The sequence below is a fragment of the Rosa chinensis genome, chromosome 7 (assembly GCF_002994745.2).
Source record: "Rosa chinensis cultivar Old Blush chromosome 7, RchiOBHm-V2, whole genome shotgun sequence".
Classification (NCBI taxonomy): Eukaryota; Viridiplantae; Streptophyta; class Magnoliopsida; order Rosales; family Rosaceae; genus Rosa; species Rosa chinensis.
This window is the reverse complement of record NC_037094.1, coordinates 3,345,972-3,477,700: the sequence shown is the minus strand read 5'-3', so window position 1 is coordinate 3,477,700 and position 131,729 is coordinate 3,345,972. Positions and strand designations below refer to the sequence as shown.

The window sequence follows — 131,729 nt, the reverse complement described above, 5'->3', positions numbered from 1 at the left end:
CCACATCACTCCAAGTAGGGGAATCAGACAAGGCTGCCCATTGTCCCCTATCTCTTCTTGCTCATTGGAGAGGGTTTCTCAAGCTTACTACGGCAAGCAGAATTTTCAGGTTTGCTGTCTGGTATTAAAATTTCACCTACTGCTCTTCCTATTTCTCATCTCCTCTATGCAGACGATAGTTTGCTGTTCCTGGTTGCTGATCAAGCTACACCATATGTTCTGTTGGACTTATTTCGCACTTATGAAGAAGTCTCAGGACAACATATCAACTACCGGAAATCTGCTATTTCTTTTAGTCCAAATGTTGATCATCTTTACAAGGATTTCATTAGCTCCTGCTTGGAAATTCCTATTGTTGATTGTCATGAACGATATTTGGGACTCCCTACTATGGCAAGCAGAGGCAAACGATCTCTTTTCAAATCTGCCAGAGATAGGATATGGCACAAGGTGAATGGTTGGAAAGAAAAAAAGTTGTCACAGGCAGGCAAAATGATCCTTTTGAAATCGGTTGTTCAAGCAATACCCTCATACTCGATGAGTGTCTTTAGATTGCCATTGTATTTATGTCATGATCTATCGGGATTGTCATCGCGGTTTTGGTGGGGACGAAAGAGGGGAAAAAAGGGTGTGCATTGGTTGAAGTGGAGTTCTCTTTGCCAAAATAAAAAGAATGGAGGTCTGGGTTTTAGAGACTTTGTGGAGTTTAATCAGGCTTTGCTTGCCAAGCAGTGTTGGAGATTGTTTGCTTCGCCGGATTTACTGGTTTCTCAGATTTACAAGTGCAAATATTACCCTGAATCTTCTTTCTTAGAAGCAAGGGTTGGGAGATCTAGCTCATTGATATGGAGATCATTACTGTGGGGGAGAAAATTGTTGCTTTCTGGTTTGAGATGGAGGGTTGGGGATGGTACATCTATTCTGATCTACCAGGATGCTTGGGTGCCAATCCCTTACTCTTTCAAAATTATGTCTCCTCCAAATCTGCTGGTTAATCGCCCTGTCTCTTATTTAATTTCAAATGGTTCCTGGAACTTTGAACTTATTTCAGGATCTTTTTGGGAGTCTGAAGTGTCAGCTATCTGTTCTATTCCTTTGCCTATTACTCCTTGTTCAGATAAACAAGTTTGGCACTATACAAAAAATGGAACTTATACTGTGAAGAGTGGTTATCAGCTTGCTCAGACTTTGAGGATTCGAGGTGCCGGACAAGAGGGAAGCTCTACTAATCAGTTGGACTTGGTTTGGCAGGTTATGTGGAAATTGAAAATTCCTGAGGGAGTTAAAGTTTTTCTTTGGAGGGTGATTCATGAGATTTTGCCAACAGCTTTGTTGTTACAACGTAGACATCTCCTTGCTTCTTCAGTTTGCTCTAGATGCCAAGGTGAGGAGGAGACTATTCTACATGCCTTTTGGTCTTGTTCAAAGGCTAGGGAGGTCTGGAAGCTTACTCCTTTCAAGAGTGCAGTGGGTAGAGGACATTATGAGAATTTCAAAGATATGTTCAGATTTGCAACATCAGTTCTTACTTTGAATGAATTGGGTTTGGTGATTCTCATTTGTAGAAGGATTTGGCAGGCTCGTAATGATGCAATTTTCAACCACAAACTAGTCAGTCCTCAATTTCTTTATGCTCAAGCTCTTCAATTGCAGCAAGATTTTCTGGAGAAACAATTACAGTCTAGCTACCATGCTAAGAGGCCTACTGCTCAGGTTAGATGGACACGACCTTCTTTTCCTTTTCTGAAACTGAATGTGGATGGTGCTGTAAATGTTGTTCTTGGTTTAAGAGGACTAGGAGCAGTCCTCCGGAATGAAAATGGTGATTTATTGATTGCGGTTTCAAAAGGAATGACTGGTGGTTTTTCTGTCAAAGCTACTGAACTATATGCTGCAGTCTTGGGTTTTCAGACTATTATCCAAGCAGGTTTTCAATCGACACAAATCATTTTGGAAATGGATGCTTTGGGAGTAATTAGTGATCTGAATGCAGCAGATATCAATTGGTCGATTGAAGGTGCTTTGGTTGAAGAAGTGCGAAATCTTTTCCGCTTTTTCTCTTCAGTTATATGTACATATAGCCCTAGGAAATGTAATCAGGCAGCGCATACTTTAGCAAAAAATGCGCTTTTGTTTCCTGCATTTCAAGTTTGGGTTGAGGAGGGACCACAATGGCTCTCCCGTGTACTTATTTCTGATGTAACTATCTAGATTGCTTATTAATGCAATTCATATTCCTCAAAAAAAAAAAGATTGCATTAATTATAGATTCTATCTGAAACTATGAGGATTGATTTTTCTATTAATTTCTGTGATCCTTGTCATATTGGGAACCTTTGTTTCCTGCTATGAGACATTGATGGAGAATATAGATGGGACCTGATTGCTTTATTATTAGGATGACTATATCAAATAGCCTAAAGCGCTACTGTACTTATTTTTTTTTTGTCTGGTTCTTTACTAACCAGACACCTGTCAACCAACTATCCTGCAACTATAAGTTTTTTCGCAAGCCAATATCAATCCTAATAAAGTAATAATCAACCTAGCCGCTTTATAAGTCTAAGGTTCCTGCATGCTCTTAACACGAGTACTAACGAATCTCAGCCCCATTGTGAGTATTATCGTACACAGACCATTGCAGAAGACCGAACTTGTACAACTGGCGTTCAATGGTGTTACTGCTTCAGTTATACATCTTATTCTTAATGTAATAGACTGTTTTCAAGCATGCCTATTGTATTAGTGTTCCTAGTGGTTAATTATGATTGTGCTTAAGTCAAGTGATTCTATCTTAAGATATAAATCACATGTAGTCCTCGTATTCGGATCAGTCTCTTTCTAATTTCTATGTCCCAGCAGAGCTCCAATAATGAAATCAATCAATCAACAGAGATATATATCGGATGGATCCATGCACGTACCACATCGTATCGATCAATCCCTTTCTATGATGGCCTTTTCCGTTCACATGAAGAGTGGTGGCTTTTGATTCTTTTTCTTCATCTCATCATCATCGTTGCTCTGCTCAATCCTCGCAGTACTGTTGATATTTTGATTTCAAATTGATGAAGACATGAAATTGATGGTTTAGGAAATCAATTGGTCTGTCCTGTTACTAAAAAAGGGAAAACTAGCCTCTCAAAAAAGAAAAAGGGAAGCTAACTAGAAAACATCAGTGACTACAAATAAAAATCGAGGCTTAAAAAAGGACGTACGTCATAAGAGAAGCTTGAGATTTTCGCTATCAAAGTATTACAGATACGTAAACTAATCCCTAATCTCGGTTACAGAGAGAAAGAGAAGGTAGTTACAGATCAAGAAATGTTGAGGCTTGGCGGCCATTTTCAACCCACTAACAATGAATAGGTTTACAGACGTTGACCCACATGCATCTAATAGAAAAAGAAAGGGAGCAAACTTATCTGGTTGGTAATTTCTTAATATATAATATTATGAATGAAATATATTTGGTCTTTTATTTGTGTATATCAGATGGGTTGAATAAAAAATATATTGATTTGAAGATGAAAAGAGTATAGTTCTCAGGTCTCCAAATACTAATAGTACCTTAAGCAAAACAAGGAAATATATCAAAACTGTTGTCATATATGTAAATTTACCTTTTACATGTCGACCTCCTCATATAAAAAATTATAGTTCCACCCGTGTCTTAGATTGTTTAAGAAAGAGTGTATCTTCACTAACACAAATTTGACCTAATGATACTATTTTTAACCCACTTTTGCAGTAACGGTGGCAGCACCCCACTATTCTTCTGAGACTTGTATTTGTTGACAATAAATAAGTCCATGACCAATATATATATGATGATTTATTGACGTGTTTTGGACTTTCATACCATAAGTGATCCATGACCACGCACATGTTTAATTTCTTTCAAGCTAGCTTATATTTCTTTTCTTTTGAAATGGCAGGCTAATATGTACTTCTTTGAATTGCCCTTGATTCTATACGATCATCTATAATGGGATAATAAAAAGGGTGCGGCTATTGCCACCCTACCATTATAAGTACACTAATTTTTTTAAATTTAAATATTTAAGGAAAACTAAATACATAACTAATTAAATATAAAACTACTAATTTCTCTTCTGATAACATTAATCTTGATCTTCTCCATCCAAATTTCAATTTATTACAATTTTATTTTTTATTTTTTTGTTGCGTCTTCACGTTAATTTGTTATTCAATTCACAAAACCATTAGTGTTAACTTCATCAAAATCTTTATAATACCTTTATAAACACTGAAAGTAAAAAATTAAAAACACGAAGAAAAAAAATCAATCTTTTTTTCATTGCTCATAGTAGCACTTACTAATTTTTTTTTAATATGGATTGCAATAAACGAACATTGAAACTGAATGGAAAAAATAAAAAAATGGAAGTAAATCAAATTATGATTCTATTAGGAAACTTCAGTTTCAATGAACGAACATTGATATAAATTAAATATGGAAAGAGAAATTTTCCATATGGATTGCAATAAACGAACATTGATATAAATTAAATAAGAATTTTTCGTTAAACAAAATTTCTTTTTTAATTTGATATGTCATATGATAGAGGATATTCCTGGAAAGAGAAATGAGTTGGATAAGTAAATCTAATAATTGAAGTTAAAATGTAGGGTGTAATGAGCAAGTAGGGTGAACAAATAAAATTATAGGGTGACAATAGCATCACCCTAATAAAAAATAAGTCCCTTTCAAGAAGAAAAAAAATATCTAGCTAGATGACGAGCAGAAATATACCAAAATCTCTAAAAGCACGTTGCCTTCCTTTAATAATGGATAGCTGATTCTACTAATTTGTTGTGTTGACGATTTGACTTTCATGACTTAGCAAATAACAATACGTACCGCTTCATTGCTGTTAACCCTTTGACTTTCATACCTTAAGTGATCCATGCTCACGCCCATGTTTAATTTCTTTCAAGCTAGATTATATTTCTTTTTTTCTGAAGGGGTGGCTAACTGGCTACTACTTCTTTGAATTTCCCTGCATGCGTTTTACAGATGTGTGCGTATAATTAATTTAAACAACGGCCAAGTTTTTCTTGATTATGTTATATTTTTTGTTGAAAGTCAAAAGCTGTGAATAATGTGTGTTGGATCGTATCTCTGTGAAGATTAACTAGGGATAATTTGTGTTTTAAAACAAACACAAAATGTATATATGCAAAGCTAACCTTAACAACTTATGTCTTTGTCGTTCAAATATCTATATATGATTATTTAATTGAAAATGCATGGATGTCATAATCGGTTAGTAATCGCTTTCCTAGCCTCCTTAATCAGCCTATAAAGAATCCCGTAGTCTTCTTACCAAATCTCACACTCTCAAGTCTCTCTTACCAAATCTCACACTCCCAAGTCCCAAGTAGCCTTACTTGCCAATAGATCTCAGACTGACAGAGTCCCTAGCTAGTAGCCCTTTCTTAGCAAACTTACATTCCGAAGTCGGCCTCTAAAAAACTCCCTAGTCCTCTGTGTTCGCCCTCGAGATTTTGTCGATATATCTATCCTGCATACCCTCCCGGTATTTCAGTGCTTCTTACTATCGATCAACCGATGGAGCTCCAGTACCTGGAAGGCCGTCCAGTGTTTGTGAAACATCTGAAGCAAACAGATGTGGATAGCAGACTGGTACTGACTACTGAGATGCTTCACACGATCATGCCTCCTCCTGATCCAAAACATGACACTCCAATCAGAGTCTTGGATGATAAGGGTGACGTCTATCAGTTCGACTTGTCTGTAAGAAAGGGCCCACATCTCAAACCAGTTTTCCAGGCCAAAGAATGGCAAGCATTCATCAGAAAACGAAGAGCCAAAGAAAAGGACACCATCTATTTCTGGCAAGAGGTGAATGCAATTAATCATACAGATTACCGCATCATGTTACTAACATGTTATCTTTCCCCCAAGCCAGAAGGTCTTTCATCTCTCGAGCCATCTGCACCTGCAGATGAACATGAAAAGCTAGCTATGAAGGCTTGGGCGGCTCACGGCGGTCTAGCACTAAGCACTGTAGCGAATGATCACAATTAATAGCATACCTATGCTTGACAATAAACACCTGGGAAAGGAGCTTTGCTAGTTTCTATTTCTGTTATTGCTTCATTTGGGGTTGTAGTATTCGCATTGTTCTATCTATCAACTGTGTGTTCGTTCTTTGTATATAAATAAATATGAGGGTATGGCTTTAAACTCTGAAGCTATAAAGAGAGCTGTACTTGTTTAATTCTTTCTAGTTTCATTTGATTGGTACTGTGATCCACAGGATCACCAGCTCTATATTTTATGTGTATGAAAACAAAATGGAACATACCAGTCATGTCAACGTCAAGTCTATCTTATACTATGCTTTCTGGTCTTTCCTGAAAATAGCGAGGTAGAGAGAGAGAAACGACAATAGTTACTTTCTGTTCACTTCCGCTGAAAATCATTATTTATTTTTGGCATTCGTTGAGGCATGCAGAAACTGATCGACGAGTACATTTCTGGCCTATATATAGATTAAGACTAAGATGAGGTCCATGAAAGACAATAAAAGGCTGATATGATAGGAGTAGTGAGTGTGAGAGCTGCAGGCAGTGAATAGGTTTTACTTTGGCTCCGATTTCTTGAGGGAGGGAGGGTTCATTGATGGTAGTCTAAAGTGACAGCATGCTTCATAAAATGCGACAATTATAAAGCCACACTATAGTCTGAAAAAATAGAAATATAAACCTAGTGCAGTTGATCGAAAGCTCCTGCTATTTGTTTTAATGGACGTTGACAAAAGGCTTAACTCACTGTGGGGTCCACCAATAAAGTATTATGTTTAATTCACTGTGGGGTCCACCCATAAAGTATTAGAGTACGTACTGCATGCATGGGGTCCAACATGCATGGAATTTCTTTTTCTTTTTTTTATCAAATGAGTGCATTCCAACTTGCATGGAACTCTCTCTATCTGTCTCTCTCTCCGTTATGCATGTGAAAAATCTTCAAAATTTCAACCTTTTGGGGGCCCGCATCGCATAACCGAGGTTAGAATCTTTAAATAGGCCAGGCCATCTGGGAGAGGGGGTGGCGACTTTGTCTCGATGACTCGTCATAAAACTCCCACATTCTCGATCTCAGACGGTCAGACATATGCGGCTGAGGGTCGACCTCTGGGACCCTCGTCTTGTTCTTTCAAAAAGTCTTCAATTCCGGGCTCAAATATAACTCTTCTAGTCTTCTTCTTCCTCTTCTGAAATTGAAATTGAAGTTAGAAATGAAAAGTAGAGTCACCGCGAATTCGCACCATTTTTCGATAAATTTTTTGGATTCTCCCAACTATTTAAAGAATTTATTAAAGTTGAGTATAATTTCCCGTAGAGAAAAATAAAATGCTAACATGACCACGTGTACGTTATTAGTTGTTGGGATGATAATAGCATGATATCATCCAAGTGGGTGACGCTGACATTACCAAGGGGTAGTCATTAGCCATGCATGTGGTGGCAAATGTGGTGCGGCTTTCTGTGAAGTTGACACGTGGCGACAAGCCACTAATGGATGATAGACATGTGGCAAATCCAACTTTATAAACAGTTAATCAACCGCTATTTTCGTACATTTTTTTTTTCGACTTTCTCTTTTTAAAATTTTGACGGATCGTAATTTTTGATCCGTAACTCCGATTTAGGATATGACGCAGACGGATTGATAACTAGGTTTACCAGCAATAAACCTAAGCAAAAGATTCTGGAGTCCACCAGAGATAAAAAGAGAAAATCTCTATTTTATTGATTAAAAGATGAAAGATACATTCTGCAGCCTTTAGGCGGCTTATTTATAAGAAAATAAACCCTAGGGCGACTAACATTGAAACCCTAAAGCCCATAGGTAAAAACGAAAACAATCCAAAAACAAATAGAAAAACCAAAACGTCATAAAATAGAAAAACGCCATTTTGAGGCCCTAAACGACCCCGAAAGCCCGAAAAAGGTCACAGGTCGTGGCATAGCGACGAGTTTGGTTTCTGGCGCGATTCCCTTTCCGGAAAGGTATGGTGCGTCCCAATCGGACTCCGGAAGCCCATTTCACGTCTACTAGTTACTTTTCGTTTTCCACATTTGGCACGATCCAATTGTTCCTCAAATTGGAACGCCATCTGTTCTGCATCAGGATATGCGAAAGGCTACAGATTCGTCTTAATGTCTTCTTTCTATCAATAGAGATTTGAGTTATATCAAACGATTATTTCTAGAAGGCTCATATCAGGGAGAGAATCAAAGAGATATGAGTTGGACTCTAGTGAGGTAGCTCCGATCGGAGCTTCTTCGTCGTCGTCTTCAGGCGTGGCGGCACTATTTTGAGCTTTTGCAAGCTTGGATCGATTGGAATCTCACCAGATCGGAGGCAGTGGTCATCGGAATCAGGGGGTGGGCGGTGGAGAGAGCGTCGTGCCGATGGTCACCAGAATCGGAGGCAGAGACCAAAGATGTGAAAATTTGTGGTCGTGGAGAGAGAGAGAGAGAGAGAGAGAGAGAGAGAGAGAGAGAGAGAGAGAGAGAGAGAGAGAGAGACTATCACTAATTAAAGTTTCAAAAGATCACTTGTATGTAATTTTTTTTTTTTTTTTGTGATAATTGCAGAGATGAAAATGTCCCTCACATGCTAACTAAATTAACGGAGAAATTGGATGGAAAGTTTAAAATTTAACTATAGGGTGTAAATTGGCAACATTTAAAAAAGTAAGGATATAAATAATCAAAATTGAAATGTTATGGAGTAAATCGACAGTCATGAAAAAAGTTAGGGAATAATTTGACTTTTTTGCCTTTTAACTCATCAAAGTGAATGTTCTGACAGTCCGTTCAATTACTTCAAACCAGAGACAAGCCCATTCCAAGTTTCCAATCATTTGTTATTTCCCTTGTTAGCACTAACCTACTTCTGTCAGCTCAAAGATTAACTCATCCAATCACGGGCCAAGAGTCGAGGAACTTTTTCGTTAGATATTCTGTGAAGAGGTGAAGCTCCAACTTTATTTCCCATAACAATATCAGCAGCACGTAATTTGGTAATGGAGAAAATCAGAAAATGAAATTAAGCTAGCATAGGAACGACCGAACGAGACTAATCCTCACAACTCATCTCCAGGATGCATAGTTCCAGAAGAGTACACGCGTTCAGTTGCGGTAGGAGTAGTTAGTCTTAGCTTAATAGTGAGTTGGTAAAAAAGGAAAAATTCCCTCGTTTGTTATAGTCACGAAAGCCTTGTTCAATAATCTAGACAACATTTGATTTGCTTTTTTAGCATTTTTTGAACTGAAGATGAAATTTCAAAAAGAGAAACCTTTTGTTTTGTACGTTGCAACGATTATCATTTAATCATACTCGTAAATAGATTATGATACGACATATCTTGCCCAGGTCGATCATTCAAAAGTCCTTGGATAATGGAAATATATATATATATATATATGACTTCTAGCTTCTGTTTGTTTTGATATTGATTGCTTCTTACTTACTTTACATTGTATTTAGTGTTCTACTGTTCTTAGTAGTTATGATTGTCCTTAAGTCAAGTGATTCTTTAAGATATAAATCAAATGCAGTGTAGTGCGTCCTCGTAATTCGTGTTAGTCCCTTTCTATATATGTCCCAGCAGTGCTCCAATAGCTAGTGAACAACAACCCACGGATATCGCTGATGAGGATCCAACTGACTCTTTCCTTTACCTTCGTAGTCCAAGACTCCAAGGAACGAACTTTTTTTAGGGTGAAATCAATCAATTATTGATTTGTCGATCGAGCTATCATCTACGCACGCCCGGACGTCGTACTTATCAGTACGTCCCTATCCATGATCGCTTTTTCCGTTCAGTTTGTCTTCCAGAAGAATGGGCGGATTCTATTTGATTCTTTTTCTTTAATTATCTCATCATGGATGCATCATTTTTCTTTTTCTTTATTTCATTATGGATATTGCATCATTGCTGACCTCTATCCTCACACTGTTGATTTTTATTTCGTATTGATATAGTTGATGGTTGGGACGAGGAGCCGGATTCAATCTATCTGTTAACACCCTCGAGTATAACTCATAAAAAGAGTGGTGATCGAGAGGCTTAAAAAGGTCGTGCGTAGCTTCATTGATCTATGGTTTAGGATATCAATCTCGGTCTGTTACTAAAAAAGGGAATACTGACTTTTCAAAAAGAAAAAAGGGAAGACTACATAAAAAACACCCCTGACTATAAATAAAAATCGAGAATTAAAAAAAGACGTACGTCGTAAAAGAAGCCTGAGATTTCCGTTGTCAAAGAATTTAGGTTACGTCCCTAATCTCAGCTACAGTGAGAAAGGAGAGAAAGAGAAGGTAGTTACGTACAGATCAATAAAAAAATATTAATTTGAAGATCAAAAGAGTATAGTTCTCAGGTAAGACCGTAATAGTAGCTTAAGCCAAAAAAGGAAATGTACCTAAATTGACCTTTTACGTCTTGATTTTTTCAAGTAAAAAATTTTAGTTCCGCTCCTGTCTAGAATTTAAGTTTAAGAAAGAGTTTGACTTCGCTACCAAAAATCTGACCTAATGATACTTTTTTCACTCACTTAAGACTTGTGTTTGTTGACAATAAATAGGTCTATAACCCGTATTTGATTATTTATTGATTGACAGTCATCAATACTCTCAATGATCCTATTTATACTAACAGAGCTGCAATAATCTTCTAACAGAAATATACCAAAATCTCTAAAAGCTTTGACACTTGGTCTTCATTATTCCTTTAATAATGGAGAGTTGATTCTACTAACTTTGTTATCAACATGCACCATCATGACTAAACAGCACGTACGACTTCATTAATTGTTGTTGACCATTTGCCCTTTGGCAATTTGATATGAAGGTGATCCATGCTCACGCACATCTTTAATGTCTCTCAACCTAGCTTATAGTTCTTTTTATTTAGAAAGGCTGGCCAATACTTCTTTGAATTGCCCTTGATTGTTGCATGCGTATTATAGATGTGTGATGTTTATAGATAATTTAAACCACATGCAAGTTTTTCTTGATTATGTTATATGTTTTTGTTGAAGGTTAAAAGCTGTGAACAATATACTTTTGATCATATATCTGTGAAGATTAACTAGAGAAAATTTATGTTTTTAAAAAAATACAAAATGTATATATGCAAAGCTGACCTTAAAATTCAAATATCTATGATGATTATTTTATTGAAAATGTCATAATCATATAGGGCAAGGAAAAGTGAGAAATTAACTTTGAGAATTTGTTTTGAAACATAAAATTTAAGTGGTTCATAATCGCCTCCCACCTCAATCAAGCCTTATAAATTAACTCATAGTCTCTTATCAAATCTCACACTCCCAAGTAGCCTTCCTTGCCAATGGATCTCAGTCGACTGACGGACTCCCGAGCTAGTAGCCCTATCTTAGCAATCTCACATTCCGATGTCGGCCTCTAAGCAACCATAAACTCCCTAGTCCTCTTTGTCCACCCTCAAGATTTTGTCCTTCATATATCTATCCTGCATACCCTCCCGGATTTTGTCCTTTTATCAACCGATGGAGCTCGAGTACCTGAAATGCCTTCCAAAGTTTGTGAAAGAGCTGAAGCCGACAGATGTGGATAGCAGACTTGTACTGAGTAATGAGATCCTTCTCATGGTGCCTCATGCAGGTCCAGAACGAGACACTCCAATCAGAGTGTTGGACGATGAGGGTGACGACTATCTGTTCTGCTTGTCTCTAAGAAAGGGCCCACATCTCAAACCAGTTTTCCAGGCCAAAGGATGGAAAACATTCATCAAAAAACGAGGAGCCAAAATTGGCGACAAAATCTGTTTCTGGCCGGAGGTGAATGCAATTAAGCGTACAGATTACCGCATCCAGTTAATTCCATTCACACCTTATCTTTCTCCCAACCCAGAAGGTCTTTCATCTTCCAGGCCATCTGCACCTGCAGAGGAACATGAAACCCTAGCGATTTGGGCGGCTAACGGACTAGCACTCTAGCTAATTAACAGATCATAGTTCACATACAATAGGTATGCTATGCTTGATAATAAACTCCTGTCGAGGGAGCTTTGCTGGTTTCTATTTCTGTTGTCGCTTCATTTGGTGTTGTTGTATTCGCATTGTTCTATTAACTGTGTGTTCGTGCTTTCTACATGAATAAATATTAGGGTATTGCTTTAAATAAAACTCTCAAGCTATAAAGAGAGGTGTGCTTGTTTAGCTATAAAGAGAGGTGTACTTGTTTAAGTCTTTCTTGTTTCGTATGATTGGTACTGTGATCCAGACGATCACCAACTCTATATTGTGCATAAAAACAAAATGGAACATTCCAGTCATGTTACTGTCAAGTCTATCTTAGACCTTGGTTTCTGTCTTTCCTGAAAATAGCGAGAGAGAGAGAGAGAGAGAGAGAGAGAGAGAAGATAATAGTTACCTTTTTTTAACTTTGGCTGAAAATCATTATTTATTTTTGGCATTCCATGCAGAAACTGACGAGTACATTTATGGCCTATAGATTTACCTAATATAAGGTCCGTCCATGAAAGACAATAAAAGGCTGTTCAAATAGAAATAGGACAATACAACTATATAGCCACGTACACTGTGGTCTATTAAAATAGAAATATAAACCTAGACCAGTTGAAGCTCTTGCTCATGGTCGACTACTGTTTTCTATTCATGTGGGGTTTCAAAGTATTGAAAATTATTAGGGTCCATACATGAGCAACTAAACAAGACACTCTCATCACTCCATCAGTCTCACGCATAAAGTATTACATTCACGGTATCTTCATGGGATCCAACATGCATGGAATTTTCAGACTAGTAAATTGATGAGAGCTCTCTTAACGAGGACTACTGAAATGAAGACTTGTTGAGGATTTTCTAATCAAAGATTTGAGAGATTTACTTTTCGATAAGCAAATCAGCCGTTAAATGACGTTTATACAAGCATGAATAGCAGTTAGATGGGTTCCTTTAATTGATGCATAGGCGAAAAGAAGGAATAAAGGAGCAAACAAGGTTAATATTTTAAAACTTTTCTTCTCCCTAACAGAGATTCAAGGAGGACCACCCCTGGACCACAGAAAGCTAACATACTTCCAAGTCCCCCTCAAGCAACCACAAACTCTCTCTCTCTCTCCCAGTCCGTCATGCATGTTCAATTTTCAACGTTTCAACTTTTAACTCTCCGGAAGGAAGGGAGGGCGGCGGCGGCGTGGCGGGGCCGGGGGATCTTTTTTGACTATTTGGTACATTGGTTTTAGGGGGGAATCTTTGTATTAATAATGAGTCCTGACACGTACATCAAGGCCAGCCTGATAATTGGAGGTGGTCGGTAGTCTCGTACAGTCATAGAAGGGAAATAGTCGGACATGATAATTGGAGCAAGGATTTTGAACTTATTGGAACAAAAAAGTAAAATAATAATAATAATATTATTATTATTATTATTAAATATAAAATTTTTCTTAAATAAAGTTAAACCTATTACGATGAGATTTCATATTTTGAAATCGTCAATAACTTATATTAGTAAAAATGTATTTATCATTTTATTTCAATTTTGTTTTTTAGAAATATAAATTTTATGCTTGAATGAAGAGGAGGGAAAATTCTACAATGTGTTAACGTATGACATGCATACAATTACCTTAAAAGTGATAAAATGCGTCATCAAAGTAGTAATATTAGTCCTCAAAATAGTAACATGAGTCCTTAAAATGGTAAATTTTCTTATTTACCACATCAGTCCTCAAAATAGTAATATTAGTCCTTAAAGTGGTAATATGAGTCCTTAAAGTGGTAAATTTTCTTAGTTTACCATATGAGTCCTGAAAATAGTAATATTAGTCTTCAAAGTGATAACATGAGTCCTTAAATGAATAAAAATAGTTGATGTATGAGAAATGTTAACATACCATAACTTTATCCGAAGAGGAGAGGTGCAACGAGAACTAAAAACTGGGTTCAATAGTTCACAAAAAATTAGCTCATATCTATGCGGCTCATATTCTCGATCTATAACCTCTCGTTTCTTCCAACCCATAAATATCATTAGGTGTTTCTTATTTGTAGCCTATATGAAATAAAAAATAATTGAATTTTGGACTGATTTATGATAATTCAGGTAACACAAATTACCTCCTGATAATTAAGGTCACCTGTTTACAACCCGACACTGAAAATATGAATAATTACATAAATGCCACGGATAGTTTTCTAACCCGAGCCGGACTCTATATCTTATTCATTTTACAGTTTCACAATTTCAAAACTCCAAAGGGATAATGTACCTCAACATGAACTTGGCTGGAATCAAATCCGAAAAATAAGAGCATATGGAATTGTATAGGTCAAGAAATGACCAATTCTACAACAATGGAACTGCTGCTACTTCACCATAATAAATAAACTTGACAACATAACTACTATCCATAACACCTGCACAAAAATAAAACAAGTCACTGGACATGTAACTAGCAATGTCATTGTTAAGGAAATCAACATAATGAACACAAACAGGTCGCTGTTAATGGCTGAACACAAGAAGACTATTAAACATGTTACTAGCCAAGTCACTGATAATGCCTGAACAAAAGAAGACTATTAAAAATATAACTAGTCAAGTCACTGATAACGCATCAACACAGGAAAGAATCACAGTTATAGTACATCACATATAGTACGACAATAGCACAAACTCCATCAACTTCAAAGTTCACACAAAAACAACAATATATTGCACAATCCAAAACGAACAAATTCACAAAAAATTGATTCATATTAGATTGATGTCATTGGTCATGTCACCATTCAATCAAAACGTAAAAATCTACTAAAACACTGATAAGTCTAATACCACTATAAGTAATCGATACAAAATTTAGACCGAAAAACTAAACTGATACAGAGAGAGAAACAATAGAGAGAGTAGGCTCACCGATCTATCAGAGAGAACCAACGTGAGCGAGCGAGAGAGAGACTGTAACTGGGGACTGAGTCCAGGAAGAAGAAGAAGTGACGTAATACGGGAAGAGTGATGAAGCCAGAGATTAAGAAACAGAGAAGAAAGCTATGGATTGAAGCTCCAAACCAAAAAAAAAAAAAAATCAAAATCAAAAATCAAAACTGATATTTGAAATTGTCATAGAGAGACCAAGCGGAAGCTGGCGACGGCAGTGGTGGTTAATTAAGTTGGTTGGAGGAGGCGTAGTCATCGATGAACAGAAGCTGCAGCAACTTTGATCTGAACCAATTGAAATGTGAATCAAATCGGAGAGAGAAACTCTGATCAGAATCGAATCAAGCTTTTAGGTTTTGGGATTTGGGATTTCTGATCAAAAGAAAGAAAAAATTGAGCTCCGGGATTTTTAATATAAAGTTATAAACGTGTATTAGGCTTTAAGGGCAAAATGAGAATCAGAACATTGAAAATTGACATTTTTTAACGATTAATTACAAAATGCCCTCCAAACTATGAGGCTATTTTCATTTTCATACCCAACTATCAAATTTTGGCATTTGCATACCTTAAGTTTCATTCGATTAGCATTTTATATTCAAGAGCATTTTCGTCCATTCATCATCTTTATAATTAAAATTGAAATTTCTTCATTGAATTATGTTATTAAAATTAAATTATCATTGGGATTGTTTTGTCAAACCCGAGAACACTTGTTCACCAGTGCACACCAAGACCAGTGAGTGGTTATATTTTTTTTTTGAAATGATTTGATGTTATTAGATATCAAAGCCATAAAAACAGGGCAGAGTCTAACATAACTTACATAAGAAAACCCGAGACAAACCGGATAACCTATCTAAGCCACTCTAAACTCATTAAGATCTAAAGGGACGCTCGCTGAACAGCAAGCCTAAGCTAAGCAAAGTAGTCTCGCTCTCTAATTGGCACAATGGGGACTTATGCTGGCAAAAGAAGGTTTGGAAAGGCCTGGCCACGTTGTGCCCAAACCCTTAAACGATTAATGGATTACGACCTCCCAGAGGAAGGGATAAAGGCCTTCCACTCGCTGTACGAAAGACTATCATCGTACTTGGTGGAAAAAGAGGCCTAAGATCGAGTCGAGACCTTAGAGGCCATCACTAAAGAACTCTCTGATCAGGAACAAGAAGATGAGATAGGTATCCAGCTTGCTCCGGCAGCACTGGACGATACACCTCCTAAGGCCAGAGACCCTACCAAGAAGGTCAATCTTGTAACAGCAGATGAGCCTATGGAAGTGGCTATCGGCGCTTACTTAGAACCTAGTGAGAAACAGAGGCTCATTGACTTATTACTAGAGTTCAAAGACTGTTTCGCGGAGAAGTATGAAGACATGCCCGGCCTATCACCGGACTTGGTTTGCCATCAACTGCCAACACTCCCTGACAAGAAGCTTGTGAAACAATAGCCACGAAGAATGAATTCAGAAACCCAAGTCATTGTCAAGGAGGAAGTCGAAAAAATGCATAAATCAGGCATTATCAAGGTAGCCAAATACAATCAGTGGCTATCTAATATAGTGCATGTTCGCAAGAAGAATGGCAAGATGAGGGTCTGCGTAGACTATAGAGACCTTAATATCGCTACACCTAAAGATGTCTACCCCATGCCGGTCGCGGATATGTTAGTAGACACAGTAGCGGGACATGAATTGTTGTCCTTCATGGACGGCACCGCAGGGTATCAACAGATTCCGGTCTCCGAATAAGACATACATAAAACCACTTTCCGGTGTCCTAGGTTCGCGGGCATTTTTGAATATGTGGTTATGCCTTTTGGACTGAATAATGCTGGAGCAACGTATCAGAGAGCCATGAACCTGATCTTCCTTGACATCTTGGGGAAGATTTTAGAGGTTTACATCGATGACATAGTTATGAAGTCTCAAAAGAGAGGAGACCACGTCACAGATCTCAGAAAGGTATTCGAGCGCATGCGGCAACACAAGCTCAGAATGAATCCCGCTAAATGCGTTTTTGGAGTTCAAGCAGGAGATTTTATGGGATTCATTATCCATCAGAGAGGGATTGAGGTTCCTGAAGACAAGGCAAGCGCAGTCATCAATGCATCCCCTCGGTGAACGAAAAAGGAATTGCAGCGTTTGCTGGGTAAGATCAACTTTATGAGACGTTTCATCTCTAACTCTGCAGGTAAAATCCAGCCCTTCTCTCTATTGCTGAAGCTGCAGGGTCATAATGAGTTTGTATGGGAGCCTAAACATCAAGAGGCTTTTGACAGAATGAGTTTCTCTATCTTATGTTTCTTTGCTTATAAAATTCAAACGCTGATGTTTATGGAATTGTGATGGAATTTTCCGAGTACAAAGAAGAGAAGAAAGAACAGAATGAACAGAGAAGAAAGAGAAGGAAGAGAGGATAAAAGACATGTGGGTAAAAGAGGAAAACTGACAGAAAGATTTAATTGTTTTTAAGAATTAAATAGAAGAACGTGAGGAGCCGCGTGTCAAATAAGGAACTAAGTCTGAGAATTTTCAGACCCATTTTGCGTGTGTACGTAGCAGTCCCCATATTAGTTGTGTTCTTTGACGACAGAGATGAAATTAGTTGAGCGCCGCTACATAGATGCCATAAAATTTATACCGGGATTTTTCATCTAACACGCGCGTTGTTGAGTCACAAATTACTTACGCAATTGTGCCCCATAATTATGAAAATTGATTTGTCTTCCATGCTATTTTACCTTTTTTAATCCATTTCCTTTTAATTGTAGGAAACCTTGCATTGAGAATAAAATGACTATTTGAGGCTTGAAATGTGGAGATTTGAAGCTAGGGGAAGAAGACATGGAGATTGGAAGAAAATTGCAAATCGACTTTTCCGGCGATTTTTCCGGCGACTTTTCCCGCAAACTTTTCCGGCGAGCCGCCACTCATGGAGGGTCTTTTCTCCAGCAAAGGAGGACCATGGTGGTGAGAATCTCCCATCACTTGAAATTCAAATATCTCCCTACACCTTGTCCTTTTATCACCTTGCCAATTTGGGACCATTTGGGGGACAATGGTGTAAGAGCATCTCTTGCACACTTGGGGACCAAAGATGACACACCTAGCTGATCAAAAAGATGCCAAAGACCAATTATTCAGAATTCTTGACTCCATTTGAATCATCTTCATCCTATCCAAGATCCATTTTTCTCTCTAGAGAAGACACCACCATTTCCACCACTAAAACCACCATCTCCACCTCTAAAACCTCTATTTCCACCACTACAACCTTCATTTCCTCCACCATTCAACACCACAACTCATCTTAGAGATCCCAAATTTCACTATTCTTACCAATATCAAGAGCTTGGAGCAAGGAGAAGGAGGTGACTACCACCACATCATGTTCTTGGAGACCCATCTCCACCACCTCTTCCGGCATCATCAATAGTCACCCTTTACTCTCTATCTCTTTATGTATTTGATGTTTAATAGAATGTTGAAGCTTGTGTATCTAGCTATGTGTGAGTAGTGAACTAGTTGGGGCTAAGGTTGAAAGCCCTAGCCAAACTTGCTTGGATTGATGCTTTTGTTTATAAATTGATGAAAATTCATGTTGTCATTCTCACATGCTAAGTCAATAGTTGAATGCATTACTTAGACCTAATCAATTTGAGTTATGTGTTTGCCATGACATGAAGTTTTTCCTAGAGATTGATTACCTCTAGGCAAAAAGGGAGCATGAAAGCACACCATGTGTGCATGTGAGGGTAGTGAGCTAAAATCACCTAGAGATAGGATTGGTTTGCTTGCTTGGTTACCTAAACTCTAAGCTTTATGCATTTAGGGGCAAATGATTGAGACCTATCCGGTAATTGAATTTGTCTCTAGGTAGTTAGCTCTAGACTTATCCGGTTAGAGTTAATAAAATGAAAGGGGTTTAAGCCTTAGTAGTCCTATCCGGATGCTAAGAGGGTAGTTGGACAATTAGCTTTGCATCATTCATATTCAATTGCTTTAATGCTTGCAAGGGAGGCAAAAGGTGAAACCCGATGCCCTAACTCCCATCCATTTGATAACAACGTGTTTTGTTTAGGTTAGTTTATATTACTTGCTTTCATTGTTTCAATTTGAATAGAAACCAATCTCAAAATCAAAATCAAATCTCTACACACCATCTTGCACATACTCACCATGAACGTTGGTTCACTTGTGAGCCTTTGTTTGTGATTGTACATTTGCATATTCTTCTAGTTTTTCCTTAGGTTTTCCCTAGCTAGGAAAGGATTTACCAATCTTCGTGGGTTCGACATCCTTACTTAATCCCCTATTCTATGACTTGTACCTCTTGCACTTGAGGGTGGCTTTAATGCTAACACGCGTTTTCGTGCATTTTTCTTCTTCATCTTGTTTCTTCAGTATAGAAAGCCATACAGACTTTTACTCTTTCTTAATTCTTACCACTTCATGGCCAATAAGGATTTTAGGCTATGTTTGTTACATGGGACTGGACTGGATTGGAGTAACTTATGTAAGAAAATAAGACTCATCCCACATTTGGCACACATAAGGACTCAATTAAATGAGATTAGAGAGTCCCCGCATCAGCTCCCGACCTTCTTACATAGAACCCCCAAATCTCATCGGACTGTGGAAGGGCTTCAACAACACAGTAGTCTCTCCTTCCATTTCGTGCGCTTCAGCCTCGTCTCTCCTTCTCTTTCGCGCTTCAGGCTCGTCTCTCCACTCTCGATCGTGCATCATCCTCATTGAACTTCCAGGTTCAATTTCTTTTCTCTGTCATGCTCCTTTTGCTTTGATTCTGATTCCCTCTTCCCTTCGACCCCGTCTAGCTTCTTTTTCTCATGTATCTACTGTGGTTTGTTAAATTAAAGACTATGGATTGATTTTCTATTAACAATTGTTTATGGGTTGTAACAATTGGTGTTCGGGTAACTTGATTTGCTAAGAATTGATCAATTTCAAGATTGAGTTTTTTTTTTCTTTTAACAGTGTCTGTGTTTTTATCTTCTTCTTTGGTAGGTTGTTTTCATTGATTTTGGATGTTGATCAATTCTGGGTTTTTTTATTTCTTTTAACAACGTCTGTGTTTTTATCTTCTTATTTGGTTGTTTGTTTTCATTGATTTTGGATGTTGATCAATTCTGGGTCAAGTAACTGTAACTGGTCACGTAACTGACCATGTTACTGACCAAGTAACTGTAACTGGTCATGTAGTTGGTCACGTAACTGACCATGTCACTGACCAAGTAACTGTAACTGGTCACATAAGGGATACAATTTCTGGATTGTGACTTGTGAGGGATACAATTTCTGGGTGATTGATATTTTTAGTGGCTGGGATTGATATACTTGCCCTTATTCTAATTTAGTTTTCTGGGTACTTTATTAGTTTATTTGCATTGTTTCTTCTGTTTGCTTTAGCATTGCATAGCAAATTAACTTGCTTGCAGGCACTGCTAGGGGATCTACATAACGTTTAGTCCAATACACAAACAAACATGGGATAAGACTATTTTGACTATTATACTCTTTAGTCCTAAGCAGTACCAAACATGGGTCATGTATTAATATAGCATATCCCAGGTTAGAAGAGTCCTAGAATATTATAGGAAATAAGATGGGGGATAATAGTCCCACGTAACAAACACCACCTTAGACTGTTAAATGCCCAACAGAAGGAATCTTGAAACGTGGTCTTCTGGGTGGTAGAGACTGGTCGGACCACCACCACGTGGTTTCACTAATTGTTTCTTTAAAATTTGATCTGACCGTGAAAAATGATTTAGTAATATAAACGTTGGTCATATATTAAAAACAGTCTCATTATGAAACAATCATTGTTCTTCTCATTGATGAAATTAATGGTCATTGGGAATTTCACTCTCTTGGAAAGCGGGTTCAATCTGTCTGTTATTGAAAGGGAAAACTAATAGTGTTCTGAATTGAAGTGTTAAAGGAGCGGTGATGTGAAGACTTGAGAAGGACGAAGGCAAACTGAAATTTCGGTGAAGTTGCTAGGCGGCCTCCAAATAAAGGTCGAATCCTCCTTTATCTGTAACTCCTCAATCAGCTCAATAGCCTATATAAATCCAGTAGTGATCTTGCGAAACCTCAAACTCCCAATTAGCCTTCTCTTGCAAATAGATCTCCCCTAGCTAGCTAGTAGTCCCTCTGTTAGCAATCTCACACTCCCAAGTCCCCCTCTGACCAACCACAAACTCCCTAGTCCGATCCTCTATGCTCTCTCTCTCTCTCTCTCTCTCTCTCTCTCTCTCTCTCTCTCTCTCGCTCCCTCCCTCCCTCCCTCCCTCTCTCTCTCTCTCTCTCTCTCTCTCTCTCTCTCTCTCTCTCCCCATCCTATCTCTCTCTCTCGCTCCCTCCCTCCCTCCCTCCCTCTCTCTCTCTCTCTCTCTCTCTCTCTCCCCATCCTATCTCTCTCTCATTCACTCCCTCCCCCGCCCTTTCTCTCTATTTGCAACATGCAAGCGTTCAATTCTGCTGTATCTGCCCTCAATATTTTATCCTTGATGTATCTTGCTTACCCTCCCGGATCTTTTAGTGTTTCTTAATATCGATCATTCCATGGAGTACAAATACTTGAGAGGCCTTCCCAACTTTGTAAAACAGCTGACGGATGTGAATGACAGACTTGCAGTGACTATTAAGATGGCTCTCATGTTGCCTCGTGCAGAACCAGTACGTGACACTCAAATCAGAGTCTTGGACGATCTGGGTGACGACTGTTCTGCAGAAAAAGCCCATATCCCAAACCAGTTTTTCGGTCCAAAGAATGGAGAGCCTTCATCCGAAAACAAGGAGCCAGACCCGGCGACTCCATCTATTTCTGGCCAGAGGTGAATGAAATTAAGCGTACAAAATACTGCATCGACGTGATCCATTCAGATTTGGTGTTTCTCCACACCCATGTCTTGGATCTTCCAACCCGCCATCTGATGAATCCCCAGAAGAAACCTTAGCTTTGAGGACATGGGCCCCTCACGTCTAGCACTCTAGCTAACAGAATACGTATGCTGTGCTGCTGGGTAATAAACATCTTTTGAAAGAGCTCTACGAGCTTAATCTTCGGTTATTGCTGCATTTGTTTTTTAATAATCTGTTGTTTCTTCATTTGGTGTCAGTGAAGCTTAAATATCTTGGACTTTGCTTTCTGGTGTTTCTGCCTCTAGCTTTTAGAAATAGCTGGCGAGATAATAAAAGATACTTTTTTTTTTTAATTTACTTAGGCTGAATATTATTACTTTTTCTTTTGGCATTCGTTATGGCTGCAGAAAACGGAAAAGTATATGAATGGCAATATATTAACCTAAAATAAGGTCTATGAAAGACGATATATGGCAGATAGGTCATAGGAGTACTTGACTACTTGTGGTAGTTGCATTACATACTATGTTTTTTACTGTGGCTTCACAGCCAAATATTGTAGACTCCGCCTCTCTCTAGTTCATGATCATCTTCAACATGCAGTTCAACCATGAGAAATTTACTACTTTACCACATTAGTGAAACTAATGGTAGGAACTAGGAAACCATAATATCATGATAAAGGAAATAACAATGCTGATTAATTATTTTTAGCTACATATAGAAGATTTATTCTCCAACATTGACAGAGATCTAAGCTATAGGAAGAATTGAAACTGAAACGTGGTTTGCAGAAAAAGGATGGATGAACAGGAGAGCTTTAAGAGACGCGGGAGTTTGAGCAACTAAGATCTAGGTTATGATAAACTCATAGTGACTATTAAGTAGACTAATAATTGCTTTTAAAATAGTAGTTTGTTGACGAAATCTAACCGCTCGTATGTGAGGCCATCAAAATTTCCCGCTGACAAGTTTGTTGGAAATTATGGAGTGGTGAAGATACGACTGAAAACCCAAGAACCTGAGAACAGAGGAAGAAGAAGAAGAAGAGAGAGAGAAAGGGAAAAACTGATTATTGGAAATTCAAGGTAGTTTTTACAAAGATGACATCCATACAGTAAAGCAAAGTTCCTATTTATACTAACTTGATGTTGACCATTTCTGTTGACTTTGACCCTATACTCTTAACATCCCCCCTCAAACTAGTGCTTGGAGAACCAAGAACTAGTTTGCAGCAGGGTCCTTTGATAGTAGTTTCAACCAGGAGAAATGAGTGGTAATGATTGCCATAATTTCGTAGACTCACAAGCTTGCCTACAAGTTCTTGGTGTCTGCAAAATTTCAATTTTCTTGAGGAGAGCTTGCTGCAAATGAGGCTTGACAACTTGTGATTGAGAAGAATTGTTATTTGGCTGAGTAGCAATGGAGGGTGGATGTGGTTGAGTGCAGATTGAAGCAGACAAATCTTTAGGTGCTGCACATCTTGGTGGTTGAATACTACGCAAACATTCTGTTGCATTGTGGCCATTATATGGAGATTGAAGAACTTGACTATCCGGCATATAGTTGTTATTGAAGTCACGAAATTTCTGAGAATGAGATGGCTGATGTCTATAGCGGCAACTTTTTGCAATGTGGCTAGGCCTCTTACAGATTTGACATACCATAGTAGAGCTTGCGGAGCCATTCTGAGGTGGAGAGTTCCTTTGAAAACATTTGTATGCACTGTGACCTGGTTTCTCACAAATCTGGCACACAATTGGATTGTTATACGATGACCTGTTGTTGTTTCTTGGCCTATTGTTGGCATTGGTCATGTTGGAGTAGTTTGCACCCTTGTTTGCAAAGTTGGGATAATTCATGTTGTCTTCTGTATGGCCTCCTTCAGAGTATGAATTATTTGGTGCTTGTGAGAATGAACCTTGCTGTAGTGGCATTTTACTGTATACACCATTGTTATTGGAGAAACCTTGCTGTTGTGAGTAGTTGTATTGAGGAACAGAACCATATCCACCATTTTGAACCATGTGACCACCATTTTGGGCCATAAATCCACCGTTTTGAGCCATAGAGTTACCCTTCTGAGGTGCATAACCATAAGATGAAGCAGATGATGAAAAATAATTTCCATTTCCAACACAATTGTTCAGCATATATCCAGAATTAGGTATTGACTGTGGCAAACCAATATTTGAAGTGAATGGAAGCATTTGTTGACAGTTTGGAGGAGCAGTAGGCACATTAAAAGCTGAACTTGATATCATGCTATTCAATGGGAACCCAAAATGTGTAGTAGAGATAGGTGATGGAGCATTATAAAGATGGATATTTGAGTCAGAAGATGAGGTGTTGAAATGATTATAAGCAGGCATACCAGATATCACATTAGTATAGGTAACATTAGGCAAGAAACCAACATTTGATGCAGTAGTGTGTAGGGGAGGTGCCAAAGAACAATTACCAGCATACTGTGATGGAAAGACTACATGAGATGATATTCCTGTACTTGGTATTCCATATTGCACACTTTGAGATAAATTGGCAAGATTGTTTAGTGCAATCATAGCAGCAAGAGAAGACAATGGCAGTGCTTTATGTTCGAATGCAATCTCAGATTCAGCGGAAAGCAACAATGATCTAAGTTCTTCCAAATCAATATTATTCTTTCCCCTAATGATTTGCCTTGTGTGACCATATTCACTAGGTAATCCAGCAAGAATGAGTACCATAACATCTTGATCAGACATTTCAACTCCCACGATAGCTAATTGATCTCTAATACTCTTAAACTTCAACAAGTACTTTTCTATGGAATCAGATCCCTTCTGAATACTTTGCATAGCGGACTTTAATTGCATAATATGAAACTCAGAGTCAGGAGCATACCTCTTCTTGAGAGTGAGCCAAACCTCCATGGCAGATTGACATCCAATGACTAGAGTAAGTGCATCAGTAGAAAGTGTCGTTGTGATCAAAGAAATTACCAAGCTATCTTGTTCCAACCACTTTTCATAAGCTTCGGTGTTATCGACACTCTGAAACTGTGGAGGACAAGTATAAGAACCATCAACATATTTCAGTAAACCATGGCCACGAAGGTAATGGTGCATCTGGAAAACCCAGGTGGGGTAATTTGTTTCGTCAAGTCGAACAGAGATAGTATTACAAAATTGATTTGAGATTGCCATATCAGATCTTGATGAGAACAGCTACAAGATTGAATCTTGAAGAGGAAACCAACTTGAATCTACGAACAAGCTTCTTGAAAAGTAAGGGAGCTAAGGAATTGAGAATGAACAGCTACGGATATACTCGAAACTTTGATATTTCTTCACCTGTAATTATACAAATCTTGATTTTTCTTCCTAATTGTGCAGAAATTTGGTAATCTGATCTGGTAATTGTACAAAACTGAATCAATATGAGTTTTTGAAGAATGAAATTGACGAACTGATACACATAGTAGCGGAAAACAATGGCGGTGAGCGATGGTCAGGCCTCCATGGGCTCTGATACCATGTTGGAAATTATGGAGTGGTGAAGATACGACTGAAAACCCTAGAACCTGAGAGCAGAGGAAGAAGAAGAAGAAGAGAGAGAGAAAGGGAAAAACTGATTATTGGAAATTCAAGGTAGTTTTTACAAAGATGACATCCATACAGTAAAGCAAAGTTCCTATTTATACTAACTTGATGTTGACCATTTCTGTTGACTTTGACCCTATACTCTTAACAAAGTTTTGTTTTTCTCTCAACTAGCTAGTTCTAGTTTATGACGCACGGTTGGTTACATAATTTTGTTCTTATTATTACATTTGCATTTTTGCTCTTAAAACCTATAAACATGTATCATTTTGGTAGTCAAAAACGTCTTACTACTCGATATGAGATTATAAAGTGTTTTTGTGATTAGTGAAACTTCATTTCATTGAGAATCACTACTAGAAACCTCACCTGAAATCACCCATGAAGAGTTTAACCTAAAATGAATGAAGCATGTAGACATGGTTGCAAACTTCCAATAAGGCACATTTGGTGGAGACTCTTAAGAATCATTTCGAACCACTGAAATTATTCCAACAAGCAACTTTGGGAGCCAAGAAGAATTTGTTCAGGTAACCTACGAGTACAAAAGTGCACTTGACAAGCTCGTATAGTGTATGCTGTTGGGTTTGTGGTTATTCCCTTATACTAAGAAAAAAAATCATACCAATAACCTAGATGTTCTGGTGTTTAATTGTGTAATAAATTTCTTGTCTATTAATTGTTATTTTGATTCAAGAGAAACTTGAGGCCAAATTCTTTCGTTATGGAGAAAAATTGATGTGGGACAAGAAATAAGGCCGAAAAATGATTGAGTTAAGAACCCAATTATGAGTCTGGACTTTTCGATCGGGTGGCTCACCTGAAACGTCAGATTTCGATTGGTAAAATTGAGTTGGTGTAACTCTAACACACAATTCATTTCACGAAGAATATAACTTAGTTCACCCCAAATTCAAATAGGCTACACCCATGAGTGAAGACAGTGAATAAATTCCACTAATTACAAAAAAAAGCCTCCAAAAAATAATTATAAAGTGCTTAGCTCTCATATCTTCCATCAGAAGAAAAAGGAAAAAGGTTCAACTATATCAAAAATATACCAAACAGCCAAAAACTAGATAATTTGACAACTCGAACTGTTCGATCTAAAAATATGGCTTTTTTACTCAATTTGGCAGAAGAACAGGTAGAAACGAGACGTACGAATGTCACTCCCACACTAGCAAATGATGAACATAATCCTCATGCCTTGCGGATCAAGTCCAAATCTTCTAGTTGATTCTAGCCTTGGAGGAGAAATCTACTTGCTGCCTAAGTTTAGTTCTTTGTAAATCTGTTTCTAAATCTTTTTGTTCAAGACGTACTTACTTATAGCTTGTATATGATATAATATAAATAAGCAGGCAATACAATGGATCCTCTGTGTGTGAGGTTTTCCCAGAATTCTCACTGTTGTTCATCTATCTTTCAGCAAACAAGGTTAGTCTTTTTCGTACTTTTGGCAAAAGAACTTGAACTGAAAGAAACAAAGATTCGAGGAGTAGACCAGTCCAAGAAAATGGCAAAGAAAGTTAACAAAGAACTTGACTGGAATGAACAAAGACCAGTTTTTAACTACTGTTAGCATGTTAGCTCGCTAGTAGTACTGATAGAATAGCCGAAGAGGAGCTGCAAGAACTATAAGATATAAGAAGAATAAATAAAAGCCTATTTGAAGCGTGTTCAACACCTTGGATCTGCTTACTCGGACTCATATGCAAGACTCCAAGCCGTGTCCCACACCCGCTCTAAATTCAAGGAGGAGACCATTCCAAGAAAAGAACACAGAAAGGTAACTAAGAATTGTTTGATGATGGCAAGTACATAAAAACCTGCTGGCCTCAACAGGCCCTAGCGATCTATATCAAAAAGTAAAGTGAACGATTTTGAAATAATTGTTTGAGTTATGTGTTTCCATGATGATTGAGTTACATGCAGCCTTTTCACCTTTTGAACGTCCAATTTAATTGGCAACAATAGAGGGTCCAATAAGAATACTAGCATAGGAGAGAAACCTTTTAGAAAAGAAGAAAAATCCAATTGAATTGGAGGAAGCCAATGCGAGATGCATGATCTATGTCGACGAGATGCATAGGGCCAGAGGAGAAGAAAATCATATGGGAATGTTGAATATGTTTCTTTATTTATATTTTGAAAGGGAAAAATTAGAATTAAAAAATATAAAAAAATTTGAGAGGTTTATATAGCAAATTGGATGGTCTGAATATCACCACTCATATTAATTTTCTATTGCCACTTATGAGGTAGTTTGTTGCTCAGTGTCTAGAGTCTCGAAAATTTTGAGATGCATGCCTAATATGATGAATAATGTTTGCTATAACAAAACTTGTTGTCGTATTTTCGAAAATGAAACTAACATATACATCATGTCATAATCCGCTTCCCCTCTATTTTTTTCTTCCAAATTAGTTCCTACACATCATCCAAATTAATTATTTTTTAATACCTCCCACTGTGATATGGAATATGCTTTCTGTCCAATTGAACATCAATTCTTTGATCTTTGTCTTGTAAGGAACTATATATACAGAGAGAGAGGAGAGGAGGGGACATATGAATACTCTACCAACTTAATACTCTATGATTCATAACATGGTGAGTAGGTGGGAGATTCATAAAATACTTTTATGTGATTATTTCACAGAACGTTTCAAGGGTGGCTAACCCAAAAAGGTAAGAGCAAAAGAGAGAGAGAGAGAGAATATTGTTTTGCTGTAGGATATTATAATAAATAAATTGGGAGAGTAACAAGTACGGTGACCTATTTGCAACGTTCAAATTGTTGAGGGACAATTCTTAGATTCACCTATTGGGTGAATGAGCATATTCACCATCTATTACGATTAATGCATAATAACTTTATAATTTTCTAATTCAACCATTCATATTGTATAATGTATAATATAATACAAAGATTAGTTATGTAAAAAATCAATCAAATTGATGACCTTTTAGTTAATTATTTCTATGAAATACATGAACGGTTCATCATAACAGTAGTAAGTGTTGTTAGCTAGAACCATCTATTTGTTTGATTCAATTAGATAATTAAACGATGTCCAATTCGATTGATTTTTTATAGAGATGATTTTTAAAGATTAATTTAAAATTTGGCAGTTGGATTATAAATTTATTAAGTAAAAGTATGTTAATAGACAATGGGGGTGAATATGCTCGTTCACCCTAAGGGTGAATCTAAGAATTGTCCATTGTTGAGAGGGTACTAAAACATGTTGAGAATATATACATCCCACATGGGAAAAATGGGACCTTACCTATGAGTTTATAAGGGTTTTGGGCACTCCATTTATTGCTAATTGGTTTTGGATGTGAACCCCGACCAAATTACTTTATCATGATATCAGAATAGGTTATCCCACGTGTGCATGCCTCATGGCCACACAAAATCTATGTCACCCAAAGTTGTCAATGTGTATGGCTTGAAAATTCGTCACATGTGCCGGGGGCAAGTTGAGAATATATATATCCCACATGGAAAAAATGAGACATTGCCTATGGATTTAGAAAGGTTTGAACTGCTCCATCCTGTTTGAGCCCAAAAGTAATTTTGCCAAAATCCTTTGGTGGGTCTGAGCCAGTGGGCGATATCTGCGGCCCAAAAATGGGACTATACAGATTTGGGTTGTGGTGTTGCTCATCCCGTGTTTCATAAGAAGATATCGTCCTTAATTGAGCGCTCGTGGGGGCGTAAAGATATATTTGCAATTAATACGTGAATATCCTACTGCTTGCATCCAGCGATCGTATCTAGGATTTTCACAGAGGCAATTAATCCTTGCCTATATTCTAGCGACGATAGAAGAGGATAGTTATCACCCATAATAATATCAATGCTATCAAGAGTTTTGATTTGATTCAAGGCCAATAACTGTGGCCCAAGATATAGTATTCCATTCCTATTAGGGAAGTGAATCTACAATAAGCCTATATATAGAGGCTAAACACGATACGAGGAGGACCTTTTGACCTTTTATCTCTCTGAGTAATCAATCCCAGCGATTGCAAAGCCTCTCCGGAGCAAACCCTCAACCTCGTTGAAACTCGGTGACCGCCCGCCAGTCCTAGTCTCCTCGCGAGCCGACTGTCAGCCTCACCAGATCAACCCGGCGACCGTACTTCCAGTCCCAGTCTCCCCAGGAGCCGACTGCGAGCACAACCGCCACTGTTACTTCCAGCGAAGCTAGAGTCACGCTTTAGCAAACCCGTGTTCCTCTCCAACTTCCCAGTGATTGCTCTGCTCGGCTTTCAAGTTGAGTATCGATTTGGTGAACGCAAAGAGACCACATCCAAAGCCCTTACCCGCGTAAGGCAAAGAAGTCCTTTTCCGAAAGGCAAGAAAAGAACCCAGTGACGAGGTTGGTGCTCTCCTCGTCCACAGTGCTTGAAGAAGAAGTCAGGTCACGGGACTCCCCCAACGACTGCACCCCGCGGTGCTGGCACGCCTGCGCAACTACTCGCTCAAAAGAGACTGTTTGCACACCAGCTGGTTTTGGAGCCAAACACATCCATTGCTAATTAGTTTTGGACGTGTGCATGCCCCATGGCCACACAAACTCTACGTCGGCCAAAGTTGTCCAGTGATAGGCTTGAAAATTTGCCACACGTGCGGGAGGCGTGTTGAGAATAATCCATCTCATATGAAAAAAATGAGACCTTTTTTATGGATTTATAAGGGTTTAGACTACTCCATCTATTGCCAATTAGTTTTGGATGTGAACTCTAAATTATTTTATCAAAACATTGAACACGTAGACTTAGAAACGTACCAATTTATGTGTGAAGAATTAATGATTATGACAACAGTACATCTAGTGGTAATTTAATTAATTGAACCCAACATGGACATAAGCTAGCTTTTTCCTTCATCAAATTTGATATGATTGGCCTTTTAGCTTGCATTCGTTCCTTCTGAGGGATTGTTGTTGATGGTTTGCGGGTGTTTTGGGTTTTGGGTCACATGGATTGTAAGGTTTGACGAAATAATACTCAGTTCTTAATTCTCTGCTTTGTCAAAACTTAGTTGGTTTTGAGTTCTGGTCCTTGTTTTAACTGATGCATTGAATTGTATTGTTCTAGGGAATACTACACCCTCAATTTGTTTCTTTTGTTGGCAAGCCCTTAGGTTCTTTCAAACTAGCTTACTTATATTTCTTTTCTTTTGAAAGGGCTGGCTAATATTTCTTTGAATTGCCTTAATTGTTGCATCCGTATATATATATTACCTTAAACCCCGGCTAAGGTTTTCTTAAATATATTCTGCACAAATGCACCTTTGGCTCGTATACTTTGAGAAAAATAACGTTAGTTGTCCTTTTCCTAGTTCTCTTCTCTCTTGTAGCCTTCAGTTTCCATGAAATGAACTTATTTTGACAAAAAAAAAAAAAAAGGAAAAAAACTAATAGACAAAAGAAAAGGCAGGTGGTTTGTGTTAACCATGACGTGAAGTCAACAATAAGTGATGAAGAAGGCTTGAGTAGACCAATGGAGTGGCGTCCAGCTGTTCAGCATGTACTGGTTTACTGCTGACGTGGCATTTTCTACATATTTTCCTTTTTACAGTTAGGGTTAGGGTTTCCAAACACACACTCACTCTCTCCCCCTCCCGCCTGATTTGTCCTTTTCTCACAAAACTCACCTGAAAATTAAGATGTCTGCGACAAGCCGACAAAACTCATCCAGCGTGGGTTCGGCATCCGTCTCCGTCTTGTTGCCAACATACTTTGCTCCCTGATAAAGCTTCGACTATGACTTAGTTAGTTGTCCTTTACCTAGTGTTTTTTTTTTCCTTGCTCCTCTCCTCTATAAAAAGCACCAAATCTCTCATTCCCAACTCGCCTTCTCTTAAGTCATAAAAAAAAAACTCGCCTTCTCTTGCGGCCAAAAGAGTCTCTCTCTTTTGCTCTCCAGATCTCTGTGCTCACTCTCTCTCTGTCATTCACTCCCTCTCCCTGTCTCTAGCTATCTGCAAGTCTTTAATTCTGCTCTGTGTCCGCCCTCAACATTTTGTCCTTATTATACCTTTCCTACTGAATCCCGGAATTTGTTTCAGTGTTTCGTAATATCGATCAATCGATGGAGTACGAGTACCTGAGTGGCCGTCCCAACTTTGTGAAGCAGCTGACCGAAACAGATGTGGATGACAGACTTTCAGTGACTAGTGAGATGGCTCAGAAGATGCCTCCTACAAAACCAGGACGTGGCATTCCAATCAGAGTCTTGGACGATCAGGGTGACGTTTATCAATTCTGCTTGACTGGAAGAAGCGGCAACTATCCGAAACCAACTTTCCAGCGCAAAGCCTGGGGAGCTTTCATCAAAAAGCGAGGAGCCAAAGAAGGCGACTCCCTCTATTTCTGGAAAGAGGTGAATGAAAGTAAGAATACGGAATACCGCATCGAAGTGATCTCATTCATAAATGTTGTTTAACAGAGTACACGTACTACATGCATGTCTCTGTGTGTGCGCGTCTCTGTGTGTGTGTGTACCTATGCTGTGGTGCTGTGTAATCTTCAAAAGATGTTTGAGCTCTACTAGCTTCTTCTTCTGTTGTGTGTCAGTGAAGTCTATTTATCTTGGAGTTTGCTTTCTGGTGTTTTCTGCCTCATGTTTTAGACCTAGCTTGAGAAATAATCAGAGATACTTTTTTACTTGGGCCGAATATTATTATTATTTTTTTTTTTTGGGCATTTTCTTACCTCTCATATATGGGGCCATCAAAATTTTAGAGCATTATCCCGCTAACAATATATTTTTCTTTCAACTAACTAGTTCAAGTTTATGATGGTGGGTGACATATCTTGTTAGAGTCAAAGGAATTTTAATCCTGTTATTTGCACACGTTCAATGAATCCAGTCCTTCTATTATTCGAATTGATTCATTGAATACAAATATGGCCTACCTGACAAGAAATAATACGTCATGATATATGTAATTTAATTTAATTTTAGAAGGGCTTCAAATTTAATTTTATACGGGCTTCAAATTTACTCCGTATATCATAGTTTGATAAAAGATATATAATTGAGCACAATTTGAAGGGAGCATGTGAGAACACTAAGAGAAACCGTTCATGATGGATATGAGGCAAAGGCAAGGCCACTGAACAGTTGAAGTTCTAGCTTTGATTCATGATCTAATTAGGTTTTGTATTCATGTGGGGTTTCAAACTTTTGAAATTAGGGTTCACGTATGAGCAAATAAACAACGCACTCTCATAAAGTATATCACATTCATGATATCTTCATGGGATCCAACACGCAAAGAATTTCAGACTGCTAAATATATGGAAAGGTCTTACGTTTTGGCAAATTAAGGACGTCTCTAGCATCAATGTGGCTCCCACCCACAGTAGCAAACAAAGGGCTAATCATTTAAAAAAGGGAGAACTTGTATTAAGAGGAACAGTTATTTAAGGAGAAAAGGCAATCACATTTATCAGTCGGTCTCATCATTCCCAGCACCCACATTTTTTTACTATCAATCATTTGCAAAGAGCTGAAAAAAGCAGCTTGTTTGTTGAAAACTAGAAAGAGGACATAAAAGTACTAGTCTAATTATTAAACGCAGATTCTAACGGTTTGTTTGTTTGTTTTTGTTTTTACTTGCCATCTTGAAAAGTGATGAAGAGAGAATCTCGCTAATAAAAAGGTATATGCATTGCGGTCTAATATGAACCACTCGTATCTATGTAGTACACTAGTAGTCAGTCCCGTTCTATGTCCCAGCACTGCTCCAATATTACTGAAATCAAATCAATCAACAGAGATTGATATATCGATCTATGTACACACCGACATTATGTCGATCTATAATTCTATACATCTACTGTCTCTATCTGTCTATTCGCTTTGCCTTCAAGAAGAACGGCTTTTGATTCTTTTTCTTTATCTCATCATGAATATTGCATCATTGCTCTCTTCTATCCTCGCAGTGTTGATTTTGATTTCGTATTGATGAAGTTGATGGTTGGGAAAAGGGGCCGGATTCTGTTGATAATATATACATCTCACATGGGAAAAATGAGACTTTGCTTATGTTGAGAATATATATATCCCACATGGAAAAAATGAGATATTGCCTATGGGTTTATAAGGGTTTGGGCCACTCCATCTATTGCCAATTCATTTTGAATATAAACCTCAGATTACTTTATCAACTATGATATGCAATATGCTTTCAGTCCCACTGAACATATCAGGAATTAATTATACACAGAGAGAGGAGAGGAAGGGACATATGAATACTCTACCAACTTTAAACTCGATGATTCATACCATGGTGAGTAGGTAAGAGATTCATAAAATACCTTTATGTGATTATCTCACAGTATGTTTCAAGGGTGACTAACCCAAAAGGTAAGAGAAAAAAAAAACAGAGAGAGAAAAGGAAACTTTAAACTCGATGATTCATACCATGGTGAGTAGGTAAGAGATTCATAAAATACCTTTATGTGATTATCTCACAGTATGTTTCAAGGGTGACTAACCCAAAAGGTAAGAGAAAAAAAAAACAGAGAGAGAAAATGAGAGATTTTTGTTTCGCTATAGGATATTACAATAAATAAATTGGGAGTGTAACAAGTAGCTAGGGTGACCTGTTTGCAATGTTCAAATTGTTGAGAGGGTACTAAAACATTCAACACGTAAACTTAGAAATTGCAAGTTTGATTGCATTCAGCAAGCAAAATGTACCAAGTGGACATAAGCAATTAAGTGTGAAGAATTAATGATTATGACAACAGTACATCTGGTGGTAATTTAATTAATTAAACCCAACATGGACATGAGCTTTTTTCTTCATCAAATTTGGTATGATTGGCCTGCTAGCTTGCATTCATTCCATTTGAGGGATTGTTGTTGATGGTTTGCGGGTGTTTTGGGTTTTGGGTCTCATGAATTGTAGGGTTTGACGAAATAATACTCCGTTCTTAATTCTCTGCTTTGTCAAAATTTAGTTGGTTTTGAGTTCTGATCCCTGTTTTGTTTTTTGTTTTTTTTTTTAAAGAGGGGATCAATTAAGCTGCCCCAAGCTAGCCCAATGAGCATTAAAAAAGAAAACACCTAACCAGTCTGATGGACAGGCCCCTACAGACAAAAACTAAGAAGGAAAATTAATTTTCTCCTGGTCTCCAATAGAGCCCGTATCAAAAAATTAATCCTTAAAACAATAAAAGCTAAAACATAGGCCCGATGAGAAGCCTAGCCCACTACCGAAACCCTAATTGCTGTCGCCCAGTTTGCGCCACGAGCTACACACAGTAGCCGAGGTGCCGTCGAACACAGAACACCCAGAAATTCCGTCGTGAGAAACCGATGCCAAACCAATTCCAAAATACATATCAAAGGATAACCAACAACCAAAGGAATGAGATCCAACGCCTTATTCTTTTTTTCAATTTTCTCTTTCTAAAATTTCGACGGATTGTAATTTTAGATCCGTAACTCCGATTTAGGATATGCGAAATGCTACAGATTCGTCTTAATGTCTTCTTTCTATCAATAGAGATTTGAGTTATATCAAACGATTATTTCTAGAAGACTCATATCAGGGAGAGAATCAAAGAGATCTGAGTTGGACTCCAGTGAGGTAGCTCTGATCGGAGCTTCTTCGTCTTTGTCTTCAGGCGTGGCGGCACTATTTTGAGCTTTTGCAAGCTTGGATCGATTGGAATCTCACCAGATCGGAGGCAGTGGTCACCGGAATCAGGGGGGCGGGCGGTGGAGAGAGTGTCGTGCCGATGGTCACCAGAATCGGAGGCGGAGACCAAAGACGTGAAAATTTTTGGTCGTGGAGAGAGACTGTGATCGGAAGGGGGGAGAGAGAGAGAGAGAGAGAGAGAGAGAGAGAGAGAGAGAGAGAGAGAGAGAGAGAGAGAGAGAGAGAGAGAGAGAGAGAGAGAGAGAGAGAGAGAGAGAGAGAGAGAGGGACTAATGGAATTAATTAGGTTTCTTAAGTGGGAGGTAAAATTGTCATAAATGAATTAATTTGTGGAAGCAAGTGGCCTTATTTGTACAAGAAAACTTAAGTGGCCTTATCACTGATTAAAGTTTCAAAAGATCACTTGTATGTAATTTTTTTTTTTTGCGATAATTGCAGAGACGAAAATACCCCTCACATGCTAACCAAATTAACGGAGAAATTGGATGGAAAGTTTAAAATTTAACTATAGGGTGTAAATTGGCAACATTTAAAAAAGTAAGGGTATAAATAATCAAAATTGAAATGTTATGGAGTAAATCGACATCATGAAAATAATTAGGGGATAATTTGACTTTTTTGCCTTTTAACTAATCAAAGTGAATGTTCTGACAGTCCGTTCAATTACTTCAAACCAGAGACAAGCCCATTCCAAGTTTCCAATCATTTGTTATTTCCCTTGTTAGCACTAACCTACTTCTGTCAGCTCAAAGATTAACTCATCCAATCACAAGAGTCGAGGAACTTTTTCGTTAGATATTCTGTGAAGAGGTGGAGCAGGTGAAGCTCCAACTTTATTTCCCATAACAATATCAGCAGCACGTAATTTGGTAATGGAGAAAATCAGAAAATGAAACTAAGCTAGCATAGGAACGGCCGAACGAAACTAATCCTCACAACTCATCTCCTGGATGCATAGTTCCAGAAGAGTACACGCGTTCAGTTGCTATAGGAGTAGTTAGTCTTAGCTTAATAGTGAGTCGGTAAAAAAGGAAAAATTCCCTCGTTTGTTATAGTCACGAAAGCCTTGTTCAATAATCTAGACAACATTTGATTTGTTTTTTTAGCTTTTTTTGAACTGAAGATGAAATTTCAAAAAGAGAAACCTTTTGTTTTGTACGTTGCAACGATTATCATTTAATCATACTCGTAAATAGATTATGATACGACATATCTTGCCCAGGTCGATCATTCAAAAGTCCTTGGATAATGGAAATATATATATATGACTTCTAGCTTCTGTTTGTTTTGATATTGATTGCTTCTTACTTACTTTACATTGTATTTAGTGTTCTACTGTTCTTAGTGGTTATGATTGTCCTTAAGTCAAGTGATTCTTTAAGATATAAATCACATGCAGTGTAGTGCGTCCTCGTAATTCGTGTCAGTCCCTTTCTATATATGTCCCAGCAGTGCTCCAATAGCTAGTGAACAACAACCCACGGATGTCGCTGATGAGGATCCAAGACTCCAAGGAACGAACTTTTTTTAGGGTGAAATCAATCAATCATTGATTTGTCGATCGAGCTATCATCTACGCACGCCCGGACGTCGTACTTATCAGTACGTCCCTTTCCATGATCGCTTTTTCCGTTCAGTTTGTCTTCCAGAAGAATGGGCGGATTCTATTTGATTCTTTTTCTTTAATTATCTCATCATGGATGCATCATTTTTCTTTTTCTTTATCTCATTATGGATATTGCATCATTGCTGACCTCTATCCTCACACTGTTGATTTTTATTTCGTATTGATAAAGTTGATGGTTGGGACGAGGAGCCGGATTCAATCTATCTGTTAACACCCTCGAGTATAACTCATAAAAAGAGTGGTGATCGAGAGGCTTAAAAAGGTCGTGCGTAGCTTCATTGATCTATGGTTTAGGATATCAATCTCTGTCTGTTACTAAAAAAGGGAATACTGACTTTTCAAAAAGAAAAAAAGAAAAAAGGGAAGACTAAATAAAAAACACCCCTGACTATAAATAAAAATCGAGGCTTAAAAAAAGACGTACGTCGTAAAAGAAGCCTGAGATTTCCGTTGTCAAAGAATTTAGGTTACGTCCCTAATCTCAGCTACAGTGAGAAAGGAGAGAAAGAGAAGGTAGTTACGTACAGATCAATAAAAAAATTATTGATTTGAAGATCAAAAGGGTATAGTTCTCAGGTAAGACCGTAAAAGTAGCTTAAGCCAAAAAAGGAAATGTACCTAAATTGACCTTTTACGTCTTGATTTTTTCAAGTAAAAAATTTTAGTTCCGCTCCTGTCTAGAATTTAAGTTTAAGAAAGAGTTTGACTTCGCTACCAAAAATCTGACCTAATGATACTATTTTTCACTCACTTAAGACTTGTGTTTGTTGACAATAAATAGGTCTATAACCCGTATTTGATTATTTATTGATTGACAGTCACCAATACTCTCAATGATCCTATTTATAGTAACAGAAATATACCAAAATCTCTAAAAGCTTTGACACTTGGTCTTCATTATTCCTTTAATAATGGAGAGTTGATTCTACTAACTTTGTTGTCAACATGCACCATCATGACTAAACAGCACGTACGACTTCATTAATTGTTGTTGACCTTTTGCCCTTTGGCAATTTGATATGAAAGTGATCCATGCTCACGCACATCTTTAATGTCTTTCAACCTAGCTTATAGTTCTTTTTATTTAGAAAGGCTGGCCAATACTTCTTTGAATTGCCCTTGATTGTTGCACGCATATTATAGATGTGTGATGTTTATAGATAATTTAAACCACATGCAAGTTTTTCTTGATTATGTTATATGTTTTTGTTGAAGGTTAAAAGCTGTGAACAATATACTTTTGATCATATATCTGTGAAGATTAACTAGGGAAAATTTATGTTTAAAAAAAATACAAAATGTATATATGCAAAGCTGACGTTAAAAAATTTATCTGTTCATATCGTTCAAATATCTATGATGATTATTTTATTGAAAATGTCATAATCATAGAGGGCAGGGAAAAGTGAGAAATTAACTTTGTGAATTTGTTTTGAAACATAAAATTTAAGTGGTTAATAATCGCCTCCCTCCTCGATCAAGCCTTATAAATTAACTCATAGTCTCTTATCAAATCTCACACTCCCAAATCCCAAGTAGCCTTCCTTGCCAATAGATCTCAGTCGACTGACGGACTCCCTAGCTAGTAGCCCTATCTTAGCAATCTCACATTCCGAAGTCGGCCTCTAAGCAACCATAAACTCCCTAGTCCTCTTTGTCCGCCCTCAAGATTTTGTCCTTGATATATCTATCCTGCATACCCTCCCGGATTTTGTCCTTTTATCAACCGATGGAGCTCGAGTACCTGAAATGCCTTCCAAAGTTTGTGAAAGAGCTTAAGCCGACAGATCTGGATAGCAGACTTGTACTGAGTAATGAGATCCTTCTCATGGTACCTCATGCAGGTCCAGAACGTGACACTCCAATCAGAGTGTTGGACGATGAGGGTGACGACTATCTGTTCTGCTTGTCTCTAAGAAAGGGCCCACATCTCAAACCAGTTTTCCAGGCCAAAGGATGGAAAACATTCATCAAAAAACGAGGAGCCAAAATTGGCGACAAAATCTGTTTCTGGCCGGAGGTGAATGCAATTAAGCGTACAGATTACCGCATCCAGTTAATTCCATTCTCACCTTATCTTTCCCCCAACCCAGAAGGTCTTTCATCTTCCAGGCCATCTGCACCTGCAGAGGAACATGAAACCCTAGCGATTTGGGCGGCTAGCGGACTAGCACTCTAGCTGCTAATTAACAGATCATAGTTCACATACAATAGGTATACTATGCTTGATAATAAACTCCTGTCGAGGGAGCTTTGCTGGTTTCTATTTCTGTTGTCGCTTCATTTGGTGTTGTTGTATTCGCATTGTTCTATTAACTGTGTGTTCGTGCTTTCTACATGAATAAATATTAGGGTATTGCTTTAAATAAAACTCTCAAGCTATAAAGAGAGGTGTGCTTGTTTAGCTATAAAGAGAGGTGTATGATTGGTACTGTGATTGGTACTGTTTAAATCTTTCTTGTTTCGTATGATTGGTACTGTGATCCAGACGATCACCAACTCTATATTGTGTATAAAAACAAAATGCAACATCCAGTCATGTTATTGTCAAGTCTATCTTAGACCTTGGTTTCTGTCTTTCCTGAAAATAGCGAGCTAGAGAGAGAGAGAGAGAAGATAATAGTTACCTTTTTTTCACTTTGGCTGAAAATCATTATTTATTTTTGGCATTCCATGCAGAAACTGACGAGTACATTTATGGCCTATAGATTTACCTAATATAAGGTCCATCCATGAGAGACAATAAAAGGCTGTTCAAATAGAAATAGGACAATACAACTATATTGCCACGTACACTGTGGTCTATTAAAATAGAAATATAAACCTAGACCAGTTGAAGCTCTTGCATTGCTTCATGGTCGACTACGGTTTTCTATTCATGTGGGGTTTCAAAGTATTGAAATTATTAGGGTCCATACATGAGCAACTAAACAAAGACAAAGACACTCTCATCACTCCATCAGTCTCACGCATAAAGTATTACATTCACGGGATCTTCCAGGGATCCAACATGCATGGAATTTTCAGACTAGTAAATTGATGGGTGCTCTCTTAATGAGGACTACTAAAATGAAGATTTGTTGATAATTTTCTAATCAAAAATTTAAGAGATCTACTTTTCAATCACATTACGGCAAATCAGCCGTTAAATGACATTTATTCATGTACATGCATGAATAGCTGTTAGAAGGGTTCCTTTAATTGATGCATGGGCAAAAAGAAGGAATAAAGGAGCAAACAAGGTTAATATTTTAAACCTTTTCTTCTCCCTAACAGAGATTCAAGGAGGACCACCGCTGGACCACAGAAAGCTAACATACTTCCAAGTCCCCCTCAAGCAACCACAAACTCTCTCTCTCTCCCAGTCCATCATGCATGTTCAATTTTCAACGTTTCAACTTTTAAGTTTCTGGGAGGCAGGGGGGGAGGCCGCGGCGGCGACGTGGCGGGGCCGGGGGATCTTTTTTGACTGTTTGGTACATTGGTTTTAGGGGGGATCTTTGTATTAATAATGAGTCCTGACAAGTACATCAAGGCCAGCCTGATAATTGGAGGTGGTTAGTAGTCTCGTACAGTCATAGTAGGGAAATAGTCGGACATGATAATTGGAGCAAGGATTTTGAACTTATTGGAACAAAAAAGTAAAATAATAATAATAATAATAATAATAATATTATTATTATTAAATAAAAAAAATTTCTTAAATAAAGTTAAATCTATTACGATGAGATTTCATATTTTGAAATCGTTAATAATTTATATTAGTAAAAATATATTTATCATTATATTTCAATTTTGTTTTTTAGAAATATAAATTTTATGCTTGAATAAAGAGGAGGGAAAATTATACCATGTGTTAACGTATGACATGCATACAATTACCTTAAAAGTGATAAAATACGTCCTCAAAATAGTAATATTAGTTCTCAAAGTAGTAACATGAGTCCTTAAAATGGTAAATTTTCTTAGTTACCACATGAGTCCTCAAAATAATAATATCAGTCCTTAAGGTGGTAACATGAGTCCTTAAAGTGATAAATTTTCTTAGTTTACCATATGAGTCCTGAAAATAGTAATATTAGTCCTCAAAGTGATAACATGAGTAATTAAATGGATAAAAATAGTTGATGTATGAGAAATGTTAACATACCATAGCTTTACCCGAAGAGGAGAGGTGCAACGAGAACTAAAAACTGGGTTCAACAGTTCACAAAAAATTACCTCATATCTATGCGGCTCAGTGTATCGACCTCAGGGACTCTTTCTCTTCTACTCATCTAGTCTTCTTCTTCCAAAAAGTCTTCAATGCTAGGCTCAAATACAACTCTTATAGTATTCTTTTTCCTCTCCTGAAATTGTAAATATGTATTGCAATTTGATAGTTGGGTTTGAAAATGAAAATAACCTCATAGTTTAGGGGGCATTTGAACTATAAAATAATAGGGATGTGTATTAAGTAGTTATGAGCGTGTATTTAAAATTTCTCGTTCAGGAGGATATACGGATATATACCAATGCTTGGAAAAAAAAAAAATCATGGAACGAAGAACTTTTAAGTCTAAAAATAAATAAATGTTTTTAAATTTATCCTAAGGATGCTTTTTCGCTAAAGGGTTTTCTTATGAACTTATTTTTCTTTAAGTGTTTCTATTCAAACCTCCTAAATTGGCATTTAGACCTCTTCTCATTTTTGAACATTTCAAAATCTTATTTTGCCCCTTTAAGTTATATAAAAAAAAAACACCTTCTCTTCCAGTTTCTTCATTCCAAGTTGCATGCCTCCCTTCTACCCTCCTATTCTCGATCTCTAACCTCTCGTTTCTTTCAACCCATAAATATGATTAGGTGTTTCTTACTTGTAGCTTATATGAAATAAAAAATAATTGAATTTTGGAAAAATGATAAAAGAGGTCAGTTTGGAGTGTTTTATGATAATTCAGGTAACACAAATTACCTCCTGATAATTAAGGTCACCTGTTTACAACCTGACACTGAAAATATGAATAATTACATAAATGCCACTGATAGTTTTCTAACCCTAGCCGGACTCTATATCTTATTCATTTTACAGTTTCACAATTTCAAAACTCCAAAGGGACAATGTACCTCAACATGAACTTGGCTTGAATCAAATCCGAAAAATGAGAGCATATGGAATTGTATAGGTCAAGAAATGACCAATTCTACAACATTGTTAACAATGGAACTACTGCTGCTTCACCATAATAAATAAACTTGACAACATAACTACTATCCATAACACCTGCACAAAAATAAAACAAGTCACTGGACATGTAACTAGCAATGTCATTGTTAAGGAAATCAACATAATGAACACAAACAGGTCGCTGTTAATGGCTGAACACAAGAAGACTATTAAACATGTTACTAGCCAAGTCACTGATAATGCCTGAACAAAAGAAGACTATTAAAAATATAACTGGTCAAGTCACTGATAACGCATCAACACAGGAAAGAATAACAGTTATTGTACATCACATATAGTACGACAATAGCACAAACATCATCAACTTCAAAGTTCACACAAACAACAACAATATATTGCACAATCCAAAACGAACAAATTCACAAAAAATTGATTCATATTAGATTGATGTCATTGGTCATGTCACTATTCATTCAATCAAAATGTAAAAATCTACTAAAACACTGATAAGTCTAATACCACTACAAGTAATCGATACAAAATTTAGACCGAAAAACTAAACTGATACAGAGAAAGAAACAACATAGAGAGTAGGCTCACCGATCAATCAGAGAGAACCAACGTGAGTGAGCGAGAGAGAGACTGTAACTGGGGACTGAGTCCAGGAAGAAGAAGAAGTGACGTAATACTGGAAGAGTGATGAAGCCAGAGATTGAGAAACAGAGAAGAAAGCTATGGATTGAAGCTCCAAACCAAAAAAAAAAAAAATCAAAACTGATATATGAAATTGTCATAGAGAGACCAAGCAGAAACTGGCGACGGCAGTGGTGGTTAATTAATTTGGTTGGAGGAGGCATAGTCATCGATGAACAGAAGCTGCAGCAACTTTGATCTGAACCAATTGAAATGTGAATCAAATTGGAGAGAGAAACTCTGATCAGAATATAATCAAGCTTTTAGGTTTTGGGATTTGGGATTTCTGATCAAAAGAAAGAAAAAATTGAGCTCTGGGATTTTTAATATAAAGTTATAAACGTGTATTAGGCTTTAAGGGCAGAATGAGAATCAGAACATTGAAAATCGACATTTTTTAACGATTAATTACAAAATGCCCTCCAAACTATGAGGCTATTTTCATTTTCATACCCAACTAACAAATTTTGGCATTTGCATACCTTAAGTTTCATTCGATTAGCATTTTGATATTCAAGAGCATTTTCGTCAATTCATCATCTTTATAATTAAAATTGAAATTTCTTCATTGAATTATGTTATTAAAATTAAATTATAATTGGGATTGTTTTGTCAAACCCGAGAACACTTGTTCACCAGTGCACACCAAGACCAGTGAGTTGTTTTTTTTTTTTTGAAAGGAAACAACCTCGGCATCAAGTTGCTCCTTGAGCTCTTCTTGAGAGTCTGCAGCATATAGCCCTCATTTTCAGATTTGAGCCACATGGGCCCATTCCTTGCCTTTGGCCAATTTCCTGCCCTAGGCCCAGTCTTCAACCTAGAAGCCGGCCCAATCAAGCCAATAGTCAACCCTAGTTCAAAACTAGGGCTGCCCGCAGTTTTTTCCGGACGGTCTTCTTCATTGCGACGTATCGTCGCACTGATCTCCAGCATGACCAGCCCAGTCATCGTCGGCCTTCATGTTGCCTCCACGAAGTGCGGCATAGCAGTATAGCTCGAGGCCACTGAACTCACCAGCAGCCCCAACTTGAGCCCAATCTCGGTCAGCTGACGCCGCCACACCAACGCAGATCCCAGTCACCCAGAAACTTGCCGGCGTCGATACCAACGACGTGGCTTCGACCCGATCCGGCAATCCACATTCATAAAACCACCCTCAGGCGAGACTTGACTTAACCGGAGCCTTCGAAAAACTTGGTCGAGATTCCAGTGCCGTTGCAGAAAGGACCACTGCCTCTCCGACCAAGCCCACGACGCCGTCCACCCGCCTCTGTCTGGTCTGGAGAGCACGACGCTCCCCATGCCGCCGCCATCACGAAACCTACGTTTCGCCTGCTCGGGTCGCTCCGCAAGTTTCAGAGGCCTTCTCATCCTCTGTTTTTCAATTATACTTGTAGACCAGTGAGTTATTGTGATTGAATTGCTTCTTATTGGCTTTTAATTATTCTAGTTTTGTTTGTTTATTTTATTTTGTTTTGCTTAATATATTTATTCCAAAGAAAAATATATACCAACCGTTGTAGTCATTCTTCATCTATTATAATATATGTTCAAAAAATATAGTGTATTGTAATTTTACTGTTTGTTTAAAAAAAAAATTGTTAAAGTAAATGTTAAAAATCATAAATTTAATAAAGTGACTGAAATGCCCTTTAACTGTGTTAGTGGTCAGAGTATCAAAATGTTAACAGAAGAAAACTTAAGGTATGCAAATATAAAAATTTGATAGTTGGGTATGAAAATAAAAATAGCCTCATAATTCAGAGATATTTTGTAATTAATCCTTATTTAAATTAGCAAACTCCAATGCAATATCTCCAATCAAACAAACCCCTTTTAACCTATTAAACCATACCTGGACCAAAAGCATTAATACGCATGTAAGCTATCTAATCAGAAAAGTTAATGTGTTTATCAAACAAAATGGATGAGCCAATTCGTTGTCCAATTGCAATCATGTCTTCACCTAGTTAAAGAAATCATTGTGATTCAGTCGGAAAGATAACCTAAGGTTTACAAGCAATAAACCCTAAAAAGACAAATCTGGAGTCCACTAGAGAATTTGAGAAAACACTCTTATGTAATATTTGATATAATAAACTGATTATAATATAAAATATGATGGTGCTTATATAGGCATCCAAGACCTAAAATCATAATTTAACAAGAAATCCTAAAGAATCTAAATTTAAAAGGAAACTAAAAATCTAAAATAAAAAAATTCTAAAACAATTGTAAAACTAGCCTAAAAATATTAAATTCCGAATCGGATAATTACAACGACATATTGTGGTCAAAATCCGTTAGGGCTCACTAAAGTGAGTCTTGAAGATCTCGTCGTTCTCATTCTGGAAATGTATCATGCCTCTCAAACGGGCGTTCTGGCAAAAAATTGGTCAAATCTGATTCACAATCAAAACCTGACTTTTTGTACGAGTAACCCGAAAGGTCCAAAATCAAATCTTCTTGAATATTCCAGCGGCTAATAATCTCATTACGCGTGAGTTACATATTTTTCAATCACTCTTCTTTATTCTACACCGCTTCTTTATTTTTCTATTTTTCCGGCTAAACCAGGCACATTCTCGTCTTACATCACATTGAATCCCATTATGCATCCGGATTCCACCTTCCCTGCTTCGCGTTCTTACTGCTATTTTTCTTGGAGGTTGAAATCTTAAGAGTAGAAGAGAGAGGAGAAAATAATGAAGGACTGATTTGGAAATTTTATGGTAAAAAGTAGAGAGAAAATAATAAAGGACTGAATAGAAGCACCATTTTTTTTTTCAATATTGTAATGTACAAAGAGTAAAATTCTTTAATTTTTGTTTTCATCGACTTTTGCATTTATAGGAGATTGCAACGGACAAGCAATTCTCCGATCGATCACCGATTCGATTCTCTGCTAAACATAACTCACATTAATTCTCTATATCATTCGTGTTATTCATATGCACGATCTGGATTCTGGAACAATGAGTGATGTATTTGAGGGGTACGAGCGCCATTACTGCGAGCTCTCTGTCAATCTCTCAAACAAATGCACACCAACCACCATTGTTGATGGAGGTAACAATTTCTAAATTTCTATTTGTTTTTTTTTTCTGGGTGGTCGCATTCCTGCATTTTGGTTTTTCTATCAGTAGTTCAATCAATCATATTGAATTCGTAGGAGATGTTGGTTTGTAATAGACTCAGAATGTGCATTACGATTAAGGTTGTGGTTGTGTGAATTCTTGTACTGCAGAGCAAAGGAAGCAGAGAAATGCAGAGATAAAAGCTGCATTGGATGAAGCTGATGATTTGGTAATGTTACACCTCAAGTCATTTGATATGTGTTTGTTTCGGTGTATAGAGTTGTTGGATTAATGGTTTGCTGTTATGGAAATGCTCAGATTAGGAAGATGGACCTCGAGGCAAGGAGTCTGCAGCCGAGTGTGAAGACGACGCTTCTTCCCAAGGTGAGAGAATACAAAACCGATTTGAACAACTTGAAGAGCCTAGTTAAGAGAATAACAACAACAGAGATCAGTCATTTGGCCCGCGAGGAGTTGTTGGGGTCTGGAGAAGCAGATACCTTGACGGTATTGACTTTCTCTCTCCCTATCTCTGTGTATGTGTGCGCCATGTATGAATGTTAGGTCGTGCTGATGTTCTGATTTGAAAGTGTTCCGACTATGAGACAGGCCTCAAATGATCAAAGAGGAAGGTTGTTGATGACAACAGAAAGAATAAACCAGTCAAGTGACAGAATCAAGGCGAGTAGAAGAACAGTGCTGGAAACAGAGGAGCTTGGTGTTACGATTCTCCAAGAATTGCATCAACAACGCCAGTCTCTTCTACATTCCAGTAACAATGTATGTTTTCTGCCTTCTCCTTTTCGTAATAGGATTAATCCAATGTTTATGTGTTACTAGCTTTCGTAAATTGAAAATAATGTGTTTCTTCATCCTTCGTGTTTGACAGTTGCATGCGGTGGATGAAACTATTACCAACAGTAAGAAGGTTCTGGTAGCCATGACAAGAAGGATGAGCAGAAACAAATGGATCATGGGTTCCATTGTAGGAGTTCTGGTCCTTGCAATCCTGCTTATTCTTTACTTGAAGATATCACACTAGGCTTACTGTCCTGCCATGCCTTGTTTCATTGATTTGAAATATCTCTCATACTGGTTTGTATGTTATCTAATAATTTCTCTTCCTATTCTAAACTTTCAGATATTTTCTGTTCTTGCTGATGTGTCTACTTGTTTATCATAGAAAATTGTAATTAGAATATATGAATGAATAGAAGCAATCATGCGCTCTTGGTGAAACAAAAAATGGCGGTCAGTGTTTTATCTTCTTCTAGAGCTGAAAGGCAGCTTTCCTTTACATTCCGTGATACTATTTTGATGAAGCATGAGATATGGGATGATCATCTGCATGGTTAAAGCGGAATACAGTTGAAATGATTAAAAGAAAAAAGAAAAAGAAAAACCGAAAAAGGGCTTTGCCTACCTACTCCTAATCCCTCCTCAATCAAACGTATGGTGTGTCAATGAGAACATGGAATCATCGCATTGCTGTTCTTGATATATTGAAGCAGAGCAATTAAGTTGAATTGTCAGTTGGTGTAACAAGATCAAACTGAATGCCTTGAAAGAAAACGCACGAAAGAGACTTCGATTATGAAATTTTAATGAAAATAATATTACATACAGACAAAAAAGAAAAATGAAGAAAAATTCTCCAGTTGATATGTTATTTGATATCTCAGACATTTGTTCACAAAGAAATCTGAAACTAACCCATTTCCCCAGTATGGATTTTGATGTAATAAAAGATGAATGCTTCCGACCCGGCAAAGAGAATTTGTGGTGGAATAGTAGATTCACGAGCTCTACATGATGCATCTTCTGGGCTCTGTGTTCCTGAACAATGTGCAAAGGGATACTTTTAAATGATCTAATCTCATCTGACTTGACAGATATTATAACCAGAAGTTTCTGGTTTGCACCCTTGATCAACTCCATCCGGCGATATGGTGATGCTCTCAGGACACTTCACTTGAAAGTGCAGCACCAATTCCTATCATCCATATAGTGAATACCCCAAGATGCAGGAACTTTCTTAACATGCTTTCTACAACTACAAGGAAATTATTGCACTTGGGAACTGAAAACATGCTGCCTCATAACCGACAAGAATGAATGACTTCAATATCAAGAAGCAACATCTTCCACATAGGAAACCTTCAGGCAAGCTACTCATCATCCTTCTCATCCTCATCATCCTCGTCATCATCAAGAGAAGCAGGTTGTTAGAAAATATGGACTTAACATTATCTGATTTACATTAAGAATAAAACTAATTGATTTATCTTTACATAAATATCAAGAAGTATATAATCATAACTCTAATTTTGGTTATCTATTGAGGAGTATGTCTCTTAATAGAAATAGGAAGCTCATTAGTAATTAACCTGAATTACATCGAGTGTTTGTGATAAACAACAAGTCTCCTATCAAGATAAACATGAAGCAAGTATTGGACTCCTTATGGGATGAGTCCAGCTCGGGTTTATTGGCCAATATAAGTAGGGAGCAAAGTCCCTGTATTCATCACCAGTTTTAACATTTTGTTCAGCCCCATTCTAAAGCTATTGGTGTTGACATACAGAAGGCTTTCTGCTCTAGTCCTGCTGCTATTCATCCTCGTTCTAGTTGCTCAAGATGTCTAACCTAGGCCAAGCTATTTCTGCAGGGATCCAGAGCGTCATTGATCCAGGTCAAGTCCTAGTGCCACTAGGAAAGCTATTCTGCAGATTCATATGGATGTTGTGCAGCTGGTTTATTTGTTCTTGATGTGTTGTTGAATGATCTGATCTTGTGGTTGATGTGTTTTGTTATTGCATCATGTAGATTAGCATAGGTTTCTCATTGAGATCAACATCTACACCATTTACCTTCCTCACAAATTGTCCCCGTACACGAGGCCTCCTTTTGGCAAGTTTTTTTTTATTAACATACCTGATCTTTTTATCAAAGCAACGCTCCTTTCTTTTCTGCCTAAATTTAATCAATGCTGCCTCTCTTCTGTCAACCTTATTTAATTTCACTTCGCTGGAGGATGAGCTTCCAAAGGATGGCCATGAATGATTGTTAGGCATTTGACCATGTTGTAAGCATATACTAAGCGGATAATAGGAGAATGGAGTCATACCATTAACATGTGGAGTTGAAGACTAGATCCACATTTTGTGCTTACATATTTGTCAATCACATGTAGCCCTTCATTTCCTTTGATCTCCACCCTCCATTCATCACTTTTAATTTGGCCTATAAAAGCACCCTCCCTTCATTTGGACGTTTTTCATCTTCTCTTCACACATGTCTCTTAGTTTCTTAGCTTTAGTTCACAATTTCTTAGTTTTGTGTAGAGAAAAGTGTAAAGTGTCTTGGGTTTTTACCAAAAACCGAAGATCCTTTACATCTTTGATCAATCACACCTTAGTTTCATCATTTCAAGCCTTTGTTCTTCAAGTTTCTAAGAGCTTTGTGGATTTGTATGTCAATTTGGGTTTGAGAAAACCAAAATTTCCATACTTTAAAACATCTCTCACTAGTTTTGCATCAAGGGGAGCTAGTTTGGTAACCAAACACTTTCTCCACTCTTCCTCTCTATTGCTTGATGTTATTATGTATATGGGTTTGATTTATGTAACTATGAGTTGTGAGTAGTATATGAGTTTGATTTATGTAACTATGAGTTGTGAGTAGAATAAAATTGGGGCTAGGCCGTAGCCCTAGCCCAGCTCATGTATAAAATAGTGTGATGCCATGTTTTTGATGAATATGCATGTTTTGAATCCTTTAGCTACTTTACTTTAATGCTTTCTTACATGTGTTTTTGGATTTGTCACCTAGAAGCATGTTGTAGGAATTAATGAAATCGAAAACTTAAACTTGACGATCTTTTGTAACCGAGAAGCATGTGTAGCTAATAGGGCGGTGGTCTAGCTTATTCTTACGGGAAGAACTAGATTACTTGGGTTTCTTACCTAGAAATTAAAGCATAATGTTGTGGGTTTAGGTTCTGGAAGAATTTAGGCTCACGGCACCATAGGCCATTTAGGATCTGGAAGATTTGAATGGTATAAAGGTTGTGTAATTTAGCTTTGCTTCGGAAGAGATTGTTAAATTGCATGACTAGTTGGTTTCTTGGTAGCTTCATCAAAGCACTAAGGGGACATTTATCAAAGCATGTTGTCATTTGAAAATGGGTTACATTATATGCATGAGGGAGGCTAGATGCAAAACCTATGCTCCGATTTATCTCATTGATCAAAGTCTCTATTTTACTTGCTTAGTTTATTTTTTGTGCAACTTATTTTACTTTATAGAAATTAAAATCAACAAAGCCGATTCACCATTTTATCATTGTAAATATCATTATTGATAGTTTTGGCTTCCAAAGGGCCGAGACTATTAATTTATAAAAGATAGACTCGTATGTGTTTTCTAGGTTTTATTTTCGCGGTAATCTAGCTTAGGGTAGAGTTACTCAATCCCTTGGGTACGATACTCTTACTTTTCCCCTTTACTAAAACTTGACCTCCTAATCTTGGGAGTATCGCACATCATCCATAAATTGTATACACATTCATACTCAATGATGTCCCCAACACTTCCCAATTAGGTCGTGTGTATGATGACATCATAGAAGGGTTGAATTTCATTCCAGGTTCTATGTTCAAGCATGCATATCGTCAAGCCAATTGTGTGGCTCACTGTTTAGATTCTTTTGCTTCGCTGTCTAGATCTTCTTTAGTTTGGGAAAACATTCCCCCAAATTTTATTCTTAATGTACTTTCTTTTGATTGTAATTTCGTTTAAGTATTGAATAAAGAGTTGACAATTTCCCCTAAAAAAAAAAACTATTTATCTATAGACTATTGGTTTTTTTTTTTTTTGAAACAAACATCAATTTCATTCATAATCAAGCCAGAATGGCACGGATACATACATTCCCTTGCCATACCAAGGACAAGTTTAGGACGTGGTATGCTAGCACCAACCATTAGACAACCAGTACTCACTTATTCAGTGAGCCTATGAACTATGAATAGTCATAGTAAATAGGCACAAAAAAACAAAAGTGCATAGGTCCCTTAAAAAACAAGGAATTTGTTGTAATTAGACGAACTAAAAACATAGGGATGAGCTTAGAGCAAAACCCTAGCCCATCAAATTTCTGTCCCAAGGAGCTCCAATAGCAGGCCTAATGAAGCCCAACAGGCCAAGATTGGCCCAGACCACACTTCCATCTCCAAACCCGTGCAGCAAACATAGTAGTCCTCAGCCACCACCATGCCCACGCCCGCTCCGGCAGGATTTCCACCGTCACGATGCAACACCGCCACAGAACCTCGCCACCACCCATCGCTCCACTATTCCACGCCGCCGCCAAAGTCGAAACCACCACGACCCAATGCTCCTCAACAGCTGCAACACCGTTGATCTGCAAACCGAGACCCACCATAACTGCACTGGCCGCATCCCAAAGAAATTCCATAGATCTTGAGCCAAAAACCACCTACAAAGACCTTCGAGCAAACCCACACCAGAGCCTCCGAGATGTTAGCCATCAAGTCCCGTCCGGCAGTAGATCACGCGTCATTGATACGGCCAAAAGGCCAGCCAGAATGCCATAGCCGCCGTCGGACGAGAGCAATCTCTTAGTTGAGCCGCCGCCGACCTTTCTCTCTCTCTCTCTCTCTCTCTCAGAAAATTTTGTTCTAGACTATTGGTTTAGTCTTTCTTCTACCTATGAAAACTACTGACTCATCCATCATGTCACTCTAATTAGGAGGAATTATTGTGGTTCCGGAGGTGGTCTAATCCAATAATAATTGAAACACCTCCCTCTCCAACAATTTGTTACATAAACCTCTCAATTTTTTTTTACTTTTTTAATTCCAATTTTTTCCTTTCTCAAAAGAAAGAAAAAGAAATATATTCAACAGTCACAAATGACTTTCTTCTCCTCTCGCCCAATGCATCTCGTCGACATGATCATGCATCCCTCATTGACCTCCTCCAATTCAGTTTGATTTTTCTTTTCTTTTCTAAGAGGTTTCTCTCTTATGCGAGTATGCTTTTTGTATATAGGATATAGCTTTCTAACTTCTCAAGAATCAATTTTTGCATTCATCTTATATAATTAAGCCAATTTTCAGGAAGAATGGTTAAATTTTTGAACTACCTATTTTACCTATAGTTCATTAAAACTCTAGAATATATAATCTAACGTATAAACAATATGTTGGTAATTGAAAATATTGGAAAAAAGAAGAAGCAAAACCTATATTAAAGCTGTTAAGATTAGATTATGCGAGGAATCATTTGGTCTTTTAAAATTAAAAGGGCGAGAGATTTAAATGTGCAAGAGGGATGTAGCCTCGCATGTTGCTTATTGCATATAATATTTTGCAACACAATACATACCTAAAAAAAAGTGATAAGCAAGAATTTAGTTGCGTCGCATATTGGAAAAACGACAAACATACAAGCTTCGCAATCGGAATATGCAACATAAACGAAGTCTCGTATATCAAAAATTGTAACAAATAGAAAGTCTCACATATAATATTTTATAACACATTTACGTGTCTCGCAAAATGAGATACGCGAGAAACCAATTGTGTCGCATATTAAAAATGCGACAACTATGTAATTTAGTCACTTTTGAGAATCAGTAAAACTTATAAGTGACAACTTATTGCGACAACCCAAAATCCTCGCATTTTCAGTTAAGCGAGAAATTCAGATTTTTTACGACAACTTTATTACATGTTAAGCGTGAGGCTAATTTCTTAGCAGATGTGTTTGATATGCGTTGACAGCTTTTTCAGTTAACTCTAGTGGCACGTTTACTTACTTGGAATGGAAAATAATCATGAATCGAAGACAAGTGGAATGGGAGAAGAAATGAATCGGTATTGATTCCGGAGGAATGATTCCTAAACCCATCTCCCCCCTTCGTAATCGAATTCCTGAGTATTCAGGAATCGATTCCTGATAAATAGGTGGGACCTACACCAATTCCGATTCCTCATGTGTTAGTAAACACATAAATTCTTTTACCTGGAATCATTCCGATTCCTTTATGTGTTAGTAAACACATGAGTGTTTTTCCTTCGTAATCATCCATTACATTCCATTCCATTCCAAGTAAATAAACATGCCCTAATGTTAAATAACACAGTAACAAATATTTCACAGATTCATTGACAGTGGCGGGACATCGTTGGGGCCGGTGTGGCCCATGCCTCCCCCCCCCCAAATTTATAAAAAAAAAAAAAAAACTTAATAATGCTGACTTGAGAATATGTAATTGCCTAAACTTGTTAATCACATAAATATTAAATGTTAGCCCCTCCAATTAATCTCTCTTTCCATGGCCGGTTTGATAGGAGTGCAAGTTTCCTAACTTATAAATATTATAATAACTTCTGATACTATCAAGATTGATTATTTTATTTGTTAACTTTTAATACACTATTAATAGTAATACCCTTAATTAAAAAGTTCTGTCTCTTTTCAATAGAATTTTGAGAATAAACTGTTAAAGGTAACTTATGCATGTAACTTAATCTTATAATAATTTTTTTTTCTTGGTCCCCTCAAGGAAAGCATTCAGGTTCCGTCACCGTTCTTTGAGATCATCTCCAATAGAAGTGTCAATTGACACCTGGACACACTAACAGTTATAAATGGCTGAAAATGGAATTTCAATGGTGTTGTCAAATCCTACATGGATTTAACAGATCCTATCTCACTTCAAATTTGACATAGCTATTGGGTTCTGTCATTTAATATTTTAATATATAAGAAGTTAAGAACCCATTAGTAAAAAGCATTGTGAGAGAGTTTAAGAATTTTGTTATAAAATTAGACCCACAAGTAGTTTGAATAAAGTGCAGGCAAACAGAGGAGAAATATTTAGGTGCTCCTGTGGAACCAACTTGGATTGCCAAGTGGTTTGACGCCCCAATAATAAATAAACACGTGTGTTGTAGCAAAACACAACTGTCAATTGTCTTGTGAAAATGACATTTTTGTTCTTCGTATCAACTTGGTTCACCTCCTTCCCCATGGAGGCATTGCAGATGTCCTCATCTTCTCCACATAATTCTTTATCCAATTGTTCCTTCATTTGCAACTTCGATGTAATTAAGCAAATAGAATTGGAACACACCTATGTTGTTTCGTTCCTTTAAACAATTTACTGTATTATCAAATTGGATTCGTGGCCCTCATGATCTACATGTGAAAAATGAAATTGGAATCTTGTTTGGTTCATCAAATTATCAGGGAACACCCATATATTTCTATCCTTACCCTTGATCTTGGATTAGCTTTTGGGATTGTCGATCCCATAAATGCACTTGTACGGATCGCAGATTGACTAAGTTCAGTGTTGGTCATGACGACAATATATCACCAAACAGCATACTGTATCAACAAAATTTTGATGACTTTTTATGGATTAGATAATATGTATAAGGAGGAACTAGAAGATGATGGTGTTGATTGAAACTGAGTTTGAGAAAATTTGTCATAAGCAGGATTTGGAATTATGGATGATGATGAAGAACGAACCATAAAGAAAAAGTTCAAAATGGTATTTTTCACAAATAGTTGAGTTAATTTTTTTTTCTAGAAGCCACGTACAGGTCAAATTATCATTGAAGCATTAGACCACTTGGCAATCCAAGTTGGCTCTATGGGAGCACCTAAAAATTTCTTAATCGGGTGGCATTGGTTACATGAAAAAATTTCTCTTAACAATTTCTTAATCGGAGCCTTGACCGTTTTTCTCTCTTGTCCATGTGTCAAATTAGTATTGGGCGGTCAGATCAGGTGGCATTGGGTGCATGAAAAAATTTCTCCTAAAAATTTCTTAATCGGAGCCTTGACCCACCCACACCCACATTAGTATTGGGAGGTCAGATCAGGTGGCATTGGTTGCATGAAAAAATTTCTCCTAAAAATTTCTTTGTTTTAATTTTTAGGAGCAAGTCAAAAAGATTGAGACCTACCCACTCTTTTTAAGGATAATTCTTAGGTTCATCCCTAGGGTGAATGAGCTAATTCACCCTCTCTTGCGATTAACGCATAATAACTTTATAATTTTCTAATTTAACCATTCATGTTGTATAACGTAATATAAAGATTAGCTCTGTAAAAAATTAATCAAATTGAAGACCTTTTAGTTATTTATTTCAATGAAATACATGGACGGTTCATCATAGTAGTAGTAATTGTTGTTAGAACCATCCATTTGTTTGATTCAATTAGATAATTAAATGATTTCTGATTCGATTGATTTTTTACAGAGATGATCTTTAAAGGATAATTTAAGATATAGACGGTTGGATTATAAATTTATTAAGTAAAAACATGTTAATCGATAATGAAAGTGAATATGTTCATTCACTCTGAGGGTATAATTCATGTATTACAGAGGAGCCTCCGTGGCTCACTTCTTTTTTACCTGTTATTGTGCAAGATTGAGTGTGGGCGGGTCTCAATCTTTCTGACTTGCTCCTAAAAAAAGTGCGGGCGGTCAGATTAGGTGGCATTGGTTGCATGAAAAAAATTTCTTAATCGGAGCCTTGACCCACGAAAAGCTTTATAAATATCCCAAGAGCCTTCTCTTGCCAACAATGTCTCTGTATCTCTGTCATGATTCGCTCCCTCCCTCCCTCCCTCTCCAGTGCTCTCCAGATCTCTGTGCTCACTCTCTCTCTCTGACATTCATTCCTTCTCCCTGTCTCTCTATTTGCACTCCTTCTCTTGCCAATAGACTCTCTCTCTCTCTCTCTCTCTCTCTCTCTCTCTCTCTAGATCTCCTTCAACTCTGCTCTGCGTCCGCCCTCAAGTTTTTGTCCTTGATATATATATATATATATCTTTCATACCTTCCCGGATTCTTTTCGGTGTTTCTTAATATCGGCCGTTAATCGATGGCGTACGAGTCCCACTTTATGAAGTATCTGACGGATACGGATGTTAAAGACAGACTTGAAGTGACTCGTAAGATGGCTAACTTGATGCCTACTGCAGCACCAGGATGTCGCCTTCCAATCAGAGTGTTAGACGATCAGGGTTACTTTTATGAGTTCTACTTGGCTGGAAGAAAAGGCAGATCTAAGAACCCATATTTCATGCCCAGAGAGTGGCTAGCCTTCATCAGAAGACGAGAAGCCAGTCAAGGCGACTCCCTCTGTTTATGGAAAGAAGTGAACGAATTTAGGGGTACGGAATACCGCATCGGAGTCAACCCGCCTTCTGAATATCCACAAATTTGAGGACTTGGGCTCACCACAGTCTAGCACTCTAGCTAGACCGCGGTGGGTTTAGCACTCTAAATGTCTTCTGTTGTTGCTCTGTAAAAAATTAAGCTGTCTGTGTAAAGTGTAAACTGTTTAGTCTAAATGTCTTATGTTGTTGTTCTGTAAAAAAATACAGTAGCTTTTGTAGTGTTGAACAGTTGATGTGTGTTAACTGAAGATCTGGGTTGTGTCTTGTACTTTTGTAGTGTTGAACAGTTGATGTGATCATGCGACCCACATATCCATCGAAACTCGCATCATTTAATTACTTCTCTTTAATTAGGCCTTTTTTTTATTCTTTATAACAATTAGGCCTGTTATTTTGCAACCAATTCGAATTTGCTTCCGTATCTTGTCTGTGTTTTTATAGTTTTTGTCTTCAGGTTTATTTCCCTCTTACTGGCTCTGTGTAGCTCAGTTTGGAAATTAAATTTCCTTTGTTATTTTTGTTCTGTATGGCTGTGTTCATCAGAACCGGTTTCCTGTTAGTTTTATCACGCCTACTAGGCAGGCCTTGGGAGCTAATTAATCCCCTACGTTCAAGACCAGAAAAAGAGATCCACATAAAGCCTTCCAAGTAGAAGAATTATGCAACTCCTCTATTATCTTTGATTAATTAGGCTTGTTCTTTTTGTTTCTTTGTTATATAAACAGACACATTTAAAATTGTTGGTGGAGTACACGTTTTGACTTGTTGGTGGGGTACACCTTCTGATTTGTTCTCATTTAGCTCTATGTTCAAGCTGAATTTGCCTTTTGTATGCTCCCAATCTCATGTGGGATGCCCTCTTGACGATTTCTATCGCTAATTCAATGAATTCTCTTCTTAAAAAAAAAAAAAATAGACATTTAAAATAAGAGGTTTTGACCCGCAGCCCAGTTTTGACCTAAAACACTCTTACTCCCTCCACCAATTGGGAATTTTAATTTCTCATGCAATTCAAAGATAAAATATCACTTTTAGGCTCAGATAAATTATAAATAATCACATTGCCACTCACACACTCGCTCCTCAGTCCTCACAGATCTCTCTAAGCGACGGCGAAGAGGTCCGAACTCTAACGTCGACGACCTTGACCTCTTCGTCCTCATTCTCCGATCTCCGTCCCGCATTCGATGTCCGCAACACCAACCTCCGCTCCTTCTACACCGAACTCTCCAGCTCAGGCGCCGATGGGCCTCGGATTCCGTATTCGGATTCTCCGCGCCCACCACCACCTCAACCGGTTCAGAGTCGGATCTTTAGGGATGGGGTTGTGATCTATCTATCTTCATATTTAGAGGCTCTTGACAGTGAATTGAAGGCTGCCCTTTTTCCGGTTCGCCAAATCTGCTTTATATATACCAAACTGTGTGAAGAAGAATGTCTCAAATCTGCCTTAGCATGCTGTTCTGTAAATTTCAAGGTCAATAATGATGAGATTAAGTTATATTATGTCCATGCCACTTTAATGCATGTCAACAACAGTACGTACTCGTTTACCTGTGATGCCTTGATTCTTTCATGTTGGTCATCTGTTTATTGCTTGTGTTTTGAGACTTTGATTATGGTCCATTTTGTTCCGGATCATAAAACTTGGCTGACCAACTTCATATGTATGACTGAGCAACTAGGATGTCTGACTTTTGGGTTGATCTAGGTTGTGTCTTGTACTTTTCTAGTACGTAGAAAGAAATCTAGGATGTCAAACAAACTCACTTCTGGGTTTCTTTCAGTTTCGTACCAAACTGAGCTTTCTAGAAAGAAATTAAGCTTGCGTCTGACTTAGGTTTGGTATCAAACTGAAGATCCTAGGTACTTTTCTAGTGTTGATGTGCTCATGATGTCAACAGATCTTGCTTCCTGAGGCGACTAAGCGATCTGAGCCATCAGATCAGTCCGTCAGCATTGTTAACACTGTTTGAAAAAAAAAAAAAAAAACTCTGCAGTTATGCGTTCTGCCAGGGGATGGGTAAAAATGAAACAAAAGATTTAATTAATGGTGTATGAAGTAAAAAAGAGGCAGAGTCCTCCTATCTTTAATCTTCAATTCTTCATTGTCTTATTTTCAAAAATCTTCATTGTCTTTCCATCTTCTCCCCCAGCATGGTGAAGTTTTTGAAGCCAAACAAGGCCGTGATCCTCTTCCAGGGTCGCTTAGCCGGCCGCAAAGGCATCATTGTGAAGGCCATCGACGAAGGCATGGGCGACAATGCCTCGTTGCCGGAATCAAGAAGTACCCGAGCAAGGACTCGACGGTGAAGCCAGATCATGTTTGATTTAGAGTATGTGGGTGTAGGAATCAAATGTTCGATATAATTTCATATCGCCTTCTTTCAATTTCAGATCAGTTTCATTTTTTTCATCTTTTCTCTGTACATAGAAACTCACAATCCAATCCAGATCTAATGGAATCTCATTATATTTGGGCAATCAATCCAAAGGAAAACTCCACTGCTGACAGGGGTAATTACATATATTGATTAGATTTGGATATGGATATGGATATGGAGGGGACTTGTTGCAGATCTTCTGTTCCAATGTACTCCGATGAAGTTTTGGATGAAGTGTCTCCTCTGTTCTGGTTTGCACTTTGCGGGCGGCGATGGAAATAAGAGAACAGTACAGTCGACTTCCCGATTATATATACACGTCTATCTCTAGAACTGTAAAAACACGTCCACCCTATCAACGTGTGCACTTGTCTATCTCTTCCGTTTACTTTTCCATCAAAGCGAACCTTGGTTTCTCTCTTGCTTTAATTTCATCAAAGCTCGCCTCCACTCGAGGATATAAATGATAGAACTGTTATCATTACTGCAGATCATCTAAAACAAAAGATGATATTATCATAGTGGATTGTTCAACAAATAGGCTATCTATGTTGGAACATTTTCCAAAAAATAGTTGGTCTAACAAAAGGTGTTGGCCTATGAAAAAATTGCTTGCTCCATTTCTATCTATACAAAAAGTGGTGCAAGAGTTGCAATGATAAGCTGCTGCAGTCAGTTTTCTGCTTGTTGGGTTGTGCATCGTCTGTTGATGACATTGCTGGTTCGGCGCTAGTTTCCCTATCATTGTGAGAAAAGAAAACGTAGTCGCTGTTTCACACACTTGAGATGTGAAGAAAATTGAAGCTGAATGAAGATAAATTTTGTAATATGAATCTGAATGAAGAAAGATTTTGTAGAGGTTTACCTGCGAGGTTTTTTGTCTGAGTCAATGCTGAACAACTCTCTTCTGCTTTTTTTGGCATCAATTCAGCACAGTAAAGGAATTGTAAACCATAAATAAGAGGAACAAAAAAGATTTCATGAACAACCTTGAGTCTCCAAAAAGATCAATTCCTGCACAAAAAAAAAGTTATGCTATCTGAATCGTACGGTACTATAAGTTGAAAAATATTGACAATAGTTTTCTTATGAAGGTCATGCATCTGTTCATAGTTAATAAATGGCAATGCAATGATATGCAAAGAGGCCAACATATTTGCAAATATATGTGATCAATCAAAATGGAATGAGCATGTTGCTATCAATACAAATACACACATATGAATGTATACAACAACAGAAATCAAATCTACAAAGGCATTAAAAAAATTTCTTTTTTGACTTGGAACGTGTTGGAAATAAAAGAAGACAGCAATCAGAGGCATACTCATTTGGGCACACAGTACTCCGATTATTTGCACAAATCTGCCAAGATAACATATCATTGAACCAAGCATCCTACGGATAGCAAAAAGAAGGAAATTGCAAGTATCACATTGCTGCACAGGTATATAAACCTGTTGTGAGGACAAAAGCTCAAGTAAAAAATAAAAATGAGTTCAAGATCCTTACTGTAGATTTTCTTTACACAAAACAGCACATAAATGATGGAAATTGGCTCAATCTGCATCAAACCACAAAACCCAGAAGAAATAAAAAAAAAAAACGCCAATTAAAAACTTAAAACAGCCAGGTGCTTCAAATGAATACTCAATTACCCATATTTCTCTTCTTCCTCTTATTCCCAGGTACTAATTCTGCTTTCAACAGAAAAAGACATGGAGCACAGAAAAGGAAAAATTCAGCCTCTATGCACCATCATGGCTCGTGTTTTTAGAAACCTAAGACTTGAAAAGTATTCAAAATGAGTTAAATCACATATTCAAAATGCTCATTCCATTTTTTTAATGCCTTTGAAGATTTGATTTTCTGTTATTGTATACATTCATGTGTGTATTTGTATTGATAGCAACATGCTCATTCCATTTTGATTGATCACATATCTTTGCAAATATAAATGAGTTACCAAAATGGAGAAGAAAACCAGCACAGAAAGTTAAATGGTTTTCCATGATAATGAAGCAAAGTTGTATAATACATGCTGCCCCAAATATTTAGATATGAATTAACAATGATTCTTTTGATATTATCTTTATTAGCCTAAAAACAAAAATCGGAGTTGAGATGGGTAATAGCATCTAATATGTTGATGCAAGTATATATAATTTTCAAAGATCGAGGCTTTGGTATCTCTGTTAGGTTGAAGGAGCCATCTTTAGTATCCTCATCAACCCAAAGCACTCTCTTATACTATGATAAACATACAAAGTCCGAATCCCGGTGAAGAACATATAAGAATTCATATACAATAGTACAGTACACACAAAGGGATGGGAATTATAGGCAACCAACCTAAGAAAGATGATTGGAAGTCAGCAGCAGCTTCACAATTGACAACACCTCAAATGCTACCTAATCTGCATACAATAAAATGATAAATCCTATTGATAAAATGAAAACAGAAAGCTAAATGACTATATTATTAGTAAAGTTTGTCTAATCCTATACTATTATTCTGGTATAAAAACTTGAACCTTGATTCCATGAGGAGAAGCAGAAGGCCAGCTGAATTATAAACAAAACTCAATTAAAAAAACCCCTCACCTGGTTGATCTAGCACGATTATCTTCAAAACCCAAGCACAACAAAATGCCTGACCTCAACCAGCACGATTATCTTCAAAACTGAAGCACACCGAAACTAAAAGATCGAAACCCATATCAATCCAAACCCAACCGCAACAAAAACCCCAATCAAAACGAAAAAAAAAATTGGAATCTGGGAAACAATACCTTCGATAGCCAAGCTTTTAAGATTGATCCAAATGAAACGCGGACTGATTTCTTCTCCCGCTCTCTCGATTCCAACAGTATCGCCTTCCACTGCTCCAGTCTAAAACAATCGCATAAGAAGGGTGTAGAAGAATGGCACAAAATCCATTAAACTAATACAGATGGATTACTTACCACCTTGTTTTGGTTCCTTGGCAGAACCCCTGTTTACATCGAGCCTTTTCTTGCTTGGAGCAACATCATTCAGCTGCTCCTTATTTAAGGGGACTGGAAAATGAGTTTCCCCATCGCTGACAATATTAATGCTTGAATCCTATTCATTGGCATCAATTCCATAAGTATCTAAACCAAGCTGATGTCCCAACTTATTTAGTTGGACCTGTGATCTAGAGATTTCCCAAAAAAAAAAAAAAAATTATCATACTTGCAAGAGCTTTTAAAAGTCCAATAATGTTGAAATGCAAAAGCAAGCAGAGGAAGTTAAAATCATTTAAAAAGAGAAGAAGTTGGTCTTCTATCCTTGTATGATGAGAATGTGCTTTTACAAACATCTTAACTTTATGGGAGATCCTGCATGTTACAAAATCCCAGCGAAGAGGAAGAAGAACCATTCAGTAATGACTTCAGCGCCAGTCTCTTGTAGAGGGGCAACAAAAATCCATTACAGTACATGCATTACTCCCAAACCGTACCAAATTGGGGATCAAAACTGAAAGTAATTTGGGTTTCACTCATGTCTCAGTGTCAAAAAACCAATAACCTCTACTACTGCCAATTACTTCTTCCTAGTCTAATCAGTTTTGATAGCAAACCATCATCACTCTTAGATCTCACTCTTAGATCCATTCAAATGCAAAAGAGCAAAAAAAACAAAAACAAAAAAAACAGAGACTCAAGCTGAATACATTCTGCAAATAAATCCAATCATAATTATATACAAATCATAATTTAAAAAAAAAAAGAATATACAAATCATAATTGAATATATAATTAATGAAAACATGGACCACTCAATCACTTTGATTTCAAAACAATACACTGCTAATCATGCAAGTACTACAAAATAGCTAGGCTTAAAACCTTGAATAAGGAACAAACGATTAAATTCAATTGAATCACACTGAAATTGAAAACATTTAGCCTAAGAAACCATGGAAGAAATTAACGTAAGAAATACAAACATCCAGTAGAAAAATACAAATGATATGTCTCCTTAGTTTAAGAGTTAAATAAATAAAGAACAAAGTTCAAATGTAGGCAACAGTAAGAGAAACAAATGAAGAAAGGAAAGTATTTATAAGATGGAAAGAACCAGCATACGGAACAGGTAAGAATAGAGGATGGTTCAGTTGAGAAAATAATTTTAAATGCAATATTCTACTGGAAGAAAATAGAAACAGAGCAAGTGATGATATTGTTAAAGAATGTCACCGGATTTCCAAGGATTGTCAGAGCAATTCAATCTTAGAAAACTGCAAAACTATAAGATCTCAATCAAAATGACTGATTCCCATACCAAAATAGGAAAAATATTTCGGGTACATAAATGAGGTTGTGTATGGATAATCAGGAGTAAAATTTTGGAGGAAAAATAAGTCAAGACTAAAACTTAAAACCATAATGTTCTTCATCCCATAATCTTCAAGTTTACACCTTTCCACACCCACAGTAAATAACTATTAGCAAGAAGAACAAAACTAAAAGGTTCATAACTTTAGAAACAATTTCATCAATTGCGCCTACAAATAACCTTCACGGGTAGATATTTGGCGTCTGCAGCTCCCCGTTTTCCCCAATCAGCCCAACCAACCGCCTAGAACCTCTATCTGCAGTCAATCAAATACAAATTCTTCAGAAGAAGCAAACTTTCGAATCAAATACTGGATAGCCAAAACCTAATCCCCTCCCTCTGTGTCAATTCAACTCAGAAATGGAAGAAACCAATCAGATTAAACAGACCCAGAACGACAGTTAAGAGTATTTCTGCTCTGAAGCTAAAGCCCCATGAGAACTAATCACCCAAAGAAAGAAAAATACAACCAAATACCATACCTGTTCCACTTGTTTTCAACCCAATCTCCTCGTCACAATCAAAACGCAAATCACTGAATACAAAACAAAAACTGATTTCTCAATTCTCAGCCCTCGTTCTCTGCAATGTTGAAGTTTCAGCGGTCTCATGAAGCCAATCCCTCACATTGTGCTTCTTCAAGTTTCTTGGTCAAGTACTTGAGATACCACTTGGAGAAGCTAGAAGTGATGGTGACCAAGTTGATTGTTGGAAACCTACCTAATGTTAATCAGCCTTGGAAAAACTAACAGTTAATCATGCCGTTTTTCATGATTAAACAGATTGCCTTACGTACATATAAAAGTGGTCGCACATAGTTGATTGTTGGAACCTACCTAATGTTAGTTATAAGAGGTTAAATTTTCTCTGCTATTGGAAAAGCTTCAACACGGTTCGTGATTCGCCATATGCAGGAACTCTTCCCGTTGAGCTGTTTACTTCCCTTCGTAGAATTAGAGAATTTTTAAATAGAAAAAAAAATGCAGAAATACCTTTCTTGACGACTAAATCGTCTCTAAAGGTTGTACCCATTATGCAATTTCTTTTTCTTTAAAACATGAAACCTATAAAGAAGTATCATTTTGGTGCTTAAAGTTTCATCATAAATCCAATCTTAAGCTTACAAAGTATTTCTTATCCCTTGTAAATAAATGATCTCCAAAAGTGTTGATTTTGAATAAAAGTGTGTATAGCTCATGTGTTTTTAAGTGTTACTTCATGGTTGACAAAAAATGATTATATACGTCCGACTTACTTATCTATCAGATCTCCTTTTAAGAGTCTAAGATGATCAACTAAAGTTATTAAATACAAAAACCTGTAAAACAAGAGAATTTTCAAACCCAAAAAAACAAAGGTGTGAAAACGCATTGTTTGAGCACATATTGGTCGCTAAGGATCCTCCTATTAAGTTCCTTAATTAACATTATGCAATGTACAGACAGCTCACGGAGCATAACAATCTTCACCCTAAGTTCCATTATTTTTGTTTTCATGCACCGATGCACGTCTGCATTTTAGAAGATTGCAACGACAAAGCAATTCTCCGATCGATCACCGATTCAATTCTCTGATAAACATAACTCACATTAATTCCCTATATGATTTCTGTTGCTCATATATTGTTGGTGGAATTACGATCCGGAACGATGAGTGATGTATTTGAAAGGTACGAGCGCCATTACTGCGATCTCTCCGCTAATCTCTCAAACAAATGCACCACCACCACCATCGTTGATGGAGATACACGTCTCTGAATTTCTATTTCATTTTTCTGGGTTTGGCACTTCGCATCATGCATTTCGGTTTTTATTGGTAATTCAAGCATATTTAATTCGTAGGATGTGTACGTTGGTTTGTAATAGACTCGTAATGTGTGGATTAAGGTTAAGGTGGTGGTTGTGTGAATTCTTGTATTGTAGAGCAAAGGAAGCAGAGAACTGCAGAGACAGAAGTTGCATTGAATGAAGCTGATGATTTGGTAATGTTACACCTAAAGTCTATTTGATATGTGTTTGTTTCTGCGTAATTGTGTATTGTGTTGTTGGATTAATGGTCTGCTGTTATGGAAATGCGCATATTAGGAAGATGGACCTCGAGGCAAGGAGTCTGCAGCCGAGTGTGAAGGCAATGCTTATTGCCAAGGTGAGAGAATACAAAACTGATTTGAACAACTTGAAGAGCCAAGTTAAGAGAATAACAACGCCATAGATCAGTCATTCCGCCCGCGAGGAGTTGTTGGAGTCTCGAGAAACAGATACCTTGACGGTACTTATTACCTTTCTCTCCTAATGTGCGTGTATGTATGAATGTGAGGTCGTGGTGAGGTTCTAATGTGCAAGTGTTCCGACTATGAGACGGGCCTCGAATGATCAAAGAGGAAGGTTGTTGATGGCAACAGGAAAGAATAAACCAGTCGAGTGACAGAATCAAGTCGAGTAGAAGAACAGTGCTCGAAACAGAGGAGCTTGGTATCACGATTCTCCAAGACTTGCATCAACAACGCCAGTCTCTTCTACATGCCAGTAACAATGTATGTTATCTACCTTCTCCTTTTCGTATGGTACAAAGGAATCCAGTGTTTATGTGTTATTAGCTTTCGTAAATCGTAAATAATGTGTTTCTTCTTCCTTCGTGTTTTGACAGTTGCATGCGGTGGATGAAACTATTACCAACAGTAAGAAGGTTCTGGTAGCCATGACAAGAAGGATGAGCAGAAACAAATGGATCATGGGTTCCATAGTAGGAGTTCTCGTCCTTGCCATCCTGCTTATTCTACACTTGAAGATACCACACTAGGTTTACTGTCCTGCCATGCCTTGTTTCATTGATATGAAATATCTCTCATACTGGTTTGTATGTTATGTAATAATTTCTCTTCCTACTCTAAACTTTCAGATCTTTTCTGTTCTTGGTGATGTGTCTACTTGTTTATTTAGAAAATTGTAATTAGAATATATGAACGAATAGAAGCAATCATGCACTCTCGGTGAAACAAAAAGTGGCAGTATTTTATCTTCTTCTATAACTGAATGGCAGCCTTCCTTTACGGAATACAGTTGAACTACAGTTGGGATGATCATCTGCACGGTTAAAGCGAAATACAGTTGAACTTATTAAAAGAAAAAAGGAAATGAAAAACCGAAAAAGGGCTTTGCCTGCTACTCCTAATCCCTGGTCAACCAAACGTATGGTGGTCAATGAGAACATGGAATCATCGCATTGCCGTTCTTGATATACTGAAGCAGAGTCGGTTGAATTGTCAGTCGGTGTAACAAGATCAAACTAAATGCCTTGATTTTTACTGAGTTAAAGAAAACGCACGGAAGAGACTTGGATTATGAAATTTTAATGAACATAATATTACATACAGACAAAAAAGAAAAATTAAGAAAAACTTCTCAACATCAGACATTAGTTCACAAAGAAATCTGAAAAACTAACCCATTTCCCCTGTATGGATTTTGATGTAACAAAAGATGAATGCTTCCGACCCAGTAAAGAGAATTTGTGGTTGAATCATTCAAGAGTTCTACATGACGCATCTTCTGGGCTCTGTGTTCCTGAACAATGTGCAAAGGGATACTTTTAAATGATCTAATCTCTTCTGACTTGATAGATATTATAACCAGAAGTTTCTGGTTTGCACCCTTGATCAACTCCATCCGATATGGTGATGCTCTCAGGACACTTCACTTGAAAGTGCAGCGCCAATTCCTATCATCCATATAGTGAATACCCCAAGATGCAGGAACTTCCTTAACATACCTTCTACAACTACAAGGAAATTATTGCACTTGGGACCTGAAAACATGCTGCCTCATAACCGACAAGAATGAATGACTTCAATATCAAGAAGCAACATATTCCACATAGGAAACCTTCACGCAAGCTCCTCATCATCCTTCTCATCCTCATCATCCTCGTCATCATCAAGAGAAGCAGGTTGCCCATTGAGATCAACATCTACACCATTTACCTTCCTCACAAATTGTCCCCGTACACGAGGCCTCCTTTCAGCAAGTCTTTTTCGATTAACATACCTAATCTTTTTATCAAAGCAACGCTCCTTTCTTTTCTGCCTAAATTTAATCAATGCTGCCTCTCTTCTGTCAACCTTACTTAATTTCACTTCACTGGCAGATGAGCTTCCAAGGGATGGCCATGAATGATTGTTAGGCATCTGACCAGGTTGTAAGCATATACTAAGCGGATAGTAGGAGAATGAAGTCATCCCATTAACATGTGGAGGGCAGTGTGGAAGATGACTGTAATGTTGCATAATTGCTGCTGCGGCATGATTTGGCATGTCGTGCAGATTCTTTTGATACACTTGAGTTGATGATGACCCCATAACCTGATTGACAACCCTCGGCATATAGTATGGATACGAAGCATGGGCAGGCAATCTAGAAACATCGTGTTGAGGTTCATTTCTAGGATGCGCAGGCACCTGAGAGGATCTGTCTTCCGCATGATTCTTCCGATGCTGAAGTTCCATTGAACCAGGTGGGGTGCAAGACCTCTCCAATGAAAGAGAATCTGGGATACTATTACTGGTTGGAAAGTCATCTTCTTGTGAATAGCTTTCCCATGCTTCTCCATTTCCATCTACTTGGAGAGACTCATCAACCATTTGTTGACTACATGCTGGATGTTTCCCTTCCACTCTTGACCGCTCAGCACCATTATCCTTTGTATGGACTTGGGAGTTGTTTTCAATTGTGCTTGATTTGACATAGGTAAAGAAGGCAGATGACCCCCCAATCTTTAGTTCGCTCTTTTTTGGGCCAGATGAAAACTTTCCTGCAGAATATTACCACAGAAATAGGAACAGATTATCTCAAGTGCCAATGATGAAGAATGACCAGTTGAAAAATCATACTGCTTCTAATTAATTCTATGCTTTCCTCACATCACTGAGGTCAAATGAATGATGCAACATAATACACACTACTTGGTCCTATAGCCCATACATGGCAATCTAGAAAAAAAGATGTTAAAGACACTGACATAACAGAAATTCTCCTTGTCATATCATTACAATATCTACAAACAACCCTTACCCAAGAGAAAAAAAAAAATCCAAAACTTTTATCTCATATATTTCTTTTGGAAGAGAGAAAGAAAACAAGAAAGGCTGCAATCAAGTGGCAGACTTAATGGTCAGCATCACAGTTAGGAAAATACTCAAAGCCTTCAAAGAATGTCATTTGTTCAATTATAATTTGAGTATCAAACCTCAAAAGTTTCACTCTTCTTACAAGTGGATCCTGACCATATAAATTACAAGAATATAATGTATATTAAGAATGGTTAATCACATCTAACTAAAAGAGATGCACTAACCAGAAAATATTAAATGAATATAAGCTATACAGAATCTTGAGCACGAAAAAACAAATTTGTCATCAGTTCCAAATAGGAGGAAAAAAAAAATTATTACCAGAAAAAAAAACAGTAAGATTGAAGATTTGCTATATTGTGCTACTGTAATGATAGAACATCACTTGTTTCAAGTTTCAACTAAACTACACAAATCAAATAATTGACTGTCAAAAAAGGGCTGCTCTTTATTGTTAACCATGAAACAGACATAAAAGATATTCCAAGACAGGAGATGCCAAACTTAAAAGCAGCACATCATTTGCCATAAGTGGCTCACCAGTTTGGCGGTCACTTATTTCTGGAACATCACTCTGAAACTCTAATTGATCATCCAGTGGAGGCTCCGTGGCAGCAGAAACAGGCTTGAAAAAGAAAAAAATGAGGTAAGCATACAAAATACTTTCAGTCAGTATGAATACCATATCTAGTAAGCAATCTTGAATATAAAGGAAACTTAAGTTGCTCTAGTTAATTTTGAATTATCTATAAAAATTCATCCTGACCCCAAACTGATTTTCCATGTTCTGAGATTGGAAGCTTCTCAAATCCAGTTCATTATGGAATAGTTCAGCATGACATTATTCAGTATTACATCTCGAATTTCAAGTTCTGAAACTTGATGGAAATTAAATTGACTATATTAAATTTGATTACCCCGTGATTTATGTATATTAGAGATGTTTGTGCTTGGCCTAAATATCACATACAAGTGCATGTATTCTTAGGTGTTACAGATTAACCAGATGTCCTCACACATGTATTTTGATATCACAATGGCCTCCACTTTGCCTTTCTAGTTCTCTAAACTATTTACAATTGCAGTAGCAGACACCTTAGTTAAACTCAAACCATATATCAAGTTCACATATCGCTATTTGATAATAATGATCCAGTGTCTCTAAAACTATTGGCCACAATTCACGGATTAACTTTCTTATATATGAGCAGTCAAAATTTAACATCTTATGGAACTTATATTTCTTTTATACTTTTCAAAAAAGACAACAATAAAATAACATACTATCTCTGGATTGGCACTCTTCTGAGACTTCTCTTCTGTATCATCCGAGAATGAGTTTGTAGTAGGATCACTAGGATCTGATACAACTGTATCAAAGTCATAACTAAACACGTTCTTCTCTGCAAGTCCAAGCTGCCAAATATACATAGGAAAAAGTGTCACACCAATATAAAAGAACATATAGTGGCCAGGAGTTGCGTACTAGAGGACATGAAAAGAGATATCACTTATTAACGGAACCCTTAAAACAGAGGTTACTACAGCTTCGCAAAGGAAAGACCAAATATTTCAATTGCATGTTACCACTCATCACCCAATACAATAAACTAAACTAACAGGCTGTATATAGCTCTAAAACAACATCAAAATCATATACATTGCTCATTTCTGACTTTCTGGCATCTGATTTGTGTCTATTAATCACTATTTCCCTTATTTCTAAGTAGAAATATTTGAATACAGCATAAAGCAACAGAAAAACTTACTGGAGAACGGTGGTTAAGACATCAGAGCAAAAAAAAAAAAAAGCACATAAAAAGTCAAGCAAACAAACCATGTGTCTTCTTCTCCACATGTGTGTCCACAAGTTTAAAAGCTCATTAGTTCGTAAAGGCTTTACAAGATAGTCTGCCGCTCCAAGCCTCAGGCACTTGACAACAGTAGAGACCTCATCCTGTGCCGACATCACTAACCAAAGCAGAAAAACTTAACAATAGGTTAAGCCATAATGGACCTTAAAAGACCAAAATTTTCATTAAAGGAAACATCAGCCATAAGAACAAGAACTACTTACTGATCACAGGAATGCGCCTCAACTCTCTATGCCGTGTGATGTACTTCAACATTCTGGTTCCTTTTCTCATTGGAAGGTCGACTTCGGCAAGTATGATATCAATATCAGGTCCCTCTGCATTCAATGCATCGATCACCTGCCGAGGAGACTTGACCGAAGTGACTGTGAAGCAAAGAAATCATGAGACACAAGCATCACCTTGCAAGGCATGTATACTATGGCAACAACAAAAAGGAGCTAGTCTCCCAAAAAAAGCAAAAATATCCAAGACAATGTCGGGAGAAAACTGTACTTTGAGGTTCCTACTGCTATGAAAGAAGTCACATTCTTACTTGCATTAACAATCTACCGCGGTAGACAAAAAAAAAAAAGTGCATCAAAGTATGTCTCTCTGTATCATCAATTTTAAGCATTGTTCTTCCAACACAAATCACTTATCTGAATACACACATTCACATTTGATTTTGACCTGTTTTTTGAGAAAAACACCTCTTAGGATACATTTCGGCAACTAAAAACATCAGAAAAGAACAAAAGCAAAGATCTTGTTTGTTTAATCCATCTATATCAACAATCCACAACCATAACGAATTCCATGCAGTAATTGGAGATACTAATATATAGCTTATCCTCGTCGATAAAGGCACCAAAGGAACACAAACTACATCTCGTTAACTTCAATTTCAGCTATTTTCTTCATAAATTTTTCCTTCCACTTTCTCAACAAAGCCAAACAGTTAATAATGTTTAACATTTTCCATCCCAAGCTTTCGAAAACCAAAAAATTTCCAGGAAATTGAAAACCAGATAAAGCAGATAATGGTCAGCAACTCATTAGCAAAAGTAAAAAAGCAAACCTTGATAAGAGCATTTCAAAAGAAGCCTGAGAACTTCTTCGGAGCTGGACTCGTCGTTATCGCAGAGCAAAATCCTCACCTTGCTCCTATCTATAAACCCCTCACCACCGCCGCCGCCGCCGCAACCTTCAGGTCCTTTGTTCAAATTGAGCTCCTTAGGATCCATATCCATATCCAAAACCCCCCAAAACCAAGCAAATACTATAAAACCTCCATGACTATAAACCTCCTCAGATCAAATTCACAATTAGGTTTAGGGTTTCAGTCGAACCCGGTCCGAACATTCACACACCGCAATAGCGAGCGAGCAACCACCTCCGCCACGTCATCATCGCCACACTTCATGCGGGAGCTCAGCGGAGCAGAGCAGAGAGAGAGAGAGAGAACCACTACTACTGAAGAAGAAGAAGAAGAAGAAGAGGAAGATGATCAAGAAGACTTGGGGCGGTTGATCCAACGGCTGGGATAGCGCGGGAGGAGGGAGGGGGTGAAGGTTTAGATCACCGGCCAGCGGCGCACGTTAGCAGAAATGAGGAAGCCAATTATATCATTGTAATAGTGTAATCCATGGATTTAATTGGCAGAAGGTTTATCTAATTTATAGAAGGGATAATTATTAAATATATATCTGGTGCTAACGTGCGCGGGTGAGAGTAGCGAGGCGCAGGTTAGGAAGAGTGGGGGACGTGGACCGGTGAGGGACAAGGAATGAAGAAAAGTGCAAAAGTGGAGGTGAGGTTAGGATTGTTTGGTATATTTCAATCGAGATTGACATACGCATATAGGACCAAAAAAGAACAGAAATTAACGAATTGGATCGTTAGGCTCTAATTTATGATTAACTAATCTTTTGCCCCCCCCCCCCACACTAAAAGAAATGTATTCCGTTTCTTAAGTTCAAATAGACTTGAAAACGGAACAAAAAACCATGAAACTTAATCGTCTTTAAATAGAGATGCGGCTGTGTTGAAGAAACACTTATTTCATTTACAAAAATATATCTTCACAGAATTAAATATACGATGGGATTACTGGATGTAATAATAATAGTTTTTTCTTGAAATTCGTTGATCAACAAGAATAATATACGACTTTTAGAGAATGTTATCGTTTCATTTACGTGACACATATTACTTCTATTTTTGTAAGATAATTACATGTTCAAAATATGCTAGTATCTCAAACTATATTTGAGTCAATCAATTGCGATTAGTTTGGTTTACAGTGCCATCGCATAGCTGCAGATCGTATTTTAGTGTCAATCACATCCTTTACCAGAATTAGAGCATGGACGACATTGTAAGCACATGATACGTATTGAGAACTCAAGAACATCAGCCGCAAGTTTATATAAGCTTACCAAAAACATGCTTAATTAGAATTAGGTCGCAACTGAGCTGGATCAAGGGGTTCCATAATGGCTTGCCAAACAGCCACATGATCAAGACCTAGCTACCTTAATTAGCTTTTCTCATGTATCTGAATTACAATTCAACATGATTCAATGATCATTGTCAACGATGAAAAAAAATGCTTTATGTGTGATCGTTAGCTATAAGCTCGGTTTGTAATTGCTTCTTTATAAGTATTTTTGCTGCATAATGTTTTCATAAGCTACGACAATTTTACTTCATCCATCGCATGGTGTGTTGATGAGATTTGAATATGTGACCTCCTACAGTATAATAATCAACAAATTACAGCTCATCAGCTTGCGTTATTAATGCATATATGATTTTATATGTTAAAGTTACTAATAAATTCAGATCGAGTTAGTGATGCAGTGTTGTAGGTTCTTATTATTCAAGTAAAGGCAAAGGAATTGATTTCTGATAGCTTCACACCGGCCGCAAACTAAACGAAACCATTAGCTTTCCTCCGAATTCAATCTTCTGTTCATATTTTTCCCACAAATTGATGGCAGCTGTGTTGTTTCTTACAATAATTAGTAGCCCATTTTGTCAAAGGGATGAATCATTTGTATATGTTGGAAGAACCAGTTTGAGTACAATAACAATGATAGCTAGACTAGCTAGAGAGAAGGATTTCACAGATGGAATGCTTATTTTACAGGATACAATTTGATTTCAAAATCCACCGGTTTTCCTAATTTTATTAGCAACATAGATATCAGCTAAGGTTGCTATTTCTTTTCTGACGATGAACGCAACATGGCATTGTCTCCTCTGGGAACAAGTCTTCGATCACATGTGTCATCTGAGATGAAAAGATTTTACTGAAAGAAACAAACACGGATGACTATCATATAGCTTTCATTAAAGTATCGTAAACTGGGAAAGATTTGAGCACAATATTGTAAGAGTACTATCGTAAATTGAAAGATTATGCAGATAAGATCAGCCAGCTATTATATCAATCGAAGGCAGGCCCGTTCAATATTGAGAGCATGCATCCATAACCTCCACAGCTGAGGGTACATAACTGAAATTACTGCATATTCAACACAGAAAGTAAGTTGTGGAAATTGATTTTCTTGATTAATCTAAGCTATTACATTCTATACATTATATAGCTGTGAGTATTGACAGTTACATGAATCAATAATATTACATTAACAACAGTATCAAAACTGATGCATAATCATAGGAAGCTGTAAACATGCTATTCAATGGAGGAGATTCTGGGCGTGATTGGAGGAGGAGATGGATTATCTCTAACATAAGTAAATCAACCCAGACCGTGTTTCAGTCGATCGTACGGTTAAGGGAACTGGAATTAAATGCAGAAGAGTTAAGAATACATTGGTTTACACTTTACACAGATAATAACAGCAAGTCGCAACTAGTACAGTGTCGAAACCTCTTCCCAACTCCCAACATTAGTATGATATAGTGGCTTACATGGAATACCAAGCATATAATTTCATATGTACTGTGTATGTAGTGAAGAAAGTTCCAAATTTAGAATCTTATAGATCAATTCTCCTTCAACCTTTTCTACCTCTTTTTCTTTTATTTTCTCACAACCACAGAGATTTGGAGAATAAAAAGAAAAAACAACAAGGAAAGTTTAGTGAGGGCATACCGGTTACTGTAATAAGTCTGAAATGTCTTTCCAGCATTACATGCTGCTTCAACATCTTCCTCGTCACATCCATAGGAAGGCCAAGTGCGGTGACAAATGGTGAATCAGAAGTAGAGGTTGTGGATGCTCTGAATGCCACCAATAAGAATAAAAAAAAGAACGGTCACTCGGCATTCATAGCATCCACAACTCTACATCTGGGCAAACTGATGAAAGTTGCAACTAGAGAAAGCATGCATCTAGCACTAGAGATAGGTAAGAATATGGTATTCGTGCACCTATATATCCCATAGTCTGTAATTCGAACAATGCAAAGGGGCTAATCAACTTGTCTGCCATTGTCATTCATGTCGATCACTACTTACCTCCCTCCATTCCAAATCAACAAAACACAATGCTAACATAAAGATGTACATCCACAAAGAAATCAATTCAGTAGCCAACCAAAAGTTTGGTCTACCAAAAGTTTCTGTCTACTTGGCCAACCAAAAGTTTGGCCTGCACATGGATCATGTTTATATTCAAGACAGAAAAGACTTTACCTCACAATTTGGAAGTGATTATTATAGCACACTGAAATGAATATTTAGTACGTACTACAATACTATAGTTTCCAGGACAGAGTTGAAGTGAAAGTCCCAGATACTATTGTGCTTGATACCAAATTCAATCCTCGGCCATTGAAGTCTGTTTTACACTGATTGTTCTTATTTTCTATGCATATTAATCCTAACGCCTGAGATACCACAATGATCAATTCTTTAACTTGGTCAGGAAATATTGGAATACTTTTGAATAAACCCTAAACCTAACAAAGATGTAAAATGAGCATTAATTATTAAGTAGCTGAAACAAACTACAGAAAAATAAAGTAGAAAAGAAGAACAGGAAATATTAATGGGAAGACGAGAGATGAACAAAAAGTTATCTGTGTAATCAGTATCCCCAGTTTAGCACTGTCTACCAGAGTTAGGGGTTCATTTTTTTGTCTACCAGAGTTGGTGGTTCATTTTAGAATCAGAAAAAGGTATGGAATCAAAAGAAGAAATTGGCTTCCATTAGATGTATGTTCCTTTTTCTTAGATTTTGCTTAATGGATTTAACTTAAAGAATTTGGGGCCTTATGATTTGGCTAGTTTAGGTGAAGCTTTCATTCAGAGTTTTGTATCAGCCAGTTCTGTTTGGGCTCAAAAGTTACTTATACAAGTGTTTAAAATTGGAGGCCCGAGACGGGTTCCTCGTGGAATTCGCTCATTTTCAAGCCTGAATGACCATTTGGATGACTTGACCATAAGATCTCACTCTCGGAATATTGTGGAGAGAAATAACACTACATCAATAACTAAGTGGGGGAGGATAAAGGTATCACAATTTATATAGCAACATTGGACCTGAGATGGCCTTTGATTTCATTGATGGAGCACACACTCATTTTTTCAGAGAACAACTTGATTAAAACTTCACATATATGCTATCGTGTATTTGCAATATAAATTTCCGCTAATCTTGCTAGTTCCTTTTTGATACACACAACGTTTGCATCGTATTCTCTAGGAACTCTTCATCTGTGTCATTATAGACGAAGATATTGCTGCTGTCTTCACTTGAAATTTGCAAATTGTTCTGTGGCAACCAGTCAAGTTCCTACAAGAGAGGAAAAGAATGAAACACGCAACTGAGTACTGTAGGATAAAGCAGGAGGCTTAGTTGGTCACATTTCAAAGATTTGAGCACAATCTGGATCATACAGTTACGCAGATAAGATGAGATTCTGCAAAGTATTGTAGCTAGATCAAGTAAAAGAGCTTTTTACAACTGAAACAAGAGTACTTTGATCTCTGGTAGGATGCCGGAATATAACTAGTCACAAATTGTGATGCACCCTGCACAAGCTACATACATATGTATCCATGAACGTCAAATTTGGTGAAAGATACCCTACCTTAGGCTGCCTCCAGCAGTGCATCCACAAGTTCAGTATCTCATCGATGCATAATGGCCTGACCAGGTAATCAGTTGCCCCCAATCTTAAGAAATTGAGAAGAAAAGAGGACTCATGGTTTGTTGACAGCACTGCAAGAACAACAAGTAAAGTGTGATGCAGTGGTTTACAATCATATCCACCATATGTGATTATGTGCAATGCATAAATTTGTTTTTCGAATACCAGAAATATGAGGAACTGAGTTATGATGGAATATATTCCATCCTTAATACAGAAAAGTAGTACGCTGCTTACTGATCACTGGAATACATTTGAAATGTCTATCTTGCATGATATACTTCAGCATCTCAATGCTTGATTCTATTGGGAGGTCAACTGCAGCAAGTATAATATCAATTGAAGACCACTCTTCATTGAGAGCATCCACAACCTTCACAGCTGAGCCAACCGAAATTACTGTTACACAAAAGTAACTGTTCTCAGCATTACTCGTGTGATTACAGAGACATATAATAATATAATATCATGTATGAATGCACTCAAGAAGGCAGAAGCCAATCAAGCCATTGATATCAAACCAGAAAGCCAAAATTCCACATCAGAAAAATATAAGACATGTCTACTTCTAAAAATCTTGCAAAATATTTTCTACAGAACAGCCTTCATTGTCTGCCTGAGAAACCACTTCAAAGGCAGAATAATCATAGTAGGCTAGCTTTTCAAAACCCGAACAACAATACTGATTTGCATATCTAAACTGTATTTTATACGAGGAAGTCACTTCAAACTTTGTTTCAGTCAATGAGAAATACAGAGCTGTATTTTAATGCAGAGAGAAATGATCAACTTGTAATACCCTGATAACAGCATGCTGTCAGTAGGGTCGAAACCTCTTCACAACTCTCAGCGTTGCGGTCACACAACAAAATTTTTACTTGACTACGATCAATGGAAGTTCCATTGTTCTGGCTGTTAACTTGGCTTGTCATCTGCTTGCACTTCTCTTAGAAAATAAATTTTACTCACACGTACAAGATTAAGATTAAGGATGCAAAATGCATGCAAGTCCCATGAAGCATATATACTAGCCAACCAACAGTTTGGTATACCAAATATTTAGGCATGCTTTTCAAAATACACACATGTTTATATACAAGGCCAGGATAAACTGAACACATGCATATGTCCAAGCCTCAACCTAACTGCACCTCATTTTTCACACGCAGTGCAGCTAAACCTCACAATTCCTTAAAGTTCTGTTAAGGCTCACCATATGATCTTCCTAATAACTTCTTTCGGACCACCATTAAACTTCTTTTCCATATTTGCTCTTAATTGATTATCAACTCAAGCTTATTTAAGGAGATAGAGCTACCTACCGATGAACTGATTAAATTACAGGCTCCACCTGGATATTGCCAGAAATCAGTAGAGCAGAAATGCACAAGATGGAAGCCTTACCCATTCACAAGAATTTAGCATCACGTTTTAAATGTGTCTATCACATCCTTTACCAAATGGATATGACAAGCACATGGTGATTCATCCAAAAAACCGAAGGAATCATTGCTTTGCTTCACATGCTGCTAACAGACTAGTATCACATTCATGTGGCTAGCAGTCATTTGCCCCATGAAAATATTAAGCACACGTCGAAAAACGTAAACCAGTTGCATGTCAAAAAATCGGCAAAACAAGTTCAAGGCCTTGGTGAAGCTCAACTGCAGAGCTCTGCACACTAAGACTTTCCCGAAAATAAAATTCAACTGAGCAATGTACGGTATATGATCATAGATTTTCTGTAGCTTGAAACGGACCTAGTTCTGATAAAAATAAAGATCTAGCATTGAACATCTTTTGCAGTTACAAATCACAACATCAGTATCCCCTGATTCCAAATTTTGAAAGCTATCCTGCAAGTCAATCTATCTGGTTGAACTTTACATAGCCATTGGCTCCCTAAATAAATTAGACATACATATTTCATCAATCAATTGGAATGAATAATCAGTTTCTTTGCCACCAACCGAATGCCTGCACTCTGCTGATAGTCATATGGATCCAAAGAGAAGAACACATCCATAAACATCCCTCGGGTGAACAAGGCACCAAGTTCTGAAGCATCAAATTTAGAGAAGACTAGCCCTTGCTCGGTGCCAGAGGGGTCTCTTTGATATATCTCTGTGGCGTAGATTGCAATGTCTCCGCATACTGCAGTTTGTATGCTGTAGTAACAAATAAAAAAACAAAGACTACATGAATCTTTACACATCACCGATGCTTCATTTGCTCTAAATTTCAAAACTTGTATGAGTGATGCTTTTTCTTATTAGAGTGGAGAAATACAAAATAATAAGAGTAGAACTTACTGCAATCTCACAGTAGCGTAGTTGTAGAAGCCCTGTTTGCGGATCACAACAGGCCTCCATTCAGAGCTACTTCCAGAGTCCAAAGACAACTTCTTTGCAAGGCCATCGCATGCATCAAGAACTTCACATAATTTTGGTGGTGCATCAAAGACAATATTCAGTCGTGGTCGGCCAGCATGATCAAAAAACTTCGTATTGATTCCAAAACGCAATTTCATATGACTGCAGCAAAGCTGCAAAGTGACATCTTTGTGTAATAACTTTATCCTTTGACTCCCACGATACAATGGAACAAGCGAAGCACTGATATAAGGAATGAAAACTTGATCGAGCTGTAAAAAATCCATGGTGGCATTACAGTTGTTGGTCACAGAAGCATTGAGAGAACTGTTGGGAGACTCTTGTGCAGGTATTTCCACCATGTTGATGTCTTGCTGATCTAATAACTCATTCTTCACTTCGTTGATAAGTGGGCCCATGTCAAAAGGTTCTGGTCGATTTGTGCTGGACTCGACAGTCTCAAGCAAATTAGAGACTTCTTGTGTGGTCTCAGTCCTAAGAGATGTTATTGGATGATTGTCCCCTGTTTGATTTGAAATATTTATGTTCATGCTTGACCCCTCAGGAGATGACTTTCCAACACTTCGACTTCTTGTTGTAGCATTTGGAGAAACCCAGCTGTTCTCTGTTAATATGTCCGGGAGGCTGGACTCCTGCAAGTTTATCAAATTAGAGTTAATGTTAGAAGTGACTTTAACCATAGTATGTAAAACCCCAATTGTAAGGATATCAGGCAACTATTGTTTTGATTCTAAAATACATTCAACATCACAATAACAAGTGAAAATATTACATCTGACATTCAACTACTGTATCATTTTATAATAGACCTAAAATGTAAAATTCAACATAACTACGTATACAATAACGCCTTTGTATCAAAAACTGAATATTTTCTAGCCTAATTCCAGTATTAGATTATTACCAAGAATAAAACTGTAGCACAATATTTGAGTACTTCAAGATTCAATCGAACATCATCCAAACTCCTGAACAATCATTAAATAAAACATTAGTGTTTAAGAAAACCAAATGCAACACAAGAGAGAGTAACGTAAACCCAAGTAGGTTTCCAAAAATACCTGTGTGTCTGTTGTCCAAGACCAAAATAAGCTGCAAGAGTGGCCATCTGCAGAAAACCATATCATCATGTATAAAACCTAGAAACTTTACAACTTTGCCCTCTCAAATATAATGATTTTGATTTTAAGAATTCAATCACATGACGTTAAATATACCTTCATGTTTCCAGCTCTCCTTCCAAATCGCTGAGTCAACAAAGCCAAAGAATCAATTGTACCTTTGGGTTCTGGTGCAGGTCGACCAATATTTGCAAAAGCCTCCCGAATCCGGGGGCAATCAAACCTCAATATATTATGACCGGCCCATATACGTCCTGCACAACCATAAAACGAAATCTCATTAAAATTCAAAGAATCGAGATTCAATATCACCTTAGAATCTGCATCTCAAAATTTCCATTACAAAATCCATCAAGACAGTTTACAGCAACCATTAGAAATTTAAATTAACTTATACCAGTTTTACTATTCTGATTCCTTTAGCCAATCTACGAACCAAACAAAAAAAATCAACATACAACAAAAACTTGCTCTTCAAGAAATGAAATTTCACTCCATTTCTTCTCAACCGAACACCGAATTGGGAAAGCAAAGAAAGAATCACCTCACTCCAATCAATTCAGCTCATTTTTCTTATGTCCATAATCAATCAATGATTACTGTTAACATAGTAGCTGATGAAACATTATTTTACTTTTACTATTCCAATTCCTTTCGCCAATCTACAAACCAAACAGAAATTCAACACAGAACAAAAACTTCCTCTTCAAGAAAAGAAACTTCACCCCATTTCTTCTCAACCAAACACCGAAACGAAAAGCACATAAAATAATTACCTTACTTGAATCAATTCAGCTCATTTTTCTTCATATTCATAATCAGTCACTCAATGATTACTGTTACCGATTCATTTCTTTAATTTCCTCGCAACGAAACACAAAACCAGCCCAAAAAACGCAACTATGCAGCAAACGCCAAACTACCATCAAAGAGTAAAGAAGGAAAATGGGAACCAACCATGGAGAATATCGAAAACTCTATCGGCGATCTTATCGAAGCCCGGGGCGGCGATGACGGCGTCTCGGGTAATGCCGTTACAGCGGACGGACAGGGAGTTGATGGAATTGAGGTCGGCGGGTCGGATTAGAGTGGAGTAGCTCTCGAGCTCAATCAGCTTCCTGGGGCAAACAAGGATGGATCCGAATTCCAATAAGGCGAAGCCCTGACCGGGTCGGGTCGGCACCGTCGTCTCCACGTCGAAGAACGCGATCTCGAACCGGTCCTCGCCGCTCCGACTCATGATTGGTAGATACTGAGATAAAAGAGGGAAAATAGTGTCGAGGATTACCGCCAAGGCGGATAGAATATTTATAGGAAAGGCTTGCTTTGGGCTCATGAAAAGGCCCGTTTCTGGCCCAAACGTATTCCTTATTCCTTGCCTTGGTGTGCAGCCAAAGCTTCAAACAACCTCACTAGGAAGAAAGCTTATCCTACCTTCCACGTATACTTTGCGGAAGTCCAACAAAATTGATCTACCTATGGGTCATTGTGTGGGGGGTTCGTTCAAGGTTGTAAAAAATCGCCTATTACAGATATATCAGCACTCAAATATTAGGATATATCGGAGAAATATCAGTTGTATAGTGCATTTGTTGGAAAAATATGATATACCTACTCTTGAAAAAAAAAGAAAAAAAGATATGGACGGCTATATAGGTGTATCTGCAGGTATTATTGAATTAATACATTAGGTCATTTTGATGGTTTAAATTGATTTCGAGCTAGTCTACGATTTTATGGAATTAGTCTACATTTGATGTACTTAAATGTTAATGTATCAGATAACTTTCTTATGTATGAATATGCTGACGGCCATGGAGATTCAGTATCCATTAAGAAGAGAGGATATATAAAGTGTTAAGTGCAGTTTAATATGTGAGCTTCGTTTAGTAAACCCGCACGGCTTAATAGGTCGACCATGCAGCCATAGTGCTCAATCCTTGGTTCAAGTCCCCAACTCTGGGTCAAGAACTTGAATAGTCTTATGTTCTTATGTTCCATGTATATTAACCCTAATGCCTAAAATACCACAATGATCAATTCTTTAACTTAGTCAGGAAATACTACAATAGTTTTGAATAAACCCCAAACCTAGCAAAGATGTAAAATGGTTATTAATTATTAAGTACCTGAAACAAACTACAGAAAAATAAAATAGAAAATAAGAACAGGAAAAATTAATGGGAAGAAGACAGGTGAACAAAAAGTTACCTGTGAATCAGTATCCCCAGTTTTGCTCTGTCTACCAGAGTTAGGCTGCTAGGGGTACATTTTAGAATCAGAAAAAGGCATGGAATCAGACAATGTTCCCTTTCCTTGGATTTTGGGTGATGGGTTTAACTTAAAGAATTTGGGGCCTTATGATTCAGAGTTTTGTATCATCCAATTCTTTCTTGGCTCAAAAGTTACTTATGTAAGTGCTTAAAATTGGAGGCCCGAGACGGGTTCCTTGTTGAGTTCCCCTCATTTTCGAGCGAAGATGACCATTTGGATGACATGAACATAAGATCTCACTCTCGGAATATTGTGGAGAGAAATAACACTACATCAATAGTTAAGTGGCTGATGATAAAGGTATCACAATTTGTACAGCAACATCAGACCTGGGATGACCTTTGATTTCATTGATGGAGCACACAATCATTTTTTCAGAGAACGACTTGATTAAAACTTCACATACATGCTACAGTGTATTTGCAATATAAATTTCTGCTAATCTTGCTAGTGCTTTTTTGATATACACAATGTTTGCATCGTATTCTCTAGGAATTCTTCGTCTGTGTCATTATAGACGAAGATATTGCTGCTGTCATCACTCGAAGTTTGGAAGTTGTTCTGTGGCAACCGGTCAAGTTCCTACAAGAGAGGAAAAGAATGAAACACGCAACTGAGTACTGTAGGATAAAGCAGGAGGCTTAGTTGGTCACATTTCAAAGATTTGAGCACAATCTGGATCATACAGTTACGCAGATAAGATGAGATTCTGCAAAGTATTGTAGCTAGATCAAGTAAAAGAGCTTTTTACAACTGAAACAAGAGTACTCTGATCTCTGGTAGGATGCCGGAATATGACTAGTCACAAATTGTGATGCACCCTGCAAAAGCTACATACATATGTATCCATGAACATCAAATTTGGTGAAAGACACCCTACCTTAGGCTGCCTCCAGCAGTGCATCCACAAGTTCAGATCTCATCGATGCATAATGGCTTGACCAGGTAATCAGTTGCCCCCAATCTTAAGAAATTGAGAAGAAAAGAGGACTCATGGTTTGTTGACAGCACTGCAAGAAGAACAAGTAAAGTGTGACGCGGTGGTTTACAATCATATCCACCATATGTGATTATGTGCAATGCATAAATGAAATATGAGGAACTGAGTTCTGATGGAATATATTCCATCCTTAATACAGAAAAGTAGCACGCTGCCTACTGATCACTGGAATACATTTGAAATATCTATCTTGCATGATACACTTCAGCATCTCAATGCTTGATTCTATTGGGAGGTCAACTGCAGCAAGTATAATATCAATTGAAGACCACTCTTCATTGAGAACATCCACAACCTTCACAGCTGAGCCAACCGAAATTACTGTTACACAAAAGGTAACTGTTCTCAGCATTACTCGTGTGATTACAGAGATATATAATATCATGTAGGAATGCACTCAAGAAGGCAGAATCCATTGATATCAAACCAGAAAGCCAAAATTCCACATCAGAAAAATATAAAACAATGTCTACTTCTAAGCATTATTTTCTACAGAACAGCCTTCATTGTCTGCCTGAGAAACCACTTCAGAGGCAGAATAAACATAGTAGGCTAGCTTTTCAAAACCTGAACAACAACACTGATTTGCATATCTAAACTGTATTTTATATGAGGAAGTTACTTCAAACTTTGTTTCAGTCAATGAGAAATACGGAGCTGTATTTTAATGCAGAGAGAAATGATCAACTTGTAATACCCTGAAAAACCGAAGGAATCAGGGTTTTCTTAAAGAAAATTGCTTTGCTTCACATGCTGCTAACAGACTCGTATCAAATTCATGTGGCTAACATAGTCATTGCCCCATGAAAATATTAAGCACATGATTCACACATCCAAAAACGTAAACCAGTTGCATGTTAAACAATTGGCAAACCAAGTTCAAGGCCTTGGTGCAGCTCAACTGCAGAACTCTGCACACTAGGACTTTCCCAAAAATAAAATTCAACTGAGCAATGTACGGTATATAATCATAGATTTTCTGTAGCTTGAAACGGACTTAGTTCTGATAAAAATAAAGATCTAGCATTGAACATCTTTTGCAGTTACAAATCACAACAATCAGTATCCCCTGATTCCAATTTGTGAAAGCTATCCTGCAAGTCAATCTATCTGGTTGAACTTTACATAGCAATTGGTGATAAAGATATGTGCTCTACACTAGCACATGAGGAGACAACCCCACTACAAGGAGACAGCTCGTGCTCTCACCCAAGTACAATAGACAAAGCATGGCAATGTCCATCCTCCAAGACAGTTGCCATGCTTTTGGCTTCTCTATGCATGTACTCTAGTTTAAATATATGTGTTATCTTTGTAATGGAAACAAACAAGAAATTCAATCAATTCCATTTCTTTTCATGGTATCAGAGCTACTGCTTAACCGCTCTTGATCCTTTGATCTCCAAAACCTTCCCTGGGTGTGTGGAGAATTTTTTCTCCATGCACCCACGGGTCCAAAACCAAAAGCAGCATCTCTCAATCCTTCTTCGGTTTTTCCTTCTGCTACCACCAGCTCTCTGATTCTCTCCATGCACCCACGGGTTGCAGCATCTCCTAATCTATCGTCTTAGTTCAATTTTCAGTTCAACACCATCATGGCAGAAGCACCATGTTTCAATTCCCCACCATATCCCAACCTCCCTTCTCCTCATATCTCCATCAACTTCTTCTGCTGATTGCAGCATCTATGACCCTCCTTCTTCTTAGTTCAATCTCCGATGAACCATGCCGGAGCAACATCCCGATGAACCATGCCGGGCCATTCAATCTCCGAAGAACCATGCCGGAGCAGCGTCCCGATGAACCATGCCGGGCCATGCCGGAGCAGCGTCTCCGATGAACCACGCCGCAATCCCCAGTGATGCAGGCCTCTGCTCTCTCTCTCTCTGCCTCTGCTCTCTCTGCCTCTCTTCTGCAACAATTTCTCTCTCTTCTTATCAGACCATGCGTCATGTTCCTCTTGTTTTTACTTTATTGTTCTTCCCTTGCCATCTCTCTCTCTCATAATTTCTTATCTCTTTTAAAGTCTTCTTCTCGATCATTTCCCCAAGACAAGAGTCTTGTCTGCCACATCTCCCCTTTTCCTTTGTTTATTTATTTTTTTTTTTTTGCATGCTTGCACACTTTCCCTCTTTTTCTTGTCTGTGTCTCACGTTCTATCTTGCTTTTACTATGTTATTTTTAGTCTCTCTTTTCCTTCCCTCTGCATTTGCTTTTGCTTTATTCAAGTCTCTTCCCATGTGATTGCTGCCTTTTTCTTTTCTTTTTCTTTTGTTAAACAAACCCTAAACTCTCTTTCTCAGTTTCTCTATTCTCCCAATTCTCTATTCTCCTCCTCTCGGCATGAGGCAACCATCTTCTTCTCCAACATTACTCTGCAGCCATTCCGATCTTCCTTCTTTTCACACTTCTTCCCTTTTCCTTTGTTACATTTTCCTTCAACCAACTTGCTATAACAAGCTGTCTCCCTTTCCTTTCTTGCACTTCAATCCCAGCTCCATCCCGTCGTCCGCAGATTTGAGGGGCCTTTGGGTTCGTGCGTCTGCGGTACAGTGGATTTACTCTTCTCTCAAAATTCAACCTGTTGCACACTACTTCTTCAATCTCTCTCATCTTTGGAGTGTGTCACCTCTTCTGCTGCTTCTTCTCTGTTTTCTCTCCAATCTAGCCACTGTTGCCGATATCTTTACCGAAGTACTTCTCAAGCATTGCTCTGCAAATCTTAGTTCCAAGTTCCAAGCTGCTTGCTCCTCATCACCGCACCAGCTTGCGTGGGGATAATAAGAGTAACTCTCCACCATCAGACAAAACATGCAAAAGACATTTAGGAACTCAAGACCACAATTTGTATTTGGCATATCAATGTTGTCTGCCACGCTTGTCCACGCTTGTTTAGCACATCTCTATGCTTTGTAGTCTATATATTTGTTATCCTTTGTAATCAATCAATTAAGCAAAGTTCATTTCTCTTCAATTGGCTCCCTAAATAAAATAGACATACATACTTCATCAATCAATTGGAATGAATAATCAGTTTCTTTGCCACCAACCTGATGCCTGCACTCTGCTGATAGTCATATGGATCCAAAGAGAAGAACACATCCATAAACATCCCTCGGGTGAACAAGGCACCAAGTTCTGAAGCATCAAATTTAGAGAAGACTAGCCTTTGCTCGGTGCCAGAGGGGTCCCTTTGATATATCTCTGTGGCGTAGATTGCAATGTCCCCGTATACTGCAGTTTCTATGCTGTAGTAACAAATTAAAAAACAAAGACTACATCAATCCTTACACATCACTGATGCTTCATTTGCTCTAAATTTCAAAACTTGTATGAGCGATGCTTATTCTTTTTAGAGTGGAGAAATACAAAATGATAAGAGTAGAACTTACTGCAATCTCACAGTAGGGTAGTTGTAGAAGCTCTCATTGCGGATCACAACAGGCCACCATTGAGAGCTACTTCCAGAGTCCAAAGACAACTTCTGTGCAAGGCCATCGCATGCATCAAGAACTTCACATAATTTTGGTGGTGCATCCAAGACAATATTCAGTCGTGGTCGGCCAGCATGATCAAAAAACTTCATATTGATTCCAAACCGCAATTTCATAGGACTGCAGCAAAGCTGCAAAGTGACATCTTTGTGTAATAACTTTATCCTTCGACTCCCACGATACAATGGAACAAGCGAAGCACTGATATAAGGAATGAAAACTTGATTGAGCTGTAAAAAATCCATGGTGGCATTACAGTTGTTGGTCACAGAAGCATTGAGAGAACTGTTGGGAAACTCTTGTGCAGGTGTTTCCACCATGTTGATGTCTTGCTGATCTAACTCATTCTTCGCTTCATTGATAAGTGGGCCCATGTCAGAAAGATCTGGTCGATTTGTGCCGGACTCGACAGTCTCAAGCAAATTAGAGACTTCTTGTGTGGTCTCAGTCCTAAGAGATGTTATTGGATGATTGTCCCCTGTTTGATTTGAAATATTTATGTTCATGCTTGACCCCTCAGGAGATGACTTTCCAACACTTCGACTTCTTGTTGTAGCATTTGGAGAAACCCAGCTGTTCTCTGTTAATATGTCCGGGAGGCTGTACTCCTGCAAGTTTATCAAATTAGAGTTAAAGTTAGAAGTGACTTTAACCATAGTATCTAAAACCGCAATTGCAAGGATATCAGGCAACTATTGTTTTGATTCTAAAATACATTCAACATCACAATAATGAGTGAAAATATTACATGTGACATTCAACTACTGTATCATTTTATTAAGAGACCTAAAATGTAATATTCAACATAAATATGTATACACTAACGCCTTTGTATCAAAAACTGTAGATGTTCTACACTGATTCCAGAATTAGATTATTACCAGGAATAAAACTGTAGCACAAGATTTGAGTACTTCAAGATTCATTCGAACATCATCTAAACTCCTGAACAATCATCAAATAAAACATTAGTGTTTAAGAAAACCAAATGCAACGCAAGAGAGAGTAATGTAATCCCAAGAAGGTTTCCAAAAATACCTGTGTGTTTGTTGTCCAAGACCAAAATAATTTGCAAGAGTGGCCATCTGCAGAAAACCACATCATCAAACTTTACAACTATTCCCTTTCAAATTTTATGATTGATTTTAAGAATTCAATCACATGATGTTAAATATACCTTCATGTTACCAGCTCTCCTTCCAAATCGCTGAGTCAACAAATCCAAAGAATCAATTGTACCTTTGGGTTCTGGTGCAGGTCGACCAACATTTGCAAAAGCCTCCCGGATCAGGGGACAATCAAACCTCAATATATTATGACCGGCAGGGGCGGATCTATTCATAGACTAGGACGGGCTTGAGCCCGTCCGATATTTTGAGGCCCAAAAAAAAATTAGATGTATGTTTTTTTTTTTTTTTTTCATTGGGTTTGTCCGTCGCTCACTCGCTCTCTCTCGGTCTCCGTCTCATACTCTCATCGAGAGTTCGAGACATCGCTCGATTCGCTCCGCCTACCACATCGCTACCAGACTAGGCCGACGGACTCTCAGGCGACGAACTCTCAGGCGACGGGCCGACGGACTCTCACAGTGACTCAGTGAGGCGGATCCGCTCCTGCTTCTTCACGGGCCGACGGACTCTCACTCCTCTCGCCGTCTGTGGCTCAGCCGGCTCTCCCGACGCCCCTGTCATCGACTACGGATCTACCTAGTCTACGGATCTCCTCTCGCGGTCTCGCCCCTGCCACTGCGGCACTGCCAGGGCAGGTACTCTCTCGCTATCCGAGAGTCCGAGAGTCCGACTGTCTGAGTCTCCGACTACACCCAGGCAGGTACTCTCTCGCTATCTGAATATCTGATTCTGATTTCTGAATCTAGAGTTCTAGACATCTAGTTCCTCAAATCCTCAGACTCTCAGAGTCAGAGAATTTGGGATTTTGTTGAAATTAGGGCTTTGATTCAGTAAAATTGGGGATTTTGTTGAAATTAGGGCTTTGATTTATGGAGGATTTTGTTGAAATTGGACTACTGTCTACTGGAGTACTGGAGGATTGCCAACCGGTTCTACTGGAGTGAATGTGTGATCAAGGAGGCAGGAGGCAGGAGCTGCTTTGTTATGTTCAATTGAAGTTCTCAAATTTTGGAACCCAACAATTCTGCAACTTGCATGCCTATGATTATATGATCCCCTTTTTGTCTCTTTTAATCTGGGTAGCCAATATTTGGCAAAAAGTAAGATTCTTGGATTCTATGTGTTTGTGAAGTCTTCAGCATTTTTGGTTTACCTTAAAAGTTAATGTATTTTGTGCCTAACTACCTATGGATTTAGTTGGAATTTGATGTGGATGTTCCGATAATCAAACACCCGTTAATGGCTATTGCATGTGTTGGGAAATTCTTTGTTTTCAAACTGAACTTGTAACCACATATGTGTGGCAGTTTGCTTAATATGAGCTTACAAAATTAGCTTGATATGCTGCAAAAAGATAATCGCGCTTGTGCTGATTGTGGTGCTGCAGATCCTAAATGGGCGTAAGTTGTTTCCTCTTGATATCTTTATATATACTTTGTGTCAGTGCTTGTAATTCCCTATGTAGTACTGTTTGAGAGATGCTTGTTTGATTTTATTTAAGATTAAGAGTTTAAAGATGAGTAGTTTTGCAAAGCTATTGACTGGCTTCCCATACATTTTCCAGAAATTTGATATTAGACAAATTACTCTGATATAAAGAATCTATTTGTAATGCATTTGCAGGTCAGCAAATATCGGAGTTTTTATATGTATATATATATATATATATATATATATATATATATATATAATTTTTTTTTGGTTTAACAAATCCAGCCCGTCCAAGGTTCCAATCCTGGATCCGCCACTGATGACCGGCCCATATACGTTCTGCACAACCATAAAACAAAATCTCATTAAAATTCATAGAATAGAGATTCAATATCACCTTAGAATCTGCATCTCAAAATTTCCATTACAAAATCCATCAAGACAGTTTACAGCAACCATTAGAAATTTAAATTAACCTATACAGTAGCTAATGAAACATTTGTTTACTTTTACTATTCTGATTCCTTTAGCCACTCTACGAGCCAAATAGAAAATCAACATACAACAAAAACTTGCTCTTCAAGAAATGAAATTTCACTCCATTTGGTCTCAACCAAACACTGAATTAGAAAGCAAAGAAAGAATTACCTTACTTCAATCAATTCAGCTCATTTTTCTTATGTTCATAATCAATCAATCAATGATTACTGTTAATACAGTAGCTCATGAAACATTATTTTACTTTTACTATTCCAATTCCTTTCGCCAATCTACAAGCCAAACAGAAATTCAACATAGAACAAAAACTTCCTCCTCAAGAAAAGAAATTTCACTCCATTTCTTCTCAACCAAACACCGAATTGAAAAGAAAATAAAATAATTACCTTACTTGAATCAATTCAGATCATTTTTCTTCATGTTCATCATAATCAATCACTCAATGTTTACTGTTACTTTTTTGATTCATTTCTTTAGATTCCTAGCAAAAAAACCAGCCGAAAAAAAGGCGCAACATTTCTTGATCTTTCTCTGACAAACCAAACAGCAAACTACCATCAAAGAGTAAAGAAGGAAAATGGGAACCAACCATGGAGAATGTCGAAAACTCTATCGGCGATCTCATCGAAGCCCGGGGCGGCGATGATGCGTCTCGGGTAATGCCGTTACAGCGGACGGACAAGGAGTTGATGGAATTGAGGTCGGCGGGTCGGATTAGAGTGGAGTAGCTCTCGAGCTCAATCAGCTTCCTGGGGCAAACAAGGATGGATCCGAATTCCAATAAGGCGAAGCCCTGACCGGGTCGGGTCGTCTCCAGGTCGAAGAACGCGATCTCGAACCGGTCCTCGCCGCTCCGACTCATGATTGATAGATACTGAGAGAGAACCTCTTGAGTTGAGGATTCGCGCCAAGGCGGATTGAATATTTATATTTATATTTATATGAAAAAGGCTTGCTTTGGGCCCAAACGTATTCCTCACTCCTTGCCTTGGCGTACGACCGAAGCTTCACACAACCTAAAGTGCAAAAGAAACTTTTTTTTTTTTTTTGAGTGGAAGACGTCAATAGAACCAATACACACCATACAGTGTATCTCAGCATAGTCAAACTAATCACTGCACCGCAGACGCACGAACTATTGAGTGTTGTAACTAACCCTATGATGAACTGATGAAGTCCAACAAAATCCGTCGAGTGTGGGACCCTAGGGGGGGTCCGTCGTCCAAGCTTTTAAAAATCAGCCATTACATATGCTCACACGTATACTTTGATTTGATTAGAGTCATTATTTTAGACCAGCTAGCTGAGCATATTTTAATAAAGCTGCTTTAGCTAAGCTTACCTGGGAAGTTCTTACTCAACCTCACTGGCAGAAAGTATTTGAGACATGATCATTTTCTGTAAGTGCAAAAGAAACCTTCAAAAACTCTTTGGCTTGGAAGGGCATCTTAGATTCTAGAGAATTAATCTTAGAAGGGCTAAGATATATGGACAGTGGGTAATGATTTTGTTCTGGTCGTTTAATTGGATCCTTCCCTTCCCCTTATTCTCTGACTCGTTCCCCTTATTTAACTGTTTTCTGTTGAAGGATATCGACATAATGTGTACCTCTACAAATTAGGGTTTAGAGTTGTAATAGGAATGTGTTTTAGGTATTCAATTATAATCGGATTCTATTACCTTTTGGGTACCTTGTAACTCCCTATTTAAAGTGCTCCTATTATCAATGATAACACACAATTCTATTCTCCTACAACACGTTATCAGCACGAGTTCTAACCCTAGCTTCAGAAAAAAAAAAAACCCTAGAAGAAAGATCCTTTTTCTTCTCTGCCGCCAACCCAAAACAAAAACAAAAAAACTCCATACCGGCGGTCCACCACCACCCCAGCCTCAGCCTCCAGCAGCCAAGCCCGTCGGACCTCTCCTCCAGCGCCCCCGCGCCCAGCAGGCGGCCACCACCAGCCCTATAGCTCCGCGCACCACCAGCCTCACCCCAGCAGCCTAGCCGCAGCCCACCTCGCCGCAGCCTCCAGCCACACCGCCTCCGTAAGCAGCAGCAGCCCAGCCTCCGTGCGCCGCAGTAGCCCAGTCCTCGCGCAGCCACCGCTGTCCAGCCGCACCACTCCAGCCACCGCACCTCTTCACCTCTGCTGCAGATCGGAGACCAGAAGAAAGAAAGAGGGAGAAGAACCAGAAGAAAGAAAGAAGGAGAAGACCAGAAGAAAAGGAAAAGAAAAAAGGGGAATCTCCCACCCACGTGCCAGCAAAAGAAAGAAAGAAAAAGAAAGGGGGCCCAGAAGAGAAGAAAAGGAAAAGGGTGGAAGAAGGTGGACGCAAAGTCAAAAACCAGAAGGAAGAAAAGAAGAAAAGAAGAAAAGAAAAGAAGAAAAGAAGAAAGAAAAAAAAAGGGAAGGCAAGCCTGGGTCGAGAGAGAGAAAAGAAAAAAAGAAAGAAAAAAGAAGGGGAAGCAGGCCTGGGCTGCGAGAAAAAAAAAGGGGGCAAGAAGAAAAAAAAAAAGAAAAAAAGAAGGGTAACCCACCAACTGCCAATTTCCGACCAGATTCTAACAATCCTAATTTAGCTACACGCCTGCATCAACACGCGCGTGTCTTCAACCCAAGAACAATCACGTAAGTTTTTATTAAGGTTGCTGCTTTCATGTATTTTAAATTCTTTTATTTTATGCAGAATATTAGAATATATGTTGCCAAATGATTTTGAGTATTTAACAAAGCGGAATTGTGGGGATTCACGCTTAACGAACTAAGAGTGTTCGTATGAACTAAGAGTGTTCATAATTAAACGTTCTAAGAGTGTTCGTGTGAACTAAGAGCGTTCACAATGCTTGGACTAAGAGCGTCCGTAAGCATCAAATTGTGACCATATTAAAACATGATTGTTGGTCTAATCCAAAAGAGATTTTTGGAAATTGATTTCCTGGTAGCATAGCTCGGAAATCTTATTATTTTAGTTTTCGTGGAAGTTTAGCTCCGAAACTAATATATCTTCTCTTCTTATTTTCAGGATGTCAAATGAACCTAGACTCGACTTTCCCATGCTTGACTCAACAGGCTCAGATTACCACAGTTGGGTAACCGATGTTGAGAATCATCTCACTTCCAAGGGAATATTACCCATAATCCAGGCACCTAACTCGGATATTGAGTTCAACCGAACATCTACAAAGCATGCTCAAGCAGTTATCTTGATGCGACGCCATATGGACAAGGCACTCAGATTGGAGTATATGTCGATCAATGATGCAAGAGAGCTATGGGTAGCGCTAGAAGAGCGCTTTGGCAATGTCCAAGATTCCCTCCTCCCTGACTTGAAGGTTTAATGGAATAATCTGCGCTTTGCTGACTTCAAGTCTGTTGCTGAATATAATTCAGAAGCTCTTCGCATACAGTCCATGTTGAGGTTTTGTGGACAACCTGTCACAAAGCAAGAGATAATTGAGAAAACTCTCTCCACATTCCCCGTTTCAGCCATTGTGGTATCAAAGCAATACCGTACTGAAGTCAATGCTGGACGGATCACGAGGTTCCATCAGCTTATTAATATTATATATATAGCTGAGAAACATGATAACATACTCGTGAGGAATTATAATTCAAGGCCCATTGGAACTAAGAGCGTTCATGAGGCGAATTATAATGCACCCAAAGGAGGGCGCAAGGAGCGGTACCCTAAGAATGGGGACAAGAGGGACGTATAGGCCCATATAACCGCCCTAACCAGGAAGGAAACCGCAAGTTTGGTATGGATACACGTGGTGGTAATGCCACACGTGGGAGAGGGGGTCGTGGTATCCCTAGCCGTAATAATGGCTCAATGGGTAGTGGTGGTGGCACCAACCCTCCTAGGGAACGCCCGCAACATGCACAACGTGCACCTTAATTAAAGGGAGGCAACCGCAATGATGAGTGTCATCGATGTGGATCAATTGAGCATTGGTTCAAGCAATGCAAGACAAGTGAGGAACTAGCTGCAAGCTACAGGGCATATAGAGACATGAGAGAGCAAGAAGTGTACCTTGCAGAAGAAGAAGAAGATGGTGGAGATGTCAATCTCACCATAGAGGACTTCAAAGCTGAAGATGAAGTGCACATGGATGCAACAGACTTTGATTAGATTAGTCCTTTTTATTTTTCCAAGAACTTTTATAATGGCAATTTGCCTTAGTCAATAAATGACAATTGTATTAACTCTTTCTTATGTGGCAAACCCAATAAAATGTGATGTCTAGGAAAGTCATTGAGATTCTTGGTACTTAAGAGAGCCTCGCTCCACCAACATCTCTCTCTACTTTCCTGGTCATATTTGATTGGAGTTACCAAACGGATAAAGTGACTACAATGTGTCTTACTTTGATTTTATTTTGGATTAGACTTTGGAAACTTTGATGTAATCATTGGCTATTAATAAAGTGTCAATTCTTTTACTTAATGTCTTGGACATACCTTAATTCGAACTTTATAGAGCCAATGGTTTTCATGTGGAAACACATTATGAGAATGGACAGAGTTCCTTTGCATCACCTCTAATGACTACGGACATAAACGAGTATTAGATAAACTTATGTGTCACTCTAGTGGGTTGTATGCAACCACTATTTGAGTTATTGAATCCAACTATGTCATGAGAGACGACTTATGGGATTTTGGCACATATAGGCTTTGACATGATGATCCGTGTATTAAAGACTTACACGGACATCCATTTTCAGAACGAAGAAAAGTAAGAACCAAGAATTGGTTCGAGGAGCTGCACATGTGCCTCATGGCGCCATGATTGTGCTAAGACAGGCCATACATGGCCAGTGCCGCCTACCCCCTGCGGCAAATACATGACATTGACGCCCTAAACTCCTCTCTCTACTTCTCAAGTCTATTGTGACACTATGGCTTCACCAAAACCTTTATTGGTTGATTATAAAGCCCATGTTTCGTTCTGTAAAGCCTGTTATTTAGGATTGAGACCATCCTATGCAAAGGAGATTGAGAAAATAATTCCATTCTCACAAAGAATCTAAGGGAATTCTATGGATTTGATCAACCAACTTGCGGACTATATAGATGTTTTATGGTGTTGGTTGATACGCAAACACGCTGGTCACGTGTTGTGCCATTATCCACTCGTGATGCTGCTTATACTACACTCCTAGCACATAACATATGGCTACGGGCTCACTACCCAGATCATCCCATTCAGTCAATTTGACTTGACAATGCTAGAGAGTTTACATCGACAGTTTTCGATGACTATTGCATATCATTGGGTATTGATATCAAGTATCATATTCCCATGTACACACCCAATTGGTCTCGGGGAAAAGCCACCATTAAATGACTATAATGGTAGCCCGGACATTGGTAATGCACACCAATATTTCCGCTTGGGTTATGCAATAACGCATGCAGGTATGCTAATTCGTCTACGACTCATAGCAGCCACTCAACTTTTATTTGCGTTACAGCTAGTGACTGGGTTCGAGTTTAATATCTCGTATTTATGCATATTTGAGTGTGCGGTTCATGTGCCAATTGCGTCGCCACAGCGCATCAACATGAGTCATTGCAACGAATGCATATATATATTTGTTGGACATGAGTCTCCAACTATAAGTCCGCTATGTAGAACCCTTGACAGGCGATCTCTATTTCGCTGGATTTGCGAATTGTCACTTTGATAAGACATTCTTCTCGTCGTTAGGGGAGATTAGAACGTCAATGTTCAACAGGAACGACAGGAATTTTCGTGGTCTGTCCCCACTATGTCTCATCTTGATCCCCTAAAAGTGACGAGATCACATATACCTGCTGCAAACATGCCTGCAAGGATTGATGTCCCCACAAGAGGACATGGTGCCACCTAGAGAAGATGGGTATTGCACCACTACCATGGATGGTAGTATGGTGACGCCACAAAAGTGGCATAATGGCGTCATAGGCCATGGGTTCCGCTAGAGAGAGTAGGAGACCCATAGGTTCGATGGATTCTCGCCTTAAGAAAAGAGCGAGTTTGGCACAACTTGATCCATTGATCATTGATACTCAAAATCCGTCTCATGAGAATATTTTGGATTGTGGTTATGTCCAAGAGACATCATTGGGGGACGCCTCAATGTTAGAACCAATTCCTAAGAATATAGAGATCTCTACGAACTACACTAGTGTACATGAGGACGTGGAATTATTGAGACCAATGACATCGAACCTTACTCCTTTGAAGAAGAGAAACTTGGCCTAAATGGAAAGATGCGATCCAGGTTGAATTGGATTCACTAACGAAGAGGAAGGATTTCGTGCCTGAGATGCCAACACCTCCTAACATAAAACCTATTGACATTAACAGGTCTTCGTTAGATAGCGTGATGAGAAAAAGAGATGGCAATCTCACCTTATGGCGCAAGGTTTCTCACAACGCCCTGGAATCGACTACGAGAAGACATATTCTCTCGTAATGGATGTCATTGCACTCCACTACCTTGTCAGTTTGGTAGCTTCCAAATAACTGAACATGCAGCTTACGAATGTGGTCACTACGTATCTTTATGGGGATCTAGATACGGAATACAATGAAGATTCTTGTGGACTTTATTTACCCAAGTCAAGTGGCTCTAGACCACGGAGCGCATTTGCAACGAGGTTGAAATGCTCACTAAAATGACTACTTGATTGGGAAGGGATATGGTGAACTATGCCCACGCGTTTCCATGACAAGTTCCGGATTTGCAATTGTCGCGGTTTATGTTGATAAACATGATTGGAACCCTTGAGAGTTAAGGGAAACCGCTGAACATCTGAAATCCGAGTTTGAGAGGAAGGACCTTGGGAGAACACGGTTCTGTCTAGATTCAGAACTTGTATACCGTGTCAATAGACATTTTTGATAAAGTCAAAGATGCACCATGGTGGTCCGTAGTCTTAGCCCTAAAAGGGATCCGTTTCGTCCCAGGGATGATGACGAAGACGTGTTAATAGCGAAAGTGCTTACTTATGTACAATAGGCGCATTATTGTACTTAGCACAATACAAGACCGGACATCTCAATTATTATGAACTTGCTGGCTAGATATAGCCCCGCGCCAACGCAACTCCATTAGAATGGTATAAAGACAATCTTTCGATATTTGAGAGGTACGATTGATATGGGCTTGTTCTATCCCTACAGAAAAAGAGACGACGGAAGTGTAAGATCGGACCCCATAAGGCAAAATGCCACATTCCGTGCTCCTCCTCCCTTTCCATCAAAATGACAACGAGCACTTCTAAATATTGAAGTGAACCAAATCCGATCAGAGGATAATGTAGCGGACTTATTTACTAAGTCGTTACCAAAATCCACCTTCGAGAAACATGTGAAGAGCATCGGATTGAGAAAGTTATCCGAACTCCCATGATTGTAGCAATTAGGGGGAGATATTGACATCAGGGGGAGGCATGATGTCTACATGTTCGATCTCAAAGAGTGAAGGACGTGTTGTGCTCTTTTTGTCCTTCGACCAGGGTTATTTTTGTCCCACATGATTTTTGTTACCTGACAAGGTTTTAAAGAGGCAACAATGAAAGCGTCATCACCAAGTTTGAGCGGCACGAGGGGGAGTGTTGAAGGATATCGACATAATGTGTGCCTCTACAAACTAGGGTTTAGAGTTGTAATAGGAATGTGTTTTAGGTATTCAATTGTAATCGGATTCTATTACCTTTTGGGTACCTTGTAACTTCTTATTTAAAGGGCTCCTATTATCAATGATAACACACAATTCTATTCTCCTACAACATTTTCTATAAAAAGTGCTACTTCATTACAATCTACTAACTAATATTGCTGCTCATGCTAAAGCTCCTCTTTTAAATAAGATGTGGAAATTGAATATGCCTCCAAAGGTCGGTAAAGATCTTTGCTTGGAATTTAATTAGAGGTAGGCTTAAGACTAGATAGATTATCTCTGTTTCACCCAAATGTTCCCCCGAATTGTCCCTTTTGTTCTTCTCATTTGGAATCTCTTGACCATTTATTTATGTATTGCTCAGTTGCTTCTCAAGTCTGGCATTTATCAACTGATCAAACTGCCTATTCCAGTTTCTTGGAATGGTTCCTTTATTAATTGGTTGAATTTCCTTTATGAACATGGAGCTATTTCATATGACAATTTTGTTAGAATATTCCACATTTCTTGGTCTATTTGGTACACTAGAAATAGGTTAGTTTTCCAGCAGTTAGTTCCCTCCCCGTATAAAATCTTGTTTGGGACTGCTATGTTGGGAACTAGCTACTGTCAAGCTAACCCAAAAGTCTCCTTTGTTTAAAGTTTCCAAGTACTTTCATATTAAATGGCAACCTCCTGACAACGGCTTGGTCAAGCTCAATTTTGATGGCTCTGTTCGGAATGGAAGTGCTACTATTGGATATGTAATCAGAAACAGTGATGGGAATCCGCTTTTTGCAGCTTCTAAAAGAATTGGTTCTACAAATGTGCTTATAGCAGAAGCAACTGCTCTCAGGGATGGTCTTCAGGCAGCTTTATTCTACAACTATAATCATATTTATGTGGAAGGAGATTCTAAGCTTTTAATTGATAGCCTCCTTCACAAAGTTGATGTTCCTTGGAGGATTCAAACGTTGGTGGCAGATATCAAGACCTTGTCTTCCCAGTTGTCTACTATCTATTTCAGGCATATTTATAAAAAAAGCAAATTTTGTCACTGATAAACTAGCTTCGTTAGGACATGGTCTTTCTAATACTTCTGTTTGGTTTAATAGTCTTCCCATTTCTGTGTCCCCAGCGTTCTATTTGGATCAGCTGGAAGGGGGTTGCCCTCGTGGTTTTGTTTTGTAAGTTTTCTTCTGTTATAAAAAAAAAAAAAAAAAAACAAAACAAAATTGATCTACCTATAGGGACAATACTTCGTTGGGCAGCCCTTCCTAAGTAAGGGTTGTGTGACTCATTCTGGGTCCAACACGTGTTTTTTTTTTCTTGCGTCATTTGTGTCCCCTTCAACAATTCCAAATCCTTTACACTATTATCACCATTCTTCTCCCCCTCTCACTACACCTCCTCAACTGTCTCAATGATATGCTAAAAGTAGCACCAATTTAACCCTGTAAAATATCATCGTTAGTATACGGTAAATAGGGATCGTTCAAATCCGGGATTGAGGGTACACCTGTAATTGTACAACAAGTAAAGAATTAAAATAAATACAAAGTATAATATTTACAAAAATAAAATAAAGTATATATACAAAATAACAAAACCAAAGGGGGGTATAGACTTAGGGTTTTCGAAAATAAAAATAAAAATAAAGAAAATATAAAAACACATGTACAAGAATGAAACGTAGGAAACAAAGATCAAAACCAATTCCATATAATCAAATTCGATTCAAACCCTATAATGGATCATCTAAGTCATGAGAAATAAGTTGATCATGTGAAACATTCGAAGCAAATGATTTCCCATATTTTACTTTCCTTTACTAATTAACCTAAGTGAAAGCACCTAGATCAATCCTATTAAACATGCAATCAAAGTCTAGAAAGCTAGCTAATCAACACATATTCAATGCAAGAAGCATAGAGAAAGGTTATCAACTTAAGTGTACAACCTAGAATGAATAAGTTCATCTATTTGCAATCATTTTCAATTAAATTCGACTTTTGTCCAAAGCCTTTACTATTTTTGATTTAAGTTCACAAAACTATTAGGTGAATCGTTTACTTAAATCTAGCATCAATTATATGTAAACCCTAGATGTTTCAAACCATATAAGATAAACACACAAAATATATCAATCAAACAAATTTAATTGAACAAACTCCCATAAGCAACTTTAGAATCACAATCATAGAATTCGAAAACTTTATTTAATCATAAGAATTAGGCTTAAACTTTGCCCCAAATGTTATTGTTAACTAGTAACAAATTCATACGAATTCAAACAAGGAAAAACAAAAAATGGTTACAAGAAAAAATAACGAATTACACCGTGAGTGGAGATGGAGATGGAGAGCTTAAACGTTGGACTTGAATCTTGAAAGCAAGTCTTCAAGGCTTCACAGCTTCAAGGTGGATGATGGAGGCTAGGTCTTCACGGCTCCTTCTTCTTCTTCCTCTCCTTGCTTGAAAACGCAGAAGTTGAAATAGAGAATGGAGAGAGGGAGAGCTTATGACGTTGGGAGATTTTTCTAAATGGGAGAATGTGTATGTGACGTCCAAGAATGGGGAGTATATATAGGGGACGTGAACTTGGTCTCCAAGCTTCATGAATCTTCTTTTATTTTCCCAAAGAATTATCTGAAAATTCCACACAGCTTTGACCAATCACAGAGTGCCATGTCAGCTTTGTTGCGTCATCCGACCAATTAAAAAGCTCTAAAATAAGTCCATAATCCTTTAATATATATATATATATATATATATATTTGCAGAATTTCCAAGGATTATTTTTTATTTTCTTCTTTATTTTCGGCCAAAATTCCTTTAGGGATTGTAGGAACGAATCTGGACTTGTTTTTGAACCTTTCCTTCCTTAAATCTCTCCATGGATTACCTTTAATGTTCTCCCCTTGATTTTCTCTTGATTTTCAAAGAAAAAATCTGATTTAATCCCCCAATAATATCTCCAAAGTGATCTTCTTGTAATTCTCCCTTAAGTTTTACTAAAAACAGAAACTTTCTAAAAATAGAAACTTTCCTAAACAAGAATGATTCATTTAAGGAAATAACTAAGTAAATACGAGGAAATAACAGTTAAAACGTTGGATTAAAATGCTCCTATCACTAAACAACGAGCTTATTCACTGTCAAATACAGCAGCTTCGTCCCCAACTTCGCCGGAAAGTTCACCCCCCACCGCATATTCAGCATTACTCTTTTCCTCACAGGCAAAACAGTCCTGGCCATCACAGTAATCCCATTCAAAAACCCATCTTTCCCACCATTCCTCAAACACAACTGCCTCTCCTCAACAGACTCAACTCCACCATTTACATCTTTACCCCCACGAGGCTCCAAACTCAGCTCTTGCCAAGAAGACGACCCTTCCGAGACAAACCCACCATTTAAACCAGACCCAGAATCCAAATCACCATTTGAGCAAGACCCAGAAACCTCGGAGTCTGAAAATGAGGACTTTTTCAGTGAAAATTTTCCGAATTGGGGCTTGATGTGGAGAGAGAAAGTTGGGTTAGTGTGGGAGAGAGAGAAATGAGCTGTGAAAACAAGATGGGAGTGAGGTGGTGGTCGGGGGGATGAATCAGACGGTGGTGGTTGGAGAGGTAGAGTTAGAGATAGGAGCGGCGATCGGGAGCCGTATCCGGCGAAACGGAGCAGGAGAGATAGCAGCTCCGACGAGTTTGGTGAGTCGAGAACTTGGGGATTCGGGTTTCAGACGAGGCGGCGAGGGTTTGAGGAAAGGTGGGATAGATTCGAGAAAGGAAATGCCTGCGGTGGATGGGATGATAGAGAGTGGAGAAGAGGAAGAGGAAGAAGGAGAACAGAAGACACAAATGACGTAAAAAAGAAAAAGAAAAAGAAAAAGACACACGTGTTGGACCCAGAGTGAGTCACACAGCCTTGGTTAGGAAGGGTTGCCCATAGCTGGGCAGCGAGGTATTGTCCTACCTATAGGGCATTGTGTGTGGGACTCTGGGTTCGTCCAAGGTTTTAAAAAGCAGCCATTAGAGATATATTAGCACTTAAATATTAGGATATAATTATATTGGAGAAATCAGTAGTATATGCATTTGTCGGAAAAAGAGGATATACGGTATTCCTACTTTTGAAAAAAAAAAAAAAAATATATATATATATATATATGGACAGATATATAGGCATATCTGTAGATAATGATAACCTTGGATTTGGCTGCGGTATATTATTGAATTAATACATCAGGTCATTTTAATAGTTTAGCTTGATTTCGGCTAATCTACGACTGTGTGGAATTAGTCTACATCACTTAAATGTTAATGTATCATATAACTTTCTTATGTATGAATATGTCGACGGCCACAGAGATTCAACATCTATGGTTAAGAAAAGAGCATGTATAAGATGTTAGTGCAGTTCAATATGTGAAGCAGGCAATGTAAAGCCAACTAATTAAGGAATGAATAACTAGTAAAGTACAAAGACACAAGGAACAAGTTTGGTTTTTCTCACTCGCTTTCCTATTCTTCAAGGGAAAGCATGTTTAATGTGCCTGGTTCGCGGCCTTCTTGCTGGGCTTGCCTTGTGATCTCGCCAACCATTTCATAGATCAAAGATTCATGTTTATGGGTCCTATCACCTGCCACAAAACCATGAACAGCTCCATTGATTTGAACCCAACTTCGACCTGGAGGCTTCTTCACGCCCACGTGAACCATTTTCTGTCTCACATAAGCAACATCTAGCCATCTTTTAGCAGAAGCATACACATTCGATAAGAGCACAAGATACCCTGCGGCTTGGTCAGGGTCAAGTGCAACTGTTAACTTTTGAGCTGCAAGTGATGCAAGCTCAGAATTCTTGTGAAGCATGCAACCGCCGAGGAGAGCACCCCACACAGCGTCATTTGGCTCCATTGGCATAGTCTCCACAAGTACATGAGCTTCATTTAAAAAACCAGCACGGCTTAATAGATCGACCATGCAGCCATAGTGCTCAATCCTTGGTTCGAGTCCCCAAGTCTGCGTCATGAACTTGAAAAGTCTCCGGCCCTCATCAACTAATCCAGCATGGCTACAGGCACACAACACCCCAAGGAAAGTAATTTCATCGGGTCTTACATCATCAAGTTCCGAGCTCAGCATCAATTGAAATATTCGAAGAGCTTCCTCCCCGCGACCCTGCTTTGCGAACCCAACTATGATGCTTGTCCACGAGACAGTGCTCCTTCTAGGCATCTGCTTGAACACCTTATACGCTTCATCAACCAAACCACAACTGGCGTACATATGTATGAGTGCATTGTACACAGTCACCAACCGCGACTTAGCTCTAACACACAATCCCTCTTCAACGTACCAGTGAACCCACCTTCCCAATCTCAAGTCCCCAATTTCAGCACAGGCCGATAACACCGCCACTAGCGCAACCTGGTCCGGTTCCACATCCGCCTTCCTCATCCGCCCAAACAAACTCAAAGCTTCCTTGCACCTCCCATTCTGAGCACACCCCGCAATCATTGTCGTCCACGACACCACATTCCTCTCCGGCATCTCATCAAAAACTCGCCGCGCCCCATCAAAATCCCGGCTCCTCACATACCCCGAAAGCAGCGTATTCCAACTGACAACACTCCTCTCACGCATTTCATCAAACACCTTGCGCGCGCACTCAACACCACCACCTGCATACAAACTAACCAAACTGGTCTGAACAAACACATTAGAACCAAACCCACCACCCAAAACTCTCCCATGCAACTGCTCCCCCTCTCTAACCATCCCTGACCTAGCACAGGCACTAACAACATACGAATACGTATACCCATCCGGCTCGGCTTCCGTCGCCGCCAGCCTGTTATACAACTCAACCGCCTTCCCCGGAGTTTCGCTGCCAGCATACCCTCTGATTATCTGGTTCCACACAGTAGTACTCGGACTCTTCACATTCCCGAAAACTCTCAGCGCATTATCAAGACACCCACAACCTACATACAACGCTAGTACCTTAGAAAGAATATAGCTTTTTTGGGTGAATCCATGGACCACTATCTGTGTATGAATTTGGGTCAGATTTCGGAGTGTGTTGCAGCTCTGCAATAGATGGAAGAGGCGCTGCTCTAAAGCTCTAGAGGAGGAGGACGAGGAGGTTGGGGGTTTAAGGTAGTCCTTTAAATCGCAAACTATACTTTTCAAATCCATAGCCACCGCTATGTTGAAGCTTTCCCGTCCGAACCGGACACTCTTCGCCAGAGCATTCGGTTCATCGTCGTCTTCGCCGGCCGATTTCACCAGCACTATACTGAATTGCAGAAGCCCTACAGAAGCGTTTGAACTCTTCAATTCGGCGTCGAAACAAGCCGGCGCAAGGAAGGATCTTCAGCTTCATTCAGCGATTACTCATGTGTTGGTCAGAGCCAAACTATATATTAAAGCCAGGTGCTTGATAAAAGACTTGATACTAGATCTTCAGAAGTCCTGCAAATCCCGCCGGGCCTGTGACTTGGTTTACAATGCACTTAGCCGTTTGGAGAGGTCTAGATTCTCTGCGCGGAATGTTTTCGGAGTTTTGATCATTGCGTTATCTGAGATGGGTCTTGTTGAAGAAGCTTTGCGGGTGTATGGCAGCATTGGGGTGCTGCCAGCAACCCAGGCTTGTAATGCGCTCTTGGATGGGTTGGTGAAGGCGGGTCAGCTTGATTCGATGTGGGAGCTTTATAATGATATGGACTCTCGCGGATTAAGACCTAGTTGTGTTACGTATGGGGTGTTAATCGAGGGTTGTTGTAAGAAAGGCGATCTCGTAAATGCACGTAAGGTGTTCGATGAAATGCCTGAGAGAGGGATTGAAAGGACAGTTGTGGTGTGTACGTCTCTTATTCGTGGGCTGTGCAATGAGGGGAGGATGGTGGAAGCTGAAAGCATTTTTCGGACGATGAGGAGAGATGGTGTGATGCCAAATCTGTGGACTTACAATTGTCTGATGGATGGGTATTGCAAAGTGGCTGATGTCAAACAAGCCCTTGTGTTGTACTCGAACTTGCTAGGCGATGGCTTGCGGCCGAATGTTGTCACGTTTGGTATTTTGATCGATGCACTTTGCAAAGTTGGCGAACTGATGGCTGCGAGGAGCGTTTTAGTGTGCATGGTTAAGTTTGGTGTTGCGCCTAATACGTTTGTGTACAATGGTTTGATTGACGGGCATTGTAAGGTGGAGGATGTTTCGGAAGCAATGGATTTGAAATTGGAGATGGAGAAGTATGGTGTTCTTCCGGATGTGTTCACTTACAGCATACTAATTAAAGGTCTATGTTCAGTTTGTAGAGTGGAAGAAGCGTATCAGTTGTTGCAAAACATGAAGAAGGAGGGAGTTGCTGCAAATGCTGTTACGTACAATTCACTAATCGATGGGTATTGTAAAGATCGCAATATGGAGAAGGCTTTGGAGGTGTGTTCTGAAATGACCAAAATTGGTATAGAACCAAATGTCATCACCTTCTCTACTTTGATCGATGCTTATTGCAAGATGGGGAACATGGAAGCTGCTATGGGTTTGTACTCGGAAATGGTAGTTAAAGGCCTTCTGCCTGATATAGTAGCTTACACAGCTTTGATTGATGGCCATTTTAAAACCGGGAACGTGAAAGAGGCTCATCACCTGCATAAAGAGATGTTGGAGGCAGGCCTCACGCCCAATGTTTTCACTCTTAGTTGCTTGGTAGACGGCCTTGGTAAAAATGGAAAGAGTTCTGATGCAATCAACCTCTTTTCGGAGAAAACCAAAGTCAGTTCCAATACAGATGAAACCAAGGAAATGGATGGCGACTACTGTTCCCCAAATCATGTGACTTATACAGCTTTAATTCAGGGTCTGTCTGTAGATAGCCGGATTTTCGAGGCAACCAAGTTCTTTTTGGATATGAGAGTCGGTGGTTTGAGACCAGATGCATTCACTTACATTGTCATGTTAAAGGGCCACTTCCAAGCGAAGCACACGCTTGGCGTGATGATGCTGCATGCAGATATGATGAAGACCGGTATCATTCCCAGTATAGATATACGTCCGGTGTTATGTAGGGCTTACCAAGAAATTGGTGACCTAAAATCAGCAGCTAAATTATTCTGAGATCAAATAGCTTTCATTCAGGTCTTTGCAATTCAAATTGCGTGACAAGAGGTTTGTTGGTCAAAGAGTTTGAGCCTGCAGCCCTACACAGTTTGGGAAGGAATGAAGACAGTATGTCAGGTTGGGACCCTTTTCTGAGTTCAGTATCCTGTGTCATTGTGTTATTGATAGGGAAGGACTGGCATTGTTGAATAGTCCAATGCCATTACTGTGAGCAGCAAAATGCAGCTTTTAAGCGATCCCAAAGTTCAAAAGTTTTTGGTTATATGTCAATTTTATCCTGTCAAGTTTTTGGTTATATGTCAAAAGTTTACGATATTAAAACTTAATGATTAAAAGTACATGCAATGATGTTCTTTATTTTTTCATCGAATTTGTCTGAATATGTAAAAATACATACTTCTCTCACAAGCATGTACAAGAATATCAGTCATTGAAACTTTACATATATGTAACTATAAAGTACATACATCAATACTGGATCCTCTACAGTATGAAAAAAAGAAGTATTTTCAGAACTGATAGCACTAGATTTGCATCAATATCCTCTACAACCCACCATGTAATGAAATCTTTAGAAATCATTGAACTCTTTTTTTTTTGCTGACCTAAAAATCATTGAACTTTGAATACCATTAAAATTTGAATAGATATTTCGAAATCCCGATGGAATACTCATAGATTTTTAAAATCCAAAAAATCTAATGTGAATACACGTCCTTAGGAAAAAAGAAAATATGCATTTGTTTGGTTTCTGGTCCAATCAAAGTTCTCACCTTTTTTGCATTTGTCAACTTTGTCTGGTCATGTGCAGTTGTTGTTTCCTTTTCCAGTTTTCCTTATCAATCCAACTTTCCCCTTCCTTATATTTCACGGTAGCCAATATTAGCAGACATTCTGTAATATCTGAGCCCTCAATTAAATTCCCCAGCACCAACATCATGTTAATATCCAAATGAATTGAATTTATAGGTAGCTAGGGGTTCCAAATATGTTAATCTCCCTTTACCTTTGATATTCCTTCCGTACAACTTCCAGTGATCCGACGCCGTGTTGGTCATGGAGAGCGGAGAGATTCAGAGGGTTGGAATCCTTCAACGCCTCCCACTGCTTGTGATCAACTTCGTTGCTGGGACTCTGGTTCTGCTTTTTGCCCTTGGTATATATCTATATTCAAGCCTTTTTCTTAAAGTTTTGAACTTTGAGTCATTAGGGTATTCATTGTTTGTGGAGAATTCCATATTTGCTTCTGGGTTTTGGTTATTCAACTCTGCCTGTATGTGGGTATTAATAAAGTTGTTAGCTTTTTAGCTTCTGTATATTTAGGTGTCTTCCCAGTTGTACCATTTTATCTTTGAAAATTGGAAAGTTTAAGGTCTTGAAGAGCACCAAGTGCAGAAGTTGATGATGTTAATGTAGAAGCTGCTGATATTCGAGCAGAATAAACATTGAATGATAGGTCAGTAACTGGGTGTGGACTGATATGTATCTTTGTATTGTTGTCCTATTGCAGCGGGATTTTTCGCAGGAGGCATTTTTGGTGCTTTAGCCGGTAAGGCTTCTGACAGTGGTATTATTCGTGGAGCAGGATTGGGTGCTGTTGCTGGGGCTGTTCTCTCTGTGGAGATTTTGGAAGCTTCACGTGAGTTATTGCGTCTTGGTCGGCCTGGCTCACGAAGATCTTCATTGATGGTTAGCTATTAATCTCTGCGGTATCTGTTTCTCTTTCTTTCTAAGGTGCATAGGTGCTCGTCTTCTTGAGGATTGACTGTCATGATTTGAACATATCACGTTTCGGCTAAGACCATTTATAATTGTGAATCTATGGTGAAGCTTATACATGCATAGCATCACATCATTTTAGTTCTCTTTCAGTTTGTGAATGGTAGTCTTAATTCAGGCAGAAATTACAGAGGAGCTTATTTGTTGGAGGTTTGAGGAGGAAAACTTACCACCGCCAGAAGTGCTAAGTGCTAGCCATTGGCAGGTTTTCACTAGTTCCCCCATATATTTCTCTTTCAAGAAGCTATTACCTTTTGTAGCATGCATCTGAAATGTTTTGGTGCATATAGACATGCCCTGTTTTGCTGTTGGTAGTACGTGGATGTGCTTCCCTTTCTATCAAAGCATTGGTTTTAATTTCTAGCTGGTATCTTACCACTTATTTCCTTAATCTTTCCTTCCTAGATTTTGACATGAACCCAAAATCTGTTGAAAAAAGCACTGCCCTAATGTTCTTCTCTCAATCACTTATTATCTGAAATTTAAGCTGGAATCAGCAGGTTAACTTCACTAATCTTAACCTTGATGAGATTCGTGATGGAGTAGTTGAAACCAGAGGGTTGTCAAGGGATTTGTTCAAGAAATTGCCATATCATGAGATTCTGGGGGATACCAAGGCAGCTCGGGTTTCCTGTTGTACAATATGTTTGCAGGTTATTACTCTTTCAGAGAAGTCTTGAACTTTTACTGTGGGAATGGCTTGATGAATACAGATATCTTAAATATTCCCATTTCTGTATCAAAGAACTAATTGAAGATGGCATGGTCTTAATCTTGACGTAACAATGTGGTATATGCAGGATCTTGAAGTGGGAGAAACTGTAAGGACCCTGCCACTCTGTCAGCATACATTTCACTTGGTTTGTGTGGACAAGTGGCTTGTTAGACATGGTTCATGCCCTTTATGCAGACAAGATGTGTGATAGAATTACAAGCTGGTTTTGTGTACAAAGGTGTTTCAATAGTCAATTGGGGAGGTGGTTTGGTAGGATAGGTTGGTTATTTGTAGCTTAGCCTTTGCATAAGGGAGGTGTTTCTTGAATTTGTGTGAAGCTGTAAATATGTCTTCACAGTTTCTGATCATGGATTGACAACATGCCCCTTTTGGGGTTGCAAATAAATGGTGTTGCATAAAAGCAGAGGTTGTGGATACGCCTTTACTAGTGGAACAGCTTGTTTCGTCATAATAGGAATGATTGCTTGGTTCATTTTATTTTTTGAGGCCAAAAGAGGAAAATATCGATGAACTTTGCATTAAGCAAGGTAGTATAATTCTGAAAAACAAAGCATATACCCCACAAAATAGCCAGGTGCAAGGGAAGAAGAAGAAAGAGAAGAAATGCTTCATTAAGATGGAAAGGATCAATTACAGAGCCAAGGGCTTGAAGTTTGAATTATGAAACCCCTGTAAAGGATATGGTACAGAACCCTGTGTATCAGTAGGAGCACCACAAATTTGATTGCTTATTTGTTTATCTCTATTCTCATATAAAAAATATATTGCAAGAAGTGAGAGCACATCCGAGGAGAAGATGAAGTGACGAGTACAATTTCTAACTTGTACTAAATGTCTGCAAATATGAAGACATTGTTACAGAGGTTAGTCACAACAGAAAAAGGACCAAAACCACACTTTGCATCACTTATGAAGGCTTCTATATACTTCCTTATACTTAATTTGTCAATTGTTCAAATCCATAGTTGTGTATAATGATTGATCCACTGTTCAAACTGTGCCTAGTATATTGGTAAAAAGAATTTAAGAAAATGCTAATGGGTCCTTATCATCACTATCAAGGCTTTCTGAGAAAGGTGATTCTTTTTTTTTCCTTTTTTTTTTCCCTCTTTAATAATCCAACCACAGTAGTGAAGTTGATACTTGGAGAATTAATTCAAAAACCCCAATGGAGGAAAGGTGACATATATGGAAATGAGATAAGAAATCACCTGCTGAAAACAATGGGTCATTCAGATATCAATTCACACCGCAACTGCTTCGGGCCGTTTGCTGGTTTTGATTCCTTTTATGGCTGTAAATGGACATTTAAAATCGATATAAAGATTGAATTGCATTAGCTCGTCTGGACTTTTTTTTTCCCAATAATCTTCTCTTTAGCAACAATATAAAGGTTCTGAGATTTTTTGGTACATACCTGCAGCATAATCTTTAGCTCCAAATACAGCAGAACCAGCAACAAGAGCATTAGCTCCAGCCTCAATAACCTGCCACCATCGAGAACATTTGCAAGCTAGATTAGTTGAATCAACATAATTTGAATCCAGAAGTTTGAAGAGAAGGTAAATGAGAGTCTCTAATAGCATCTAAAAGCTCAAAAATAAGACTTGTATGAACATAGAACAGTTCCATTTGAGTTAACAGCTCTTGGTCCACAAACCTTGTATGCATTTGCTGGAGTAACTCCACCATCCACTTCAATCCATGGGTTCACCCCCTGTGGTAACAACAAACAAAAACCTTCAGTTCATATTTTAAGTGTGTGTGTGTGTGTGTGTGTGTGTGTGTGTGTGTGTGTGTGTGTGTGTGTGAGAGAGAGAGAGAGAGAGAGAGATTATACTTTCTCCACACACAGTCTCCTCAAGTCTGAAATTTTCTTCACTTGGCTCTCTATGAAGCTCTGGCCACCAAAGCCAGGGTTTACGGACATAATCAAAACCAAATCAACAGCTGAAACATGCAAGAAGATAGTCAATATCATTTTTCACCAGATGATATACTACATAACTTCTGCTATCACATTATTCAATGTTCGAATGATTTAGTATGAAATAAATCTGATATATTCTCTCTGCACTCCCCCTTTCCACACATGAATTCTATAGAAATCATTGTCTTTCAGTATTGCTAAGAATCTAATTCCTAAATATCTGTGTAAGAAGCCTTTGCACAGCACACACCTCCGATTAAGTTCAGTCCTCGATCATCTTTTTAATTGATATTGTCCAGATTTTGTTCACCTTTTCATTTAAATTACCTCAACTATTTGTAGCCTAGCCTGTCAGAAAGGCTAGACATGAAACCCTATAAGCAAAATACACGATAAGGGAATGAGCCTTGACAATCAGTATCCATTTCAATGATTCAAAAGGCAACAAATAAATGAATAATCATAATTCGTGAGAACAGGAGAGGATATAGTATTTTTAAAAGAAAACTCACCATCGAGGACATACTCTATTGCACTTAGTGGGGTACCAGGGTTTAGGACAACTCCAGCTTTAGCTCCCAGACTCTTTATCTGAATTGTACCAAAAGTAAATGATTTTTTAAGAAAATGACTAGTAGAACAAATCCAGTTCATTTCCGGTAATGCTCCATGGTAGCATGTTATCATCATAAATGTTTAGCAAGTTAAGTGGTGTCTACAGGGTTTAAGATCTCTGTCATTAAAAACGCAAAGACAAAAAAATGGACATAAGCATACATCTCTAGCTCTGGATTCACCAGCTGTGTCTATCACTCTTCTTCTCTTCTCACTAAACATCATTTTGAAGGAATAGAAACCAATAATGTAAGTGCTTTAACATTCAATCACAAGGAAAAGGAGAAAATCTTACTTGATTAACAGCACGGTGCAAATGGATGGTGGAAGATTGTTCACAATGAACACTGACTATGTCGGCTCCAGCTTTGATAAAATCTGGTACTCTCTGATCAGGTTCCACAATCATCTGCAAGAGTTCAAGTTCACATTAGAGTTTGATTCTCATTCGGCACTGATCAATCCATATCAAAACATATAGAAGAAAATTACCAGATGCACATCCAACGGAAGATCTGTCACAGGGCGCAAGGCATCAACCACTAGTGGTCCAATGGTAATGTTTGGAACAAAGCGACCATCCATCACATCAACATGGATCCAGTCACAGCCTGCCAACTCAACAGCTTTTACCTAGAAAAAGTGAGAATCAAACTCTAAATCCAAATTGATATGAAAATGCCACAGATACACAAAACTACAAAGAGTCTCAAACTAATACTGTTTACATTTGAAAAATGTACTGCAACCCTTATACTTGAGTATCTGAAGAAAAAACTGACTGAGATAAAGAACAGAAAAGAACCTGGTCTCCCAACTTGGCAAAGTTAGCAGAAAGAATCGATGGGGAAACAATGATATCGCTTTTTGAAAACTTGTCAACCCGAGATGTAGCCTTCACCACAGTCTTACCTTTCCTCCTGAAATCAAACAAAAATAAGCAGCAGAAGCAGTCTCAGAGCAGCAAACTATCATTATTAGGACATTTCCAATCCAGTTTAGCCACCTCATAATTAGAAAATGCAAAGCACAGCTTTCACAATACCAGCTTATCAAAACTGAATGAGCAGAATATCAAACAACTCAGCTCTCACATTCCACAGAAAGAAAAGAAATCATATGTATATATATTCATTTGCAATCTACCCATCTCAGAAACTAAACAAGTTACCTCAATTTAAATCCTAACCAGAACAAAATTCACAACACGAAGTAATGATTTTCTGAACTGGGTTTCATCCAAACACACAAAGTTGCAATCTTTACGATTCAAATCCAAAGAAACAATCAAACCCAAATGGAATTCAATCAAGAAAGTTAGAAAAGACTCCACCTTGTGAAGGTAAGCGAAGTGGGTTGTGAAAGACATGGCTTGTGAAGCTTGAGACCTCCTCCACCGAGCCCAGTGATCTGGGACTTGAGAGTTGATGAACACAATGAAGCAGCTGACATCTTGTTCTTCTGAATCTGTCTCTGGGCCTCAACCGTTGGTTAGGTACAAGTCACAGAAGAAAGGCTTGCTCTTTGTTTTTCTACTTCTTCTTCTAACTTTCGTTCCCACCAATCTTTCAGCAGAGGATTGAAATTGAAAAAAAAAAAAAAAAATCCCGGAGAAATTTAGGAAATAGCCCTGTGGACGACACGTGGCGCCTTGGTTTTTTGGTTTTGGGATTTTCTTATCTGCAATGGTTGGCGCTCTAAAAATGGCCAAATTCGGAGTGTGGTTGACGTTTGCAAAACAGACTCAACAACAATTTTCAAGGTTGATGAAATCAAACATGTTCATCTTCCTTTTGTGAAAGAGTAAAAAGAGATTGCAACAATTTTGCTTTACCTCGTAATCTCGTATACATTTAACATTACGATTTCTTACCAATTATAAAACCTTTTTTTTTTTTTGGTATAGTTTACCAATTACAAAACTTTGAGATTCAGTAGACGGAGATTTAGGTGAGAGTGTGAGCCCATAAAATGTGTTATTGAATTGCTCCTATAACCTCTATTCTTGCCTTTGGTATATGCACTTCTTCTTCTTTCTAGATTTTTATTTTTTTTATATTTTGAGGGATCATGCACCTCTTCTATAGAAGAATTTTTTTTCTTTTTTCTTTTTCTTGTAGAAACGTCAACTATTGGTGCTCAGATTAAAATGAAAACTGTTTTTCATTTTCTTTGAAATAAAACATAACAGCCCGTAAATGCTAACCCAAGCCTGATTTGTTTGGTTGTCGACAAAAAAGCCCATTGTATAGTGTTTATACATCTTCATGCCCACTTTTAAATTTTTATAACGAACGATTTGTTGTAAAAAAACATATTTTGTATTTTTCTTGTATCGTCTCAAACTCTTGGTTGGTTGAGTAAAATGGTGCATTTTTTATTTTTGGGACTATCCTCCTAGCCGTGTTTTGCAATTCCTTGATGCAGGTGTTGTCGTATGTGTCTAAAAAATTTTTCCTCTTTTTTCCGATGAAGATAAAAAGAGTGTTGTTTTACACTTGATAACACAATTTATTCATCATTGTTTACAAATCCCAATTTCTTTTCCATTTTTTCCTTTGCCACCTTTTTCTACCAATATGATGAGAAATATTGCCATAGTTACCTCCAACATGCACGTTTTAGCTAACTAATTTCTCTTATTAAGGAATAAGAATTATAACCACATGATGTGATGTAGTAAGGTTAGTCAAGCAATCTAACATAGAACTTCAGTGTCTAGCGTTTGAGTCACAACTCCCATTAAATCGGGTTTGTGCATCTGCAGTGAAGGATTAATCTGACTTTGCTGAGATACTCTCGTAAATCTAAATCCGAATGTTGACTAAATAAGTGTGTTATTAATTCGCTAATGTAATCAAAATGTTTTACTGCCTCACTCTCTATTAAATAATAAGAATTATGAACTACTATTATCTTCCTGAGCTTGATGCTACGAAAAGAAATTCTAAAATATGAAATGCTCCCGGTCAATGATACAATATTCAGTAATTTAAACTCCTTAGATGTCAAATTAATTGTCAATTAAATATCCAAAAAAGACTGCACCGATTTTCATCAATCACCGACGTTTATTAGTTTCAATCAAAAAACCAAATCGAAGTCCTCGCTTTGCTACGTGAACGTGTCACCCACCGCGCTTCTTCTTCTTCTTCTTCTTCAGCTCACTTCTAAAACCCAACGCCCCCGTTGATCCAAATCGACCCAGATCCGAATACCCATTTCCTCAAGGTGGACCCGAGCGAGGTCTCAGCACTACCCAGATGCCGATCGTCACAGAATGAAGAGGTTCAGTAAAACCCTGAACGGCGATGACCCATCAAAATACTCGGATTCGGGTACCCGTAATGCTCTGACAGACCCGGATAGGAACCCCGGTTTGAGTCCAATGAGGGTGATGGGGATCTTTATAGCTTGCTTGATTCTGTTTTCGGTTTTGTTCTCAATCAATGTGGTTCTCAGAGACCCACCTTCTGATGCTGTTCATGAAGCTTCAAAAAATAGAGTTCTTGAAGTTGAACCCAGAAAAAGTAGGTCACTTTAGCTTGATTTCTTGTATTATTGTTTAGTGCAAGTGTGTATTGTTAAGTAGTGTTGCTCTATCTATGTGATTTCTGGTCCAAGTCTTGATCTTTGTTTGATTGGATTGCAAGGTTTAGTTTTTTTTTTTTTGGTGTGACATAGTTGAAGCTTTTGCATGACCTGGTTCTTCATTTATTGTACTGGTTTTGAGAGAAAGTTAAATTTGGACTTGCTTGAACTGACTTGATGAACTTTCTCAGCTACTTGGGATTCCCTAATTACCTTTGTTATATATGATAAATAGTTTTTCCTTATTCTCTTTGTGTATGTCCTTGGCAATTTGTTGTTGTTGTAATGGTTGGTTGCTCTACTATCATACTGAAGTATGCAAATTAGTGAAAAACCAACGTAAAGATTTTGATTTTGATCAACAAACGTCACCATGTTCAAATTTCAGCTACATTCTCTGTTTGTTTGTTAGTGTTGTGAAATTTTTGTCTTTTTCTTTCAAATGCAATGCCATCACTTTTATAGGTTGATGATCTTATAAGCAATCCAATTGAAGATCATGATCTGTCTACAGTACTCATGAGTTACTTGATAAAGCCATTTGTAAAAGCTTCTAATATTCTACCGTTCATTTTTCATTTTTGCAATTCGCAGGTTCAGAAGATCAATTTTTGGATCCTGAAGAGGTACCAAAGGATAAGTTGCTTGGCGGCCTTCTTGCTGCTGGATTTGATGAAGGATCTTGTGCCAGCAGGTACCAGTCAGCTTCATATCGTAAAGAAATGCCACATGAACCTTCTTCTTACCTTTTATCCAGGTTAAGAAGTTATGAAGCTCTGCATAAGCGTTGCGGACCTAATACTGAATCCTATAAAAAAGCCGTGGAACAACTCAAGTCTGGCCGTCATCCGACTTCCTTGGATTGTAACTATGTGGTATGGATTTCTTATAGTGGATTAGGGAATAGAATACTGACACTAGCTTCAGCATTTCTTTATGCTCTCCTGACAAACCGGGTACTACTAGTGGATCCTGGAGTGGACATGGTTGATCTATTCTGCGAACCATTTCCGGAAGCCTCATGGTTCCTCCCCATGGATTTCCCCCTTAAAAATCAGTTTGGCAGCTTGAATCAGAAATCTGCACATTGTTATGGGGAAATGGTGAGGAAGAGCAACCTCACAAATACCGACCAGTCACTGCTGTCATCTTTTGTGTATCTCCATCTGTCCCATGATTATAATGATCAAGATAAGCTTTTCTTCTGCGACCAAGATCAAGATTTTCTCGAAAAGATACCGTGGTTGATCGTGAGGACGGATAACTATTTTGTCCCATCTCTTTTCTTGATCCCATCTTTTGAGCAAGAACTCGGCAATCTCTTTCCAAGGAAAGAAACAGTTTTCCATTTCTTGGGTCGGTACCTGTTCCATCCCACAAATGTGGTCTGGGGACTTATTACTAGATACTATCAGGCATATTTAGCTAAAGCAGATGAAAGAATAGGCATCCAGATCAGAGTCTTTGATACCGGGACTGGTCCATTTCAACATGTGTTTGATCAGATCCTATCCTGTGCATTGAAGGAGAATCTATTACCAGAGACCAATGGGCAGGATCTCATAGTCACTCCATCGGGAACTTTGAAGTCTAAAGCTGTGCTAATTACTTCTTTAAGCTCCGGATACTTAGAGAAGCTAAGGGACATGTATTGGGAGCATCCTACTGTGACAGGAGAGGTGATTGGCATTTATCAGCCGAGTCATGAGGAGTATCAACAAACTGAGAAGCATGCGCACAACCGAAAGGCATGGGCTGAAATGTATTTGCTAAGTTTGACGGACATGTTGATCACAAGTTCATGGTCAACTTTTGGTTATGTGGCGCAGAGTCTAGGTGGGCTGACACCATGGATACTCTACAAACCGGAGAATAGGACGGCCCCTGATCCTGCTTGTAAGCAAGCAATGTCAATGGAGCCTTGCTTTCACGCACCTCCCTTCTATGATTGCAAGGCCAAAACAGGAGTTGACACAGGTGCACTAGTTCCTCATGTGAGGCATTGTGAGGATATGAGTTGGGGTCTTAAATTGATTGATCGATCCGATGAGTTTTAGTTATCATTACAAGTGTCTGTCTATTGTTGTTGTTACAGTATGATTATAAATTATTGTTACAGTTTGTTCATGAACGCTAGAGCATTTTTGTCAGTTCATCCAGCAACCAGTTTAGTATTTTGTTGGGCAAATTTAGAAGCCTTTTGAAAATTTTGTGTCACCATACATAATTCCTGAAGAGAATGAAACAAAAAGGGGTCTCTTTCATTACAATTGTAATGGAGTTGTAAACCACACTTGTTCTCCAGAGATGCGACTCACAGTTCTTGCAACTCGTTTTTAACTAACTAGAACATATAAATGAAAATATACAAATAAATTTGGACTTTTCTTTACAAAAGCGTATACAGAATCAAAAATCTTCTCTAAAGTAAATACCTAGTAAACTGTTCTGTCAAAATTAAAGAAGATACTTGACCGGAAGCTGTCATCTTTAGTTTGAGGATATCTGGGGCTTGTTCATGCCTTGACAGAAATAATTGGCAGTGATCTCTGTCAGCATCTGAAGACTTTCCGGCATCATATGGGATTAGTGAGCACTATTTTTTTTCTTTAAAAATCTAGCAGCATCTCTACTGATCGGAGTCGGAACCTGATAGTGGCATTTCATAAGAATCTCTGGGTTCCATATCAGTAATAGAAGGAGGTAGGTCTTGAGTAGATGCTGCTCCACTGCGGTCTCTCCTCCTTCGACTACTTCTATTCTGTAAGATAAAGAGTAATGCACATTAAACAGGTCATATGCGTAATCTAGATTGCAGAAAACGTGGAAAAAAAATACATTGGTAGTTGACATGCAAAGACCAGTAACATGCGTAACAAATTTGAAGTTGGTGGAGGACTAAAAACTGGAAGCAAAAGGATTGCATAACTAAAAACTTATTGTTCACCTTGGAATTTGGTTGATTTGACAATGGAGTTGCTTGACTCCTTCGAAGCCAGATGTTACCGAAAGACATTAGTGCTGCCAGAAGCAAGATCGGACCAATTCTTGGATCTTCCATACGATCATATACTCCACGTAAAATGCCAATGATGCTCTGCTTTATCGTCTTTGTTGAAGGAATACGTTGAATACTGCTGGACCATATTGGTTCCGAATCATCAGGAACCAGTTGAGGAGTTCTTGTTCTCTGCAATGGAAACAGATATGTCAAGCAGGGTAAAGAAAAGCTCGCAAAAAAGAGTAGTTTAGGGAACTGCTAATATATAATCAGGCTCAGTATATTTACATAGTGAGGAAGGTCTCTGGCGTCACCATCCTTGATTATTTGGGAGATCCATTTGGTAATCTGTAGAGAAAATGAAAAAAGAAAAAAAAGGGAAAAGAAGCGACCAAGTTAGAATAGAGGGGTGACCTATGAGGCATTATACTAACGGAAGACCTGGAGTTACAATCACATACCTCTGGAATTTCATCTGAACCATTGTACTTTGCCACAAGCTGTGCTGCAGGATCTAATTCCTGGTCCTGAAGTGAATCCCATATGCTTTTAGGCTTTCCCTCTGGCTTCTCACTCTCTTCTGATACATTCCTTTTGTAGCGTATAATAAATAACTTAGGTACATCGGTCATATCTGTCCTTGATCCACAAGTTTCATAGCTGGTTTCAGATTGGAGGAAGAAGAGACAATATTTCTGAACAAAAACGTAACCTTTAGTAAGACACAGGAAGAAGTAAATTACAGTGACTCAGGTCCTGCTGCTGATTTGCAAATGATCATTCCAAGTAGCTTGTGATATACATAATAAATTAAAATTTAAAAAAAAAAATTTAAAATAAAAACAATACATGATATTTCCTCTTTAAACTGTTTCTAAGTTCATTACACTAGAATTTTCTGTTGCTGGGCATCAGCTGATGAAAGTAAATCTCAAGAGTCAAGACCAGGCAAAATAGTTTTAAAAAATAATAATAAATAAATAAATAAAAAGATAAACAAACAACAGATATCCACCTTTTGGGCTTCCCCATCAAGCCAAGCAAATGTCAGTCGTTTACTTTGAAGTGCACGTGCTGCTGGTGCTGTTTGTTCTTCATCAGCCGGTATCGACTTAACTTCATTCGATAAAGTTTCTTGAACCCTGCGCAAGGTCTATCAAACTTATGTCATTCACATCAATAGCTAAATTTGAAAAAAAAAAATATATGTATTTATAATAATTCTGAGCATCAGTCACATGTACGGTCGAGACTCAAGACTTGACACAGTTTTTCTGAGTTCACAAAATCACAAATTAGAGCAATGTCGTAACGAAAAAAAAATTACAGGAAAGAACTTACTCTGCGCATTTGACTGAGTTGTGGGCTATGCCTTCCTGCTACAACAGCACAGTACCAAGTAACGGTATCGTATCCAGCACGAGAATACCCTTGGGCATCGCAACCCAATTGCATAGATGTTGTACTCCTCAACTGAGGAAGCTCTGAAAGAAAACACTGAGAAATCAGAAACAGCCACTCTATGCTTCAACAATCTCATAACGAATTCTTTTGTATTAAACAAGGACTACTGTAAAAAGACAACAAATTTACCTTGCTCTTTATTCTGTTCGATGATATCTAAGAGACGTGAATTGCTGAAAGACCCTGCAATGCAGAACGTACAGCATTAGCTATCATATGAAGCACAAACTTATTTGTTCAAAAGGATCTGAAGTTAAGAGAGTAGCATGCCATGGTACACAACAGGTTTAACACCAGGATCTTTCAGAAACACTATAGCAGGTGCAGATTCAACTTCAAACCTGTGTCCAATAAAACAATCCTCTAAATCAAAGATGCAAATGTTTTGTCACCCAATTCATGATAATATCTTAAAATCAACCGGAAATATTAGACCAGAACTAACATATCCTCTTGTATGAAGATTAATATAAGGAATAAACACTCACGAATTGAACCAAAAGGAAGATTCCTCTTCTCGCCACAGCACAAATGCAAAAGAAGCATGAGCCCAATAACTTTTAGCAGCTTGGCGTACAATTGGAGCTGCACGCTCCCCTGTTTTTGAGAAGAAAATGACTTTTACCTATCCGCCAGGAGAACAAGATCATTACATTCAAGTATCCAAGTGAATCGTAAAAAGTATAAATAATGCACAGGAGCATGTTGCAGAGACATTAATCAACTAAAATGCATTAGAAATTCATATCAACATAAACATACTCAAAGGTTGCAGTAATAGGAATATATAAATTTCTCGACTTGTATGAGGGTGTCTGGCTGTGGGTGATTCAAACACCTCAAAACTTATATACCACAATAGAAGCTCAAGTAAAGAGATATAGTAGACTAATTAACTATCAACTGATGCAGGACGAAATCATTGAAGCTTCTAGTTAATTTCTTAGGTAAGCATAAATGTGATCAGCAATCAACTTCAAAAAGAGAACACAACTAAAAGGCATCATACGAACAATGAAGGAACTATAAAACAAATTGTACCTTATGAAGACTAACTTTTGCTAGAAACTTCTCCCCCTGAAAAAGAAGACCAGTTATAGAAAAGAAGCGACACACAAAAAGAAAGAAAAAAGAGAGTGGTAAACTAATAACATGTTAATTGGAGACCAAATAAAACGAGGAGTACAAAGACAGAAAATTCTCATTAGGATTACCAGTGACTCCTTTGAGTAGTAAAGAATACGAGGTAAACCGAGTATGGTTGTTGCAAACCAATCTGTAACTGAATCAATTGAGGGGTCTCCTTCATACCTAATGTAAAAGATTCAGATGCATCACCGTAACTAACAAATGAAACATAACTTGTCGGAGTGCATCAAACAGGCAGGAAAGCCAGAAAAAGGAACTTGCCCTTATATAGCTGTAAAAGAGTCTGAGACTTTGTGTAAATAAATTGAGTTTTTACAAAGCTGTACATGCAGAGAAATGACCTTATATCTAACTACAGTCTCACCTAATAACGCACTTGGCACTTTTACATCCCTGGGGAAAAGCGACAAAAGAAGGAAGGCCTGAAAAAAAAAATGCAGGTAGAAATGAGAAACAAAAGAAAGTCTAACAATTTCAATAGGAAGAGTTTCTTCACCCAAGAAAATTCTATAATCAAATTTAGAATGCAGACTAGTATTGCAGCCCTTAACGCTGGTACCAGTTAACATGCTATGAACTCTAAGATGCACAGTATGTTTACACTCAAACATAAAAGTATATGATCATAAGCCAAGAAGTATTCTTAAAACCTGTCGGATACTCACACCTGATAAAACAGATATATGATGCATGCATAAGGAGCTGAACTTTTGAATGTTTTTAGTTCACATTCAAAAGTTCCAGGAGCTGCACTTAAATGAAAGCACAAAGCTTAGTTCAATAATGGCATGCAAAATTGATTATTGGAGTAGCTAGCCACTTACTATTCCTGAAGAAAGGTTGTCCGGTTGGTTTTTTATCAGCAAGATATGTTGCTAGCTGAATATCTTCAAGATCTACCTGAGCAGCTTTTGCCACACCATCCAAGAAACCAGCTGAGATAGAGAATCAGGAAACAAAAAATGATCAATATACATCTATCTATAGTGTGCACATATACATATATTGAGAGAGAGAGAGAGAGAGAGAGAGGTAAACTTAAATCTGGTGCTTCAAATTAGAACATACCAATTCTCTTCCAGGCATGAGAAAATTGAGAGAGAGAGAGAGAGAGAGAGGTAAACTTAAATCTGGTGCTTCAAAATAGAACATACCAATTCTCTTCCAGGCATGAGAAAATTGATCACAGCTTTTGCTCCCAAATGAGCACAACTGATTCAAATTACAAGGAGCCTCAATTAGGAGCCAATATACATATAATTGGGTTAATAAGCAGTTAAATTCATTAGAAAATAGGACAACAGAAACATAATGCTTAATTTTAAAATCTTAGAATTCAATACTGAAACTGACAGGACATGGTATGCCGCATTCTGGTTATATGTGGACTTTAATTTCCTTTCAAAATATGTCAGTCTATTATGTAATACGCATTACTCTTTCAGGTATGGAAAGAGAAAACAAGAGAAAAAAGCTCTATCAAGTAAAACCTCAGATGGAAGGTGTGGGAAATGAAAAGACAAAAGCATAAGCTGGTTATACTCTCATTACATGCAGACTAAAGTGACCTTACCTGAATTAGCCAAGGCTTGTTGTCCTGAAACATGGTCTGGAAATCCTTAGAGGTAATGACTGGAAGGTTATGATCTTCAGAATCTAATACAAAGAGAAAATTGTATTTATTCATTAGCCAAGAAACGGTGAGAATTGTTTAACGAACAGGAAATAAAATAAAAAAAGTAAAAGTAAATACTAAAAACAGTATCAACATGAGTAACAGCTTAAATTCTTGACTAACCAGAAGCAGCAGACTCTAGTAAAGGAAGGTCTATCCGTGAAAAGCTTTCTCCAGCATATTGCTTTTTGAGCTTCTCAATTACATCCTATCATCAAAAATAAAACAGTGAACACCTGGCAGATGCTTAGAGGAAACAACATGGATGGCACTCCTAGCTATATATGTCAGTAAAGTTTTGATGTCAATAAGGCTGTGGGAATGGAGGCAAGAACTCACTATTTGCTCCTCAAAGCCAAAAATGTCATAGTTTCTTTTCCATGATGGATTTGTGAGCAACTCATAAGCATATCGAATCTGCAAATCATGTCCATTACCACAGTTAGAGAGAAGAAGCCAAATACTACTACCTATGAAAAACTACATGTTAATAAATTAGTGACAAACCAACTGTAATCCTACTACTGCTATTCCAAAATCGTAGATAAAATTAAAATACAGGCATATGTAGCAGAATGTATCTAGAAATTTAATAGTACAAAACTGCCTAATACATGCTTGATCAATTTGGCTGTATAATGCATTCCATCTCATATCATTACAATTCATAAGGCACAACCAAGAATCAACTGACCTTTATAAATTCGAGAGAATCCGGAGCTTGCGCTTCTGAATTCCTGAAATAACAACAGGTCGTAGTTATTTAACAACTAAAATCACATTGATTGATTCATACATGAACACAGAAAAAGGTTTTCAAACTTTGGTATACATAGGAGGTTATCGAACCTACAAATTGTAACGACATGGCGTATGAAAGTAGCGAAAGGAAGAGAGAGGAAGTTACCACGTCGAAGAAACGTTGTCATAGGCCTCTTTCACTTCTTCAATGGAGCTCTGACTCCTCAGACCAAGAACTGCACAATTCAACAAATTAAGATATATATATATATATATATATAGAGAGAGAGAGAGAGAGAGAGAGAGAGAGAGATTGACAGAGAACGAGAGAAAGAGAGAGATAGTTACCGGCGTAGTGAGAAGGAGGGAAGGATTTGGGAATAACAGAGAGCTGGAAATACATGGCGACGATGAAGAGAATCAGAGGCAGAGAGTAGGCTCTGATCGTCGAAGTCATTGACGACGAGCTCGTCGCCTTCGCCTTCGCCGCCGCAGAAGCAGCAGGGATTGCCATGATGCTCAATTGCCGGCGAGCGAGAGAGAGAGAGAGAGAGAGTGAGGAGTTCTCGGCGTTGAGCCCAAAGGTGAAAACGACGACTTGGAAGCAAGCACGACCTTTTAAAGTGGGAGCTGAGCGATGGGCTTTTTCCAATGGGATGCGGACACGTGTCATTCGTGGGGATAGTGGAGTTTCTATGGGAGTGGTCGATTGGGTGGAGTTCTTCTTCTTGAAGATTTGCTGTTTTTGGGCCAGCCTTGAGTTGAGGGGGAGAGTCCAGCCCATTTAACATGGGCTAATAGATTGCAATGGACAGTTTTGATCCATAATGTCTTTTACAAGTGAAATTCTTAGGCCTCGTTTGGTTTACGGAAGGGAAATCGATTCCCTTGTCTTTCCCGTGGGAAAGGGAAACTAAAGTTCCTGTCAGATTTCCTTTACTGTGTTTGGTAAAGTAGGGAAAGTATTCAGGAAAGATCACTTGATTTCCCTTCTGATGTTTGGTTGGTGCAGGAAATGAAAGTAAAAATATATCAAATGTTTCAATAATACCCTTCTATTTTAAAATAAAAACAACCTGAAATGAATTTTCAACACTACCAAAGTACTCAAGCAATTAATGTTAGGGTATTATTGTCCAAAATTATTGCAATTAATGCTGGGAAATGAGATGGGAAACTCAATCCCATGAAGTTTGAGTGGAATGAGTTTACCCCCAACTTTCCCCTATGTCAGGAAAGCATTTCCGGACTTTGTGGCTACCAAACAAATGAAATGAATAACTTTCATTTCTCAAGTCCTCAAATCCGTGAAACAAACGAGGCCTTAGGACTCCCGTATGATAGGTGAGAGATGGCGCTATTTAGACCTACTTTTATCCGTTTACATTTTGGCTCAAAATGTCTCGATGTATCCTTAGAGTGTGATGTGTCTAGTAGCTTTATTTTTGGAGAAAAAGAACATTAACATTCTAAATATACTAAAGCTCCTAGCAACTTGTGAAGAATTTATGGAGACTTGAAGCTTCAATTGGATGATTTGCCTAACGTCAAAGCCATACATACTCTACGGGAAGCTAATGTGGCAGCTCATCTTACAGCTGCGCAAGCGCTTTCACCATGCCAAACTTTCTATTGCTCCTCTACACCTTCTTTCCTTCATGATGATTAAGCTTCTGAGTATTACAATTCTTTTTTATTCAATAAAGGTTGACATCATTCATCTCAAAAATTCAACATAAAGTTTCAATTGGTAAATATTTAGGGATCCATAATATTGTTTTCTAGAAAGACCCCTTGAATGCTAAAGAATTACTTTTGAAGATTTCAAATAAGCTCAGTGGTTGGAAAAAGGCCACCCTTTCTAGAGCAGAGAAACTTACTCTTATAAAGTCTAATATTGCTGGAATGCCAAACCATGTTATGTCTTGCTTCAAATGCCCTCCAAAAGTTACTAAAGCCATTGACAAAGAAACTCGATCTTTCTTCTGGGGTAAGGATTGTCATTCCCCCCCCCCCCCCCAGTTGCTTGGAACCAAATTTGCTTGCCTAAATCCTTAGGTGGTCTTGGAATTCGGCCGGCAGCTTCCTTCAACAAGGCTGCTTTGGCAAAACTAGGCTGGAAAGTGATCTCTGATCATGATAACTGGTAGGTTGATATTGTTCGTAGGAAGTACTTAAGAAAACATTCTTTTTTCATGCAAACTAAGCAGGGCAACCATTCTATAGCCTGGAAAGGTATTCTTGAAAATAGAGATCTTATAATCCAGGGTATGCGTTGGATTGTTGGTAATGGTACTGACATCAATTTCTGGACTTTCAATTGAGCATTTTCTTTTCCTTTGATCAATCTTATTTCGACTACTAATAGAAATTCTATTAATATTGATGAGAATGTGAGTGATTATATTGATAATGGTTGTTGGAACGCTAATAAACTTTCTGTTTTTCTTGATCATGATACTGTTAACTCTATTTTGAGTATTCATCTTCCTGCTTTGAACTCTAAGGATGAATTTGTTTGGGGTCCAACCTCTAGTGGTGTTTTTTCTGTTAAATCTGCCACTTGCATTCAATGTGACTCTGTTGCTCCTCATTCTAGGGTTAAAATTTTGAATGAAATCTGGAGACTTAACATTCCTTCGAAGGTCAAGATTTTGTCTTGGCTCTTAGCTAGGGGGAGATTGAAAACTAGGGCAAGACTTGCTCGTTATTCTACTAATTTTGACTCTTTGTGTGCCCTTTGCAGCTCAGGGGATGAGGACATAAACCACCTTTTCTTCTCCTGCCCCTTTGCTGCAAATGTTTGGCGCTCTGCTGGTATTATCAATTCAGATTTCCAAACCTTTGAAGATTGGTTTCTTTCTTGGTTCAGGAAGAATTACCAAAAGTCTATTACTGAAAATCTTCTCCTTCTTTGTTGGAAAATTTGGGAGGTGAGGAATAATCTAATTTTCAGACATTCCTCCTCTCTTCCTAACATGGTGGTTCATGCTGCGGCTTCCATTGGTGAGAACTACAGAAGAAACAACCCTTGCCACTTCAAGGGTCCTGCTTCTATCCCTCAAGTTATCCGCTGGTTACCTCCTCCTGCTGGCTTCGCCAAGCTCAATTTCGATGGTTCTGTTGTCAACAATAAGAAAGCTTATTCTGGTTTTGTTATTAGGGACCATGATGGTTCCCCTCTCTTTGCTGGTGTGCGAGCCATTGGTAATGCTTCTGTCCCCATTGCTAAAGGAAGTGCAGTCCGTGATGGTCTTTATCATGCCATCCACCTCAACTGTCGAAAGCTTTATGTCGAAGGTGACTCCAAGTTAATTATAGACTCCATCAACAAGAAATGCGCTCCTCCTTGGCGTCTTCGTACTCTTGTGAAAGACATCCTGAGTTTGGCTAGCAATTTCGAAGCTATTTCCTTCTCGTATGTTCCCAGGGAAGCCAACTTCGTTGCTGATGCTGTTACAAACAGTGGCGGACCTACTTCAAGGCTTGACGGGGTCCGGACCCCCCCAACGTTTTGCTATACAATTAACTGAGTTTATCAATATGGCTTCCAAGTTCCAATACAATGGCTTAATTGGACCCCTCTCCATTCTTCCAAACTGAAATAAATATTTTTAAGAAACCAAAGTTACTTCCTTTGTTGAATTTGATCTTGCAATGAAGTTTGATTGTTATTAAACCAAACTCAGTTCTTTATAGAATCATTATCAAGTATTAAATTTGTCATAAACTGTTCTTTACTATTATTGATATTGAGTTCATTTATAAAAAATTCAAAATTGTTGAGTTAAAAATTAGATCTCTATAAATAAAAAAAAATATTAATTTCACCTATAAAACTTTGTATACATAAATTTTATTTCTCGACCCCCTCAAGATTCAAATCCTGGTTCCGCCCCTGGTTACAAATATGGGTCACAAGTCTTCTACTCCTATCAATTGGTCAAGAAAGCTGCCTTTCTCGGCTTTGTCCGTTTTTAATTTTGATCAGTTTAGTTATGGTTGTAGTTGGGGTTTCAGGTTGTAATTTTCTTTTCCTTATCAAAAAAAAAATCACTGTTCATAAAATGAAGTAACGGTTTTACCCCCAGCTTTTGACTCAAATTACAATTCTGCCATAACCTTTCTTCTTCTTTTTTTAATTCTGCCATATTCTTTTCTTTTTTTTTCAAATAATTTTTTTTTTTGGTTATTATCACAAATGGTACCTGAACTATATCTCAATCTTATCGACGGTATCTGAACTTCAATTTTGATCACAACCAGTACCCGAACTTTTCGATTTCATTTTAAATGGTACCTAGAGCCACCTCCGATCACTATTTCGACTAAAAACGGCATGGGAGGCGATTATGGTGATGATTTTTGATGATTTCGAGGGTTGCGATCATATATAGTGATGATTTTTTGGTAATTGACTTACCTTGAACTTGTTTTTTTTTATTTTTTTGGAAAAAAAAATATAAACAGTACCTGAGGTAAGGCCCATTCTAAATTTTTGTACCTAACTTTTGGAAACTATCATATTAGTACATTGAGTACCCAATCCAACCCAATTTTCGTACACGCCGTCCATGACAGTGTTAACTCTTTTGACAGCTGGCATAATTTAAGGGATATTTTGGTCACTTCTCGTCTTAACTCAGAATTTTTTTTTAAATATTTTTTCCTCTCTATTTAAAACCCAGAATCTTTTATCCTCCAAAAAAAAAAAAAAACCTTCTTCTCTATCTTTTCTTCTTCCCCAAATCCACCGATAAAATCTCCGCCATCTGCTACGGACTTCCGATGATCTCTCTCACCGTACTTGGGGTCGTCTGCCAGAAATTCAAAACCTAAAATCTGTTACTGCCTTCTTTGGCCTAGAACATGTTCTTGAAAAATGAGCTCCATGTATTTGAATCTGGGTTCTGGGTTGGGCTCTGTTCTGTGTATCTTTGTAAAATTCGGGTTTGGATTTAAGGATTTGAGTTATGGGTGCTAATTTATCGTGTGGTGTTTCGGACATGGAGTCAATCTTCAATCTACCTCTGGTCTTCTGCTTCGAGAATGGAAGCAAAGAGAGAATCTCTCTCCCTTCAATTGACTGGGTGTCCTTGACCCATTTTGCACTTCGTCTTCAAACCCAAGTTAGAGCTCACTCCAAGTGTGAGGCCTGAATAGGTGGAGCAACTCCCTCGCCGACATCACCCTTCCATCTCGACGGGAGCTTCACCAGCAGCAACCTCAAACTGATTTGGGCTTCCCTCAAATCTTCTCTTTACACCCTAAACTGATCGCCTGCAATTTTTTCCTTTTCCCTCTAATTAACCACATTTATGGGAATTAAGTTGGCCTCCAGTTTCATTTCAATGAATCACCACAACAATGGTCAAGACCAGTGGACTTCGATCTGCTTTTGGGATGTATCAGCTCCATAGAAATGAGTTCACGCGCCCACGCGCCACCACTACAACCATTCAATTGAAGTCCCAGACTTGGGTTCTCCAACAAGACCTCAAGAAATCCTAGAAGTGCAAAATCGGACTCAGGTTCTCATTTCACCCACGGTATGCAACAAATTGAAGAGAGAGAATCGGAGACTAAACAGGCGACGAGAAGAGGGAGATGGGATCTGCGACTCTGCTTTGGTGGAGGACACAGATAAGGAAATGACTCAAATACCCCTATAAAATTAGCAAGTTAACGCCGTCATGGACGACGGGTACATTTGTTGGGTCGGACTGGCTATTTGGGGTACCAATGTGATAGTTTCGGAAAATTGTGTATGAAAATTTAGAATGGGCCATAGTTGGAGTACTGTTTCTAAATTTTTCCCTTATTTTTTATTTTTTTAGATTTGGTTTTTTTGGCAGGAATAGTGATCGAAGGTGGCCTTAGGTACCATTTAAAATGAAATCGAAAAGTTCAAGTACTGGTTATGATCAAAATTGAAGTTCAGGTACCATCGATAAAATAGAGGATAAGTTCAGGTACCATTTGTGATAATAACCTTTTTTTTTTGTATTTGTAAATTTCTACAAATCATGGAAAAATTTTATTTGTTGTTGTATCCCATTTGTTGCTAATCTACTATTAACAACAAAACTAATTATATTCTAAGTAGTGCCTATATTTTTTAGATTGCGAGTATTCATCTATTACATAGAAAACTTGAAAAAACAAACCTGTAGCATAGCGCGGGTCAATTTGCTAGTTATAAACTAACTGTTCAGTTTACTTTGTCCAATCTACCTACATTATTTCGTGCATTTTCATAAACAACTTATCCCTTTGACTCATGTATGCCACTTCAATGACTGTTTAATATTCAAATAGGGTAATTACCAAAACTCGATTATCCATGGCCCAGTGTGTGTATTTTAGTGAAAATAATTTCTTGACAAAAATAATTAAAGAGGCCTCGTATGGATTCATACTTCTTAACTTACTAATCGATGTTAAAATTTGAGAATTGATACCCTATATAACTCAAACCCTAATTGATATTATAGAAAATTACAAAGAAGTGTCACTTTGAGACTTATATGACTCATAAGGCTACCTAAATTGTTTTGTATACATAAGGCCACTTTAGGGCCCAAAACTAGGGCTGGGCACGGGCCGGGACGGGCCGGTTATTGAGTGATACCGAACCCGGTATCGGAAATATTTTTCGGGACGGGACGGGACGGGATTACTTTTTTTCAAAGTTGGTACCGGAGGTACCGAAACCGACCGGGATCGGGTCGGGTCCGGGCCCAATTCGGGATACCCGAATCCTTCTTTTTTTTTTTTTTTCCCACACTTAAAGGACTTTAACAGCTATCCAAAATTTCCAGATTTCAATCATTATAGGATGCATCTGTCCTCTTAACACTGCAACTTATAAATCTACACAATCAATTTTGCCTTAAACCAAATTGCAGATTATGAATTCAAAGTGCAGTAATGCAGATTATGAGTTTATGACATAGCTGTAATGCAGTAATGCAAATTGCAGATTATGACAGGAAAGAAATCCAATGTGCAACACAGCAAATAGCCAATTCAATAGACCAACAATAAGTTCAATAAATGAATAAACACAGAAACCAATTCATGAATTCAACAATAAGTCCAGTAGGTCTTAAAGTCCATTACATGATAAAAACTAGTTAACTACAAGTCTTGAACGATTTGAATCAACAATGAGGCCGAGCAGCTACCTTCTTCGAGCCATCGAACGATTTGAATCAAATAAGTGAATAACTGACCTGGAGATGAAGTATGAATCAGCAGCTATCTAATGATCACACTAATTATGAGCTAACAAACAATGATCAATCTAATCTAATCTATGATAACTTGAATGTAAGAAACTACATGTAAGAAAACAGAAAACACCAATATTATGTCACTGGTGACCCAAAGTGATTAGTTTCCAAAAGAAGAGGCTTTGACAAATTAAGCACGAGGGATAGTGAATAATGAATATATCAATATGATCCTAAACATATACTCCCTAATACTATATATGGTTAGTCGCTGTGGATCACAGTGATCAGTAGTGGATATATAAACATCCATCCCAACCAAGGACAATGATACACATGAATGAGGGGACCTGTGGAGCGGTTATTGTTAGGGCTAGGCACGTGAGGCAATTCAACACCATTCAGTTGAAACCTCTAATTGTCATAAGCTGATCAGAATCAAATGAATCAAATATATAGTCAAATATATATCAGAATCAAATAGTCAAATACAGCTGAACCAAAGCTTTAACATAGTCACAAAACACAGCTGACCAAAATGAAATGAATCGAATTGAGAAAGTGAAGTATGACGAACCATGAAACCGCTCATCAGCTTGTATAAGAGTAGACAATCTTTCATAAGAACCTGTGGCTTTTAATGAAGAACCACAGGAACAAGGTAATTGTCGAACAAGTGACCTGTCAGTAAATGCGTCACCTGCACCACAAAGCAAAAAACACAGTTAACCACAAAGCAATGCATGAAACTGAGAAAATGAGAGCATGACTGACCTTGAAACTTCTTATCATGCTCCTCCTTGAAACCTTTCTGACCTTCCTCTTTACGCAGCACCCAAACAATTAATGAATTGGGATCTGGGATTAGTGAATTGGGTTAGTGAATTGGGGATCGACTGATAGAGGGGGATCGGGAATTTAGATGAGGAACAGAAGAAGATCTGGAGAGTGGAGAAGACTCGAAGAGAGCTTAGAACTAGGGTTAGTGAATTGGGGATCGACTGATCGAGGGGGATTGTGATTTAGATGAACAACATAAGCAAATCTGGAGAGTGGAGGGAGAAGAGAGCTTAGAACTGGGGATCCCTTCGCTAGTTCGTTGCGGCTTAGGGAGTTAGGGCCTTGGTCGTTTAGTTTAGGTCAAAATGTTTTGATCGGGTGTGGTCATTGCTCTGTGTTCTCACATAAACTACCCAATCAAAATCAACCAAGTAATATAAATAATTAAATAATTAATTTAAATGGGACGGGACGGGATCAACCGGGATCGACTGGGCTAGTACCGGTACCGGGCCCGTTTCTACGGGACGGGACGGGACGGGCCCAAATAGTAAATTTCAGATTTTGATCCCGGCCCGTACCGGGGGATTTGGGGACGGTTTCGGGACGGGACCGGGATTTCGGTTTTGGATGCCCAGCCCTAACCCAAAACCATCAGCTCCTTTTATTTTACTCTCACCTATCTATTATTTAAATTTATGTTTCAGATTCAGTTACTCTCAGTCTCTCTCTCTCTTTCTACCACGATGAAACTCTTTCTCTCTCTAGCAAACCGTGAAGCTCTCTCTCTAGCTCGCTTAGGAACTCTTTCTCTCTCTAGCAAACTGTGAATCTCTCTCTCTAGCTCGCAAACAAAGATGAAGCTCTCCCTCTAGTTCGCAACAGTCTCTAATCGATCATTGAGGTTTAATTCCATATCTTTGCACTCTGTTTAGCTTGATTTTACTTCGATTTTCATCACTGTAATTTCGTTTTTGTTTTGATTCGATCTCAGCCTTCTCTCTCTACAATCTGTTTAGCTTGATTTGTATTTCAAATTTCATCAATGTGATTTCATTTTTGTTTTGCTAAGCCTAAATTGTGCGTAGCTTATAGTTAAATTAGCTGTTAAACCATGCGTAGCTGCTGTGATTTCATCACTGTATCAATCATGTGTTTTTGTTGAAAGTTGATTGTACAATGAAACTGTTGTGCAAGTTGATTGTTCATAGCTATCTCTGTCAACTAATGCAGGTTTTAGCTGATTTGTACAGCCAAAGTTACTAATGCAGTTTGTAAATGCTACTGATACAGTTTAGAAAAGCAACTAACAGAATGAAAGAATTCTACATTTGTTGTTTTGTTATATATTCTTTGTTTTTCCTCTTGCCTTTTAATTCATATCAAAAGTAGAAGCTGATTGATAGACTGATAGGTTCGCGGTGCAGCAGCACGCTGCTGTCTTCATTTTTCATTATAATACCAATCTTTGTCATGTCTTCGTTTTTCCTTTTTGATTACATATAGTAGCTTTATATAACTATTATACTGCCTTTATCTTACTGTGGTAGTAGTTTTCTTTTCCTCTGCTAGTATTCCTTCAATCTGATTCCAGTAGCTTTTCTGTTTGATATTGTGAATAGAAGCTAACTATTCTTCCTCTAATGTGTAATTACAGTAACTTAGCCATGGATGCAAAACCTTATGCGAGGTGCACGTATATGTTTGAGATGATCATGTTCGTTCTTGATATGAAGCATACGTTTAATGATATTGTGAGGGACGTCTCTGTGGGTTTTAATCATTTGAATCTTGGTTCATTCGACTTGAGGTATTCTTTCCCTGGATATAAAAGCTGTGTGTTGTCAAGTGATATGGATGTAAAATTGATGTTTAGGTGTATGTTTGGTTTTAAATTGAATTATGTTGATATTTTGGTGAGGGATTCTAATGGGAGCACCATTTTGGTGCCTTATTGTCGTGGGAGTAGTAGTTCTACTTCTGCAACAACATCTTTGGATGATGTTTCATGTGCTTCTTCATATTTGTCAGTGGGTTCAAGCAATATTATTGATGCGAGTGAAT

General features: G+C 38.2%; 13 protein-coding genes and 3 long non-coding RNA genes across 37 annotated transcripts; 7 read left to right on the top strand and 9 right to left on the bottom strand.

Moving 5' to 3' along the window:
- Positions 1 to 45,337: 45,337 nt before the first annotated feature.
- On the top strand, positions 45,338 to 46,933 carry LOC112175666 (vesicle transport v-SNARE 13). Its single transcript, XM_024313378.2, has 6 exons — positions 45,338 to 45,408; positions 45,530 to 45,745; positions 45,924 to 45,982; positions 46,072 to 46,260; positions 46,363 to 46,533; positions 46,643 to 46,933. The coding sequence occupies exons 2-6, from the start codon at positions 45,628 to 45,630 to the stop codon at positions 46,793 to 46,795; spliced, it is 690 nt and encodes a 229-aa protein (XP_024169146.2). The 5' UTR covers positions 45,338 to 45,408; positions 45,530 to 45,627; the 3' UTR covers positions 46,796 to 46,933.
- Positions 46,934 to 57,312: 10,379 nt separating this feature from the next.
- Positions 57,313 to 63,672, bottom strand: LOC112175995. Of its 12 annotated transcripts, none has more exons than XR_005804191.1 (13): positions 63,215 to 63,672; positions 62,913 to 62,988; positions 61,337 to 61,548; positions 61,163 to 61,262; positions 60,975 to 61,070; positions 60,723 to 60,787; positions 60,029 to 60,157; positions 59,883 to 59,934; positions 59,698 to 59,768; positions 59,360 to 59,384; positions 59,236 to 59,277; positions 57,541 to 59,174; positions 57,313 to 57,449 (listed from the first exon to the last, which is right to left on the bottom strand). It is a non-coding gene; the product is annotated as an uncharacterized LOC112175995 (long non-coding RNA). The 12 variants fall into 12 exon arrangements; XR_005804193.1 differs by having other exon boundaries at positions 57,541 to 59,108; XR_005804192.1 differs by having other exon boundaries at positions 57,541 to 59,108; positions 59,236 to 59,384; positions 59,698 to 59,809.
- A 568-nt stretch (positions 63,673 to 64,240) lies between these two features.
- LOC112175733 lies at positions 64,241 to 65,741 on the top strand. The gene is made up of 4 exons (XR_005803225.1): positions 64,241 to 64,401; positions 64,655 to 64,713; positions 64,817 to 65,265; positions 65,379 to 65,741. It is a non-coding gene; the product is annotated as an uncharacterized LOC112175733 (long non-coding RNA).
- Positions 65,742 to 66,041: 300 nt separating this feature from the next.
- Positions 66,042 to 71,478, bottom strand: LOC112176785 (two-component response regulator-like APRR1). Of its 2 annotated transcripts, none has more exons than XM_040510716.1 (6): positions 70,792 to 71,478; positions 69,935 to 70,096; positions 69,695 to 69,846; positions 69,142 to 69,273; positions 68,398 to 68,482; positions 66,042 to 67,538 (listed from the first exon to the last, which is right to left on the bottom strand). In XM_040510716.1, the coding sequence occupies exons 1-6, from the start codon at positions 70,961 to 70,963 to the stop codon at positions 66,616 to 66,618; spliced, it is 1,626 nt and encodes a 541-aa protein (XP_040366650.1). In that variant the 5' UTR covers positions 70,964 to 71,478; the 3' UTR covers positions 66,042 to 66,615. The 2 variants fall into 2 exon arrangements, with proteins under 2 accessions (XP_040366650.1, XP_024170632.1); XM_024314864.2 differs by having other exon boundaries at positions 69,695 to 69,828; positions 70,792 to 71,466.
- Positions 71,479 to 75,183: 3,705 nt separating this feature from the next.
- Positions 75,184 to 76,841, bottom strand: LOC112176446 (two-component response regulator-like APRR1). The gene is made up of 4 exons (XM_024314374.2): positions 76,638 to 76,841; positions 76,076 to 76,237; positions 75,779 to 75,909; positions 75,184 to 75,480 (listed from the first exon to the last, which is right to left on the bottom strand). The coding sequence occupies exons 1-4, from the start codon at positions 76,768 to 76,770 to the stop codon at positions 75,346 to 75,348; spliced, it is 561 nt and encodes a 186-aa protein (XP_024170142.1). The 5' UTR covers positions 76,771 to 76,841; the 3' UTR covers positions 75,184 to 75,345.
- A 742-nt stretch (positions 76,842 to 77,583) lies between these two features.
- On the bottom strand, positions 77,584 to 80,642 carry LOC112176444 (protein NEN1). Its single transcript, XM_024314369.2, has 6 exons — positions 80,310 to 80,642; positions 79,449 to 79,606; positions 79,293 to 79,339; positions 79,136 to 79,199; positions 78,151 to 78,863; positions 77,584 to 78,006 (listed from the first exon to the last, which is right to left on the bottom strand). The coding sequence occupies exons 1-6, from the start codon at positions 80,590 to 80,592 to the stop codon at positions 77,772 to 77,774; spliced, it is 1,500 nt and encodes a 499-aa protein (XP_024170137.1). The 5' UTR covers positions 80,593 to 80,642; the 3' UTR covers positions 77,584 to 77,771.
- Positions 80,643 to 81,963: 1,321 nt separating this feature from the next.
- On the bottom strand, positions 81,964 to 87,490 carry LOC112176445 (protein NEN3). Of its 6 annotated transcripts, none has more exons than XR_005802879.1 (7): positions 87,298 to 87,490; positions 87,159 to 87,205; positions 87,002 to 87,065; positions 86,019 to 86,728; positions 85,677 to 85,874; positions 82,507 to 82,947; positions 82,048 to 82,208 (listed from the first exon to the last, which is right to left on the bottom strand). XR_005802879.1 is itself a non-coding variant. In XM_024314370.2 (6 exons), exons 1-6 carry the CDS (start codon positions 87,460 to 87,462, stop codon positions 82,115 to 82,117), a joined length of 1,278 nt encoding a protein of 425 aa, XP_024170138.1. In that variant the 5' UTR covers positions 87,463 to 87,490; the 3' UTR covers positions 81,964 to 82,114. The 6 variants fall into 6 exon arrangements, 3 of the variants coding, with proteins under 3 accessions (XP_024170138.1, XP_024170139.1, XP_024170140.1); XR_005802877.1 differs by lacking the exon at positions 82,048 to 82,208 and having other exon boundaries at positions 82,215 to 82,636; positions 82,786 to 82,947; XR_005802878.1 differs by lacking the exon at positions 82,048 to 82,208 and having other exon boundaries at positions 82,215 to 82,636; positions 82,801 to 82,947.
- A 65-nt stretch (positions 87,491 to 87,555) lies between these two features.
- On the top strand, positions 87,556 to 88,475 carry LOC112176447. The gene is made up of 2 exons (XR_002926937.2): positions 87,556 to 87,950; positions 88,109 to 88,475. It is a non-coding gene; the product is annotated as an uncharacterized LOC112176447 (long non-coding RNA).
- Positions 88,476 to 88,833: 358 nt separating this feature from the next.
- LOC121050514 (protein NEN1-like) lies at positions 88,834 to 90,640 on the bottom strand. The gene is made up of 3 exons (XM_040510698.1): positions 89,769 to 90,640; positions 88,959 to 89,020; positions 88,834 to 88,852 (listed from the first exon to the last, which is right to left on the bottom strand). The coding sequence occupies exons 1-3, from the start codon at positions 90,039 to 90,041 to the stop codon at positions 88,834 to 88,836; spliced, it is 354 nt and encodes a 117-aa protein (XP_040366632.1). The 5' UTR covers positions 90,042 to 90,640.
- A 9,331-nt stretch (positions 90,641 to 99,971) lies between these two features.
- On the bottom strand, positions 99,972 to 103,042 carry LOC112176396 (pentatricopeptide repeat-containing protein At5g56310). The gene is made up of 2 exons (XM_024314303.1): positions 101,482 to 103,042; positions 99,972 to 100,309 (listed from the first exon to the last, which is right to left on the bottom strand). Exons 1-2 carry the CDS (start codon positions 103,040 to 103,042, stop codon positions 99,972 to 99,974), a joined length of 1,899 nt encoding a protein of 632 aa, XP_024170071.1.
- LOC112175299 (pentatricopeptide repeat-containing protein At5g61400) lies at positions 103,016 to 105,641 on the top strand. Its single transcript, XM_024312975.2, has one exon. The coding sequence runs from the start codon at positions 103,053 to 103,055 to the stop codon at positions 104,964 to 104,966; it is 1,914 nt and encodes a 637-aa protein (XP_024168743.1). The 5' UTR covers positions 103,016 to 103,052; the 3' UTR covers positions 104,967 to 105,641.
- Positions 105,642 to 105,868: 227 nt separating this feature from the next.
- On the top strand, positions 105,869 to 107,935 carry LOC112177253 (NEP1-interacting protein-like 2). 4 transcript variants are annotated; one of them, XM_024315546.2, is made up of 5 exons: positions 105,872 to 106,125; positions 106,480 to 106,658; positions 106,867 to 106,953; positions 107,249 to 107,401; positions 107,549 to 107,935. In XM_024315546.2, exons 1-5 carry the CDS (start codon positions 106,026 to 106,028, stop codon positions 107,669 to 107,671), a joined length of 642 nt encoding a protein of 213 aa, XP_024171314.1. In that variant the 5' UTR covers positions 105,872 to 106,025; the 3' UTR covers positions 107,672 to 107,935. The 4 variants fall into 4 exon arrangements, with proteins under 4 accessions (XP_024171316.1, XP_024171315.1, XP_024171314.1 ...); XM_024315545.2 differs by having other exon boundaries at positions 107,246 to 107,401; XM_024315548.2 differs by lacking the exon at positions 106,867 to 106,953 and having other exon boundaries at positions 105,869 to 106,125.
- A 130-nt stretch (positions 107,936 to 108,065) lies between these two features.
- LOC112177251 (ribulose-phosphate 3-epimerase, chloroplastic) lies at positions 108,066 to 111,607 on the bottom strand. 2 transcript variants are annotated; one of them, XM_040510041.1, is made up of 10 exons: positions 111,363 to 111,607; positions 110,835 to 110,949; positions 110,522 to 110,662; positions 110,325 to 110,438; positions 109,927 to 110,005; positions 109,325 to 109,434; positions 109,145 to 109,201; positions 108,902 to 108,971; positions 108,696 to 108,778; positions 108,066 to 108,153 (listed from the first exon to the last, which is right to left on the bottom strand). In XM_040510041.1, exons 1-9 carry the CDS (start codon positions 111,479 to 111,481, stop codon positions 108,729 to 108,731), a joined length of 855 nt encoding a protein of 284 aa, XP_040365975.1. In that variant the 5' UTR covers positions 111,482 to 111,607; the 3' UTR covers positions 108,066 to 108,153; positions 108,696 to 108,728. The 2 variants fall into 2 exon arrangements, with proteins under 2 accessions (XP_040365975.1, XP_024171312.1); XM_024315544.2 differs by having other exon boundaries at positions 108,072 to 108,319.
- A 1,478-nt stretch (positions 111,608 to 113,085) lies between these two features.
- LOC112177249 (galactoside 2-alpha-L-fucosyltransferase) lies at positions 113,086 to 115,749 on the top strand. Its single transcript, XM_024315542.2, has 2 exons — positions 113,086 to 113,559; positions 114,215 to 115,749. The coding sequence occupies exons 1-2, from the start codon at positions 113,310 to 113,312 to the stop codon at positions 115,675 to 115,677; spliced, it is 1,713 nt and encodes a 570-aa protein (XP_024171310.1). The 5' UTR covers positions 113,086 to 113,309; the 3' UTR covers positions 115,678 to 115,749.
- Positions 115,750 to 116,024: 275 nt separating this feature from the next.
- Positions 116,025 to 122,239, bottom strand: LOC112177248. Its single transcript, XM_024315541.2, has 20 exons — positions 121,999 to 122,239; positions 121,817 to 121,886; positions 121,604 to 121,646; positions 121,249 to 121,326; positions 121,033 to 121,117; positions 120,808 to 120,890; positions 120,389 to 120,446; positions 120,059 to 120,169; positions 119,599 to 119,656; positions 119,300 to 119,396; positions 119,127 to 119,162; positions 118,574 to 118,710; positions 118,356 to 118,426; positions 118,215 to 118,268; positions 117,963 to 118,105; positions 117,637 to 117,774; positions 117,083 to 117,316; positions 116,910 to 116,969; positions 116,568 to 116,810; positions 116,025 to 116,381 (listed from the first exon to the last, which is right to left on the bottom strand). The coding sequence occupies exons 1-20, from the start codon at positions 122,162 to 122,164 to the stop codon at positions 116,250 to 116,252; spliced, it is 2,097 nt and encodes a 698-aa protein (XP_024171309.1). The 5' UTR covers positions 122,165 to 122,239; the 3' UTR covers positions 116,025 to 116,249.
- A 2,389-nt stretch (positions 122,240 to 124,628) lies between these two features.
- On the top strand, positions 124,629 to 125,183 carry LOC112176395. The gene has a single exon (XM_024314302.1). It carries the CDS (start codon positions 124,629 to 124,631, stop codon positions 125,181 to 125,183), a length of 555 nt encoding a protein of 184 aa, XP_024170070.1.
- The last annotated feature ends 6,546 nt before the right edge of the window (positions 125,184 to 131,729 follow it).

Excerpts from the sequence above, each read along its gene's own strand:
- LOC112175666 (XM_024313378.2), top strand. The coding sequence starts at position 45,628 with ATGCACGATCTGGATTCTGGAACAATGAGTGATGTATTTGAGGGGTAC. Across the intron at positions 45,983-46,071 it reads TGGATGAAGCTGATGATTTG|ATTAGGAAGATGGACCTCGA; the intron begins GTAATGTTACAC and ends GGAAATGCTCAG. Across the intron at positions 46,261-46,362 it reads GAGAAGCAGATACCTTGACG|GCCTCAAATGATCAAAGAGG; the intron begins GTATTGACTTTC and ends ACTATGAGACAG.
- LOC112176785 (XM_040510716.1), bottom strand. The coding sequence starts at position 70,963 with ATGGATATGGATCCTAAGGAGCTCAATTTGAACAAAGGACCTGAAGGT. Across the intron at positions 70,097-70,791 it reads TTTGAAATGCTCTTATCAAG|TCACTTCGGTCAAGTCTCCT; the intron begins GTTTGCTTTTTT and ends TTTGCTTCACAG. Across the intron at positions 67,539-68,397 it reads AATAAGTGACCGCCAAACTG|GAAAGTTTTCATCTGGCCCA; the intron begins GTGAGCCACTTA and ends AATATTCTGCAG.
- LOC112176446 (XM_024314374.2), bottom strand. The coding sequence starts at position 76,770 with ATGACAAGCCAAGTTAACAGCCAGAACAATGGAACTTCCATTGATCGT. Across the intron at positions 76,238-76,637 it reads GACAGCATGCTGTTATCAGG|TAATTTCGGTTGGCTCAGCT; the intron begins GTATTACAAGTT and ends TTTGTGTAACAG. Across the intron at positions 75,910-76,075 it reads CAAATGTATTCCAGTGATCA|TGCTGTCAACAAACCATGAG; the intron begins GTAAGCAGCGTA and ends TTGTTCTTGCAG.
- LOC112176444 (XM_024314369.2), bottom strand. The coding sequence starts at position 80,592 with ATGAGTCGGAGCGGCGAGGACCGGTTCGAGATCGCGTTCTTCGACGTG. Across the intron at positions 79,340-79,448 it reads GGAGAGCTGGAAACATGAAG|ATGGCCACTCTTGCAGCTTA; the intron begins GTATATTTAACG and ends GGTTTTCTGCAG. Across the intron at positions 78,864-79,135 it reads GTGCTACAGTTTTATTCTTG|GAGTCCAGCCTCCCGGACAT; the intron begins GTAATAATCTAA and ends ATAAACTTGCAG.
- LOC112176445 (XM_024314370.2), bottom strand. The coding sequence starts at position 87,462 with ATGAATAGATCCGCCCCTGCCGGTCATAATATATTGAGGTTTGATTGT. Across the intron at positions 86,729-87,001 it reads GTGCTACAGTTTTATTCCTG|GAGTACAGCCTCCCGGACAT; the intron begins GTAATAATCTAA and ends ATAAACTTGCAG. Across the intron at positions 82,209-85,676 it reads CAGCAGAGTGCAGGCATCAG|GAACTTGACCGGTTGCCACA; the intron begins GTTGGTGGCAAA and ends CCTCTCTTGTAG.
- LOC121050514 (XM_040510698.1), bottom strand. The coding sequence starts at position 90,041 with ATGAGTCGGAGCGGCGAGGACCGGTTCGAGATCGCGTTCTTCGACCTG. Across the intron at positions 89,021-89,768 it reads AGTTTTCGACATTCTCCATG|AACGTATATGGGCCGGTCAT; the intron begins GTTGGTTCCCAT and ends ATGGTTGTGCAG.
- LOC112176396 (XM_024314303.1), bottom strand. The coding sequence starts at position 103,042 with ATGGATTTGAAAAGTATAGTTTGCGATTTAAAGGACTACCTTAAACCC. Across the intron at positions 100,310-101,481 it reads TGTTCATGGTTTTGTGGCAG|ACTCCGAGGTTTCTGGGTCT; the intron begins GTGATAGGACCC and ends CCTCATTTTCAG.
- LOC112175299 (XM_024312975.2), top strand. The coding sequence starts at position 103,053 with ATGTTGAAGCTTTCCCGTCCGAACCGGACACTCTTCGCCAGAGCATTC.
- LOC112177253 (XM_024315545.2), top strand. The coding sequence starts at position 106,026 with ATGGAGAGCGGAGAGATTCAGAGGGTTGGAATCCTTCAACGCCTCCCA. Across the intron at positions 106,126-106,479 it reads GGTTCTGCTTTTTGCCCTTG|CGGGATTTTTCGCAGGAGGC; the intron begins GTATATATCTAT and ends GTCCTATTGCAG. Across the intron at positions 106,954-107,245 it reads TAAGTGCTAGCCATTGGCAG|CAGGTTAACTTCACTAATCT; the intron begins GTTTTCACTAGT and ends AGCTGGAATCAG.
- LOC112177251 (XM_040510041.1), bottom strand. The coding sequence starts at position 111,481 with ATGTCAGCTGCTTCATTGTGTTCATCAACTCTCAAGTCCCAGATCACT. Across the intron at positions 110,663-110,834 it reads TTGCCAAGTTGGGAGACCAG|GTAAAAGCTGTTGAGTTGGC; the intron begins GTTCTTTTCTGT and ends CACTTTTTCTAG. Across the intron at positions 108,972-109,144 it reads CTCCAGCAAATGCATACAAG|GTTATTGAGGCTGGAGCTAA; the intron begins GTTTGTGGACCA and ends CGATGGTGGCAG.
- LOC112177249 (XM_024315542.2), top strand. The coding sequence starts at position 113,310 with ATGAAGAGGTTCAGTAAAACCCTGAACGGCGATGACCCATCAAAATAC. Across the intron at positions 113,560-114,214 it reads TGAAGTTGAACCCAGAAAAA|GTTCAGAAGATCAATTTTTG; the intron begins GTAGGTCACTTT and ends TGCAATTCGCAG.
- LOC112177248 (XM_024315541.2), bottom strand. The coding sequence starts at position 122,164 with ATGGCAATCCCTGCTGCTTCTGCGGCGGCGAAGGCGAAGGCGACGAGC. Across the intron at positions 120,891-121,032 it reads ACTAGAGTCTGCTGCTTCTG|ATTCTGAAGATCATAACCTT; the intron begins GTTAGTCAAGAA and ends TCTTTGTATTAG. Across the intron at positions 118,106-118,214 it reads CGAACAGAATAAAGAGCAAG|AGCTTCCTCAGTTGAGGAGT; the intron begins GTAAATTTGTTG and ends GTTTTCTTTCAG.
- LOC112176395 (XM_024314302.1), top strand. The coding sequence starts at position 124,629 with ATGGTGGTTCATGCTGCGGCTTCCATTGGTGAGAACTACAGAAGAAAC.